The sequence below is a fragment of the Ornithorhynchus anatinus genome, chromosome X1, assembly GCF_004115215.2.
Source record: "Ornithorhynchus anatinus isolate Pmale09 chromosome X1, mOrnAna1.pri.v4, whole genome shotgun sequence".
NCBI lineage: Eukaryota > Metazoa > Chordata > Mammalia > Monotremata > Ornithorhynchidae > Ornithorhynchus > Ornithorhynchus anatinus.
In genome coordinates, this window is record NC_041749.1 from 40,920,057 (window position 1) to 41,021,772 (window position 101,716).

A 101,716-nucleotide genomic window follows, 5' to 3' on the forward strand; every position below is an offset into this window, starting at 1 on the left:
TAGCTGGAACTCAGCAGGGGCTCTTTCTCCAGCTCCTCATGAGTCAGTGAAATTACGGCATGATTCCGGACACTTTTTAAATTTTTTTATAATATTTTAGTGCTCACTGTGTGCCAGTCACTGTACTATGCGCTGGGATAGGTACAAGCTAATCAGATTGGGCAAAGTCCACGTCCCACATGGGGCTCACAGTCTTAATCCCCATTTTACAGAGGAGGTAACTGAGGTACAGAGAAGTTAAGCGACTTGCCCAAAGCCACACAGCAGACAAGTGGCAGAGTTGGGATTAGAACCCAGGTCCTTCTGACTCCCAGGCCCATGCACTATCACTAGGCCATGCTGCTTCTCTCTTAAAGCTGCATTTTAACATTTGGGTCCGCTGTCACCCTGTTTTTCAGAGTAAGATCTGTCAAATGGCCTTCTGGCCAAAGGTCGTAGCCATTGAGCCTAATACATAGCCAAAAGAAGCAGTTAACTCTATAGGTGGATGGCTGGATGGCTAAATGGATGCTGGGCATTATGGGAGCTGCCAGCAGTTGGCTGGTCACTGACAAGGGGCTTGCTGTTTGGGCAAAAGTTATTTATGGAGCACTGTGTATCAAGCATTTTACTGATCGCTCAAGAGCAGCCACTACTCCTGAGGGCAGCTGGGTCTAGTGGCAAGAGCACGGGCTTGGAAATCAGAGGACGTGGGTTCTAATCCTGGCTCCACCACTTGTCTGCTGTGTGACCTTGGGTAAGTCACTTAACTTCTCTGTGCCTCAGTTTCTTCATCTGTAAAATGGGGATTAAGACAGTGAGCCCCAAGTGGGACAACCTGATTACCTTGTATCTAACCCAGCGCTTAGAACAGTGCTTGGCACATAGTAAGCACTTAATACCATAATTATTATTATCATTCCTTCTTGCGTGGCCTGTGTGGGGGTTTCCTCATTGAGTCAGGAGGAGGGACAGGAGCCGTGTCCAGGGATGCTTCATTCCAGTCCACTGTACCAGACTTCACTTCCCTTCAATTAGACCGTAAACTCCTCAAGGGCAGCTATTAACTCTATCGTACTCTCCCAAATGCTCCGTACAGTGCTCTGCACACTGTAGACTGTAAGCTCTTTAAGGGCAGGGAATGTGTCTACCAGTTGCCCTCTCCCAATCGCTTAGTGCAGTGCTTTGCACACTGTGGGCATTCGGTAAATACCATTGATTGGCTGATTCCCTCAGCTCTGCTTCACTTCCCAGAGTGAAGCTAGAGTTTGACTGTGTTGCCCCCAAGACCAGTAGAATGTAGTTTATTTATTCATTCATTCAGTGGACTGTGAGCCTCATTTGGGACAGGGACTGTGGCCGAACCAATTAACTTGTAGTGCACCAGGGCTTATGACAGTGACGGGTTAATTGATTAATTTGGGCTTGCTGATGGCAGGTCTGGAATGTCTTCAGAGGAGCAGCTCCAAGAGGCTTCCTGCCTTCCTGCTCAAGGGGGCTCTGACTAACAAAGATGCAAGTTTTCCCTCCTTCTGGCCCAGAACGTAAAACCATTTTGGCAACTACAGCAGCAGCAGCCTCGTGCCCCTCCCACCTCCCCTCCTTTCCCAGCCTGTTTGAACCAGTTTTGCCGTGTCCCAGTTGGAGAGAATGAGGATGCAGGAAATGTGATCCTGGAATATGAGCCAGGATTCAAGGGGGTGCCTGAAGGAGAGTGGAGAAGGGCTGCGTGTCAGGAAGGAGTCGTGGTATAATGGTATTTATTGAGAGCTCACCGGTGAGTTCAAGAAGCTGTATCTAGCAAGGACTTGAGAAACCACTGGGGTGAAGAATCGGGGAAGGGAAAAAGGAGCATCTAAAATTTCACAACTCAAGTAGTGCACTCTCCTGAGGGAAATGGGATTAGAAACCATTTTAATCCATTTTAGAAATAGACACTTTCACAATCAGGTAAAACAAGATTAGTCTAGAAAATTTTTTTATAAAAACTCTGGCCATGGTACCCATGGCGACAAGTCACTCTACGGGGACTGACAATTGATAATTGACATCAAAGGCTACCAGGACTCTGAAATGGCCAGAACGGCTTACCTAAATGCGGCATCAAAGGATCTTCAAAGAACCCTTCAAAAATACTTTGGTAATGAGAAACATGTTGGGAAAGATGCCTGGTGAATTTCTTTGCAGGGAGGATAGGAGTGTGGGGAGGGTGGTGATGTGACGGGGCTGTGGTGCAGGGAGGGTTGTGGTGCAGGGGAGGGTCAGGAGAAACCTGCAATCCACCAGCACGGGAAGCGTCAAGGAATGAAACAATGAGGAGTGTGTTGCCAGAAGACAACAGACCACTTTTCCAATTCTTAATAAAACTATTTGAAAGGGGAAATTGTTGATCCAGAAAGTACTTAGCTAACAAAAGCCCGATGTCCAAATCAACCGTTAGAAATCGTGACCATTGAGTCAACGTAAGGATGAAATGGCGGGGAATGTGTCTGTTTTATTGTCGTGTACTCTCCCAAGAGTTTGGTACAGTACTCTGCACACAGTAAGCGCTCAATAAATATGATTGACTGACGGCTGCCTGTCAAACCAAGGGCGGGGCATAAAGCGGACCCATGTTTTCTAAGCTAGAAATAGTTGCTCCTGGAGTGAGCTCTGACAGCAGAAGACAGCTTTCATTTTGTTCCAAAACCAACTGCCATCCAATCGGTTAGACGAGGCATAGTCAGATGGTTCCGATCAAGGAAAGGTCAACTTCTCCCTGAAAGGAAGCAGCTTTGAAAAGCAGAGAGTGGCTTCCAGATGCTCGCTGAGTGTCGCCTCTCTGCAGTGGGGTGCCCGGAACTTCCTGGCTAATGCTGAGCAGCCTGGCACCAGTCCACTGAGTTGGGGGAATTTGCATCTGACCTCATTTCAGTGTACAACAGAGTTAGGCGTTTACCCGGAAATCTTTCCGAACTGGTTCGTTCAAGGTCCATAGTGAATTTAGTGGAAAGTTTGGAGTGTTCTTTAGGCAGAGACCTGGGAACTAGCCTAGGTTGGGGGAGTGCTGGGAGCTGGATCAGGAGACTGGAATCCAGGGGTTTCATCCACTTTAGATCAATCGGGGGGCAGCGGGGTGTGAGGGCCCCCTCTTGACCGGAATCTGGGATGTATCTTCATGGACAAACCACATCACGCTCGCTACACACCCATCACCTTCTGCCTCAGGCTGCTGGACTCGCTGCCTATAAAACACTTCCCAGAGCTCAGATGAGGGTCTCCAGTGATGAAAAATATATACATACACATATACATACATACATGTAGATATATATATGTATATATATAAAGGCCAATAATTCTAAGAAAGCTCACTGCATTGCGAATGTCCATGTCAACGCTTGACTTGGTAAACACCCTCTCCCCAACTGAAACCCTAACAAACCAACAGTTTGAGCGCTGGCTTTTCAGCCAACTTGGAATTGCGAAAAGTCCCCCACTAAGCGGCCTGAGCCCCAGCTACAGTGAGCATTGGTGGTCCAGGCTGGAAGTCGTTCAGGAATCCCCACCCCGACACTGGCCAGTCTCTCTTACACACACAAACAGCAGGTTAGACAGTCACTACTGGGTGTCCTCTGAAGACCTTCAGTTTTGAGATAATGAGTACGGAACCTGGAAGAGCAGGGCCATGACTCAATGAATAGAAAATCCTCTCGTAACCTCGGGCCATCAAAACTGTCAGCAGCCCCATTTCTTCAGTGAGGAGGTGGCCCTACTGCCCCATAGTCCTGCTGGTCTGCTTTTTGGCCGGTTGCGTGGGAGATGACCAATCAGAATGGCGTTATCGTAACCTGGGGATTCTTCTCTCGTTTGACGGCGTTCTGCAGGGGTTTTTTGGAACCCAATCTGAAAACAAAACAGGCCTGTGAACTAGAGTCATTCTAGAACCTTCCTCCTCTCTCATTCAGTTGTATTTATAGAGTGCTTACTGTGTGCGGAGCACTGTAATAAGTGCTTGGGAGATTTCAATACAACAATATAATAATAATTATGGCATTTGTTAAGCGCTTACTATGTGTCAGGCACTGTACTAAGTGCTGGGATGGATTCAAGCAAATTGGGCTGGACACAGACACATAAAATAGACACTTTCCCTGCCTACAATGAGCTTAAAGCCTAGAGGCCCAGGGACTCCTCCGCTCTTTTCTCCCATCCCCCCCAGTTCATCTTGGACTCCCGTCCTCTCTCCCAAGTATACTAGTGATTTGGCATTGAAAAACATTTCTGCAGTGGGAAATTGTAACAATTGTAATGATTGGCTGGTAACACTCAATGCCCATGTATTTGAAATGTCTGCAAATCTTGTCTGTTCACTCAATCGATTATATTTATTGAGCCGCACTTAAGTACAGAACTGTAGTTTATTTATTTGTGGACTCAAGTTTACTGTACAGAAGGAGGCAGTGGTAAACCACTCCATATTTTGACCAAGAAAACTCTGTGGATCCACTACCAGAATGATTGCAGATGGAGGTGGGACGTCCTGGGAGAGATTTGTCCATGGGTCAGAGACGATTCGATGTATAAGACAAGGCAATGTCTGTTCCTCCCTCTAGATTGTAAATTCATTGTGGGGAGAGAATGTTTCTACCAACTCTTTTGTATTCTCCCAATTGCTGAGTAAAGTGCTCTGCATACAGTAAGCACTCAATGAATACCATTGATTTACCGACTGGTTAAAAACTAGGCAGGACCAACATGACTACACTGGATGCACTTGGGAATTCAGCTAAAGAACAGTCATTTTCCCTGAAACCGGACCTGAATTGTTTTAACACTTTTTGCTACTGGGCTGTAAGTCCATCTGACAGGAAGTCTAACTCTTTTTTGGCAACAGTCAGTCAGTAAGTCAGTTAATCGTATTTATTGAGGGCTTACTGTGTGCAGAGGACTGTATTAAGCATTTGGGAGAGTACGCTATAACAATATAACAGACACATTCCCTGCCCACGATGAATATAGAGACTAGAGATGAGCTTGTCAACAGCAGGAATTCATTTTGTCATGGGACTCTATCCTGGACATCAAGTTTTTCAAATTTAGTTTCCCAGAGTAGAAATGCAATCACAAGCCCAATAAGGTAGGTAGTTTTACTAACCACCAGCAAAGGATTCAGGTTACTGGTCCTAATACTGACCCAATCTTAGAGCCAGGTTTAGGCTTTATAAATGTTTTCGTAAGTGCTGGGTTGAACACATTCCTTGGCAGCCTCTAGATATCAGTCAGTATGTGCTGACATCTGTGCTTCCCAAAGTGGCTTAACTTCCTAGTTGGGAAAATACAGGAGGAAAGCACCGCACCTGTTCTTGATAGGATGAAGAGGAGGGCGAGAATCAACAGACTGCTGCATTTGTTTTTACATAGTATTTGTTAAGCGCATACTATGTGCCAGGCACTTGACTAAATGCTGAGATAGATTCAAGATCATCAGGTTGGACACAGTCGATATCTCACTTGGGGCTCACAGTCTCAATTCCCATTTTACAAATGAGGGAACCGAGGCACAGCAGCTTGTCTAGAGGATAGAGCATCGATCTGGGTGTCAGAAGGACCTGGGTTCTAATCTCGGCTCCGCTACTTTCTCTGCTGAATAACCTTGGGCAAGTCACTTCACTTCGCTATGCCTTGGTTACTTCATCTGTAAAGTGGGGATTAAGACTATGAGCCCCATGTGGGACTGGGACTGAGCCCAACCTGACCTCGTATCTACTGCAGCACTTAGCAGTGTCTGGCACACAGTAAACAATAAATATCACAATTATTATTGTTATTAGTTGTTCAAAGTCACATAGCAGACAAGCGGCAGAGCAAGGATTAGAAGCCAGGTCCTTCTGACTCCCAGGCCTGTGCTCTAAGCCCTAGGCTATGCTGCTTCTCATTTAAAGAGTTTTGTGGCTTAATGAGTTGGAAAGACAACCAACCGACTGTCTACCTCACAAACTGACTAGGACATGGTTATTTTAGAGAGCCCAAAGCATCTTAATCACCCAGGATAAGGGAATAATTCAGTGGGCCTGGGGCAGTGGGGAAAAAGTAATGAAATGCATTGGTAACTTTAGTTGTTGCCTCAGATCTGTTAAAATAGAGGGGTGAGGCTTGCCATTGTTTGAGCTGGCAATGATCAAGGCAATTTAAATGCTCAAGGTAATCCCCTGAAGAGCTCATGAAGCCAACCAAAACCAATGCTATCAGGCAAGAACTTGTTCCCAGGATGCTAATGAGCAGAGCTGAGAGGAGCTCTGCAGAGAGCAAAGTTAATCCCTGAATCCCACTCCCCATTGCAAGGCCTAGTGGATAGAGCATGGGCCTGGAAGTCAGAAAGACCTGAGTTCTAATTCCAGCTCTGCCACTTTGCTGCTTTGTGACCTTGGGCAAGTTGCTTCACTTCCTTGTACCTCAGTTACCTCATCTGTAAAATGGGGATTAAGACTGTGAGCTCCATATGGGACAGGGACTGTATCCATCCTGATAGGTGTATCTCTACCCCAGTGCTTGGAACACTGCTTGACAAATAGTAAGCACCTAAAAAATGCCATTATTATGATTGCTGCCTGGGCCTTCTCTATATAAAACAATAGAATTGGTGGAAATCCCTCTGACCTTGGAGTTTGAGAGATTTCAGAGAGGAGATGCCCAGGGGATGGGGTGACTGGGGGTCCTTGGGACTCCTCAGATGGGCAATGCTGCTTGTCAGGAATGACCAATTTGTCAGATGGAGGCAGAATGCAGTCCCCAATTCTTTTATTTATTTTTTAAATAGTATTTGTTAAACACTTACTATGTGTCAGGCACTGAAGTAAACGCCAGGGTAGATAGAAGCTAATCAGGTTGGACATAGCCCATGTCCTCTATGGGGCAACGGAATTAATTCCCATTTTACAGATAAGGTAACTGAGGCCCAAAGAAATGAAGTGACTGGCCCAAGGTCAAGCAGCAGGAACACGGTGGAGCCATGGATTAGAACTTGGGTCCTTCTGACTCCCAAGTCTGTGCTCTTTTGACTAGGAGGACAATTACTCTCCCCTTGAAAGCCTTATTAATGGCACATGTCCTCCAAAAGACCTTCCCTGACTGAGCCCTCCTTTCCTCTTCTCTCACTCCCTTCTGCATCACCCTGACTTGCTCCCTTTATTCATCCCACCACCCAGCTCCACAGCACTCTGTATATATCAGTAATTTATTTATTTCCATTAATGTCTGTCTCCCCTCCTAGACTGTAAGCTCACTGTGGGCAGGGAATGTGTCTGTTTATTGTTATAGTGTACTCTATTCCAAGCGCTTAGTACAGCGCTCTGCACATATTAAGCGCTCAATAAATATGACTGAATGAATGAATAGGCCTTGCTGCTTCCCATTATTCTCCTGTAATCCAAAGTGAAAATTCCTCTCTTCTACTGTGTGACCCTTTTGGCCCACCCAACCTCAGGGGTTGAACCTGTGTGCCCTGTGAATCGGAGAGTACTGGGCTCAGAAGGCTGTCCCAGTCCCCTCCAAGTAAAATTTGGGGTGGGAGGGAAACAAGCTCAAAGGCAAAGCGGGCAGGTGGGGATGTGAGGTAGCAGCAGATTTCCCCGGAGTTTTGGCCAGAGGACAAGTGTTGAGTCACCTTCTTTTAATCGATCCTTGTGGGAAAGCTTAATCGGCAATGAAGCCTTTTCCTTTCGCATTCCCTTTCCAAGAACATTTCCCTGAGTAAAATATGACTGTATTCATTCACATAATTGCCTCTGCCTTAAAATTTCCTCACCCTGATTTTTGAGGATAGAAAAGATTCTTTTTATTTCCCCGTAATTGCAAGCGTGATAACATGGGCGACTGGAGACAGTTTCTTCATTGAGCGTGCAACAGGAGAGAGGCAGTTTCTAGGGTCCTCTCACCTTTCTCTTCCTCTTCCACTTTCTTCTACCTCCTCTTTCCCCCTTCTTCTTTTCTCTTCTTCCTCTCATTGTTACATTTAATTCTTACATGATCCCATACAAAAAGCTCCTCTCCCATTTTTTGGGTTTCAAGAGTTTTGCAAAAAAGTAGGTCAATTATGTGACTAAACAGAGCATTTGGAAATTTTCTCCCTCATATGCTCACGGAGGACTTTGAAGCTTTTCAAATAATTTACACAAATGTCTCATTTGAAGCAGCATGGCCTAGTGGATAAAGCAAGGGCCTGGGAGTCAGAAGGGCATGGGTTCTAATCGGGGCTCCACCACTTGTCTGCTGTGTCACCTTGAGCAAGTCACTATCTTTCCTGTGCCTCAGTTCCTTCTTCTGTAAATTGGGGATTAAAACAGTTAGCCCCATGTGGGACATGGATTGTTTCCAACTTGATTGCCTTATATCTACTCCAGTGCTTAGTTCAGTGCCTAACACATAGTAAGGGCTTAGGAAATACCACAAAATTTAAAAAAAAGATCCTGATCAGAGTCCACATTTCCTTTATTCCTTTGGATTGTCTTCCCTTGAAGGGTTGGTGGTAATATCTAAAATACTTTAGCGAGGATATCATTTCTCCACCTTTAAAGTGCCTCATGAATTGAAGAAGCATGGCCTCGTGGAAAGCGCACAGGCCTGGGAGTCAAAGGACCTGGGCTCTAATTCTGGTTCTGTCACTTGCCTGCCATGTGACTGTGGGCAAATCACTTCTCTGTGCTTCAGTTTCCTCAACTGTAAAATGGGGATTCTCCTTCCTAATTAGACTGTGAGCCCCATGTAGACAGGGACTGTGTCCAATCTGATAAACTTGTATCTATCCCAGCACTTAGAACAGTGCTTGACACATAGTAAGCGCTTAACAAATACCATTATTATTATTATTGTTATTATTGCTACTCAGAATTGCAAGGAAGCTTTACCTATCCTTCAGAAAAAGAGGGAAGGGGCAGGAGGCTCTTTGCAATACTACTGAGGCTGTCTTTCTCATTCTCATGTTTGAACCCTAATGGCCCACTCTCCAGAGTAGGTTCCCCCTCCCTCAGGAATGCTTCTTGACTGATTCCCCACTGTCTTCTGCAATCACCGGAATAATTGTTTCTTTGCATCTGATGTCTTCAGCTAGGGGTTGAAGGCAGTGTCCTTACCCTTTCACCGTCTGCATCTGCTCATATGTCTCCGGTAGAATCATTCCAAAGCTTTCTGGAAACAACAGGGTCACAATCCCAATCAACACCGTTAAACTCCCCATGAGGATGTAAGGCAGGACTCTGTCATACGCACCTGGTACGAGAGCATAAGTAAGAGAACATGAGTCACGCATTTATGCCACTGAAACAGCGTTTGCAATGAACGTTTTTAAGTCATAGGCTTTTGTTTTCATCTGGTGTCTATCCTTTGTTCTGCGTCACTCTGCAACGGTACTCGGCCTCAGTACTCGGCCTTTGTCTGCCTTTCTATATTGTGTCTCTTGGCATCGCTTAGTCTTTCTCTCTGTTTTTCTGTTTTGTGTCTCTCTCACTACTTAGCATACGATTAGCATTCAGATTAGCATTCGATCTTTGTCTTTCTATTTTGTCTCCATCACTCTGCACTAGCCTCTCAATATGTGAGTAGCAGCGTGGTTTAGTGGATAGAGCACAGGCCTGGGAGTCAGAGGGCCTGGGTTCTAATCCTGGCTCCCCCACTTGTCTGCTCTGTGACTATGGGCAAGTCACTTCACTTCTCTTCTGGGGAAGCAGCGTGGGTCAGTGGAAAGAGCCTGGGCTTCGGAGTCAGAGGTCATGAGTTCGACACCCGGCTCTGCCAATTGTCAGCTGGGTGACTGTGGGCAAGTCACTTCACTTCTCTGTGCCTCAGTTACCTCATCTGTAAAATGGGGATTAACTGTGAGCCTCACATGGGACAACCTGATTACCCTGTATCTACCCCAGCGCTTAGAACAGTGCTCTGCACATAGTAAGCGCTTAACAAATACCAACATCATTATTATTATTCTCTGTACCTTAGTTACACTTCATCTGTAAAATAGGGATTAAAACTATGAGCCCTGTGTGGGACAATGGACTGTGTCAAACATGATTAGATTGCACCTACCCCAGAGCTTAGTACAATGCCTGGTACAGAGTAAGTGCTTAAGAATTGCCATTAAAAAAATCATTCATTCACTCATTCATTCATATTTATAGAGTGTTTACTGTGTGCAGTGCACTGTGTGGAAATGCCTTTTGTTGAAAGCTACAGCTAAGTTGACCTAAGGTGATTCTGAAATGGTCCAAGAGGCTGAAAAACAATGCCCAGGAGAGTGTTCCACGCTGGCAGCCTCCCAAGAATTCGTCAGACTTCTGCAATCATTTCCCTGCTTGGCCCTGTACCTCTCCAGACGGCTTTCGGTCCAGCGGGTTTCCTGCACGTGCCAGCTCTCAATCAGCCACGTGGAACCAAGGTGCCCGAGGGCGAAGGAACTGGGGTCTAGTGAGGCCCGCCTCTTGGGAGAAGGGACAAAGGATGGGTCTGACAGATTGCAATGGAGGTGCTATAAGTGATGATATGACCTATAGGGAAACCATTACCACTGAATGTCTGCCTTCGCTCCCTGGATCCCAGGCCCTAGTCAAGCTGGCCAAGTCTCCCAAGAGGAGGAGGAATGGAGAGACTTGGATATGGAAATGATGGGCCTGGGCTGTCTGGATGATGATTTCTCTTTTGATTAAAGATATCGACTTCCCTTTAGGTCAGCTTGATGGTGAAGGGAACTCCTCCCCACCCCACTCCCTGATGGTGTTCCCCATTTTTCTTTTTTAAATGATGTTTGTTAAGTGCTTACTACGTGCCAGACACTGTTCTAAATGCTGGGGTAAATACAAGCTAATCCCGACTCTGTTCCTTGTCAGCTGTGTGACTGTGGGCAAGTCATTTCACTTCTCTGTGCCTCAGTTCCCTCATCTGTAAAATGGGGATGAAGACTGTGAGCCTCACGTGGGACAACCTCATTCCCCTGTATCTACCCCAGCGCTTAGAACAGTGCTCTGCACGTAGTAAGCGCTTAACAAATACCAACATTATTATTATTATTATTATGTCAGACACAGTTCATGTCCCACATGGGGTTCACGGTCTTAATCTCCATTTTACAGATGAGGGAACGAAGACACAGAAAAGTGACATGACTTGTCCAAGGTCACCCAGCAGACGAGTGGAGGCACCGGGACTAGAATCCGGGTCTTTCGTTTGTTTTGTTTTTTATGGTATGTGTTAAGTGCTTACTATGTGCCAGGCACTGTTCTAAGCACTGGGGTAGATACAAGGTAATCAGGTCAGACACAGTCCTTGCCCTAAATGGGGCTCATAGTCTTAATCCCTATTTTACAGTAAGGGAACTGAGGCACAGAGAAGTGAAGTAACTTGCCCAAGATCACATGGAAGACAAGTGGAGGAGCCAGAACTAGAGCCCAAATCCTTTTGAGCCTCAGGCCCGAACTCTGTCCATTTCAATTCCTCCATGGATAACATGGCCAGACTGTTTGATTTTTATCCAGGGCTCCAGCTCTCAGGTGTCTTGGATTCCACTCGCCATCTTAGAGAAACAGTGTGGCTAAGTGGAAAGAGCATGGTCCTGGGAGTCAGAAGGACCTGGGTTCTAATCCCACTTGCACCACTTGGTCTGCTGTGTGACCTTGGGCAAGTCACTTCACTTCTCTGTCCCTAAATTCCTTCATCTGCAAAATGCGGATTCAACACCTGCTCTCCCTTCTACTTAGAGTGTGACCCCACGTGGGACCTGAGTATCTTCTATTTACTCCCGCGCTTATTACAGAGAAGCAGCGTGGCTCAGTGGAAAGAGCCCGGGGTTGGGAGTCAGAGGTCATGGGTTCAAATCTCGGCTCTGCCACTTGTCAGCTGTGTGACTGTGGGCAAGTCACTTAACTTCTCTGTGCCTCAGTTACCTCATCTGTAAAATGGGGATTAACTGTGACCTTCACATGGGACAACCTGATTATCCTGTATCTACCTCAGTGCTTAGAACAGTGCTCTGCACTTAGTAAGCGCTTAACAAATACCAACATTATTATTATTATTACAGTGCTTGACACTTGGTAAGTGCTTAACAAATACAATTATTGTTATTATTATTAATTAGACTGATTCCCAGGTCACATCAAAAGCTTGTGGAGCCCATGGATTTGAAAGCTAGGAAATGGGAAAGGGAGTAGGTGAGGGGAAATAGCAGAATGACAATGACACTGGAAATGGACTGTAGGGGCCACATTTCAGAACATTAAAAATGGCATTTTCAGCTCAGAATTCTGCTTCCAACAGAGATCCTTGGAGGGCACTTTAGATAAATCGACTCTTGCCCTCCTATCATCCATCCATTAGGCTAAACTGGCTAACATCGCTAATCCATTACAGAGCTCTCAAACACTTTGAGAACCTACTGCTAGCTCCCTCCTCTACAACTTCCTGTGTTAAGGAATTCCAGATGAACAACCCCACAAGGTGGAAGAAGAGTTTTCTTTTGTTCATTTTGAACTCGTCACTTTTGAAGTGCAGGGAGGGTCTCCTTGTTTGGGGTTGTAAATTTGTGGAAGGATAAATTGATGTTTGCGCCATTCAGATTTGCACCATTGATTCTATTTATTTGCTATTGTTTTAATGAGATGTTCTTCCCCTTGATTCTATTTATTGTCATTGTTCTTGTCTGTCTGTCTCCCCTGATTAAACTTTAAGCCCGTCAAAGGGCAGGGACTGTCTCTATCTGTTACCCATTTGTACATTCCAAGTGCTTAGTACAGTGCTCTGCACATAGTAAGCGCTCAATAAATACTATTGAATGAATTCAGAAGGTCCGTGATGGGAATATGACCTCATTGTGGGGGGAGAAAGGGTCTCCCAAAGAGGTCACCTTGAGGAATTAGCTACTGAAGCAGATGTCTGTCACGTCATCTACCTCCGTGCTTCACAGGGTAGAATGACAGGTTCTCTGATCCCTGAGCCCAAGGTCAGGCAGAGGTGTACGGTGCATTGGTGGGGTCTCATACCAACCCCAATTCAGGGTTTGGGGGAGCCAGGTAAGCTCCTGAGACCAGCTCCTTCCCTCACTCTGACTGTCCTGACCCATTCTGTCTCCCATTCTGGGCAATCTCTAACCCCAGAGTGGGAAGAGAGGAGGCAGAGGATGGGTAGGTGAGGCTTGGTGGGGGATCAGACCGCCCACTTTCACTCCCACCCTGCTATACTGAGAAGCAGCATGACATCGTGGATAGAGCACAGGTCTGGGAGTCAGAAGGTCACGGGGTCTAATCTGAGCTCCACCACTTGTCTGCTGTGTGACTTTGGGCAAGTCACTTCACTTCTCTGTGTCTCAGTTACCTCATCTGTAAATTGGGGATTGAGACTGTGAGCCTCATAGGGGAAAGGGACTATGTCCATCTCGATTTGCTTATATTCACCGCAGTGCTTAGTACGGTGCCCGGCACATAGTAAGCACTCAGCAAATACCATAATTATTATACCTTGGCAAGGGGATCACAAGAGAACGGGGGAATAGAAATAAACATTCACGTTTTTGTAGGGTAGCTTTCCCTGAGGGTTCAAGAGTGGCAAGCAACTAGAGGCACAAGAAGGGTACATATGGCGTCTTACCAAGATAAACAAAGTATGGAGCGATGATGCTGCCCACTCTGGAGGCCATGGAGGCGGCCCCTACTGCCATGTTTCTGACTATGGTTGGGTAGAGTTCGGCGGTGAAGACATAAAGCATCGAGAATGCAGAGGTGATTCCAAATTTCCCCAGCATCGCCAGCACGAGGGACAGGAAATTGTAATCTGGAAAGAGAAGTCTAGTGAGTGAAGGGCCTGCGTCTTTTCCCCAAGTATTATTCATTTCCTCTTTTATTCAGGGGAAGCAGTGTGGCCTGCTGGAGAGAGCAAGGGCCTGGGAGTCAGAAGGAATTGGGATCTAAGCCCGACTCTGCCACTTGTCTACTGCGCAACCTTGGCAAGTTTCTTCACTTCTCTGAGCCTCTGTTATCTCATCTGTAAAATAGAGATTAAGACTATGAATCCCAGGTGGCTGTTTCAAAACTAACTTGCTTGTATCCAGGTTAGTGCTTAGTACAGTACTTGGCCCAGAGTAACTGCTTAACAAATGCCACAATTATGGACTTATAATAATAACTGTGATATTTGTTTACTATTTGCCAAGCATTGTGTCAATCACGGGGATAGATCCAAGATAATCAAGTCCCATATTTCACAGTGTAAGGAGAGTGAAGAGGTTTTGCAAATGAGGGGCCTGAAATCCAGAGAAGTTAGGTAATTTGCCCAAGGTCACATGACAGCTAAATGGCAGAGCCAGGATTAGAATACAGACTCCCAGCCTGTGCTCTTTCCACTAAGTCACACTGCTTCCCAGGGAAACTTAAATAGAGATAATATCCAAATTACCTGTTGCTTGATATGAGCAAAGGGTGAATACTGAGTGGAAGCTTTGTACTTTGAACTTTCTGTTCTGGTGATTCCAAATGGTAGATGCCATTCAATTCTACTGGATGACCTTTGCCAGGTTTCTATTTCACTTTAGTTGCAGTCGATTCTGGTATATATCGTGTCTGAGTTAATATGGCTTATAAACCTCTACCCTCGAAGGGAGGAGCATTTCTTAACTCTGCCTTGAAGTACTTTTGATTGTGAAGTGGATGTACAGCTTCTCAGTTTTAGGAGTAACTGTACAATTTGCTTTCACTGCACAATTTCGACCTAATGTGATGGAGAAATTAGGGGCTGCTCTTCCCACAATGCGTACCCGCTCTGGGAACAGTCCAAAACTTGGTGCAGGTAGATGCACATAGCTGAGAAACAGTGTGGCTTCAAGAAAAGAGCATGGGCCAAGGAGTCTGGAGACTTGGGTTCTAACTCCGGCTCCACCACTTAACCTCTGTGACACCCCGGGAAAGTCGCTTCACTTCTTTGTGCCTCTGCTTCCTCATCTGAAAAACGGGGATTTAATGCCTGTTCTCCCTCCTACTTAGACAGCAAGCCTGACAGGGGACAGGGACTGTGTCTGACCTGAGTAACTCAAACCTACCCCAGTGCTTAGAACAGCGTTTGACACAAAGTAAATGCTTAAACACAAGAATAACAAATATATTTCATACCCATTCTCTCTCCTCTTTAAATTGTGAGCCTCAGTTGGGACAAAGATTGTGTTGGATCTGTATATGGTGCTTGGCACGAAATAAATGCTTAACAAATACCACTATTATTATTAGTAGAATCATGTCAGAAGGAAAGATTGTGGGCAGAGCTGGAGAAGGCTTGATTTTCTTGACTCCCAGTTTCCCTTCAGTCAGGCTGTACTGGGCCATTTAGGGCTTTGGGTTTCTTTGTGTGTTTGTAACAATATTCACTTTAACAGGATAAAATAACAACTGGCAAGGGTGGTACGGGTGTAGACCATTCTGCTAGTGAACATATTACTAATATAGGAATTCGTATTTTTCTTTCTCTTTTCTTTTTAATAATAATGTTGGTATTTTTAAGTGCTTACTATGTGCCAAGCACTGTTCTAAGCACTGGGATAAATTCAGGGTAATCAGGTTGTTCCATGTGTGGCTCACAGTCTTAATCCCCATTTTACAGAAAGGTAACTGAGGCACCAAGAAGTTAAGTGACTTGCCCAAAGTCACACAGCTGACTGATGGCGGTCTTTTATGGAATTTTTAAGCGCTTACTATGTGCCAAGCACTGTACTAAGCAATGGGGCAAATATAAGCTCATCGGGTTATACCCAGAACAAGTCCCGCACATGGGATTCATTGTCTTAACCCCCATTTTACAGATGAGGTAAATGAAGCACAGAGAAGTGAAGTGACTTGCCCAAAGTCACACAGCCGACAATTGGGGAAGCCAGAATTAGAACCTGGCTCCTTCTGAGTATCAGGTCCAATGTTCTATCCACTAGACCACACTGCTTCTCGATACTTTTTCTATCACAAAATGTCAGTCATGGTGGTATCTTCAAATTATCTCTGTCCAACCATCAGTTTCCACTGAGTCAACGGTTACTCCAACACCATTTTTTTAGAACATGATAGTCTTAAAGAACACATTCCTGGGCTATAGCAGAACTCCTTGTGTTTTATCTATGACAGTGACCAACAATTCCTCCACGTCACGTCCTTCCAACCACCACCTCAGTGCTTATGCATTCACAGACACTCGAAGCATTCTTATTTTCCTCCTATCAATTGATCATTTGATCAATTTACTGGGTGCATACTCTGTGCAGAACACCATAACGAGGGCTTCAGCGGGTATGACAGAATTAGAAACACGATCCCTGTCCTCAGAAAACTTGTAATTTCCTGTCTGTTTCAGACATTCAGAGATTGTGAGTCCATTGAGGGCAGTTATTGTGCCTTTACCACTATGGTTTTCCCCCAGACACTCAGTACAGTGCTCTGCACATAGCAGGCACTCAGTATTTATCGATTCTCTGTCCTAGTGGAAGTAGTACTGGCCTGGAAGTCAGAAGGACCTGGGTTCATTCCGGCTGATATCGCCTACCTTTGGGCACGAGCTGAACTAGAAGAAGAACGCTACCCCCCATGAACAGCGTCCCGGCGATTATGTAACGGCGGGGCAGGGCCCGCAGCAGCAGCCAGGCTATGACGTAGGCTGGGACCTCAATCATGGCCGACAGGAAGCAGTTCAGGTAGGGGTCCCCGTGCAAATTCGGGGTGTCGAGGGAGAGACCGAAGTAACCCACTGATGTGAGCATCCTGGAAGACAAAGACAAGAGAAAGGTTGAGAAAGAAGCCGGCTTCCCCACTTGGATATCTCACACTGGTCAAACTGTATTCCAGAGGCACTTCAGGAGGCAGCAACGCAAGACCTTGTCAACGCCCAGATCATCGGTTTGGCAATTTCAGTATTTCCTGCTTCACTCCTCCTCGCTCTTACTTGAGGAAAAAAATGGAAGTGTCACCAGTGAAAGGACAGCTCAGAAAGAGAGAAAAAGACAGAAGAATGGAAAAGAGGAATCCACTTAGAGGAAACTCCATTAGAATGAAACTGGCTTATGGGGAAGGAGAACGCCCCTCGGAACTTCCATGCTTCATAATGTGTAGCTACTTCTCCTGGGGGTTGGAGTTAGCCTCTAGTTAAAGAGAAGCTGTTCTGTGGGACAAATAACTGCACCATGAAGACTCCTCTGGAGAGAGTATTTTGCCCTCGGACGCGACGGTGACAGGCAGCTGCTTTTCCCTCGTGGAAAGTGGGAGGCACATCTCAGGGAGACAACCCACATGGCTTTTTTTCTACTTATTTATTATGGTTTAGGCCAGGACAGTGGGCCAAGGGTTCCTCCTATGAGTTAGGAAGCGAGCTAGGCCTCCTTGGCCAACGACCCGAATCGATCCAGTGGAGTTTGGTGGTTTGACTTGACGTTCCCTCGGGAAAATTCCTGTCAGCTCTAGAGGCGGTAGAACCAGTGGAGGTCCAGAAGTCGCTTAGAACCGATCCAGTTTAAGGAGAACCTTATTCCCTCGGGGAAGTTCTATTTTTTAAAAGATGGATAAACTCGAGGGGTAAAAGGGGCCCGGGACTTATGTTCACAGATGATTCATTCCTTCATTCGTTCATTCAATAGTATTTATTGAGCGCTTATTATGTGCAGAGCACTGTACTAAGCGCTTGGAGTGTACAATTCGGCAACAGATAGAGACAATCCCTGCCCAATAACGGGCTCACAGTCTAAATGGAGGAGACAGACAGCAAAGCAAAACAGAACCCCAGAAGCGCCTCAGGTCAGCACTATGAGCGTTATGGGCGGTCTCTGCTCTTCTGTTATCTTGGAAGGCAGAGAAATAAGAGTGCTCTGATAATGAATTAGCTAGACCACCTTATTCATTTTTTTCACCCAATCCCCTTCATCATGAAAGTGACTTAGACTGTGTCTTGGTCTTTGTTTTCTCACAGGGAAACATCAGGCTCAGGAGGCAAGACTCCATCCCCACAGACACCACTGGGCTGTTTAAATTTTCAGGGTGGGGCTGGGGGGGGGGGGCAGGACCTTGACTCAGTTCATCCCGATCCATGAATCTCAGACTCGCTTAAGGCTGGGAAGTCACTCCAATGCCATCACGTCAACTCAACCTTCATAGTTTGCTTTTCCCTGCCCTCGCTCCTTTTCCTCATGGGAGCAGCTGGGCTTCCCTGCTTTCACAACAGGTTCTCAATTCTGTTCTTTACAATGTGACTTCAGACCCATTTCCAAGTCTCAAGGATTGACACCATTCCCATCAGGTCCCTGGGTGGACTCAGGCTTGGAGCTGTGTGGCCTAGTGGAAAGAACACAGCCTGGAAATCAGAGGACCTGGGTTCTCATCCTGGATCTGCCACTTGCTGGCTGTGTGGCCTTGGGCAAGTCACTTTACTTCTCTGGGCCTCAGTTTCCTCATCTATAAAATAGAGATTCAATGCCTGATCACCTTACTACTTAAACCGTGAGCCTCATGAGGGACAGAGACTGTGTTCGACCTGATTAACTTGAATTTACTCCGGCTATTAGAACAGTGCTTGATATATAGTAAGTGCTTAACAAATACAGTAATAATAGTAGTAGTAATAATAATAATAATAATAATAATCACTTCCCTGCAGGCTTAAAAAGATAATCATTCATTCATTCAATCAATCGTATTTATTGAGTGCTTACTGTGTGCAGAGCACTGGACTAAGCGCTTGGGAGAGTACAATTCAGCGACAAATAGAGACAATCCCTGCCCAAAATGGTTTCACAGTCTAGAAGCGGGGAGACAGACATCAAAACAAACAGGCATCAGTAGCATTATTATAAATAAATAGAATTATAGATATATACACATCATTTATAAAAATAAATAGAATTAGAATTATAAATACATACTCACATATACAAGTGCTGTGGAGCAGGAAGGGAGGGTAGAGCAAAGGGAGCGAGTCAGGGTGATGACGAGGGGAGAGGGAGCGGAGGAAAGGGGGGGCTTAGTCTGGGAAGGCCTCCTGGAGGAGGTGGGCTTTCAGTAAGGCTTTGAAGGGGGGAAGTGTGCTAGTTTGGAGAGGGCATTCTAGACCAAAGGTAAGATATGGTCCAGGGGTCAACGGTGGGACAGGAGAGAACGAGGCACAGTGAGAAGGTTAGCGGCAGAGGAGTGGAGTGCGTGGACTGGGCTGTAGAAGGAGAGAAGGGAGGTGAGGTGGGAGGGGGCAAGGTGATGGAGAGCTTTGAAGCCCACAGGGAAGAGTTTTTGCTTGATACAGAGATTGATAGGCAACCACTGATGATTTTTGAGGAGGTGGGTGACATGCCCACAACGTTTCTGTAGAAAGATAATCCGGGCAGCAGAGTGATGTATAGACTGAAGCGGGGAGAGACAGGAAGATGGGAGATCAGAAAGGAGGCTGAGGTGGTAATCCAGTCGGGATATGATGAGTGACTGTACTAACAAGGTAGCAGTTTGGATGGAGAGGAAAGGACGGATCTTGGTGATGTTGTAAAGATGAGATCGGCAGGTTTTGGTGACAGATTGGATGTGTGGGGTGAATGAGAGAGCGGAGTCAAGGATGACACCGGGGTTGCGGGCTTGTGAGACACAATCACAATCAGTCACATTGCCATAGCGGCAAATGTGTTAGTTCACGTTGTCGTTTCACTTACCAAAGCAGCAGAGACATAACGGTGATGGTGGCAATATTGCGAGTTCTGAACAAGTCCAAGAAGTAACCCTTCTGATGGCCCTGGGGTTTTAGCTCCTGTAGCTAAAACATATGGACAACCAAGACCGTGATCAACCAAAGATAAGCTGCAAAACTTCCCTGAAGAGGGAAAAAGAAGCCAGTCCAGGTTACCTTCACACATAAAGGCACAGGATGCCCAGTGTAGCAATGCATTCCACTCCCAGTCCTCGCCCCCGTGCGATGGAATTAGAGTCTGCCCCGGATGGCTGCTATTTCATATCTGTTGCCGAACTGTACATTCCAAGTGCTTAGTACAGTGCTCTGCACACAGTAAGTGCTCAATAAATATGATTGAATGAATGAATTGGGCCATTGCAGGCTCGTAAAATGGCTTTGGGTATCTTCCTAGACCACGACAGGCCTTCCCTGACTAAGGCCTCCTTTTCTTTTCTCCCACTCCCTCCTGAGTTGCCCTTGCACTTGAATTGCTCCTCTTATTCACTCCTCCCTCAGCCCCATGGCACTTATGTACATAACCACAATTTATTTATTGATATTATGGCCCATCTCCCCCGCTAAATTGCAATCCTGTTGTGGACAGGGAATGTGTCTACCAACTGTGTTGTATTCTACTCTCCCAAGAGTTTAGTACACTGCTCTGCATACAGTAAATGCTCAATGAATACAATGATTGATTGATAGAACCATACTACCTTAACTCAGATTCTCACTGCCGACCCCTTGCCTGGAACTCCCTTCTCCTTCATATCCGACACATCATCACTCTCCCCGGCTTCAGAGCACATCACCTCCAGTGAGCCTTCCCCGACTAAGCGCTCATTTCCCCTACTCTCTTTCTCTTCTGCATCACCTGTGTGCTTGGGTCTGTGCCCTTCAAGCACCTCATATTCAGCCTACCCTCAGCTCCACAGCTCTTATGTATATGTAAATAATTTAATGTCTGTCTTCCACTCTAGACTGGAAGCTCATTGTGGTCAGGGAATGTGTTTCTAGTCCCAGAAACCTGGTAACAACCATACTCGGTCAGATTCCCCAGGTAAGGGGGCAAATGGGCGGCAGAAAGGGATGGAGGAGGAGGAGGTAAATGACATAGGGTTGCTGAAGATGGCAGTCAGAACTCAACCCAAGCCAGGCCAACTCTGACCTGCATCCTTGGGGCTCCCAGGAAGGGCTCAGTATTGAGTGGATTCCTCTGCCTCTGAGTCATCAGTCAAAATATTTTGTTTGTATGTTTTAAAAGGGTTTCTGTAAAGCGCTATCTGCCAGGCACTGTACCCAGTGCTGGGGTAGACACAAGCTAATAAGTTTGGACCCAGTCCATTTGCCACACAGTTGCTTACAGACTTAATCTCCATTTTACAGATGAGGTCACTGAGGTGCTGAGAAGTGAAGTGACTTGCCCAAGGTCACACAGCAGATATGTAACAGAGTGAGGATTAGAACCCTGGTCCTCTGACTTACTTTTCACTAGGTCATGCTGCTTCCTAATAGGGCAGCCAAAGTAAGGTGAGGGAGGAGCAGAGTGGCATTGGTGGTGTCTTTCCCCCCGGAAATTATCTTGGCTTCCCATTCGTTTCTTCCCTGGGATGCTCAGGATTAGAGCTAGGACTAGAACCCAGGTCTCCTGGCTCCCGGACCCATGCAAGCTCCACCATTCTGGCTCCCTCCCCAGGGAAATCTGTGTGGGAGCAGAGAGATCTGAATGGGCCATTGCATCCTCGGGGCCTGAACTTTCTGTGTGCCGCTTTGCAGAAGCGGGAGGACTAAGTTATTCAAGAAATAATAATAATAATGATAATTATAATTGTGGAATTCGTTAAGCGCTTACTCTGTGCCGGGCACACTGGGGTAGATAGAAGATAATCGGGTTGGACACAGTCCTTGTCCCACATACAGCTCTCGGTCTCAAACCCCATTTTACAGTTGCGGTAACTGAGGCACAGAGGAAGTGAAATGACTTGCCCAAGGTCACACAGCAGACAAGTGACAGAGCCGGGATCAGAACCCATGTCCTTCTCACTCCACTAGGTCACGCTGCTTCAAAAAGTCCTGGAATGACTGTTATCCCCACACATCTGTCGTGACTAACAGAGGCTCTGGCTAGAAGTCCCTGAGCATGTTTCCCTGCTTTGACCCCTGATTCCCCAAGGTCTAGTGTAGAAGAAAAAGACCCTCCACCTGCCTTGCACCACCACTAAGGTGAAGTCGGGCTCAGACACAAGGTCATAAAATAATAATAATAATAATAATAATGATGGTATTTGTTAAGCACTTACTATGTACATGGCACTGTACTAAGTGCTGAGGCACTGAATGGAAGAATTGTAAGGGAAATGACGGAAGCACGCGGAAGATACAGACAGATTGGAAGTTCCCTGGCTCAGTTGGAAATTTAGCCACCAGGAAGCCCAAAGGGGGAAAGGAGGTCTGTTACATCTCGGGCAAAACTGTGTGACCATGTGAAGACCATACAGAATGGCCTTGGGCTGGAAGCAGGGCTCTGTCCCAGAAGCAGGAGGAAGCGACAGTCTCACTGACCAGGAGATTGGAGGGAAGGGAATGGTAGCCCCAACTGACCCGACTGGCAGGCACAATCATGCTCGCTATACAACAACAGCCAAACCAGGACCCGAGCGGGTTGAGGGAGAGGCTGTCGTCTCCCTCTCAGGGGAGATTGGCCGAGACAGGACAGATGCCCATTCGTGGCCCTCGAAGCCAGTGTGACCCTGCTGCTGCCCTCACCCTGGGGAGAGCTTGAGGGCACGATTTCTTTCTGCCCGGCCCTTGGAGTAGATCCAAAATATTCTTCACCAAGTAACATGGTTTCTTCTCCTGACTCCCAGACATGTAAACGTTGCCCCCTTGGTGCCAAGGGATGGAACCGAAACCTGTGGTCTTGGCCTAACTCGCAGGAGGGCTGGGTTGGATGGCGGACTCTTTGACGGGGTCTTATTTTTTCTGCACGAGCTGAAAATGTAAAAATCTCTGCGTTTGGCTGCAGGAGGACTGAGAAATGACGACGTCTGTTAGGCTTCCCAGCATGCGGTGATCCCAAACACGAGTTGGAGGCAGACTCGCATAGTTTAAATGTTTAAGATCTGCTCAAACCTTTTGTCCTGCCAGCCAGCGAAAAGGCACATTTTTGTTCACAGAACAAAGCCCCTCATTATTAAGCAAGACTGGATGTCGTCCCATTGTGAAAATTAGTTTGGAAATCCAGTGAGAAAGCCAGCACAAAGGAAAGCCCAATTCCCATGGGTTCTCGAGAACTAGCTCTGTGGCCACTGCTCAAATGCTTTTAAATGAATGGAGAAAATAATTCTGTGAAATTTGCATGCTTCAACAGGACTGAGGCCTGGTTCACTTAGAACTGGAGAGTAGGGAGCGCAGTGTAGATCGGTTCTCTTTATTGTGTCAGAAAGCAGAAGAAAACAGTTAGACTAAGGGCCAGGACTAACTTCAGAAGTAAGGCTTTTAGGGCATATTTACTGAGCTGGTCAGGACACGGCTGATAAAGCCAATCGAAGAACTCACTGATGCCCTCCCAGCCACCCCGAGGAGGCTTTGCCTGGGTGCTGGTTTTGTGGGGGTCTGGACCCCAACTAGACTAGCCTGTGTGTGGGGAACTGACCCTCTTCTAACATCATCAGCCTCAAAAATGAATATCGAATGAGTCCAGCGGTGTATCTGGCCTCTTTCAAAGTGTCAGTTTCAAAAATTTTCTCTTTCACCTTCACTGGCTACTCCATCAATCATTGGTATTTACTGAGCACTTACTATGAGCAGAGCAGTGTTCTAAGAGCTTGGGAGAGTATGCTACAACAGAATTAGCAGGCACATCCCCTGCCCAAAGTGAGTTTATAATCTAGAGCAGGAGAGATGCCATGGGTGCAGCAGCGTGCCGGGTATTTTCCTGAATGGAGAAAATCCCCACAGACACAAAAGCAGGAATCTTTCTGCTTTCCCCCACTTAAAAGCTTTCCCGAAGCCACATCTCCTCTAAGAAGGCTTCCCTGACTATGTCCTCCTTTCCTCTTCCCCCACTCCCTTTTGTACTGCTCTTACATGATCCTTCTTTCATCCTCCCACCCATCCCCACAACACATATGCATATACATCTGTATATACCTGTAATTTATCTATTTCTTCATTTATATGAAAGTCTGTCTCCCTCTCTCAATTGCGAGCTTGCTGTGGGTAGGAAATGTGTCTATTTGTTGTTAAATTGCAATCTTCCAAGCGCACAGCACTGTGCTTTGCACACAGTAAATGCTGAATAAATACAATTAAATAAGTGAATGAATGAGTCAAAAACCTGCTAATGCAGCAACCCTTTGGTCACTCCACCCAGCCAATAATATTAACATTAATAATAATAATGGTATTTGTTAAGCACTTATTATGTGACAAGCACTGTTCTAAGCACTGAATTAGATACAAGCTAATCAGGTTGGACACAATCCCTGTCCCACATGGGACTCAGTCTCAGTCCCCATTTTTACAAATGAGGTAACTGAGGCACAGAGAATTTAAGTGTTTGTCCAAGGTCACACAGCAGACAAGTGGTAGGGCTGGGATTAGAACCCAGGTCCTTCTAACTTCTAGGCCCGTGCTCTATCCACTAGGGCATGCTGCTTCTCTCTAGGCCAGCCTCTGAAATATTCCTCAAAATTCACACTGAGGCAAACCCCAGTTCACCTCCTAATAATAATAAATAATAATAATAATGGTACTTATTAAGCGTTTATTAGGTGCCAAGCACTACTCTAATCACTGGGGCAGATACAAGCTAATCAGGTTGGACACTGTCCCTATCCCATGTGGGGCTTACAGTCTCAATCCCCATTTTACAGATGAGGTAGCTGAGGCACAGAGAAGTGAAGTGATTTGCCCAAGGTCACACAGCAGACAAGTGGCAGAGCTGGAATTAGAACCCAGGTCCTTCTGACTCCCAGGACCATGTTCTACCCACTAGGCCAGTCTTTGAAACAGATCTCAAAATTCACCATTCCCGATTCACACAGAGGGAAACCCCAGCTCACCACCTGCATCCATTCCCCATCCCGACCCGCACCTTCACTGGTCGGTACTGGGGGAAGATGTGCATGGGGACGGTGTGTTAGCCCCAGACAGGGCATCCCCCGGGACTCTGACACTGCCCAGGACCCAATCCAGGGCTGGGCACCCTATGCGAGCCCAGTGAAGGCTGGCTTGTGTGGATGGCAATTCCTTCACGAGGTTTCAAGGCGATGTAGTTGATTTTCACGAAGAGCTGAGGTATCCACAATGCTTACCTCCAGAGGATCAAATATAATCTCCGGGGCTGCCACGTTATTCATTTTTGCAGCCTTGCGGATGATGGCTTCTGCCTCTTTAAATCTTCCCTGGGAAATCAGCCACCGGGGCGACTCTGGGATGACCCTGAAATAATATTGAAAATTTGGATTCCAACGTTTCCACCGTGACCCTTTCTGCTCTCCTACTGACACTTCCACAATGCTTTGCACCAGAATAACAAACACCTCAGCCCCCCGACAAGTGTTTGTTCTTACTGAAATCGGGGTGTTCCGAAAGGGGTTATCGCTTGCCACCTCTGGGGAAAGAGAACCCGGTGGAATGCTGGGCTGTTCCCTGCCCCGGGAAGGTGATGATGGAAGGTAGAGGACGTCAGCTTTTCTAAAGCCTAAATCTCTGCTCAACACAGCAACCGCTTATGGATGGGGCGGGAGGCGAAAGAACGGCAGCCAGAGGCCAGCAACAGCGTGGCTCAGCGGAAAGAGCACGGGCTTGGGAGTCAGAAGTCATGGGTTCGAATCCCGGCTCCGCCACGTGTCAGCTGGGTGACTGTGGGCGAGTCAACTTCTCTGTGCCTCAGTTACCTCATCTGTAAAAATGGGGATTAAGACTGTGAGCCTCACGTGGGACAACCTGATTAGCCTGTATCTACCCCAGCGCTTAGAACAGTGCTCTGCACATAGTAAGCGCTTAACAAATACCAACATTATTATTATTAAAAGAAAGATGAAGACATTTTCCAAAGTCCTTGGGAAATCGTATGCCAATTTCTTCTTTCTCCAAAGAGTCAGGGTGCCCTCGTGTGGTCTGTATGGATATCCCCATGGAGAGTAGTGGGCAAGGCTGGGCATAACTCGAGGGCAGGGCTGCAGTTCTGGGTACCAGGCCAAACGGTCGACAAAAACAGTGCCTAGTCTTTTCCTGCCCGCGTCGAGAATCTCTCAGTCCTCCCTACCCGTTCAGCGGATAGTTAGAACTGTTCCCATCCTCTAGACTGAAAGGTCGGTATGGGCAGGGAATGTGTCTGCTAATTCTGTTGTATTGTTCTCTCCCAAGCGCAGCTCTGCCACTTGTCAGCTGTGTGACTGTGGGCAAGTCACTTCACTTCTCTGGGCCTCAGTTACCTCATCTGTAAAATGGGGATTAACTGTGACCCTCACATGGGACAACCTGATTACCCTGTATCTCCCCCAGCGCTTAGAACAGTGCTCTGCACATAGTAAGCGCTTAACAAATACCAACATTATTGAAGCAGCGTGGCTCAGTGGAAAGAGCGCGGGCTTGGGAGTCAGAGGTCAGGGTTCTAATCCCAGCTCTGCCGCTGGCCAGCTGTGTGACCTTGGGCAAGTCACAACTTCTCTGTGCCTCAGTTACCTCATCTGTCAAATGGGGATTAAAACTGTGAGCCCCACGTGGGACAATCTCATCACCTTGTAACCCCCAGCGCTTAGAACACTGCTTTGCACATAGTAAGTGCTTAACAAATACCACAATTTTTTACAGTGCTCTGCAGATAGTAAGCGCTCAATAAATGCTATTGATTGATTCCTTTACGGTCCCTTTAGAGGTATCGAATGGGCTGGCAGTGGGGGAGGTCCCAGCACCGAAGCCATAAGTGAGGCCCACCTGGAGTCTGGAAAATCAGCTCCTGGAACTCTGGAGCCCTGGGCCGGACCTTCCGGTCACAATTACTCGGCCTTTGGTAGGGCTTGCCTCTGCTCTTCCAGTGACCTTTCCGGCCCGACTCCGGATGACCACTTCTCCATCTCATGACCTCGGTCTGAATCTAGGAGCCGTGTTCATTCTGACCCCAAGTCCTGAGGGAATTAAGGGGGCATGAAGGTAACAGCCCAATAAGCATTTTTCTCCGCCAGGCTGACAGGCAGGCAAGCTACGGCCAATGCAGAAGTAGGGTGGCCTAGTGGACAGAGCACGGGCCTGGGTGTCAGAAGGACCTGGATTCTAATTTTGGCTCCCCAACCGGTCTGCTTTGTGACCTTGGGCAGGTCACTTCACTTCCGTGGACCTCAGTACCTCATCTGTAAAACAGGGATTAAGACTGTGAGCCCCTTGTAGGACGGGGACTATGTCTAACTAGATCTTGTATCTACCCCAGTGCGTAGTAGAGTGCCTGGCACATAGTAAGCACTTAACAGATACAATAATAAAAATATAAAACAAACAAACAAGCAAAAAGCCTACCATAGGGAGTCTCCCCATCAATGAGCCCTGCCTGGGTCACGAGTGATACCTACTGTGACCATACCTCTGACCTAGAATAACTCCAGGTCCAACCAAACGTTGGACCTGAGGCTTGGAACTTCTGGCATCGCCAAACTCAAATTCCCCTGCGTCCTATCCAGATAGCTGCTAGAGCCTAGCCTCGCTCTGCCACCTCAAAAGGACATTGGCCCCGTAACCCATGCTGGACCTCAGATGAGCACCCTTTCTGGGTGGGCATCAAGGACATTAGTGGGTTCCAAATGGACTCTTGATGTGCCCGCTACTGGATTTGGGCCCTGCCCCACCCTTGGGGACAGGAGCTTGGCCCAGGATGGTCTCTGGGTTGGGAGATGAAGGGGGAAGGGAGGGGAGTCAGAGGACTGACTTGCTTCCTTAAATACACTGACCCCAGATTAGGAACCAACAGCAACTTCTCCAGCAATTCCTCCTTTCCACACCTCCTTTACCTACTGGGCCCCCAGGATGCCCTAGGGCAGGAGCGGGCCAGGACACAAATGGCATGGAAATCAGGACAGAAGACACCCAGGCTGAAGCGGCTGCTGAGAGCCCACCCCTATTTCACAGAGTGTTGCCTCCCACTTGCTGTTCCCACTACGTCATCACCGGCGGACCTTGTCCTCCAGCTTGGTCAGCCCCCTCCTCCCGCCAAGACAGGCCGCTGACCTGTTCGATCCCTCCTCCCACATGGCGCGCATGGCAGGGGTCACGGGTCACCCGGCACACGCTGGGTCCGAGGGGCATCCATGCCGACCAATCCCTCCCCGGGGAAGCCCCTGCAGTCAGCAGCAAACACATGAGGGAGGAAGCAGGGGACTCACATAGAGCAGGGCCAGAAGACCCAAAGCCTGATAGGAAGAAGGAGCTCTCTCTCTCGGCAGCTGGAGCGGCCCTTCTGGGTGGGCTAGGAGCTAGTCGGGAGGGGATGGGGTTCTCCTACTTGAAGATCCAGCCTGGGGGAAGGCCCATTCTGGGGGAAACAAACAGCATCTCTCTCCTGCCTGCCTGTGCAGTGACAGAAGTTGAGACAGAAGCACGGAGGCTTCTGGGCCAATTTACAGGTCCAAGGACAAACCCAGAGGCAGAGGTGACGGAACGAATTCCTGACAATAGATCGCTTTGCCCCAGTCGTACCTCTCCAGGAGGGTGATCCCAGGACAGGCCAGAGAGGTGGGTAGCCCGGGGCTCCTTACCCTCGGTGCTGCTTCAGGAGTCAGTGTACGATTCCCCTCTCCCTCCCTCGATCAAATATCTTCCCTACTCCCTGGACTACGAATAAAATAAAATCAAAGACACCAGCCTCAGAATGGGGGGCACTGCCACTGGTGAAAGAAAGGTCTGGCTTGAACTGTGGATCAGAACAGGAAGCAGGATGGCCCAGTGGATAGAGCATGGGCTTGGGGGGGTCAGAGGTCCTGGGTTCTAATCTGGGCTCTGCCATTTGTCTGCTGAGTGACCCTGGGCAAGTCACTTCACATCTCTGTGCCTCAGTTACCTTATCTGAAAAATGGGGATTTAAGATTGTGATCCCTGGGTGGGACATGGATTGTGTCCAACTTGATTAGCTTGATTCTAACTCAGAACATAGTATAATGCATGGCACATAGTGCTTAACAAATGCCATAAAGCTAAAAAAAAAAAAAAGAAAAGAAAGAAGCTTATTTGGTGGCCAGAGTTGGGTGTGGCCCTGACTACATCCTGGGCAGGTCACGGTTCTGAGCAGGAGGGATGAGAAGGCTTCCTCCTCCTCTGGACAGACCCCATCTGCCTCACGGTAAGGCCGCCAGGACTTCCTGCCCAAAAGTTTTCCTCGGGACATGCATCCTGGAGGTCTTGTGTATATATCAAGGCTGCAGAAAGGCACCGACGTGAGAGAAACTGGGGATGGACAAGACTAAGCTGCCAACAGGTGGCTTGTTGGACTGGGTCAGAGTTAGGTGAATTTGGCAGGTATTCGCAGACTTCAAAAAGTGGCACTTCCCAACTGAGGAGGCTGGGTAGTAGTAATAATAATAATAATGATAAAAATAGTAATTTACCCCATTTAAACATGTAAAACAAAAGAAATGGAGTCCACCCCTCCCCCCCAAAAGGAGCATTCCAGTTTGGCCAGAAAACCAAAAGGAGCTCATCAGTAAGATGTCCTTCATACCCCAAGTGTTTCCCAGAAGCCTTTGTGACCCTTTAAGAAGAAGCAGTGTGGCTTAGTGGATACACAGCACGGGCCTAAGAGTCAGAAAAACCTGGGTTCTAATACCGGCTCTGCCACTTGTGTACTGTGTGACCTTGGGCAAGTCACTTAACTTCTCTGTGCCACATTACCTCAACTGTAAAACAGAGATTAAGGCTGTCAGCCCCATGTGGGACACTATGGCCAAATTGATTCGCTTGAATCTACCCCACAGCTTAATATAGTGCCTGGCACAGAGTAAGCACTTAACGAATACCATTTAAAAAAGGGGGGGGCAACTTGGCTAGGGATTTTCGGGACTTCCTTTCAATTTCCCCAATTAACAGTTGGAAAAACACAACATCCCAGACTTCCCGGGGACTAGTCCTAGGAATCCAGAGATTAGAAGGTCCTCAGAAGGGTGAAACGAACGGGGACTTGATATACACGTGAAGAACACACATGTGAACGTTTCCAACCCCTCAGGTAAAACAGTTTTCTGGTTCAGGAAAATGGAAGACACTGGAACGGCTGGAACCGGCTAGAGAAAATGGCTTTTCCAGAGGAAGCGAAAAGTCGGAAGGGAGTATAAAAGGACGAACAGGCAAGGGATGAACCGACACACAGAGAGTCGCAGGCACGTGGCAGGATCTGATCTCGATGTCCCCCACGCTGGTCTCCCTTCGTGGCCGGAAGGCTCAGGGCTTGGTGAGCAGAGGCCTCTGGGTAACGGCACTCGGCCCGTCGGCGCTCCACCTCCCTGATCACGTTACCATCGGATCTGCAGGCTACCAGTGCCCCGGGAGTCTGAACGCCCGTGAATGCCATTAAACTCACCACCACAGCGGCACGCAGAACACCCCCGGTATTGTAAGAGCCAGTAGCAACATCCGCCAGTCTCTGATGAAGTAAGCAAATAGGGGCAGCAACATGTAGCCAATTGCAAAAAATATGCAAATTCCTAACGTAGCGAATATAATGCGAACTGATTTGCCAAGAATTTCTGTTCCTGTTTAAAACAAGGGAGGAGTATTAGCATTTTAACTCACTTCATCGTTTGCTCTTTACAGTTTCATCTAACTTTGTCAGTAAGAGTTCCAGCCACGGTGGTCCTTCAAAGAGTTTTCCTTCGAGAGGGGACGTGTTCTCGGCTGCGATCCTCCACCCCGGCGGTAGGGTTCCCACCGAACTCCAGAGTTGCGATCGTAAGAAATCATCATCCTCTCCTTATAACATCCTTCATTATCTCTGTCTCCCACATTCGATTATCAACTCCCATAAGGTAGGGGCCACCTTTCCTGCATCTAGTACAGTGCTTTGCACACGAGAGGTCCTAAATCCTCCAGGACTGATCGGATGCAACAGTGGTCAGGTTGGTCATCTCCCGCAGAAGTAAAGCAGTTTAGCAATAGCCAACATATGTCTATGTCCTTTATGGTGGTGGGAGGAAGCAGTATTCATTCAATAGTATTTATTGAGCGCTTACTATGTGCAGAGCAGTAGTAGTAATGAGTAATCCTATTTAGACTGTGTGCCCCATGTGGGACAGGAACTATGTCCAACCTGATTAACCTGTAGCTATTATTTATTTATGTATATTAATGCCTGTCTCCCCCTCTCGACTGCGAGCTCGTTGTGGGTAGGGAATGTGTCTGTCTGTTGTTGTACTCCCCCAAACGCTTAGCTTAGTGCTTTGCACATAGTAAGCCCTCAGTAAATATGATTGAATGAATGAATCTACCCAAGTGCTTGAGAGATGTGTCCCTGGAGTCTCTATGGGTTGGAGATAACTCGACAGCAGAAGACATGACAAGACACCCCAGTGCTTAGCACAGTGCTTGGCCCATAGGGAGCATCTAACGTATACCACTATCATCATTAGTAGTAGTAATAGAAAAGAAGCAGCATGGTCTAGTGGAAAGAGCATGGGCCTGGGAGTCAGAGGATTTGCATTCTAAACCCAGCTCTGCCACATGTCTGCTGTGTGATCTTCTCTTTGACTCAGTTATCCCATCTTTAAAATGGGGATAAAGTCCCACTCCCTCCTACACTCCCTCCTACTCCAACTGTGAGCCCTACTTGGGACAGGGACTGTGCCCAGCCTGATTAACACGTATTTACCCCAGTGCTTAGAACAGGGCTTGGTATATAGTAAGTGCTAACAAGTACCATAATTATGATCAACTGCTTACTGTGTACTGAGCATTACACTGAGCACTTGGAAAGAGGGGGAATTTGATACAGAACCCATCTTTCAGAGGGCTCACAATCTCTGGTGGGCCAATAGAGAAACAAATGTATTCGGTTCATTATTATTATTGTCTGCATAGTACCTAGGCATTATTTTATGTTATTTGTTAAGCATTTACTATGTGCCAGGCACTGTACTAAGCACTGGGGTAGAAACAAGCCAATCAGGTTGGGCACAGTCCCTGTCCCACATAGGGCCCACAATCTTAATCCCCATTTTATAAATGAGGTAACCGAGGCACAGAGAAGTGACTTGCCCAAGATCAAACAGCAGGCAGGTGGTGGAGCCGGGAATAAAACCAGGTCCTTCTGACCCCAGGCCCGTGTTCTATCCACTAGGGTATGCTGCTTCTCAGGTTTATGAAGCCTGAGGGCCAAACGTTTTGGGTATTTCACCATTCAGCACTCGAGTTTCTTGTAGGAGGGAGTAGAAATGCAGAGGGGGCCCCATCTTAATTCCAAAGTCCTTTGACCTCCTATTTGAGGGTCCCAGCAGTGGCTGTGGAATTAATCAATCAATGGTATTTAGTGAGCACTTACCGTGTGCAGAGCACTGTACTAAGCACCTGGGAGACTAAAATATAACAGGGTTGGTAGACACTTTCCCTGCCTACAAGGAGTTTATAATCTAGAAGGATGAGTTTACAGTCTAGCATAAGAGCTCCGGCCTCCCAGAACGCACCCTAGCACCCTCTTCCCAGAGACTGCAAAATGTTGGCCCCAATCCCTAAAGACAAGAAGCACGAGTGCCTGTCCTCCTCCCACAGCTCTGGGAAATCCAGAAGCCTCACTTCAGAATTGAAGCCTCACTCTAGGCTTCAAGGCTCTCCATCACCTTGCCCCTTCCTACCTCTCCTCCCTTCTCTCTTTCTACCACCCACCCCGCATGCTCCGCTCCTCCGCCGCCCACCTCCTCACCGTCCCTCGGTCTCGCCTGTCCCGCCGTCGACCCCCGGGCCACGTCCTCCCGCGGTCCCGGAACGCCCTCCCTCCTCACCTCCGCCAAACTGATTCTCTTCCCCTCTTCAAAACCCTACTTAAAACTCATCTCCTCCAAGAGGCCTTCCCAGACTGAGCTCCCCTTCTCCCTCTACTCCCTCTACCACCCCCCTTCACCTCTCCGCAGCTTAACCCTCTTCTCCCCCCATTTCCCTCTGCTCCCCCACCTCTCCCTTCCCATCCCCACAGCACTGTACTCGTCCGCTCAACTGTATATATTTTCGTTACCCTATTTATTTTGTTAGTGAATTGTACATCGCCTTGATTCTATTTAGTTGCCATTGTTTTTACGAGATGTTCTTCCCCTCGACTTTATTTATCGCCATTGTTCTCGTCTGTCCGTCTCCCCCGATTAGACCGTAAGCCCGTCAAATGGCAGGGACTGTCTCTATCTGTTGCCCACTTGTTCATTCCAAGCGCTTAGTACAGTGTTCTGCACATAGTAAGCGCTCAATAAATGCAGCATGGCTCAGTGGAAAGAGCACGGGCTTGAGAGTAAGAGGTCATGAGTTCGAATCCCGGCTCTGCCACTTTTCAGCTGTGTGACTGTGGGCAAGTCACTTAACTTCTCTGTGCCTCAGTTACCTCATCTGTAAAATGGGGATTAACTGTGAGCCTCACGTGGGACAACCTGATGACCCTGTATCTACCCCAGCGCTTAGAACAGTGCTCGGCACATAGTAAGCGCTTAACAAATACCAACATTATTATTATTATTATTAATAATAAATACTATTGAATGAATGAATGAATGAAATCCTGCATCCCTGAGGCCCCTCCTTTTGGATCCCAGGGTGAAGGGAAACCAGGTGACAGAGACAGCGGGTGCCATCATGGCTAGAGTTTTTCATTTGCAATGATGATGATGATATTTGTTAAACACTTACTGTGTGCCAAGCACTGTTCTAAGCCCTGGAATGCCACTGCCTCTTCCTCCAGGGGGCTTTCCTGATTTCCATCCCCCCAGGTTACCTCCCCACAACTACCATCTCGGCCCTTCCCCGCTCACAACCTCCCAGAATACTTCGCCTAATCAACTATTTAAGTGCTTCTTCTTTCTGTTGGTAAATTACGTTGTATCTCCCTCCCCAGCTAGACTGTTACCTAGGTAGGAATCGTATACTTTATTTATTGTACTTTCCCAAGCTCTTAGTACAGTACCCCGACCACAGTAGGGGCTCATTAAATACTACTGATTGACGGATTGGCCAGAACTTTGATGAGGAACAATCAGTTGTAGAGTTTCTCTGGGTATATCAAATCACCAGAGACTTTTAATCCCATTCAGGTTTATTTGGGAGGGGACTCTCACTGTTTCCCCTGTGGGGCGAGGGCAGGCGGGGGGCTCGCATTTGACTGGCCTTGTTGATCGATGGTGATGTTTGCGGGGGGCGGGGGTCCCCTCTGTACTTTCTGTTCTCTCACCACACCCCTCTATGTTCAGTCTTTTCCTAATGATATAGTCCAAGTCCTTTAACCCATTCCTTTGTTGCTAATTCAAACCACTAAATCCCTTCCGTGGCCTTGCAAGGAATGCTTCTAATGTAACTCCTTTTAGGGCAACTGATAATCAGATCGGACACAATCCCTGGCTCAAGTGGAACTCACAGTCCAAGTGGGAGAGAGGGACAGTGTCTTCTTCCCATTGTACTGATGAGGAAACTGAGGCCCAGACAGCCTCAGCGAGTTGCCCAAGGCCACATAGCAGAAGCCACATGGCAGTGCTAGAGCTGAGATCAGAGCTGAGATTAGAATCTGAGTCTTTTGACTCTCAGTCTCATGCCCTTCAAGGAAGAAAAATGTGCTCCCAATTTAACCGCTGCTAAAATAGACAGAACTTTTCCTTCATAAGCCCCACACAGATGAATTTACCTCACCCTCTCCAGGTCCCATAGCTAGACAACACCCCTTAACCAGTACCCGGAAGTTTGACCTCAATCTCTTGATTTTCCCTGCCGATTACTGTTCCCTTGGAAGCCCCAGCCAATTCCTGGCTCCCTTCTTAAGTAACTCTGGCTGGCGAATGTGGTTTGGATGGGATCTGAGAGAGAGGTGATAACAGGTCCAAGCCGGAAAGTTAAAGCCTTGGTTGGCCCCGTTCGAACCCTCCTGTCCCCGCTGAACTGCAGGCATCTGAAGAGAGGCGGCTGAGAACGCAGAAGAGAAGTCCTTGAGGCCAACAGTCAGTCAGTTGATCTTCTTTATTGAGGATTTACTGAGTTGCAGAACACTGTACTGATGCTTGGGAGAGTATGATATAACAATATAGCAGACACAGTGAATTTACAGTCTATGTGCCAAGAATTTAAGCATTTAATTTAAGAATTTATGTGCCAAGCACTGTTCTCTAACGGACACATTCCCAGCCTAAGACGAGCTAACAGTCTAGAGTTTACAACTTTTAGCCACTGTGTCTCTGTCCTGAGGAACAGAGATAATGGGGATACTCTAACACTCGCCAAGATCCTGCTCTGGAGACTTGGAATGTGAAATGGCAGGGAAGTCAACTTTCGGGCAATATTTACTATTGCATGCTTGCTTGCCTGAATTCATTAATTCCCCCTCTAGACTGTAAGCTTGTTATGGGCAGGGGAAGTGTCTGCTAATTCTGTTTGTATTGTACTCTCCCAAATGCTTAGTACAGTGCTCTGCACATAGTAAGCGCTCAATAAATACCACTGAGTGGTTGAATGATTAATATTAGAGGACAAATTCAAGGGGGGAGCCTGGGCAATAATACAGTGCTTTGACCATAGGGGAAGCTCGATAAATACCAGTGCTTGATTTCCTTCCCAGTCTATCCATCCACTATAAGTTCGGAAACGTGAAATGAATGGAGACTGTAGACTCTAGACTGTCAGTTCACCGCCTAGATTGTAAGCCCAGTGTGGGCAGGGAACATGTGGCCTCTGTGTTGTCTTCTCCCAAGCGCTTAGTAGAGTGTTCTGCACACATAACAGTGTGATAAACGGGACTGATGGTTGGAAGAGGAGCACAGGTGGAGCCATAGAGTCTGTGCCCTTTTGGAGTAAGTGGGGGAGAAGGGGACGAAAAGAAGCAACTGCCAGCAGCACCGCCATCTTTTTGCCTCTACAGAAACTGCTCCGACTAAGCCTTCCTTTCCCCTTCTTCCACTCCCTCTGTGTCACCCTGACTTGCTCACTTTATTCATTCTTCCTCCCAGTCCCACAGCACTTATGCCCATACCCACAATTTATTTCTATTAATGTCTGTCTCCGCCTTTAGATTGTAAACTCATTGTGGGCAGGGAATGTGTCTGTTATATTGTATTCTCCCAAGTGCTTAGTACAGTGCTCTGCACACAGTAAGTGTTCAATAAATATGACTGACTGTCTGAGTGCCCTCCCTAGTGAGCGGGTGACAAAGCCAAGAGGAAAGGGTACCAGAGGGAGGGTCCGAAAATAGCCTGCATCAGTGCTTGGTACTGACAAGGTGACTCTCCGCCGAGGTCCCAAAATAGCTGGTTGGCTAGGACAGGCTGAGCCCACGGGACAGGCCTGGATGGCCAAGGCTGGAGGGAGTGCTACCGTTCCTATTTGCTCAGTGAGGGGAGGTGGGGAGGGCCGTTGGGAACAGACTGCCGCCCCCACCCCCGGGAACCAGAAACACGCGGAGAGATCACCTCACTGATCCCAGAGACCGTCAGCTGAAGAGAGTCAAAAATAGAGCTTGGGACTTCCGTGCCCCCAGGGATGGCTGCGCCCGCCTCTCTGAGACTCTGAGACACAGGGGGATGAGGACAAAGTGGGACTGACCCAGGAATGGGGAAGGTGGGGTAGGGAGGCAGATGAAGGAGGCCCCTGAGAAGCTCCCAGAATCCCCTCCAAATGGCCTGGTGGGGACATCCCCAGTGGGAGGGTACCGGACCACCGGTGAGGACATCAAAGCCTCAGGTGTACGGTCTTCTGAGTCTTGGCACGTATCACCCCGGCCAAGGTCGCCTGAGGTTGGGAGGAAGAGGGTGGGGAGGGGCCTCCCAGCCTCTAGGAGCTCTGCCAATGGAGCAGAAAAGCAGCAGTTATAGACCTGCCTCTCTTGGTACAAACAGGACAGGGGTCTTGTTCCCAATCAAAGCAGCTTGTGCCTGCTGCTGTCTTAGATATTACCAACTGTCTTGAGATGTGGAATGATTTCTTTCTCCAAAGCAAATGCTCCAGTGATATAATTGCCCCTTCTTGGAATGAGTTGGCCTCGCTAGCTTTCAGGGTTTTAGCCAAGACCTTTACTTTGGCAAAGATTGCATTCTCTCCCATACAGAACTCCTTGTGACTGTGTCTGATCTATTGTATTGTATTTACCACAGTGCTTAACAAATATCCCAATTTTCATCATTATTATTATCATTATTATTACTGCTTCCAAAACCCACTGGAGCCTCATGAGCCTTTTTTAAATGGAATTTGATAAGAGCTTATGTGTCAAGCACTCTTCTAAGCACTGAGGCAGATACAAGGTAATCAGGTCAGATACAGTCCCTGTACCACATGGGGCTCAAAATCTAAGTATTTAATCTCTGTTTTACAGATGAAGAAACCAAGGCCTAGAAAAAGTAAGTGACTTGCTCAAGGTCACGCAGCAATTAAGTGGCACAGGAGGAATTAGAACCCAGGTACTCTGACTCCCAGGCCTGTGTTCTTTCCACTAGGCTACACTGCTTCTCTAGATTCCTGCTTATTTGTACCATCTAGACAAAGAAGAGGAGAGGGGATGCAGACATACCCAGTCCGCTCTCCAATACAATGGGACTTCCCACCTGAGACGGCCAGGGACCGACCCTGGCCGAAAGGTGAAATCCAACCCAACAGCTTAATTCCCGAGCCTCTGACAGAAGAGCGACTGAGCTACCCAAAGGAAATCGAAATCCCAGTTAATAAATTTAAAAATCCCCACTGCTCAGTCCTGCACCAGCCATTTTAGCACTCCTGTGGATCTGTATATTTATTTGCTTATTTCATTGTTTCCTTTCAATTTTCATCATTTGTATCTTCACTTGGATTCCTTTACTTATTGTAGATTTGGAAATTCATGCCTGCTTGTCCACCCGACTGGGTTATAAGCTCATCGAGGGCTGGGAGCTTGTCTTTTACTTTTGTTCTAAGTCCCCAAGTGCTTGATACAATGCTTTGTACACAATCAGTACTCAGTACTCTGCTCAAGCGCTGCCATTGATGACAACTGCGGTTTCAAGGAACAAAATTATTTTCCTGCCGTTCTGAGGAACAAAATTATTTTCCTCAGAACAGTAGGAGACGCTATTGCCCAACAGGCTAGGGTCCTGGGGAGAAGAGGAGGACAGGATCCTGGGTTTGATACACAGAGGGCTGCTTTTTTATGGTATTTTTTAAGGGCTTACTATGTACCAGCACTGTACTACGCACTGCAGTAGACACAAGATAATCAGGTTGGACACGGTCTCTATAGTACAAAGTGCTCACCGTCTTAATCCCTATTTTAAAGATGAAGTAACGGAAGCCCAGGGAAGTGAAGTGACATAGGAGGCAAATGGCAGAGTTGAGATTAGAAATCAGGTCTTCTGACTCCCAGGCCTGTGCTCTTTCCACTACCGCTAGCTGTTTCCCTTCGTTTGTTTGATAATAGGGTTGTTGAGAGTTGGGGTTAACTTTATGGAGTTCATGAAAGGCATCCCAGATAAAAGGCCCAGTGCTGAGAACAATTCAATAGAGTCCAGTGCTGGAAACCACTTTGGGTCCTGTTGCCTCAGGAGAGACTCCATCAAAATAGGAATATAGTAAATACACCACACAGCACTCGACTACAATACAAGTCCTCACTCAGACACTCCACCTTCCAACTCCCTATGACTGTACGGGAAAACAATAGCCTGGCATTATGCTCCTCTAGTGCTAACCTTCTCAGTTTGCCTTGATCTCGCCTATCTTGCCACAGACCCAGAACCTTCACCCACATCCTGCCTCTGGCCTGGAAGGCCCTCCTCTAATCCAACAGACAATGGCTCTCCCCCGCTTTAAAGCCTTACTGAATGCACATCTCCTCCAAGAGGCCTTCCCAGCCTAAGCTGTCCCTTTCCTCTTCTCTCACTCCCTTCAGCGTTGCCCTGACTTGCTCCCTTTGCTCTTCCCCAACCCCTGGCCCCACAACACTTATGTACATATCTCTAATTTATTTATTTGCATTGATGTCTGCCTCCTCCACCTCTAGACTATAAGCTCGTTGTGGGCAGGGAATGTATCTGTTTAATGATGTATTGTACTCTCCCAAGCACTTAGTACCCTGCTCTGTATACAGAAGTGCTCAATAAATACGACCGAACGAATGAATGCATGAATGTGAAGCAGGGGTGTCAAATTTAAGTTTACATGGGAGCTAATTTAACTGAGGAAGATACTTTGGGGGGTCGGTGATGGTGGCGCAGAGGGGAGCGGGACAAGGGCCATGTGAGGAGAAACCCCATGATTGGCTGATAATTCCACCTGGACACTATTGGGGTTCTCAGCCAGTCAGGTGCACAGTTAGGCTGGGGTCCCACCTCTGCCCTGTGAAGTCAGACGGCTGATCAGGGACACAGAATTCGACCACCATTTGAACTCTGGACTAAAAAGACTCTGCAGGTCTTCCTCTCTTTAGAATAACAAATCTAGAATGGTCTAGTCTCTTTTTATACTTAAAGACAAAATGAACAACATTTGGTGGTCCTTTTATAAAGGGGAGTGACATTTATTGCTGGTATCTTTGTATATTAGCTGCCTCTTTAGGCAACGTGATACATTAAAGTCTCCGTCTTTCTCAAATTAGATGGCTGCATATCTGACTCACAACTAATTCTCTTCCCCTCTTCAAAGCCCTACTGAGAGCTCACCTCCTCCGAGAGGCCTTCTCAGACTGAGCTTCCCCTTTTCCCTCTGCTCCCTCTGCTGCCCCTCTACCACCCCTTCACCTTCCCTCAGCTAAGCCCCCTTTTCCCACCCTTTCCCTCTGCTCCTCCCCCTCTCCCTTCCCCTCCCCTCAGAACTGTGCTCGTCTGCTCAATTGTATATATTTTTTATTACCCTATTTATTTTGTTAATGAGATGTACATCACCTTGATTCTGTTTACTGCTATTGGTTAATGAGATGTCCATCCCCTTGATTCTATTTATTGCTCTTGTTTTTGTCTGTCTTCCCCGATTAGACTGTAAGCCCGTCAGTGGGCAGGGACTGTCTCTATCTGTTGCCGATTTGTACATTCCAAGCGCTTAGTTCAGTGCTCTGCACATAGTAAGCGCTCAATAAATACTATTGAATTGAATGCCCTTCTCCTGTTTCCTATTCATGGACATGTCTCTCCTTCAGGGTCACTTGGGCAGACTTTTGGTACTTAAACACCTTTAGACATTGTTCCCCAGGGCAAGGGGGAGCCTTCTGTGAACTAAAAAGGCCACAAGCCATATCAACTTTAAACACACCGGGAAGGCCACGACTGCGGATGTTGTGAATTTTGGACCGAGCCGTGAGGACCTTGAAACTCTGCTCTTCGAAAGACAAAGTCCTACTGCTCTTTTTGTAGTCATTGCCTTCCTTATCTTTTTATATTTTTCCTCTTAGGTATTTGTTAAGCTCTCACTATATGTCAAGCACTGTTCTGAGTTAATCAGGTGGGACATAGTTCTTGTCCCATATGGGGCTCACATTCCAAAGTAGGAGGGAGAACAGTTATTGAATCCTGTCATATGATTGAACGAATCAATGAATGAATGATTCTGCCAAATGTATTGATTTGTGTATGGGCCGGAGGGGGAGGGAGGCAAGGGAGAGGGAGAGAGAAGGGCAGACATCATCCTCCTGTGCCCTAAACAAGATCCACAGTCCCCAAGTGGAAATTGAACCCTGAGCTAAAGACACTCCCTTGCCGAACTAACTCAAAAGCGCTCTTGACTGTAAGTACTTCCTGTAGACTAAAAGCTCCCTTCTGGGAGGGGAACACATCTACCTAGTCTGTGCTCTACAAATCGTAAGTGCTCGGAGGCTCAAAAAATACGAATGAATGAATAATGCTCTGCAGAAGGAAACCGGCTGAATTTGCATTTCAGGCCAGAATAATATCAAATTCTGGTTCTGAAATTCCTGGCCTCCCAAAGTGGAAAGAGGCTTTTAAAGGGAAGCATAGCTCTCCTTGGTGTCTTTTTGAAGCTGAGGAGTCCCTTCCAAACTGTCCTGGTATCAAATCATTTCAAGGAAGGCAGAATTCCCTCAAAAATAAAATAATGAGGAACTCCACCTCTTGCTATATGTATTTCCCGGGTCCTAGGCACTGATCTCAATCTTGTTAAATCTGGAGGTCTAGCTCCAATCCTCTACATTCTATCCCCACCCCCTCAACTTCCACTTCAACACATCTATGTCACCTGAGCACTTGGGTACTCAACCCTTCCCCAGTCCCACTGAGCAGATTGAGCGGATCTTTAAACTCATTTGCTTCTTCCTTACTATAATTTTTTTGAGTGTCTGTCTCCCTCGCTAAATTGTAAGCTCCTTGAAGGCAGAGATCACGCAGAGTAAAAGTACTGTACTCTCTCAAGAGCCTCGTACAATGTTCTGCACAAAGTAAGCGCTCAATAAATACCTTCAATTGATGGACTGGAGAGAAAGCTCCCTGAGGGCATACTTGCCCAAGCCCTGAGCCCAGTGCTCTGCACACAGGAAGCGCTCAGTAAACTCCCCAGATGGCTTAATTGACTTTCCACTACATAAACATGTTGGAGAATGGAGCCCCTCCAATGAGGCTGAGAAGTTAACTAACGGAAGACCGAAACGAGTATGGCCTAGTGAGAAGCAGCCTGGCCTACTGGATAGACTATGGACCTGGGAGTCAGAAGGACCTGGGTTCTAATCACAACTCTGCTACTTGTCTACTGGGTGACCATGGGCAAGTCACTTCACTTCTCTGTACCTCAGTTTCCTCATATGTAAAATGGGGATTAAGACTGTGAGCCCCATGTGGGACATGGACTGTGTCCATGCTGATTATCTTGTATCTACCCCAGTGCTTAGCTTAGTGGCCAGCACATAGTCAGCGCTTAACAAATACCATAAAAAACAACAAACAAATCACAAAACAGACAAAACAACAACAGCAGCAACAAAAACAGGGCTTCACTCAAAGAAACGGGCCTCATTGATAGTTCCAGGGCCCAACACCTCACTTGCTGTTCTGTTGCTTTCCCTAATCGTGAGGCTGGTGAAGGACACTGGGGCATGCTAACTCACTCCCTACATTCACCACCTCCCTACATTCACCACAATTTGCGAGAAAACCTTGAGGTGCCCGGCAGCAGACCTGGCCCAGGTAGAGTGGATCAGCTCAGGTAAGCTATGATGCAGGCTTCCAAGCAGTGGAGACTGTGCCGATGCAGTGGAGCACTGCAGCGAGATGGCCTTGTTTGCTGCAGGGAATCATGGTATTGCCGGGGAACGTGGACCGAGAAAGGATTAAGCTGAGCTGAGTGATCCACTTACAATCACCCTCGAGAGTGCAGGGCCTAAAGTGGAAACTGGCCTGGGTTTGTGGCAATCAGTTCAAACAGGAACTATTTCACTTTGTTGCCCAGAGGGACAGGTTTCCATGGACAAAGAGGAAGCTGCAGACACGTTCTCCCTTGCCGTCCCACTAGAACTTTGGAACCAGAACGTTGTTTGTTGGGTGAGTTGAGTTGAGGGGATCTCTCTAAGGGCTACATGTGGCTCGGCATCTTCTTGGAGCTGCAGGGAAGGGGTCTTGCGAACGGGGTCTCCCAAGGGATCCATTCCCAGACTGGGGCTCAGTACATTTGCAGATGGCAATTACTCCCCCTCACTTCAATGCCTTATTGAAAGCATATCACCTCTAAGAGACTTTCCCAGATTAAGCCTCACTTTTCCTCATCTCCCAATCCCTTCTGTATTGGGGAGAGCGTAAGACTTGGGAGCCACAAGTCTTACTTGCCCTGACTTGCTCGCTTTGCTCTTCCTCCCTTCCAAACCCACAACACCTATGTACAGATCTGTGATTTTATTTATTTTGTATTGATGTCTCTAGACTGTATACTCATTGTGGGCAGGGAATGTGACTGTTTATTGTTGTACTTTATTCTCCCAAGAGCTTAATACAATGCTCTGCACACAATAAGTGCCCAATAAATATGACTGAATGAATGAATGGCCAGCGCCATGGTGGTAAATGAGACAGCGGAGCTGCCAGGAGGAGGATGGGTTCAGCAACGACTAGTGCAAGGTAGGGTCCATTCTGGAATGTCTCCCTCCATGCTGGCACGGGGTCACCAATCCCTAGTCTCCCGTGCTTACTGACAAGGGACAGAGGTGGGCCTGGGCCTCTCTCCTGGGAGATGACCAGCATGTCCATGCAGAACATGTGCCCAGAGGATTCTCTCCAAGCTGGTTTCAGGAAGATCTCTGATCACCCTAGAGAGAAGGTTTGCCAGTGGTCGTTCTCCCTAAAATCCCTCTTGGAATGAGTAAGATGAGGAAAATACATTTGATCTTCCCTGTCAGCAGGAAGACAAAATACATTTGATCTTCCCCGCTGACAGGGTCACCCTTCTGATGCTTCCATTTGTACTTGAGCCAGAGAACTGCAATGGGCTGAAACATCCCTTTTCTGTCTTCCCCTGGAAAATACATTTGATCTTCCCCGCTGACAGGGTCACCCTTCTGTTGCCTCCATTAGTACTTCAGCCAGAGAACTGCAATGGGCTGAAACACCCCTTTTCTGTCTTCCCCTTGCCCTTGGGTTCCCCATCACCTCCCTGCCCCTCAGCCAACTCAGTTCCTCACCCTCTTCCATCTACCCCCGCTGCTCTGATGGCACCCTGAGCTCTTTCAAGGCTCCCAAGCCGTGAATTCCCCAACCTCCCAAGCCTTATGCTTCCGAGGCTCCCAAGTCTTATGCTTTCCCAAATACAGAACGCTCAGGCAGAGAAGGCCCATCCCATCCTCTCTTTTCCTGGGTGGAACGCCATTCCCCGCGATCCATGCTGGCCCTCTTTCCCCAGTGCGGTTCCCCGAGTGTTCAGCACCACCCCTCCTTCGGCCCCACCACCAAAATATCTCAATAGGTCACCCAAGGTGCTTCCTGCAGGCCTGAAGGATCAGGGTTTAACCAGCAGCAGTGTAGCAACAGCTTGTTCAAGGCAGAGAAAACCCCGATATCTGAAAACCTCAGGTGAGCCATTAGAGAATCACGGAAGCATCAATACAATCATCCAGCTGGGCAGATGGGCCGTAGGGTAAGTGGGCTGTGGTTTGGGCTTTGATGTGGGTTGGGATTGAAGCGGGCCAGAGTGTAAACTTATTCTGGAGGCTGTTTCAGATGGCTCTCTTAGTTACCTGGCTTGGCACCATGTCTTTGTTCCTTACTTACAAGAAACAAGGAACTTTTTTCCTTCACTGTCTTTGGACATTTGGATATTTGTCCCACCTCTCAACCCCACATCACTTATGTACATATCTTTAAATTATTTATTATAACTTATTTGTTAATATTAATATCTGTCTCCCCCTGTACACTATAAGCTTGTTATAGGCGGGAAACGCACCTGCTAGTTAAGACTGTGAGCCTCACGTGGGACAAACTGATCACCTGTATCCCTCCCCAACTCCCACGCTTAGAACAGCACTTTGCACATAGCGCTTAAAAATACCATCATTATTAATTCTGTTGTTTGGTACTCTCCTTGCAAGTACTTAGAACAGTTCTCTGCACATAGTAAGTGCTCAATAAATACCATTGATTGATTGATTGACTGATTGTCCTTTAGTAGTGTAACGGAAACCCTTCTGAGGAGATGGGAGGCAGAGAGAGGACATCTCTGAAATAACCTACACTCACTACCTGGCGGGGAACCTGGATCGGATGGCCCAGTCAGGAACAAAGGGCTGGCTGAGACTGGGGTCGGGTGGTTAGTTCCATATGGCCTGGGAGAGTTTGAGAGAAACTCTACCGACCTAGTCTGGCTCGTAGCCTGTGTCCTCTTTCAACCACATGGTGCCGGACCCAGAGACTCGAAAATCAACTCAAAAAGTTTTCATTTCCTCTGGGATGGCTGGATGCAGAAACCTGGGTATTAGGTATGGACATCCACAGGTTGGTCACAGGGGCTGGGGGCTTCCGGCCCTCTTTCCCCTGAAGGGCAGCTTTCCCGATAAGCCCGTTCTTTCTCCTCCCAGAACAGTCTGACCCCTGCCGAGGTCGGAGATCAAGAGGTCAGGAGGGCAGTGCTCAATCAGGAGGAGAGAGCCTCGCCCCCCGCAACCCCAGCTGGGCAGGAAGCAGAGGTTGCTGAGTGAACTCTTGGGGTTCTCATCGGGCACTTCCCAACCCCATAGATCACCTGACAGCTGGGCTTCCAGGCCTTGGCTTGGAACCTGTGAGTGGCCAGATCCCCAAGTCCGAAACCAGCCTGAACTAGTGAGAAATCCTCCTTTTTCATTCTGAGAGTCACTATCTCTCTGCTGTACCACCTCCAGGGCGAGCCACCTGGAACCACTGAGGCAAACCAATAGGGCAGGAAAGAGGAAGAAACTAGCTCCCTCCCTCTCCCACGGATGGTAAGGAAAACCGTTCACTTCCCATCTGACTCACCACGGAGGGCTCATACCTAGAATAAAAGCCACGACGTAATTAGAGATCTGGCCCATGCCAACGATGACAAACAGCACGGTGAACATCTCCCAGTTGACGGAGAAGATCTGCAGGAAACTGAAGCCCGTCTGCACGGCCATGGTGGCAAAGAGGATGCTCTTCCTGCCGAACCTAAACCACAAAACACCGCAAAAAACCCAGTCACATACAATTGCCATCGGAAGCGGGGGAGAGACATTTTGAGGGATTTCTGAAGCGGTGAGGGAGACTCGGTAGGTTGAGTCCAAAGCCCGCTTGGGGTAAGTTTCTACTCTCTAGAGTCCAGAAGGGACTTGATACCGGAGAGGTTAGAGGTCACCCAGCTCCAGCACATTCTTCCTACATCCCAGAGCCTTCACTTCTGGGAATGCCTAGGGGATTGGTCAAGAGTCCAACTACCCCAAGTCTGACTCTGACCAGGGGCATCCAGACTGGGTCTCCTCTTAGAGACCTATAACAGGTTTAGATTCTATTCTCTAAATGTGGCACAGTGCAAGTGACTGCAAGGGGGAGTGGGGGACACTCACCTGGTGACCACAGGCAGACAGACACCCTACACTCTCCTGACCCCTTTACCTCCGACCCCGGCAGGGGTCAGATAGCTCTGGGAAGAGAAAGAACGGTGACTAGACTGTAGATTGGAAGCTCTTTGACACAGAGAACGTGTCAACCGACTCTTTTATATTGTACCGTCCGAAGAACTTAATGGTATTTGTTAAGAGCTTACTATGTGCCAGGCACAGTGCTCTGAACACAGTAAGCGCTCAGTAAATATCAGTAATTGATTGACTGGTGACGTGAAAAGATGGACATCTTACATTCACCTGGTGACCGTGGGCATACAGAGACCCTAGAATTAGGTGACTGTGGGCAGACATCTTGTACTCACCTGGTGACTGTGGGCATGCAGACACCTTACATTCACCTGATGACTATGGGCAGTCATCCTACACTCATCCAGCAGCATAGCATAGTAGATAGAGCACAGACCTGGGAATCAGAAGGTCATGGGTTCTAATCCTGGCTCCATCACTTGTCTGCTGTGTGACCCTAGGCAACTCACTTAACTTCTCTGTAATCTGCTGTGTGACCCTAGGCAACTCACTTAACTTCTCTGTGCCTCAGTTACCTCATCATAAAATGGGGATTGTGAGCCCCTTGTGGGGCAGGGACTGTGTCCAACCTGATTTGCTTGTATCCACCTCAGCACCTAGTACAGTGCCAGGCACATAGTAAGTGCTTATACTAGTAAAAAAACCCTAAGGGCTGTGGACATGCAGGCACCCTACAATCCCCTGGTGACTGTGGGCAGACATCTTATACTCACCTGGTGACTTTGAGCAAGCAGACACCCTAAATTCACTTGGTGACCATGGGAGCCTGACCATGGCAACCCCTAGGCACAGAGAAAGATTTCCCGTTGGCTCCCTGGGGAGCGGGGCTGACCCAGCGACACCTTTCCCCAACATGACCAGGGTCCCCCTGCTTTCCCTCTGGAGACCATATGCTTCAGCTGGAGGCTTGAAGAGCTGGGTTGGAAACACCTCTCAGGCCCCAAGCCATCTCCAGCCCTTTTCTTGGAGCTCCTTGGCCCTTGTGCTCCTGCCTCGGCTCTAGTCTCTTGTGCCCGGCCCGATGGAGGGCCTGGGTCCCTGAGCCCCCAGGCTGGCTGTGGTCCTTCCGAAAAAAGGGCCTGACTGTCAACCAAGGGCTGGAAAATAATCTTGCCACGAGTGGGCTGCTGCCTGATCTGGCCTGGCACACCCCTTCCGCTCTCAGTCAGGTAGGGCGGTGGGCAGCACGGGAATGGAAACAGCAAGAAACCTGGGTTTATAAACATTGCCGGGCACAGACAGCCCCAGGGTCTGTGATCGCTCCACCTGCGAAAGGCAGCCACCACCTGATCACTACACCCGGGGCAGGAGTGCCAGCCCAGAGCTTCGACGCTCTCCCCCGCCACTTACTTATCCTGGCTAATATTTACCACCTCAAGTTTAACGAGTTTATGACAAGAGGGGAAAGGTCACGGGAAGGACTTGTGGATGCCTGTTTACTTAAAAAAAAATGAAAACAGGGAAAGCAAGCTGAACTAAAACAACCTTGGTTACCAAACACCTCTATTCTCTGCGTGTCTGCCATCCATTCTCTTCTCCCCCCAACCACATGGACAAAAATCCCCAAATCCTAGGATGTGACCCCTCCCCTTGTGAAGGCCTGCACCACAACCCAGGACTATCCTTGTTCACACCAGGGGACTGACTATTTCTTTCTTCATGGGGAAATAAAGAAATAAGTAAATAATAAATACTATTAATTGATTAATTGAGTTAGATACAGTCTCTGTCTCTCAGGGGTCTCATAAACTAAAAACAAAAACAGATGATTGGTTTCACCTCTCTTTACACACCTCTTGCTAGTCCCTGCTCCCCATTTGGCTTGTTAGACTTCGAGCTATGTCTAATTCAAGCAATTAAGGAATCGATGGTATTTACTGAGCACTTACTGTGTGCAGAGTACTGTACTATGCACTTGGGACACAGAGTTGGTAGATGTGATCTCTGTCCAAAGGAGCTTACAGTCTACATTGCAGTTTTTCTCAGAGCTTAGTACACCGCTCTGCCCACAGTAAGTGCTTAATAAATACCACTTCTACTATTACTATTATTTCCACCATTGGGCAGGGTCAGTCTGATGAGGAAAAGTCGTGGAAGGGACTTTGAAAGGTTATCAAGTCCACCCCCCTGTCTCTAGGCAGGACCGTGCTAATCAGTCAATGGTATTTAGTGAGTGTTTATGGTGCGCAGAACGCTGTATTAAGAGCTTGGCAAAGTACAAAAAAATTGAGGGGGTAGACACAATCGCCTGAACCTCTCCAAACTAAAAGAGGAAAGAGATCAACGTATCATGAGACCATCCCGTATTACCACTCCATTGATTAATCGATCAATCAATTAATGGTGTTTACTGTGTGCAGAGCACTGAACTAAGCACTTGGGAGAGTATGATATAACAATATAACAGAGGTGGTAGACACGTTCCCTGTCCACAAAGAGCTTACGGTCTAGAGGAGGCTTCCAGCCTAAAGCTTAGTCTTTACCTGTCTGAGAGTTGTCCCGATATGAAGGATCCGATGAGCACGCCCACAAAGAACAGGGACGTCGTGAGAGGAGTCTTCCAGTCGTTGTCACACACCAGATCCCACTGCCAAACAAATCAAGGAGGTGGTCAGGGTGAAGCGGCTTTTAGACTGTGAGCCCCTCAAGGGACTGTGTCTAATTCCCACCTGTGTTTGCTCTCTCAGTGCTTACTGGAGTGCTTTGCACACTAAGCCCTTAATGCTTGGAAGCGGCGTGGCCTAGTGGAAAGAGCCTGGCCTGGGAGTCAGAAGGATCTGGGTTCTAATCCTGGCTCTGCCACTTGCCTGCTGTGTAACCTTGGGCAAGTCGCTTAACTTCTCTGGGCCTCAGTTCCTTCATCTGTAAAATAACGATAAATACCGCTACTACCGCTGAGCCAGCAGAATGGTCTCTGACCAACTCTCAGACAGTTGCTCAGCAACTAAATGCATGTCAGATAAAATGCATTGGTTGCGGCCAAGCACTACACCGAGGAACGGGTGATCAGAATGGCGAAGACTAGAAATAGGATGCCGGACTTCTGCAGGAGCGATGTGACAAAACCCTCCATCGTCTCTTCTTGCAGCCAACTCTGGTTGAGATTTGAGGTGATGCCCTGAGAAGTTATTCAGATGGAATGAATGAGATGCACAAATAAATAGTTTGGTTTAGGGAGGGGTGGGGAACAGGGAGACATACACCCCCCCCCCAAATCTCTGCTTCTATTAAGATGCTGCTCTCTGCCCTAGGCAGAGATCATCTTTCTAAAACCTTCTCTGTGCAGGTGTCCTGTGTTTAAAGCTGTGCTCGCAAAACCACTGAACAATCCTGAAGTGTAGCTCAAGGGTGCTTTTCTCAGAACTAAACTTCCTTCCTCTTTAACCTGGCCTTTGAAACTACTTTGAAATTTCACTGGGCACCTGCTTCTCTCTTTTTTTCCCTCCCTCTCTCTCTCCCCAGTCAACACCACCTTCATGCTTCCCATGAGAACAGAGGCATTCTTTAACCTCAAAAAGAAAAGATGACTCAATCAATCAATGAATGGTATTTATTGAGCACTTAGTATAATGGAGCACTGTACTCTGTTGGTAGATATATTCCCTGTCCACAATGAGCAGGGACAAGAAAAAGTGCTAGAGGAGAAAGAGTGAATTTTTTCTAATGTATTTGTTGAGCTCTTCCTATGTGCCAAGCATCGTACTAAGCGCCAGGATAGTTACAAGCTAATCAGGTTGGACACATGGAGCTCACAATTTTAATCCCTATTTTACAGATGAGGTCACTGAGGCACAGAGAAGTGAAATGACTTGTCCAAGGTTACCCAGCGGAAAAGTGAAGGAGCAGGAATTAGAACCCAGGTCCTTCTAACGCTCAGACCCCTACTCTACCCACCAGGCCATGCTGCTTCTTGAGGTCAAGGAGCCACAGAGGTTGGCCACACATTCCCTAACCTGATTATCTTGTATCTACCCCAGTGCCCAGTACAGTGCTTGGCACATAGTATATGCTTAACAAATAGCACAATTACTATTATTATTAATATGTAGTTGTTTAAATGAACGCTTCCTAACCTTTTTGACATAAAAGATTTCCTTGGATTTGAACATATTGAAGCATCTTCCTTCCCCAACTTCTGCTATGCCCCTTTAATTCATCCCATGAAAACTGAGTGTTCCCCAAAAGAAAAAAAAAATCAAGTGTTCAGAATCTAAGTGGGGGTACAAGGGCCCTGAGAACATTAACAGTGAAAACCAAACAATAATAAACTACAAAATCAACATTCCAAGCTAACAATGGAAAAGTGAAGTAGTTAGGCACAGCTCAAGGAGGGATTTAGGCATTTGCAAACAGACACCTACAAATTTGCAGACACCTGGGAGTCAGATGACCTGGGTTCTGCCCCTCTGCTGCTTGTCTGCTTTGTGACCTTGGGCAAGTCACAGCACTTTTCTGTGCCTCAGATTCCTCAACTGTAAAATGGGCATTTAACACCTGATCTCCTTCCTACTTAGACTGAGCCCCATGTGAGACAGGGACTGTGTCTGATTTAATTAACCTGATTTACTTAACCCTAGCACTAAGGACAGTGTTTGACACGTAGTAAGTGCTTACCAAATATCATTTAAGAAACCACTATAGTTCCTATAAATATATGTTCCCTCCTACTTAATCCCTTTACATAGCCACCTTCACCTCTTCATCCTCTCTGAAAATCACTGCGTCAATCTCCCTTTAGATTGTAAACTCTAGACTGTAAGCTCGTTGTGGGCAAGGAATGTGTCTACCAACTCTCATTCACCCCAGAGCTTAGTACAGTGCTTGGCACACTGTAAGCACTTAACAAATACCATAATAATAATAATAATTATTATTATATAGTGTTACATTGTACTCTCCCATGTGCTTAGTACAGTGTTCCGCATACAGTAATCATTCAATAAATACCACTGATTGACTGATTGATTGACTGCAAACTCCTTGAGGGAAGGATCGTCACTTACTCTCCAGGACTCTGCTAAGCACTTAGTACCCGGCTCGGCAAGGGGCTCAGTAAATCAACCAATGATATTTATTGAGCACTTACCGTGTGCAAAGCACTGTACTAAGCAGTTTGGAGAGTAAATACAATAGAGTTTGTACACGAGCTCTGCCAGTTGTCTGCTGTGTGACCTTGGGCCTATCTATCTCATCTGTACCTATCTCATCGGTAAAATGAGGATTAAGACAGTGAGCCCCATATGGGACATGGACTGTGTCCAACCTGATTAGCTTGTATCAACCCCAGCACTTTGTATCTACCCCTGGCACATAGTAAGCACTTAACAAACACTATTTAAAAAAAAACACCAAACACCTGTTCCCTCCCCACAACGAGCTTACAATCTAGAGGATATTATTGACTGACTGAGTAGCCTTGTCAATTAGTAGTAATTATTGAGAGCTAGTTACTATGTGCAGAACACTTTACACATATTATATATATTTTGTATATATTTTTGTATATCATCAATATATATATCAACTGTATATATTTTCATTACCCTATTTATTTTGTTAATGAGATGTACATTACCTTGATCCTATTTATTTTCTATTGTTTTAATGAGATGTTCATCCCCTTGATACTATTTATTGCCATTGTTCTTGTCTGCCTGTCTCCCCCGATTAGACTGTAAGCCCGTCAAAGGGCAGGGACTGTCTCTATCTGTTACCAATTTGTACATTCCAAGCGCTTAGTACAGTGCTCTGCACATAGTAAGTGCTCAATAAATACTATTGAATGAATGAACTCTTTACTGAGTACTTGGGAGAGAACAATATAACAGAATTAGGAAGCATTTTCTCTGTCCATAAGAAACTTATAGTCTAAAGGCAATAGGTAGATATGTTGGAAATCTGACAAGGATATATATCGATTGTATATTTATTAAGCACTTACTGTATGTAGGGCACTGTACTAAGTGCTTGGGAGACTACATCACAACAATGTAACAGACTTATTCCCTAACCTGATTATCTTGTATCTACCCCAGCACCCAGTACAGTACTTGACACACTGTCTTGTCTTATGTCATTGAGTCATTTCCGACCCGTAGTGACACCACGTACACATCTCTCCCAGAATGCCCTGCTCTCCATCAGCAATTGTTCTGGTAGTGGATCCATAGGGTTTTCTTGGCAAAAATACAGAAGTGGTTTACCACTGCTGCCTTTCATGCAGTAAACTTGAGGCTCCACCCTCAACTCTCTCCCACACCGCTGCTACCAAGTATGGGTGAGTTTTGACTTGTAGCAGATTGCCTTCCACTTGTTAGCCACTGCCAAGCTAGGAATGGAATGGCTAGGCTTCTGCTTGACTCTCCCTCTCGTAGTCGAGACTGGTAGAGTACTGGAAACTCTCTGGGTGCGACCCTGAGAGGGAACTTGGCACTTAGTATATGCTTAACAAAGACCACAATTACTATTATTATTATTGTTTTGTAGTTGTTGTAGTTTAAATGAACGCTTTCTAATCTTCTTGAAATAAAAGATTTCCTTGGATTTGAACATATTTAGACTGTAGCTTAGGCTCCTCCCATCCAACTTCAATAGTACTCAAACCCCATTCACTCTGCTCTGAAGTTTCCTTTCCAAGACCCTTCCGGATTGTTGCCTGCCCCCTTCCCTTCCCCCCATCTTCCCACCTGGAGGGAGTAAACCAAAACAGAGCAAGGGAAAACTTTTGGTCAACATAAATCTGACTAGAAATATTTTGAACTCAAACTAAACACAAGTTTCCTTTTCAGCAGCAATGTCCTAAGGTAACACTGGTGAACTTCTTGGGGGATGTTGAAAAACAAGGCAGGTTTGAGAGGAGCTGAGTGGCTAAGTGCTAAAAAGACAGGAGGACAGTTTGTTGCAGGAAATACTTTCCAAACAGCAAATGACGGCCAAACCCATCCATTATCCTCTCACTGGGCGTTCACACCCAGCGTTTGGCTAGGTGGGGGACACAGTCGGAGTTTGTGAATTATCTGTTGATTTCAGGGATCTACACTTACCTGGTTCTTTTTCTTCTCTCAAGGACATAGCTTCCCAGCAACCACCTCAGCACTTAAAACCCTTAAAGCGATCTGTGGAGCTTTACAGGCTACGGTTTGAATGAGAGTGAGTCAGAGATAATGCCAAAGTTACAGCCTTGTGAGACAGGAAGGATGGTGGTGCCGTGTACAGTGATGGGAAAGTCATAGGGAGGATTGGATCTGGGTGAGAAGATAAAGAGTTCTGTTTTAGATAGGTTAAGTTTGACATCTGAATAGTGATGCCTTGAAGGCAGGAGGAAATGTGGGCCTGCAGAGAGGGAGAGAGATCAGGGCTGGAGATGTCGATTTGGGCATCATCCGCACAGAGGTGGTAATTGGGAGCCATGGTAATGAATTCTCCAGGGGAGTGGATGTAGATGGAAAATAGAAGGGAACCTAGAACTGAACCTTGATGGACCCCTAGTGTTAGAGGGAGGGAGGCAGAGGAGGAGCCAACAAGAGAGACTGAGAAGGAGCAGTCAGAGAGACAGGAGAACCAGGAGAGGAGAGTGTCAGTGAAGCTGAGATAGGAAAACGTTTCCAGGAGAAGGGGGTGGTCGACAGTGTCAAAGGCAGCTAAGAGGCAGGGAGAGGTGAGAAAAGCGTGGGCTAGAGAAAGACCAGAGGCTCTCCTCAGCTTGTCACTCTCCCTCACTACCTCTCCCTCATTTTCCTTTTCTCCCTTCAAGGATCACATGCATGAGCCCGGGTACACATACGAATACAGCCAAGTCAAACACACATGAACTCATGGAGACACAAAGTCATGCATTTGCCAAAGACAGGCACATGCATGAGGAACAAGCAAGCATGCATATGCCAAAGACAATCCCAAGAGTCCAAGCAAAAAGACATATGATGCTCATGCTTGCCTGTGCCAAAGACCATCACCTACAGTGCTCATGCAGACAGAAACATGCTTGCTTATGCCAAAGGTGAATATACCACCTTCGTGGACCCCTCGAAGGCTGAAGCGGCCTGGGGAGGCCCGGTCAATGCCCCCTGAGAAATACCAGAAAGGGGTCCAGAGTGACTGGTTATAGCCGAAACGTGGGTGTGAGAAATGTTCAGTGGGAAAGGAGAGACTGGTACGAAACACTGCAGGAGAGGAAATCAGTCCCTGAGGGGCCTGGCTGGATTTCACCTGAACCAATGCCCACAGGCAGATGGACAAAGGCCAAGTTTTTCCCAACAGTCCCTGGGTCACCCTCTGGGGTGATACGACCATGGGAATCAGTCCAAAGGGCACAAGTTGGGGGATGCAGAAGAGCCACGACCCCTGAGGACAACAGCGACTTTGACGAGTAAGAGGAGACGGAAGGGGAAGAGGACTGTAAGCCCATCATTGGGCAGAGATTGTCTCTATCTGTTGCCGAATTGTACATTCCAAGCGCTCAGTACAGTGCTCTTCATATAGTAAGCGCTCAATAAATACTATTGAATGAATGAATGAGAAAGGGGATTGTGGCAGGCCCCAACCAACCCCATGGTTGTGCACTGAGCAAATGCTGAGTGATAGATGCCAGCAAGCCTGTCCCATTTCCGGCCGTGCCACTCAGGGCCGTGGAAGTTGGCACTAAGGAAAGCGTCCCGGGTCTTGACGCGGAGCCGCCCGGCCTCACCAGGCCTGGAGGGGCATGATTAAGCCAGGCTGGGGCCCTCCCTCCCTTCTGCCTCCACCCGCTTCTGTTCCAGGAAGCTCCTTCTGCCTGATCAGCTCCCTGCCCATCCCGCTACCCCCAGCTCACCCACTACAGAGCCCGATCTGTACTGATCTCCGTGGTGTTTGGACGGACTGCCCTCTCCCAGTGTGTTCAGGCCCGCGGATTTGATCTTTCCTAGTTTTCCAAGATTCGATCCATGGCCCCGATCGTGTGTCCCCTGAGGTTGCTGGCAGACTGATCAGATACTGTCTGGTTTGGACCTGTACCCTAAGGAGGAATAGACAGCAGATACTAGACATTGGCACTAGAGAGGGCTTTTTTTCTTTTTGGCTTGTTTTTTTGTGGTATTTAAGTGCTTACTCTGTGTCAAGCACTGTTCTAAGCGCGGGATGGATATGTGTCCCATAATGGATCTCCATTTTATTTTTGAAGAAACCGAGGCATGGAGACGTTAATTGCCCAAGGTAACACAGCAGGCAAACGGCAGAGCCGGGATTAGAACCCAGGTCCTCTGACTCCCAGGTCCGTGGTTTTTCTGGCTAAGTTGCTTCCCAGTGCTCCTGGGACACATCCCCACAACCCCAGAGCTATAAGGGATGCCCTGTTGCTTAGCAACTGGGGGGAGGGGGCGTCTCTTGAGCAGGAAGGATGCAGCCAGACTGCAGTGGGATTGATGACAAGCCTCCAATCTTGGAGGAGAAGGCAGAGGGGCTCTTCCTGAGCCAACTCTCCCGAGCAGCTGAGGGCCAGAATTGTGGAGGAGAGAGGCCAAGGGACATCCAGTGCCCCAGGCAAGCTGCTGGAAAACCAGTCTGAGTACCACAAGAGTGTCATGCAGTTTTCGGGTGGCAGGGAAAGTTTCTGGACACAGAAGGCAGAGGACAGTGAAGAAGACAAGTATCAAGAGGGGGAGGAGGGGAAAAGGGGGTGGTGACGTAGCAAACACCAAACTCAACGGGGATGAGAAGCAGCGTGGCCTAGTGGATAGAGCATGGGGTCTGGGAGTCAGAAGGACCTGCGTTCTAGCGCATAGTACAGTGCTCTGCACACAGTAAGTGCTCCGTAAATATGACTGAATGAATAATTCCCGGCTCCCCCACTTGTCTTCTGTGCAATTTTAGGCGAGTCACTTTCCTTCCTCTGTGTCTCAGTTAACCTCAGCTGTAAAGTGGGGATTAAGACTGTGTCCAACCTGATTGGCTTGTATCTACCCTAGTACAGTGCCGGGCACATTATAAGCCCTTATACCGGCTCTGCCACTTGTCTGCTGTGTGACCTTGGGCAAGTCACTTCACTGGGCCTCAGTTACCTCATCTGGAAAATAGAGATAGAGACTGTGAGCCCCATATGGGGCAGGGACTGTGTCCAACCTGATTTTCTAGTATCTACCCTTAGTAAAGTGCCTGGCACATAATAAGTGCCTAACAAATGCCATAATTATTATTACTAAAAAAAAAGGATCCATCAGCGTGGATTCCCCCCTCTGGGTAATTCCCATACTAAATGACTGCGTTGGCATTCAATGTCCTCAGGGAGGAAAGTAGGGAAGCCAGCTGGATAAGGACAATAACTTGAATGAAGCAGCTTATAACAGACTTAGGCTGAGCTTAATTATGACCCTAAGAGGTGCCGAGGAGCTGGATACTGGCTCCTCTCCCAGACTCTGCCCTGCCTCTGGGTGAACTTTCTCCTGGCTGCAAGGTGGCTCCAAGAGAGGGGAGCGGGGAGAGAGCTAAGCTGAGGTCCCCTCTGGCCTGTTTGGATATCTGGGGTCTCCCCCTAAATATCATATTTATTGAGTGCTCACTGTGTGCAGAGCACTGAACTAAGCACTTGGGAGAGTACAATACAGCAAATTCCCTGCCCACAATGCGCTTACAGTCTTCTGCTCCTTCAACTCACTTTTCCCATCACAGTCGACAGCATCTCCATCGTCCCTGATTCCACAGCCCACAACCTTGACGTGGCCTAGTGGATAGAGCACAGGTCTGGGAGTCAGAAGGACCTAGGTTCTAATCCCCACTCCGCCACTTCTCTGCTGTGTGACCTGGGGCAAGTCACTTCATTTCTCTGTGCCTCACTTACCGCTCTGTAAAATGGGGATTAATACTGTGAACCCCATGAGTGTCCAACCCGATTTGCTTATCTACCCCTGTGCTTATAACAGTGCTTGGCACATAGTAAGTGCTTAACAAATACCACAAGTATTATTATTATTATCCTTGATTCCTCCCTCGCTTTCAATGCTTGCATCCAGTCCACCTGTTAAATGAAGTCTGATTTCCCTCTATAACATTTCCCAGATCCACCCTTTCCTCTCTATCCAAATGGTCAAATCCATGGTAAAAATATTACCCATATCCCAGCTTGACTCTCCTATCAGTCTTCTCACTGGTTTCCCTTCCTCCAGCCTCTCCCCTCATCAGTCTGAACTTCACCCTGCTGCTCAGAACATCTTTCTAAGGGAACATGTCAACCATATCTGTAATTTATTTATTTATTTATTTATTTATTTATTTATTTATTTATTTATTTATTTATTTATTTATATTAGTGTCTGTCTCCCCCTCTAGACTGTGAGCTTATTGTGGGCAGGGGCTGTGTCTGTTTATTCTTACCCCGTACTCTCTCAAGCACTTAGTACATAAGTGTTCAATAAATACGATCGAATATATGAATGATCTCTGTTACTCTCTACTCTGACTAGTGCTTAGTACAGTGCTCTGCGCACATACTCCACTATCTGACTCCTTATTCCTCTTATTTCAAAGCTATTTTATGTCTTTCTTCCCTGCTAGACTGTAAGACCCTTGTAGGAGGGATAATCAATACATTATATTGATTGGGGCCCTGATAAACCCTGGGACCTGTTACTCTCAAGGATTAGGTATTCGTTCCACCTGGTCATCCCTCCAGACCTAAGATCCTTGTGGGCAGGTAACGTATCTACACTCTGCTGTACTGTACTGTCCCAAGTGCTTAGAACAGTTCTGTGCACATGGTTAAACAATCAATAAATACTATTCTTTGACTTATTCCTCCAGGCGCCCTCTAAAACAAAAAGCCAACTCTGCCACTTGCCTGATCTGTGATCTTATATAGGTCATTTAACTTTTCTGTGAACCAGTTTCCTCATCTGTAAAATAGGTATTCAATACCTCTTTTCTCTCCCCTTTAGATTATGAGCCTAACGCAGGACAGGAACTGGGCATGAACTGATTGTACTCAAGTCACATCAGCGCTTAGCACATTGCTTGCCACATAATGAGTGCGTAGCAAATACCACAATTATCATTATTATTACCCTCCATCCCAGTCCTCTTGTCCCACCGCCACCCCTCATCCCCCTCTCCTCGTCCAGGGCCCCGCCACCTCCTTCCCATCCAAACCCTCCCCTCCCCCCGCCCTTCCCCCCCTCCTCCCCTTGCACCCACAGCTACTTTCAAGTGTGGCCTCTGGAACCCCCGCTCTGTTACAGGCAAGCTACCTTTCATCCATGACCTTTTCCTCTCCCGCACTCTCCTCCTCCTCGCCCTTTCGGAAACGTGGCTCTCTCCCGAAGACACGGTCTCCGCCGCCGCTCTCTCCAGCGGAGGCCTCTCCTTCTCCCACTCCCCCAGACTCACCGGTAAGGGAGGAGGCGTCGGCTTCCTCCTCTCGCCCCGATGCCGCTTCCGCACTATCCCTCCTCCCCCTCCCTCTCCTTCCCCTCCTTCGAAGCCCATATCATTCGCCTCTACCACCCACTCCAGTTACTTGTCGCCGTCATCTACCGCCCTCCCGGTCCCACCTCCGACTTCTTCAACCACCTTGACCCCTTTCTCACCTTCCTTCTCTCCTTCTCTCTGCCCACTCTGATCCTTGGAGACTTCAACATCCATACGGATGTACCCGACGACTCCTCTGCCGCCCGCCTGCTATCCCTCCTCGACTCTGCCGACCTCCTCCTCCACCATACCGCGCCCACTCACCGACTCGGTCACACCCTCGATCTTGTCATCTCCTACCGCTGCACTATCTCCTCACTCACCAACTCTGAAATCCCTCTCTCGGACCATAATCTTCTCACCTGCCTCATCTCTCACACTCCCTCCCCCTGCAAATCTTCGCTACTGCCCCACAGAGACCTCCGCTCTCTCGATCCCATCCGTCTTTCCAATAGCATCTCGCCTCACCTTGCCGCCCTGTCCTCTCTTCCCACTCTCGACGATCAGGTCTCCGCTTTCAACTCCACCCTCTCTACTCATCTCGACTCTCTCGCCCCCCTTTCCCTCCGCCGCTCTCGCGCCACTAACCCACAGCCCTGGATCACCTCCTCCGTCCGCCTCCTACGCTCCTATGCTCGAGCTGCTGAGCGCTGCTGGCGAAAGTCCAAGCACCAAGCCGACCTCACACACTTCAAATTTATCCTTTCCTGCCTTAACTCTGCCCTCTCCTCCGCCAGGCAAAGCTTCTTCTCCTCCCTCATCGACACCCATGCCCGTCACCCCCGCCGATTGTTCCGGACCTTTAACTCTCTCCTTAGGCCCCCTGTTCCTCCCCCTCCCCCATCTCTCACCCCTAATGATCTGGCCACCTATTTCCTCACGAAAATCAACACGATCAGGTCTGAGCTCCCCAAAGTCACCCCTCCGCCTCTCCCCTCCCCCCCAACAACCCCCTCCCCTACTTTCCCATCCTTCCCTGCAGTATCCTCAGAGGAGATCTCCTCCCTCCTCGCAAGTGCCACCCCCTCCACCTGCGCCTCGGACCCCATTCCCTCTCACCTTCTTAAAACCATCGCCCCTGCCCTCCTCCCTTCCTTAACTTCTATTTTTAACCACTCAATCTCCAAGGGCTCCTTCCCCTCTGCCTTCAAACACGCCCACGTCTCCCCCATCCTAAAAAACCCGCTCTTGACCCCACTTCCCCCTCCAGTTATCGTCCTATCTCCCTACTACCCTTCCTTTCCAAAATCTTAGAACGAGTCGTCTACAATCGATGCCTAGAATTCCTTAACTCCCATTCTCTCCTAGACCCCCTCCAATCTGGCTTCCGTCCCCTCCACTCTACCGAGACTGCTCTCTCTAAGGTCACCCATGACCTCCTTCTTGCCAAATCCAATGGCTCCTACTCCATTCTGATCCTCCTTGACCTCTCTGCTGCCTTTGACACTGTCGACCATCCCCTCCTCCTCCATACCTTATCTCACCTTGGCTTCACGGACTCTGTCCTCTCCTGGTTCTCCTCTTACCTCTCTGGCCGATCATTCTCGGTCTCCTACGCTGGAGCCTCCTCCCCCTCCCATCCTTTAACTGTTGGAGTTCCTCAAGGGTCAGTTCTTGGCCCTCTTCTGTTCTCCATTTACACTCACTCCCTCGGTGAACTCATCCGCTCTCACGGCTTTGACTACCATCTCTACGCAGATGACACGCAGATCTACATCTCCGCCCCTGTCCTCTCCCCCTCCCTTCAGGCTCGCATCTCCTCCCGCCTCCGGGACGTCTCCACCTGGATGTCGGCCCGCCACCTAAAACTCAACATGAGCAAGACTGAGCTCCTCATCTTCCCTCCCAAGCCCGGTCCGCTCCCAGACTTCTCCATCACCGTGGATGGCACGACCATCCTTCCCGTCCCGCAGGCCCGCAATCTCGGTGTCATCCTTGACTCGTCCCTCTCGTTCACCCCACACATCCTATCCGTTACCAAGACCTGCCGGTTTCACCTCTACAATATCGCCAAGATCCGCCCTTTCCTCTCCACCCAAACGGCTACCTTACTATTACGGGCTCTCGTTATATCCCGTCTAGACTACTGTGTCAGCCTTCTCTCTGACCTCCCTTCCTCCTCTCTCGCCCCGCTCCGGTCTATTCTTCACTCCTCTGCCCGGCTCATCTTCCCGCAGAAACGATCTGGGCATGTCACTCCCCTTCTTAAACAACTCCAGTGGTTGCCTATCGACCTCCGCTCCAAACAAAAACTCCTCACTCTAGGCTTCAAGGCTCTCCATCACCTTGCCCCTTCCTACCTCTCCTCCCTTCTCTCTTTCTACCGCCCACCCCGCACGCTCCGCTCCTCTGCCGCCCACCTCCTCGCCGTCCCTCGGTCTCGCCTATCCCACCGTCGACCCCCGGGTCACGTCCTCCCGCGGTCCTGGAACGCCCTCCCTCCTCACCTCCGCCAAACTGATTCTCTTTCCCTCTTCAAAACCTTACTTAAAAATCACCTCCTCCAAGAGGCCTTCCCAGACTGAGCTCCTCTTCCCCCTCTACTCCCTCTGCCATCCCCCCTTTACCTCTCCGCAGCTAAAGCCTCATTTTCCCCTTTTCCCTCTGCTCCTCCACCTCTCCCTTCCCATCCCCACAGCACCGTACCCGTCCGCTCAACTGTATATATTTTCGTTACCCTATTTATTTTGTTAATGAATTGTACATCGCCTTGATTCTATTTAGTTGCCATTGTTTTTACGAGATGTTCTTCCCCTTGACGCTGTTTAGTGCCATTGTTCTTGTCTGTCCGTCTCCCCCGATTAGACTGTAAGCCCGTCAAACGGCAGGGACTGTCTCTATCTGTTGCCGACTTGTTCATCCCAAGCGTTTAGTACAGTGCTCTGCACATAGTAAGCGCTCAATAAATACTATTGAATGAATACCCTCCCAACACTCTCAACCCAATAGCCACTTCTAGGATTTATGCATTTAAGCCCCTCATAAGTATATATATATATATATATATATATATATATATATACACACACAGGCATATACATGTATAAGGAAAATCCATTCTACATTGAGTTATTTAATCTAATTTTTCTATTTCAATATATTTTTATGTCTGTCTCCCCTCCCAGAATGTAAGCTCTAAACATTTAGTACACTCAGTGTGCAGCACCGCGGTGATGCTCAACAAACACCTTAAATACAATTATTTCAAGAAGTACAATTATTTCAGGGAAGCAACGAGGAAAGAGCACGGGGCTGGAAGTCAGAGGATATCCCGGCTCCACCAGATGTCTGCTGTATGAACTTGAGCAAGTCATTTCACTTCACTGGGCTTCAGTTCCCTCATCTTCAAAATGGGTATTGAGAACTGTGAGCCCTATGTGGGACAGGGACTGTGTCCAACCTGATCATCTGGTATTTACCCCAGCTCTTAGAACAATGCCTGGCACATAGTAAGCACTTAGCAAATACCGTAATTATTATTATTATTTATCTGGGACACTGTTGTTGCTTTACAGAATTTCAGCATCCAGCACTCTCAAGACCTGCTTGTTTGTTTTCTTTAAAATGGTGTTTGTAAAGCACTTTCTATGCGTCAGACACTGCACTAAAAGCTGGGGTAGATCCAAGTTAATCAGGTTGGACACAGTCCATGTCCCATATGGGGCTCACAGTCTTAATTATGAATAATGATGATATTTATTAACTGCTTTCTACGGGCGAAGTGTTGGGGTGGATACAAGCAAATCAAGTTGGATACAGTCCTTGCCCCATGTGGGGCTCACAGTCTCAATCCCCATTTTACAGATGCAGTACTTGAGGCCCAGAGAAGTGAAGCAACTTACCCAAGACCACACAGCAGACAAGTGGCGGAGCCAGGATCGGAACCAGGCCCCCCCAGACAAAACTCACTGTGGGCAGGGAATGTGGCTATTTTGTACTGTACTTTCTCAAGCTCTTAGTACAGTGCTCTGCCCAGAGTAAGTGCTCGATAAATGCAATTAATTAATAATAATAAGGTCCTCTGACTTCCAGGCCCATGCTCTAACCACTAGGCAATGCTGCTTTTACTCCATCTACGGAGAAAAATAATTAAGAGCCTGGGAAGTTGTTAGAGTTGGTTGTGAAAATGAAGTCAGAATGGCAGTTTGTGAAAGGTTAAATGGCATCAGCTCATGGCCCTGTTTGTAACATGGAGGGGGTTGGAATGTACTGCCTGAATTCCCCATTGAAACAACAGCACGCAAATGCTGATTTAGCAAGTAACAACTCTTGGGAACCTGTCCATCGCTATCTGAGAGAGGCCACTGCACAGAAAAACAGCATGGTAGGGGAGGGACTCTATTAGAAAAGTTATGAAAGCCCCTCTAGACTGTAAGATCTTTTTTCTTCTTTTTAATGGTATTTGTTTTCTTTAACAGAATGGCTTACTATGTGGCTGGCGCTGTACTAAGTGCTGGGATAAATAAGAAGCTAATCAGGTTGGACCCAATTCCTGTTCCACATGGGGCTCACAGTGTCAATCCCCATTTTACAGATGAGGAAACTGAGGCACAGAGAAGTGAAGTGACTTGCCCAAGGTCACACAGCGGTAAAGTGGCAGAACCAGGATTACAACACAGGTCCTTCAGACTCCCAGGCCCATAGTCTACTCACTAGATCATGCTGCTTCTCTGGAAGCATGAGGGAAGAACACAAACCTCAGTACACAACCCATTGACTCAACCTTCCCAGTCAATCACAATCTGGGCCCTCTGTGAACCAGTAAGATGTACCCACCTTACTCTTTACCCATAATCAATCGATCATATTTAATAATAATGTTGGGATTTGTTAAGTGCTTACTATGTGCAGAGCACTGTTCTAAGCGCTGGGGGAGATACAGGGTAATCAGGTTGTCCCAGGTGAGGCTCACAGTTAATCCCCATTTTACAGATGAGGTAACTGAGGCACAGAGAAGTGAAGTGACTTGCCCATAGTCACACAGCTGACAGGTGGCAGAGCCGGGAGTCGAACCCATGACCCCTGACTCCGAAGCCCAGGCTCTTTCCACTGAGCCACTACTGACTGCTCACTGGGTGCAGAGCACTTGTACTCAGCGCTTGGGTGAGCACAATATAACGGAGCTGGTAGATACATTCCCTGCCCACAACAAGTTCACAATCTAGAGATGGAGACAGACATTAATATAAATAAATTAAGGATATGTACGTAAGTGTTGTGGTTCTGAGAGAGGAGTAGAATAAAGGGAACAAATCAGAGCGTGACTGCTCACTGGGTGCAGAGTACTGTACTCAGCGCTTGGGAGAGCACAATATAACGGAGCTAGTAGATACATTCCCCGCCCACAACGAGTTCACAATCTAGAGATGGAGACAGACATTAATATAAATAAATTAAGGATATGTATGTAAGTGTTGTGGTTCTGAGAGAGGAGTGAATAAAGGGAACAAATCAGAGCGATGCAGAAGGGAGTGGGAAAAGAGGACAGGAAGACTTAGTCACGGAAGGTCTCTTGGAGGAGATGTGGCTTCGATAAAGCATTGAAAGTGGAGAGAGCATTCCAGGCCACAGGTCAATCACATGGGTGAGAGGTCAGTGGTGAGGTAGAGCGGATCAGGGTCCAGTGAGTAAGTTGGCATTAGAGGAGCGAAGTGTGCAGGCTGGGTTGTAATAGGAGATCAGCTAGGTGAAGTAATTTAGTTGCCATTGTTTTTTTAGTTGCCATTGTTTTTTTAGTTGCCATTGTTTTTACGAGATGTTCTTCCCCTTGACGCTGTTTAGTGCCATTGTTCTTGTCTGTCCGTCTCCCCCGATTAGACTGTAAGCCCGTCAAACGGCAGGGACTGTCTCTATCTGTTGCCGACTTGTTCATCCCAAGAGTTTAGTACAGTGCTCTGCACATAGTAAGCGCTCAATAAATACTATTGAATGAATGAATGAATGAATGAATGAAGTAGGAGAAGGCAAGGTGATTGAGTGTTATAAATCAGTAAATCGATCGTATTTATTGAGCAGTTACTATGTGCACAGCACTGTACTAAGCACTTGGGAGAATACAACAGAATCAGCAGACATAGTTCCTGCCCACAAGGAGCTAATAGCCGAGAGGGGGCGAAAGATATTAATATGAATAAATAACTTGTTATTTAGTACTTAATTATTATTATAAGTGGGCAGTAAGGAGTTTCTGTTTGATGCGGAGGAGGATGGGCAACTACCGGAGGTTCGTGAGGAGTGGGGAAGCATGGACTGAGCATTTTTGTAGAAAAATGATCTGGGCAGCAGAGTGAAGTATGGAATGGAAACTGCATATGTCTCCATTTTTATAAAGCTACCTAGCCAGTGCCCAACCATCACTGATTAATACACCTCTATGGCTCACCTGTTGGCTTGGCTACCTTCTCTCACTGTTCCTGGCCTCCTCTATTTGCTAATCTCACACAAATTGACCTTATCATCAGCCTGGATTTTTCACCTTCCCTAGTGCCCTGTGTGAGCACTGCATTTTGCCTTAGTGATTTATTTTTTCTGACATCAGTAATGTCATGAGGTCTTTCAGTCTCACCACAGTTTGCCCAAAGATCAGAGCCTTGGCACTGTTTTTGGAGAATTAGGGATTTGAGGGGGGTGTGCATATGGGGAGTGGGGGGGAAGAATGGCCTGAAATGAAGTACTTAGGGAGGGAGCTGCCCCTCCCAGACACTTGCTCTGCACCCCCACATGCCCTTGCTCCTCTTCTTTCTTTTTTTTTTTTTTGATGTATCTTAGCATTGGGGTAGGTACGACTTAATTATGGACACAGTCCCTGTCCCACAAGGGGCTCACAGCCTAAGTAGGAGGGAGAAGAGGCATCTAATCCCCATTTTACAGTTGAGGAAACTGAGGCGCAGAGAAGTGAAGTGATTTGCCAAAGGTCAAAAAAGCAAGGGACTGGCAGAGCCGGGATGAGAACCCAGGTCCTCTGATTTCCAGGCCTGGGCTCTTGCCACTAGGCCATGCTGCTTCCCATCTTGGGAGACCCTCACGTCTGGGGGTCTATTATCACCCCATCCAGCGAGGTGAAAGCTGGGGGGACAGCAGGGTCGGGGTGGAGGAGGGGGTGGCTATGGACACACTGCAGCACTGACCCACTCACCCAGCACCCCCGGGGATGCCGGCTGAAGACGCACCTGCTGGAGGCCGGAAACCGACACTCTGATGCTGCTCATTCCTGAGGACATTTTTTTTTGCCATTTCACATAACTCAACCCTTTTTTTTGGCAACATGCTATCTGAAAACTCAAAGTTCAGCAGTTTCAGCGGGGAGCTGGGGTCATTTATCCAGAAACGTGTTAAAAGATTACATCGTACACGAATGAAGCTGTTTACAAAGAGGCAACTCTAGGGGTTAGACACGAAGTGATTAACCTTTGGAATTTTTCCTCCCTCACTTTGTCTTCCCCATGAACATCTGAAGGCCTCAATCCAAGTAGAACAACTGAAGGCGCTAAAGCCTTGCAATACTCTTTGGCTCTGGAAGGCAGTCAGCACTTTTAACAACCATGGCATTTAGTAAGCAATTATTATCATTATCCACGGTATTTATTGAGCACTTACTGTGTTCAGAGCACTGCTCTAAGCACTTGGAAGAATGCAATACAAAGCAGTTGGTAGATAGGTTTCCTGCTCACAATGAGCTTACTGTCAAGAGAGGGATACAGACATTAATGTAAATATGCAATTAAAGCACTGAGTGCTTGGCACATAGTAAACACTTAACAAATACCATCGTTATTATTACTTAAAGGTACCCAATACTATACTAAGTATTCATTCAATTGTATTTATTGAGCACTTTCTGTGTGCAAAGCACTGTACTAAGCTCTTGGGAGAGTTCAATATAAGAAGAGACACAGTCCCTGCCCACAATGAGCTTACAGTCTAGAAGGAGAGATAGACCATTAATATAAATGACCTATCTCTGCTGAGAAGCAGCGTGGCTCAATGGAAAGAGCAGGGGCTTGGGAGTCAGAGGTCATGGGGTCGAATCCCGCCTCCAGCACTTGTCAGCCTTGTGACATTGGGCAAGTCACTTAACTTCTCTGTGCCACAGTTATCTCATCTGTAAAATGGGGATTAAGACTGTGAGCCCCACGTGGGACAACCTGATTCCCTTGTGTCTAACCCAGCGCTTAGAACAGTGCTCTGCACATAGTAAGGGCTTAACAAATACCAACATTATTATTATTATTAAATCAATCAGATCAGGCACAGCCCCTGTCCTCCATGAGGCTCCCAATCTACAAGCAAGGGAGAGCAGGTATCTTATGCCCATTTTACAGATGAAGAGACTGAGGCCCAGAGAAGCTAAATGACTTGCCCAGGGTCACTCAGCTGGGTGGGTCTAGACCTCCCCTGGGCTCCCTACTCTCAGCCCCACGGTCTTTCCACTAGACCGTAATGCCTTCTAGCGGTCATTCACCCTTCCCATTCCAAGCCGCTCCAGCGCTATCTCTAAATGCTGAATAATAAGTAATAATTTTGATATTTGTTAAACAATTATACGACGTGCCAGGCACTGTACTAAGCGCAAGGGTGTACATGAGCAAATCGGATTGGACACAGTCCCTGTCCCACACGGGGCTCACAGTCTCAATCCCCATTTTACATATGAGGTAACTGAGGCACAGGGAAGTTTAGTGACTTGTCCAAGGTCACACAGCAGACAAATGGCAGAGCTGGGAGTAAAACCCATTAGCACAGGGCTGGTTCTGTCATGGCTCCATTAATGGGTGTTTGGACTCAGTCAATTATATTTATTGAGTGCTTCCTGTGTGCAGAGTATCGTACTAAAAGCACTTGGGAGAGTACGACATGACAGAGTTGGTAGACACGTTCCCTGCTCACAACAAGCTCTAGAACCCTGTTGGACGGTAGTGCTGGAAATGGACATGGGAGGCAACTGAGCCTCCGCTTATCGTCTCTCGGGCCCATACTGTGAGATGCTGGAGTAGGCTAAAGCGTCCCTTGGGGGGACGAGGTGAACCACAAAGAGGCAGGGAGAGGGAGAATCAGGAAGACGGAAGCAATCAATCATATTTATTGGGTGCTTATTGTGTGCAGAGCGCTGCTTGGGAGAGTACAGTATTTACAGAGCTGGCAGATACTTTTCCTGCCCATAAGGAGATCACAGTCCGGAAGGGACGAAACGGTCTACTTGGAAACAGGGGATGATGTGTTGTTGTCCCCCATCCCCACTGCCTTCTCTTCCTCTCCACCCATAGCCTCCGTGACCCTCTATAATCTGGCTTTCACCCCTTTCACCCCACCGAGCCCGCTCTCTACAAGGTCACCGGTGACCTCCTTCTTTCCTCATCGATAGGACTCTCTCCCCTCTCCAGATCACACTTCCCTCTGTGGCCCAGATCATTTCCCTAAAATACCATACTCTACGCATCTCCCCAGCTCTCCCAAACCTCCAACGGTTGCTTATCCACCTCCTCACTGGGCAGGAACTCTAGACCAAAGGTTTTAAGGCCCTCATTCAGCTCACTTTATCCTCACACCTCATCCACTACACCCTCCTAGCTCGCACTCTTCATTCCTCTCTTGCCAACCTACTCTCTGGGCCTCGTTTTCATCTCTCTCCCCGCAGCCTCTGGCTTTCACTCTCCCTCCCACCTTCCTCTCCCTAAACATCTGATCAATCTGTGCACTCCTCACCTTTGAGACCCTTCTGAAATCTTCTCCAGAGGAGCAGCGTGAACCCAGGCCTGGGAGTCGGAGAGATCTGGGTTCTAATGCCAGCTCTGCCACTTCTCTGCTGTGAGACCTTGGGCAAGTCACCTAACTTCTCTGTGCCTCTGTTACTTCATCTGTTAAACAGGGATTATGACTGTGAGTCCCACGGTGGACAGGGGCTGAATCCAACCTGACTGGCTTGTATCTACCCCAGCGCTTAATACATTGACTGGCACATAGTAAGTGCACCATTAAAAAAGAAGAGACCTTCCCTGGCTAATCTCCTTCACACCCTATTCCTCCCCAACCCCACAACTGCCAATTCCACACTTATGTGTCACCCATTAACTTGGGTATTCATCCTTCTCCCTCAGTTGCACATATGGCCTAGTGGCAAGAGCATGGCTTGGGAGTCAGAGGACTTGGGTTCTAATGCCGGCTCCACCAACTTGCCTGTTATGTGACCTTGGACAAGTCACTTAACTTCTCTGGGCCTCAGTTACCTCATCTGTAAAATGGGGACTAAAGACTGTGAGCCCCACGTGGGACAACCTGATTATCTTGTATCTACCCGATAGTAAGCACCTAACAAATACCATACTTATCATTATTATTACAGATCTTTACATTCAATTGCTTCCTCTTGACTGTAATTTATTTCTCTGTTAATCTCCTCCACTAGATTATTAGATTCTCATGGGCAAGGATTGCATCTACTAACTCTACTGTATTTTCCCAAGTGCTTAGTAGTTATCTGCGCAGAGTAAGCGCTCAATAAATACCATTAATGGATTGATGGGAGCAGACAAGTCACACATGAAGCAAGAGGTAAAGACAGTAGTAGAAGGAGAAATACTATTTATTAAGCACCCCTTGGTTCGGTGCACTATACGAAGCACTTGGGAAGCGTAAGACAAGAAGTGGCACAGTCCCTGTCCATAAAGAGTTTATCCTCTAACAGGAAAGCAGACATAAAAAAAATTCACAAAGTGGTCAAAGTAAATAATTCAAGGTACAACAGAGTAAGCTTATGTACAGAAGTATTGATGATGGGTATAGGTTGATAAGTGCTAGAGATGACGGATGGGTTTATTCAACCATGAGTAATGGAAAATAATTGGGGATTTTAGGAAGGCTGCGAATGACAGGGAGAACTTTGGTCTGTCAGATCTGGAGAGAGAAGGAGTTCCAAAGCCAGAGGAATAGGGTAAGTGAGGGGATGAGCGGGAGGGAGAGTGTTGTTGTTTTTTATTAAAATTTTTTCATGGTATTTATTAAGTGCTTACTATGTGCCAGGCACTGTACTAAGTGTTGGAGTAGATACAAGCTAATCAGGTCAGGCACAGTGAACATCCCACGTGGGGCTCACGTTCTTAATCCCCATTTTACGGATGAAGTAACTGAGGCACCAAGAAGTGAAGTGACTTGCCCAAGGTCACACAGCAGACAAGTGGTGGAGCCGGGATTAGTACCCAGGTCCTGCTGACTCCCAGGCCTGTGGCTCTATCCACTTGGTCATGCTGTGTCTCAAGTGTTTACTACTTATAAAGTGTACTAAATTCTGCGATAAACAAGATACTCAAGTTGGACACAGTCCCTGTCCCACTTACGGATCATAGTCTAAATAGGAGGGAGTAGGATTTAATCCCCATTTTACAGATGAGGAAACTGAGGTCACATGGCAAACTAGTGGCAGAGCAAAGGTTAGAACCCAGGTCCTATGACTCCCAGACCTGGGCTCTTTCCACTAGACAATGAGAACCAGATATAGTTAGCAGGTAAAAGGAAGTATCTTAGGACGTAACAAGTGAAGAAAGCAAGCTGAACAAGTTGAGTCTTGAAACCAGCTAACTGTGAGGAGTTTTTGCTAGATGTGGAGGGATACAGAGAGTGTTTTGACCGCAGGAGCCCAGCATGCCCAGTAACACTTCAGGATTGGAAGCAGTGTGGCCTAATAGAAAGTACACAGGCCTAGGAGCCAGAGGCCCCGGGTTCTAATCCCAGCTCCACCATATGTCTGCTGTGTGACACTGGGCAAACCAATTCACTTCCCTGGGACTTAGTTCCCTGATCTGCAAAATAGGTTTTCAATACCTGTTCAATACCTCCCCCTTCAACTGAGACACACATGTGGAATCTGATCATCTGGTATCTACCACAGCAGTTGGCGCTTTTTATTATTATACCTGCTCTCCCCAACTCTTAGATAGTGAGCCTAGTGTGGAACAGGGACGATGTCCGATCTGATTATCTTATATCTACCCCATCGCTGGGCACTGTGGTCAGCCCATAGTAAGTGCTTCATTCATTTAATCATATTTATTGAGCGCTTAATGTGTGTGAAACACTGTACTAAGTGCTTGGGAGAGTACAATGTAACAACAGGCACATTCCCTGCCCATAATGAGATCACATACTAAAGGGGGAGACATACATTAATACATATATAAATAATTATAGATATATACATATGTGCTGTGGGGATGAGGGAGGATGAATGAAGGGAAAAGTAAGAGCAATGCAGAAGGGAGTAGGAGAAGGGAAGAGGGCTTGGTCAGGGAAGGCTTCTTGGAGGAGATGTGCCCTCAATAAGGTTTTGAAGTGGGGAGAGCCATTATCTGTCTGATAAGAGGAGGGAGGGAATTCCAGGCCAGAGGCAGGATGGGGGCAAGAGGTCGGTGGCGAGATCGAGGCACAGGGAGAAGGTTAGCATTAGAGGAACAAAGTGTGCGGGCTGGGTTGTAGTCGGAGAGTAGTGAGGTGAGGTAGGAGGGGGCAGGGTGATTAAGTGCTTTAAAGCCAATGGTGAGGAGTTTTTGTTTGATGTGGAGGTAGGTGGGCAACCACTGGAGTTTCTTGAGGAGTGGGGAAGCTTGGTCTGAATGTTTTTGAAGGAAAATGATTTGGGCATCGCAATGGAATATAGACTGGAGTGGGGAGATAGGAGGCAGGGAGGTCAGCAAGGAGGCTTAATAAATATTTTATCCTCTGACTGCCAGTTGGAAGAAAGGCAAGGAAAAGGATTTCTGTCATTGGCCACCTAGGGACACTGGTCAGAGCTTGGGGGCGGGGGGGCGGGGCAGCAATCGGAACACAAATCATGGAGCATGTTCCTCTGCAAAGACTAAGTGGTCTTAAAAACACCCGTGTCATTGCTCCATCCATCCATCAATGCATCACTCAGTTTCCCTTGTCCCCCTCCAGTGTATTCTGAACAAAGCACGCTGACGTTCTGCGGTGGGAAGTTAGTGTCAGGGACCACACAAATCATCGAGCTTCCTCAAGGAGCCGTCTCCACGGGCTGACAAAGTCTCAGCCTGGAAGCAAACGGGCAGCCTGTCACCCTTCCCCAGAGAAAATAAAGAAGCCCTTTACTCCTCCTGTGGAGTGACTTCAGAGGCATCAGGAGGAAAACGGCGCCAATTTAGGGGAGCTGCAGGACAGGAGGGTAGCCAAGGGGTGGGGCGAGGTGACTATTCGGCAAGGGTTTCAGCCAAAGAGTCTCAGTGATTTGCTTTCTCGGAGAGACTTTCACTCGGGTGTGCAGAATGAATGCCGGGCCAGGTCTCGCGGTGACGCCCCTAAGCTTTGCCATTGAGGCTCAGAGAGCACATATCCACAGTCCCTCTGGATCCCCCACCTTCCGTTGAATCCTCCTAAACTGTGATCACCACAGTTCACCAGCCTACAAGTCTGGGCAGAGATTGGAAGGAAGGTGCTTCAAGAGACCTGAACTATAACAGCAAAAATACCTTGAATTTGATTATATTGTTAGATTTCCAAAGCACTTTCATATTGCCTCATCTTATCCTCACAAAATCTCTATAAACACTCAATAAATACTACTGATTGACCGATCAGGTGTGGTGGGTAGGATTATATTCCATTTTCAGATGAGAAAACCGAGGTACAGAGTGACTTGTCAGAAGGACCTGGTTCTAATCCCGGCTACACCACCTGTCTGCTATGTGACTTTGGGCAAGTCACTTCACTTCTCTGTGCCTTAGTTACCTCATCTGTAAAATGGGGATTATGACTGTAAGCCCCACGAGGGACAGTTACTTATAGCCTTCTATCTACCCCAGTGCTTAGAACAGTGCTCGGGACATAGTAAGCACTTAACAAATACCATCATTATTATTACATGACTGAGGTATCAGGGCCCAGCTGGAACTAGCACCCAGGTCTCTTGACTGAGCCTGGAGCTCTTTGCAGTTGACAGAATGGGTCTTGCTGTCTTCCCCATTGGAGAGAGTCTTTTTCATAGGAACTCAAAGGAACGAATGAAAGAAGAGTCACTGCTAAAATGTTTTGGGGTGCCACAAGGGAGTCACACAATACTTAGGCAAGTTTATGGAATCCTGGCACAAATGGAATGTGGGACCAACAGAATTCTGGAACCCCTGGACTGGATCTAGGTTCCAGAATTTTTTTACTCAGATAATCCTGGGAAAAAGAACCCGAAGGACCAAATTCTGGAGGTGAACTACTCCTCCCTGTTGGATCCTTGGACCAAAGCCTTCCTCTTGTAATGGGGAAGGCACAAAATGGTGGCAGGGGTGGGGCAAAGGGGGAAATGACCCAAGACAAAGCCTCTTGTGGACAAAGAGGTCTGAAGAAGCTGGTTGATGATAAGCCTTAGGAAGGCAGAGTAGCCAAGTGAAAATAGAAGGGGCCTGGGATTCTAGGATTCTGGGTTTCAATTCTACCTCCGGCCCTGACTTGCTGTGGGACCACGGGCAAATTACTTACCCTCTGAGGGCCTCAATTTCCTCATCTGTAAAACAGGCATCCAGGATCCTCTCTCCTGAGCACTCAGACAATGAGCCCCATATGGGACCGGGACCTTGTCTGATCTGATGATCTTGTTCCTACCCCAGTGACTAATAAATACCGTTATTACCTAATTATCGTCTCCCTTACTGGAGGTAAAGCTTGACAACAGGTCCTTTAACGTAGTCTGTGGGGCTAAGCACTGACCATTAATGTGACTCTCTTTTTTTTTTTTTGAAGATGCTGCATTTGATTTTTCTTGATCAGGCAGTGTGCTGGAATTGGTGCTCCTAAACTTTCTGAATAAACACCAAACTACCCTCCCCGGCTGAAGTCTGGAGGGATTTTGGCTGTTGCCTTGAACCATTTTTTTCTCTCAAAAGGAAAGGAATTTGTCTTTTGAATTCAAGAATGGTTCAAGATGCAGACACCACATTATTACAAATACATTCGTGCACACTCCTGCACTCCTCATTTTCTAACTATTCCCTTGAAGCAAAATATGCCTACAAACTGTGGAGGCAAGAGCCTTAAACGAAACAGTTCCAGGAGCCCCAGGCTAACACTGAGACCTCCATTTCCTGCCTTTGGATTTGAAGCTGCGGCCTTTGGATTTGAAGCTGCGGCCTTTGACATGCCCTGCCCATTTCTCCCAACCTGTCCCTGGAAAAAAAAAATCACACTTTCTGACTCTGTGATCCTCTCTCCTCTTTTGGCCTCCACCTCTAGCTTTATTTCCTCGATGTCGGCCCAAGAAATATCCCAGTGGCCACTCCTGGGTGCCCAATAATGCTGGGTCTTCTTCTATAGTGGTTGCACTGCTCGCCAGATTAGCCTCAACCCAGACCCACCCCAAATTGCCAGCCTCAATGCAACTCCCAGCCCAAGCCCCAGGCCCAGATCCAGCTCCACCCACAATCTGCTGGCCCCAGCCCAGATAGAACTAGCAGGATGCTCCAAGACTTTCTCTTCAATTACTGATTAACCAGCAATTCTGAGCCATCATGAGCAGGGGGGCAGACAGACCAAAGGGTGCCCTGGGGACCAAATCCCATACCAGGGGGCAAAGTCCTTAAAACACCAAGAGACATCCCTGCCACTCACCACTGCCAAATGGCAACTTAAAGGGGATTGCCTGTGGGTCATTAATGCTCCATTTTATGGCTGGGCAAAGCCCATCTCCCCCACCCCCAGGACCAGGGGCAAAGGTGCAAGGGCAAGAGCTCAAATCCCTCCAAGCTGTGGGGCTGGGGAAGAGCCCGAGCTGGGACCTGTTTGGCCTTGCTCTTTCTTGGCTTTCTGGCTGCATTAACCACCCAGAGAGAGGAGGGGGACCGTAACCCCTATTGGCTTCGTTTGATGGATGCAGTCATTCCCAGTGGATATTTGCTGGTCAGTCAAGCCCCGAAAGGCCTCTTAGGGGCTGGGATGGTTTGGCTGTCTGCAAGGATCCAAGGAACTGGCAGGTGCCTTGCTCCCTTTTATTTACTGAAGCCTAGACATGGCTTTTGACCTCTCAGCAATGATCCTGGCTCCAAGATTGCCAGGCCGCCTTAGGGTGCTGCAGGTCGAAGAGGGCCCCATATCCACCCTGGGGCTACACAAGAGCTGAAGGAAGGGGACGGGTCCCAAGCCTGGATTGGCCCCATAACTGGACCGGCTCCACATCCCACCGCTCTGGGCTTTCCTCCCCCAATTCACCCCCAGCTCCTGGGTCCCGGACCCAGGACAGGGAGCCTGACCAATTCTTGGGCCACACCTTCATCTGCCCCGGGGACCACAGCCTGGGGAAGGGGCGATAGGTGACTTGGCTCCTTTGTTTGACTTTTCAGTGGCAGATGACAAGATGTCTCCCCTCTCCTCAAGAGCCTCCAGTGGTTGCCCATCCACCTATGCATCAGATAGAAACTTCTCTCCTTTGGCTTTAGAGCACTCAATCACCTTGCTACTCTCCTACTACAACCCAGCCTACACACTTCGTGCCTCTAATGCCAACCTTCTCACTGTACCTCGATCTCATCTATCTCGCTGCCTACCTCTCACCCATATCCTGCCTCTAGTCTGGAATGCTCTCTCCTCAAATTCGAAAGACAGTGACTCTCCCCACCTTCAAAGCCTCATTGAAGGCACATCTCCTCCAAGAGGCCTTCCCTGACTAGGCCCTCCTTTCCTCTTCTCCTACTCCCTTCTTCATTGGCCTGACTTGCTCCCTTTATTCATCCCCCCTCCCAGTCCCACAGAACTTAAGTATCTATCTGTAATTTATTTATTTATGTTAATGTCTCCCTCCTCCTCTAGACTGTTAGCTCCTTGTGGGCAGGGAATGTATCTGTTACATTGTTACATTGTACTCTCCCAAGCGCTTAGTATAGTGTTCTACACATAGTAAGCATTCAATAAATATGACTGACTGAGTCTTCTCTCGGGCAGGATGGGTCAGTCAGTAGGAGCTTGGTCTTCCAGAGGGAACTGATTGTACTGCTAGGGGTTTGTCCAGTGCCCGTCGCCCACTCTCTGCTGGTTGTGTTACTGCTGGGGCACTGGATGCCACTCAATGTCAAAGCCGTGCAATGGTGTGATCCCTGTGGGAGCCATATGCAGCAAATCAATGGCAGCCGAGCTATGTCCTGGTGCCAGGAGCCAGTTTAGAGTTGGCTTGGTGGCCACTGTGCTTTTCAGACCCACGTTGGCCGACTAATTTTCGGGATCCCTGCTGAGCTGACCATAACCCACAACACCTTGGGTGATTTCTCAGTTGGAAACCTTCGTGGAAGGTTGGGAACTAAGCATAGCCAGCAGGCACACTGGGCTCTGCATGCGTGACCTGGGAGGGGCACAAGGCTCTGCAAGGCTTACCTGGGAAGGGTGCCAGGGACTGTGTGCCCTACCCGGGAGGAGCCTAGAACTCTGCAAGTCTGGGCTGGGGGGACGCCAGGGTCTGCATGCCCTACCTGGGAGGGGTATAGGGCTCTGCAAGCCCGATCTGGAGGGGCACAGGGCTCTGCAAGACTGGCTGGAAGGGGCGCCAAGGTTTGTATGTCCAACTGGAGGGGCACAGGGCCCTGCAAGGCTTAGCTGGGAAGCGTGACCGGGTCTTCCTGCCCAAAGTGGGAATGGCTTGGGGCTCTGTGTATCCAACCTGGGAAGGGCATAGGGTTCTGAAGCTGGACTGGATGGAAAGTCATATGTCATTCGGGCTAGCCTGGCGCTCCTGTGGATGTAGCTTGCTGCCAGAACACCCTCATCCCCACCTCTCTCCTCAATCAATCAATGGTATTTATTGAGCGTTTACTGTGTGCAGAGCACTGTACTAAGCACTTGGGAGAGTGCAATACGACAGAGTTGGTAGACATGATCCCTGCCCACAAAGAGTTTACAGTCTAGAGGGGGAGACAGACCTAATAAAAATTACAGATATGTACATACTTTGCTGTTGGGCTGAGGGTGGGGTGAATAGCAAATGTTTAAAGGGTAGAGATCCAAATACAAGGCAGAAGGGAGAGTGGGGAGAGGAAATCAGGGATTAATCGAGGAAGCCCACTCGCTGACTTCCCTGCCTTCCTCTCCAGTAATAATAGCAGTAGCAGCAGTAATAATAACGATGACACCTGTTAAGTGCTTACTATGCACCATGCACTGTTCTAAGCGTTGCTTCTCCCTGTCCCCACTACTGAGCCCTCCACTGAGCATCTGTCCAAGATGGGAGTTGGAGTTCGCCCCTTCTCCCGCCCAACGGACATAAAAAGTCGATTAGACTGTAAGCCCGTCAAACGGCAGGGACTGTCTCTATCTGTTGCCGACTTGTTCATTCCAAGCGCTTAGTACAGTGCTCTGCACATAGTAAGCGCTCAATAAATACTATTGAATGAATATTCAATTGCTTCCCTTACTTGTCTTATGCCGTCGAGTCATCTTCGACCCATTGCGAGGCCATGCACGCATCTCTCCCAGAACGCCCCACCTTCGTCTGCGATCGTTCTGGTAGTGGATCCAGAGAGTTTTCTTGGTAAAAATATGGAAGTGGTTTACCACTGCCTCCTTCCGTGCAGTAAACCTGAGTCTTTGCCCTTGATTCTCCCCATGCCGCTGCGCCCAGCCCAGGTGAGTTCTGATTTGTAGCAGATTGCCTTCCACTCGCTAGCCACTGCCCTAGTTAGAAACGGAATGAATATGCCTCTGCTTGACTCTCCCTCCGTAGTCGAGACTGGTAGAGTACTGGGCACTCTCCAGGTGCGACCCTGAGAGGGGTCCCTTATTTGTAGGTTATCTTAATGTCTGTCTCCCCTGCTAGACTGTCAGCTCCTTGAGAGAACAGATCGTGTCAACTAACTCTCCACTACTCTCCCAAGCTCTCAATACAGTGCTCCATAGTAAGTGCTCAATAAATACCATCGACTGACATCACTGAGCTCGTGAAAGTCCTGGGAAGTGCCAGAAGCCCTTCCCCGGCTCCAGCAACCCTCCTCCACCTGCCCCAGAGAAGGGAAGGAGGGTGAGATTCCTTGGGAACAATAATGAAGCTTTGGATTTGAACAGTGCTTGTATTTTTCCAAAGCCCTGTCACGGGACACTTTTTATTATTCCAATCCTTCCTTGCATATGTCTCCTCCCTCTTCTTCCCTTCATTCTGAGACAGTGGAGCCCCTTGGGTTCAGGGACTTGCATTCATTCCCAGTGCTTGGTGGGGGTGGGGAACGTTTCTATCATTACACTGTACTGTCCCAGCAGCTTTGTACAGTGCTCTGCACACAGTAAGCGCTCAATAACTATGATTGAATGAATGAATGAAAGAGAGGCCCAGAGAGTCATAAGAGGAAAAGTGAAGAAGATGAGACGGTCCGTCACTAAACATTAGGATCAAAGGTACAGAGGATAACTGTCACAATCAAACAATCCAGCAATCTCACTGTTCCTTCAAACTTCCTGCTGCGACAGGCAGAGACAGAGGCTGGGCTGGGCGGATCTTTGGTCTGACCAGTAAAGGCCCCTGGGCTTCCACGGCCTTTCCTCCACTCACTCATAGCCTCGCTCTCCCTCAAAAATCCCCTGCAGCGAGGATGTGACGGCCCTGCTCTCCTTCAGCTTTCCCCTGTTACAGCACTGTAACCCAACTACGGCAGGAGCACTGCAGCCCTGCTCTCCTTTCCGCTGCCCCCTGCAACAGGGACGGGGGAAGTGCCGTCTCGCCACGGGTGGGAAGACAAGTTTGGCAGTGTCTGTGGCATCCTCCGCATAGCATGGCTATTGGCTGAGGGTTTGATACACGTTACCTTTGCAAGAAAGTTCCCAGTTCTGCTGAGAGGGGGTTTAGGAGCAGTTCGATTGAGTGCCTCAAAGAGCAAGGTGGCTTAGAGGACTAAATAGTAAATTAGGGGTCCACTCTGATTTCTCCTCACTAATGCTGCCATGTTGTGTGTCTCAGGAAAAACCCCCCACAGAACCCCTCTGCTGTGCATCTTACTGGTCAAATGGGGTTGTTACTACATCCATGAACAAACAGCAAAAGTGGAAATTAAAAAATCTGCTAGTATTCACACACATGCTACTTCCCCTTAAGGTGAGAGTTATGGCTGAAAAGCAGTATGTTTGGCTTTGTAGCTATAGCACTTCTGAGAGTCAGCAGGCCCTGAGTTTAATCCTAGCTCCGTCATTTGTCTGCTGTAGTGACTCTGTGCAAGTCACTTCACTTCTCTGGGCCTCAGTGAGCTCATCTGTAAAATGGGGATTAAGACTGTGAGTCCCATGTGGACAGGGACTGTACCCAACCTGATCAGCTTGTTAAGTACCCCAGTGCTTTATTCAGTGCCTGGCACAAAGTAAGTGTTTAACAAATATGAAAAACAAGAGAAAAAACAAAAACCTTTCCCCCTTTTATTTTTTCAGGAGCATACTCGAGAAAGGCTAATGTGGACGTTTGGCCAAAAATGAGTGTAAAGGGTTATTGGCAGGGCCTTGTGGGAGAAGACTTGCATAATTAAGTGGATGTGACCTTTTCTTTGAAATCACATTACGATTAGAACCAGTAGTCAAAATGATGTGCTTCTACACATAGCAATTCACAGTCCACGCCAAAAGCAATTTGATAGACAATGTTATACAACGATTATAGCAGTAAAAAACCCTCATGCTTCGGGCCAGAAAAGAGATGAAAAAACAGCTCCCGAATCCTTTCCCACCTCTTCCAGGAACAGTTTACTGACTCACTGCGAGAAAAGAGCTGATTTCCCCTCCAGGCTGTTCAACAAGCCCCATCACACACACCCCCCTGTCTCTAGCACAACAAGGACACTAGTCCTATTGACTATTACACCCAGTAGTTTCTTTATTTATATTAAGGTCTGTCTCCCACTCTAGACTGTTAGCTCCGTGTGGACAGGGAATGTGTCTTTATTGTCATACTGTACTTTCCCAAGCTCTTAGTACAGTTGTCTGCACTGAGTAAGTGCTGAATAAATATGACTGTTTGATTGCCTGAACCTACCTTTTTTAAGGTATTTGTTAAGCCTTTACTATGTGCCAGGCACCGTGCTAAGCATGAGGATAGATTACATTCTTCGTCCACTATACCCAGTAGAAGTAAGTCCGTTATGGGAATGGAACATGTCTGCTAATTCTGTTGTATTATACTCTCCCAAGCACTTATTACAGTGCTCTGCACACAGTAAGTGCTCAATAATTACCATTGATTGATTGATCTATTGATTGCTTTGGGTGCCCTGCTCAGCTACAGCCAGTCTCATTCAATTCTCAGTCCCCTTATTGGTCATCAGATCCTTGCGGGCAGGAAATGTGGCTACCAACTCTGTTGTACCATACTCTCCCAAAAGCTTAGTACAGTGCTCGGCACACAGTAAGCGCTTGATAAATACCATCGCTGATTATAATACCACCACCTTGATTCCTGAATAGCACTCTTCTTCCCCGAGCGGTCTGCGACCCCTAGCACTACAATCAGTTCCTTCCTGCAGACCAAGACCTGCCCATGGCTACCCAACTTAGTCACTACCAAGTGATTACCCAACATTTCTGCCCTGTCAACAAGCTTGTGAGGTAAGTAGGAAGGCAGCTACTATTGCCCCATTTCAAAGATAAGAACACTGAAGGAACAGAGAGATTGCAATTCGTCCCCCTGCTCCGGTCACACAGCAGGCTGGTGGCAGAATTGGGGATCCAAACCGAGGTCTCTGGTTTCCAGACAAAATGACTGTCAAGTTCTCCTATAATTTGCGTTTACTAGGCACCATGCACTGTACTAAGCGCTGGGGTAAATGCAAGGTCATCAGAAATCAGACACAGTCCCACATGGGGCTCACGGTCTAAGTAGGGGAGGGGGAGGATTTCATCCCTACTTTGCAGAAGAGGTAACTGAGGCACAGAAGTGAAGTGTGTATATTTCTATGATTCTATTTACCTTGATGATGGCTGCGCTAGACTGCTTGTTTTGTTCTGTTTTGCTTTGCTGCCTGTCTCCCCCGTTTAAACTGTGAGCCCGTTTTTGGGCAGGGATTGTCTCTGTTGCCGAATTGTACACTCCAAGTGCTTAGTACAGTGCTCTGCACATAGTAAGCGCTCAATAAATAATATTAAATGAATGAATGAATTTGCCCAAGGTCACACAGCAGGCAAGGGGCAGAACTGGGACTAGAACCCAGGCAGGTCTTCTGACTCATTCATTCATTCAATAATATTTATTGAGCGCTTACTGTGTACAGAGCACTGCAATAATAATAATAATGATGATGATGGTAATTCTTAAGCACTTACTATGTGGCAAACACTGTTCTAAGCGCTGGGGTAGATACAGGGTAGTGAGATTGTCCCACGTGGAGTTTACAGTCTTAATCCCCATTTTACAGATGAGGTAATTGAGGCACAGAGAAGTGAAGTGACTTGCCCAAAGTCACACAGCTGATAAGTGGCAGAGCTAGGATTGGAACCCATGACCTCTGACTCCCAAGCCTGTGCTCTTTCCACTAAGCCACGCTGCTTCTCCACATTTGGGAGAGTACAACACATTGGTAGACATATTTCCTGCCCACAGAGAGCTTACAGTTTAGAGTGAGAAACAGACATGAAAATAAATATGTAAGTTAACAGATAGGTACATAAGTGGTGTGGGGCTGGGACGGGGCGGGTCATGAATAAAGGGAGCAAGCCCCGGGTCTGTGGTCTTTCCACTAGGCCATACTGCTCTGGTAGTGGTCTCGGGGTTGCCAGTGGTGTTTCTAGGGCTGCCTTTACAGTTTCCAACACTCAGAACCAACTTCTAGAGGCCTGACCATATCAGCCATCGATCGATCAACTGATATGTCCACAGCAGACCCTGTGTCTCCGTGGCAGCCTCTGGCTGGCATCGAACCGAACCCATTGGCCTTCAGACTGAGCTGGACAATCCTTGCCAACACATCACCCCCCGCAAACGGATTCTTCCTCTTGGCCTTCCTCCCCCGCTGAGCCGCTCTGGGCTGGGGGCGGCTTCAGGAAGTTCCCAACAACGGAGAAGATTCCAGTGTTTATTTTCTTTCTGCACTGCTCTGACATTCTCCGACGTACCATCTGCAGTGGTAGTGAACGGCCCAGCTCTGTCAACGTGAGCTCCATTGAGCCCCTGACCAGGCACTTATAGGGCCAGAGACCCTTTAATAATAATAATAATAATAATAACAATTAATTAAGAGCTAAGTGCTAAGCACTGCATCTGAGGTAAATAGAGAAGCAGCGTGGCTCAGTGGAAAGAGCACGGGCTTAGGAGTCAGAGGTCATGGGTTCTAATCCCGGCTCCACCAGCTGTGTGACTTTGGGCAAGTCACTTCACTTCTCTGTGCCTCAGTTCCCTCCTCTGTAAAATGGGGATGAAGACTGTGAGCCTCACGTGGGACAATCTGATTCTGATTATCCTGTATCTACCCCAGCGCTTAGAACAGTGCTCAGCACATAGTAAGCGCTTAACAAATGCCAACATTAATTAATTAGGTTGGACTACGTCCCAAATAGTGTACTGGCTAGAGCACAGGCCTGGGAGATGCATAAAAGGCAACAGCAAATCTGTCTTTCAGTACCCCTTAGATATGCCTTCTTAGGTATGGGAGAGTAGGAGGGACGAAGAAGGGTTGAGGAAAGGGAGGGATGACGGTTTACTGAATCGACCCCCTCCATGAAAACAGACTAGAAGCAGCTGTAATGGCATTTACTGAGCAACTGCTGGCTGTAACACATTGAACTAAGAGCTTGGGAAAATAAACAGAAGCCCAAGCCAGACACATTCCCTGCCCTTTAGGAGCTCACGCTCTTGATGTGGGAAGATGGACATGAAAAATAGCGGAGTCAGAATAAATAATTGAAGGCACAATTGAACATGCATATATGCGCAAGGCGGGGGGGGGGGTGTTAATAAATATGTAAGTGCTAGAGAAGACTGTTGGGTTGGTTCAACGACTTGCAAGGTGTCTTGGGATGATAAGATAGATTTGTTAAAAAAGGAGCTAAAACAAAGTTTAGTTTCCCCAAGGAATTACACAAGTGCTCACTGTCTAAATGGGGGTGAGTTGGGAGAGTACAATATAACAATAAGCAGACACATTCCCTGCTCACAACCAGCTTTACAGTATAGAGGGAGAAACAGACATTAATACAAATAAATAAATTACAGCTATGCACATAAGTGCTGTGGGGCTGGGAGGGGGGATGAACAAAGGGAGCAAGTCAGGGTGACGCAGAAGGGGGTAGGAGAAGAGTAAAGGGGAGGGCTTAGTCAGGAAGGCCTCTTGGAGGAGATGTGCCTTTAATAAGGCTTTGAAGCGGGGGAGAGTAATTGTCTGTTGGATTTGAGGAGGGAGGGCATTCCTGGCCAGGATGTGGACGAGGGGTCGGCAGCAACATGAGTGAGATGGGGGTACAGTGAGAAGGTTAGCATTACAGGAGCGAAGTGTGCGGGCTGGGTTGAAATAAGAGAGTAGCGAGGTGAGGTAGGAGGGAGTAAGGTGACTGACTGCTTTAAAGCCAATGGTGAGGAGTTTTTGTTTGATGCTGAGGTGGATGGGCAAAACACTGGAGCTTCTTGAAAAGTGGGGAAGCATGTTCTGAGCGTTTTTGTAGAAAAATGATCCGGGGAGCAGCGTGAAGTATGGACTGAAGTGGGGAGAGACAAGAGACTGGCTGGTCAGTAAGGAGGCCGATGCATAATCCAGAGGGGATAGGATGAGTGTATTAAGGTGGTAATTTCATTTGATGTGGAGGGAAATGGGAAGCTTGGGGTGGAATCTGAGGAGAGGGCTGCTCTGAAATTGTTGAGAAGCCGCATGCAGTAGTGGACAGAGCACGGGCCTGGAAGTCCAAAGGACCTGGTTTCTAATCCCAGCTCTGCCACTTGTCTGCTATGTGCCTGTGGGCAAGTCACTTCACTTCTCTATTCTTCAGTTACCTCATCTGTAAAATGGGGATTAAGATTGTGAGCACACTATGGGACATGGACTATGTTCAGTTTGATTACCTTATATCTCCTCCAGGTCTTAGTACAGTTCCTGGCACATAGTAAGTGTTTAACAAATACCATAAAAAAAAAAAGATGGGTGATGCTTCAAGAAGATAATTGGAGTGGCAGCTGAGGTATCGATTGGGAAGGGGGAAGGGCTGGAGGCCGGAGGAGGCTCACACCCAGCAATCCAGCCACTTGGATGAACGTGGTAGCGGTCAGCACCCATGTGCCCCCGGGCCGAGGGGTCTGGACCCTTCCCACCGAAGATGGAACCGAGAGAAGCTCTCCAAACTGCAGTCCAGAGGTCCACAAGCCAGACGGCGACACGGCCCTTACCCCCTCTTCTCTCGCCTGTCCAATCCCCAGCAGGGTAGATCAGCATGAGACACCCCCTCCCCCCCCCACCTCCTGCTCTCACTCTCCCCACCCGTGACAGCCAAGCAGGAGACCGTGAGGGAGCAGGAGCAAGACGTGAAAAAGCAGCGTGACCTAGAGCCTAGAGCCCGTAAGTCAGAAGAAGCTGGGTTCTGATCCCGGCTCCACCACATGTCTGCTCTGTGACCTCGGGCAAGTCACTTCATGGGACCTCAGTTACCTCATCTGTAAAATGGGGATTGAGACTGTGAGCCAGAGACAGGGACTGTGTCCACCCTGATTAGGCTGTATCTACCCCATTGCTTAGTAAAGTGCCTGGAACATAGTAAGCGTTGAACAAATGCCATAAGGACAAGAATAAAGAAGAAGGGAACTTGGAGGCAGCGAGACGAATGATGACACTTAAAGGTTCAAGGAGCTCTCAGCTAGCCAGCTCCTGCCCCAAGTGAGTCTATACTGTGAAGGTCCAATGCTGGGTAATGGTCAGTTCTGGTAGGAAGGACTGGGCAGTGGTCAGTTAGTAAAGCCCAAGTGGTCTGTGCCTGAAGCGAAATTGTGGCTTAGTGGAAAGAGCACGAGCCTGAGAGTCAGCGAACCCGAGCTCTAATCCCACCTCCACCACTGGCTTCCTGTGTATCCTTAGGTAAGTCACTTGACTTCTCTGTGCCTCAGTTTTATATGTAAAATGGGTGTTCGATACCTGTTTTCTCTCCCCCTTAAACTGTGAGTCCCATGTGGGACAGGGACTGAGTTCATTCAGATTATCTGGTATTGCCCCAGCTTTCGTACATTGCCTATCTTCATGAGATTGCGAAAATCCACCCTTTCCTCTCCATCCGAACTGCTACTACCCTGATACACTCATCCTATCCCGTTTCGACTACTGCGTCAGCCCCCTCAGTGGCCTCCCTGACTCCTGTCTCTCCCAGCTCCAGTCCATACTTCCTCTGCTACGCCGATCATTTTTCTACAAAAATGTGCAGTCCATGTTTCCCCACGCCACAAGAATTTCCAGTGGTTGCCCATCCACCTCAACATCAAACAGAAACTACTTACCATCGGCTTTAAAGCACTCAATGGGCTTGTCCCCTCCTATCTCACCTCGTTCATCTCCTAGTACAGCCCAGCCCCTACACTTTGCTCCTCTAACATCAGCTTGTTTACTGTTCCCCTATCTCATCTATCTTGCCTCTTTCCCACCTCCTTCCCCAAGTTTGGCACTCCCTCCCCCCTCCATATAAACCAGACCATCCCTCTCTCCACCTTCACACCTCCTGGAAAAGATCTTCTCAATTAAATCTTCTTTCCCCCCTTCCTTCTCCCTTTTACATTGTCTGTGTGCTTAGATCTGTGACCTTTGGACATTGGATATTCACCTCACCTTCAACCCCACAGCATTTATCTACATATTATGAATTATACATATGAAATTATTTACAGTCTAGAGGGGGAGACAGACATTAATATACATAAATAATTTCATAATTGGAATCAAGGCTCATGAAAAGGGAAGATAATTTGGGAAGGATGGTGGTGTCAACTATGATGGGAAAGTTAGGTGGATCTGGGAGGGAAGATGAGGTGTTGCATTCAAAGATGAGGCCTAATTCCTCCATGAAACTTTTTCAACCCAGGACAGAGACCTGATCCACCTCATCTATTCCATCTCCAGACACAGTCTCTCAAAACTGCCTCATCTGTGTGTATTTCCAGGTGGCATCACCTAGTTCTCTACTGAATACCCACAGGCTATGTTTGTTAATTAACTTGTCAGTTAATCATATTTACTGAGCGTTTACTGTGTGCAGAGCACTGTACTACGCGCTTGGGAGAGTACAATATAACAACAGACACATTCTCTGCCCACAATGAGCTTACAGTCTAGAGGGGAAGACAGTCACTAATATACATAAATAAATTACTTGTGGGGCTTTCGGAATTTGGATGTGAGTCTTAAGCAACTGTGGCTGAGGTCCTTACTCTGCTTTGTTGGGCGGGCAGCGTGATGTCACATGTGCATGTGAGGGTTATTTGATAAACCAGATGATGCCAATGATAATGGAGGACATTTTTCAGAAGTCGCCTCTAAGGGTGAGAAAAGGCAAAGGAAGAAACAGTGGGAGTGGAGAAGTAGCGTGGCCTAGTAGAAAGAGAATGGGCCTCAGAGTCAGAGGACCTGGGTTCTAATCCCGGCTCTGTCAACTGCCTTTGGCGTGACCTTGAAGTGGCTTCATTTTTCTGTGTCTCAGTTCTCCGGTTCTCTGTCCTACTGAGACTGTGAGTCCCATGTGGGACAGGAACTATGTCCAACCTAATTCACTCGTATCTACCCCAGAGCTTAGAACAGTGTTTGACAAATAATAAGCTCTTGACAAATACCATTTAAAAAAAAAAGTGGAGACTTCAGTTCAAGTGCTGGCTCCAATACCTGTCCATGTGCCCCCAGTCAGTTTAGTTTCCTTATTTGTGAGGCAGGAAAATGACAGCTGCCCTTCAGCATGAAATACCCATTGGGGGCCATCCCTGAAAGGGACCCCTCCCCCTCCCACAACAAGGATGGCAGTGGTGGGAGACTGTGTGTTTGCGCCAAAGTACTGATATGCCCGCACATCCGCTTATTCCTATCCGTCAGGTCTAGGACCTGCTGAGGACAAAGAATTCAACTGGAGTATTTACTGAGCCCTTTCTGTGGGCAGAGCTTTGTGGCAAGCCCTCAGATAAGATCTTTTGGCAGCTTGAGATGAATACGGTTGTCAGCTGATTCGAGATGGCACAGTCCAGCAGTTGGATCGGATTGAAAACATCCCATGATGGGCCGAAAAATGGCCACTTGGTAACTTGAAGAAACTAAAATTAGACATCTTAATGCCAAGACTGAATCACAGCATGATCTCCGCCCCTTCTTCTTGGAGTGCAAACTCGTGAGCAGGGAACGTGTCTTATGCTCCTACTGTACTTTCTCAAGGACTTAGCATTCCACGGTGCTCAAGAAACACCATTATTATTACAACTATTATTATTACTCCACTACCCCCATCACGGGTACCTCCATACACCCCTTTTTGTTCTCCATCTCCACTTTCCACGCCCCTCACTCATCACCCCTTTGAGCAATCCCCTCTACTTCCCTAGCTCTCTGCCAGTTTGAGGCAGCTCCAGGCTCAACGGGCTCCGGGACCATCCCCTCTCCCCCCAACAAGCTCGCCCTGGCAGAAAAATCACCCCAGTAGCTAAATCAGCTGGTGGGGCAGGGAACTTGGGAGCAGAGTGGGGCCGGGAGTGGAGGCTTGAAGAGCGTGGCTCCGAGATGCCAGTTGGAGGATCCTGAGCAGCGTAGCTTAGTGGATAGAGCATGGGCCTGAGAGCCAGAGGACCTGGGTTCTCATCTCAGCTCTTCCACTTGCCTGCTGTGTGAACGTGGGTAACACTTCACTTCTCTGTGCCTCAGTTTCCTCAACTGAAAAGTGGGGATTCAAGCTCGTCTTGACTATAAGCTCGTTGTGGGCAGGGAATGTCGCTGTTTATTGTTGTATTGTACTTTCCCAAGCACTTTGTACAGTGCTCTGCACACGGTAAGCGCTCAATAAATATTATAATGAATGAATACCTGTTCTCCCTCCTACTTAGACCGTGAGCCCCATGTGGGACAGGGACTGTGTCCAACTTGATCAAAAAGTCAGCACTTAGAACAGTGTTTGACACAAAGTAAGTGCTTAACAAGTGATACTACTATTACTAATAACAATGATGATGACGATTCTGAGATCACTGAAGTCCCTCTTTGCCTGCATGGGAGGAGTGGGAGGAGTGGGGTGACAAGCTCTCACCATCAGGGGACAAAATGGCACGTGGCTCTCACCTGGCCTGGGCCACTTTGCAGCCTGACAATTCCTCCCCCTAACCCGGGGGTGGGGGAATTGAACATTCCCACTCTCCCAGAGGACGAATGCAGCATGTAGAAGACAAGATAGAATGTGGACAAGGTAAAGTATGAATGATTCAAAGCAAATGCTGGATCTAACAGGGTGCAAAACCAAATCCGGAGCCTCCTAATTGCCTGAAGTCTTTACGGAAAACTAGGAGAGCTCCTGGTCTCCTGTCAGCCACGCCCAACTGTCACAATGGGCACAACCAACCTCCCATATCTGAACGGTTTGGAGCATGAATCGCACCAGGCTCTTCCCTATGTCCAAGAGCAGCTCAGATCTGGTGTTTAGGATCGGAACCCACGATCTTCAGGGGTGCTCACAGCACCTTTTTGTTATGGTATTTATTAAGTGCTTTCTATATGCCTGGCACTGTTCTATGGGCTGGGATAGATACAAGCACTTAGTTGGGTGCTTTGCACACAGTAGGTGCTCAATAAATACAATTGAGTGAATGAATACAAGCTAATCAGGTTGGACACAATCCACGTCCCACTTGGGGCTCACAGTCTTAAACCCCATTTCACAGATGAGGTAACTGAGGGACACAGAAGTGAAGTCACTTGCCCAAGATCATGCAACAGACAAGTGGCAGAGCCGGGACCAAAACCCACCTAGGGTCAGGTGGTTCCCCTGAGCAGCTCTCCCTCCCCCATTCCTTGGGAAAAGGCCCATGTTATTGCCAAGTCTGTCTTGGGCTGAGGCCCTGGTGGGCCACAGTGTGGATTTTGGGAAAGGGCTGGTTATTGCAATGATGAAATTCCCAAAACAACAACCCCAACCCCCCCAAAAAACAACAAAAAATCCCCACCCATCGGTGGCAGGATTTAAAGGCAGCATATATACGTGCATGAACATATAGATAGGCACACACTGCCTAAGGAAATCTGGATTTAAAGGCAGAGTGCGCACGTACACACAAACAGACACACTCTAAAAAAAAACCTATTAATGGTAGGATTTACGGGCATCACACACACACACATATACACTCTAAGCAAACTCCGTAATAGGGGAAGGATTAAAGGGCAGGATTCATTCAATCATTCAATCGTATTTATTGAGTGCTTATTGTGTGCAGAGCACTGGACTAAGCTCTTGGAATGTGCAATTCAGCAACAGATAGAGACAATCCCTGCCCAACAACGGGCTCACAGTCAAACAAGGGGGAGACAGACAACAAAACAAGTAGTCCGGCATCAGTACCATCAAGATAAATAGAATCCTAGATTTATACACATCATTTTTGGGGGGAGTCACTCTAGGGCTCGGGCCCCGCCCCCGTCGCCCCCCTCAGCCGGACCCCCACCCCCACCCCCTTGACTCCATTCCCCCACTTCGATTTTTGAAGGCTCACCTCCTCCGGGAGTTCTTCCCAGACTGAGCCCCCCTTTTCCTCAGCTCCCCCTCCCCTCCCTATCGCCCCCACTGGCTCCCTCTGCTCTGCCCCCTTCCCCGCAACACTCATGTATATAGATGTACAGATTTATAATTCTATTCATTTTATATAAAAACCCTCTTTACTGGTTTTGATGGGTATATATCGATAATTCTTTTTCTTTACATTGATGCTATTGATGCCCGTTTCCTTGTTTTGCTGTCTGTCTCCCCCTTTCTAGACTGTGAGCCCGTTGTGGGCAGGAATTGTCTCTCTTTATTGCCGAATTGCACTTTCCAAGCACTTAGTACAGTGCTCTGCACTCATTTGTATATATTTTGATTACCCTATTTATTTTGTTAACGAGGTGTACATTCCCTTGATTCTATTTATCATGACTATGCTGTCTTGTTTTTGTCCGTCTGTCTCCCCCGATCAGACTGTGAGCCCGTCACTGGGCAGGGACTGTTTCTATCTGTTGCCGAACTGTACATTCCAAGTGCTTAGTACAGTTTTCTGCACATAGTAAGCGCTCAATCATTAATAATCAGCATCCTACTGAAAGTTCATCTCCTCCAAGAGGTCTTCCCAGACTGAGCCCCCCTTTCCCTCTGCTCCTCCTCCCCTCCCCGCTACCCTCTGCTCCTTCCCTTTCCCCTCCCCTCAGCACTGTGCTCATTTGTATATATTATTTATTAACCTATTTATTTTAATGCGGTGACCATCCCCTTGATTCTGTTTGTCTCGATGATGTTGTCTTGTTTTTGTTTTGTTCTGTTTTGCTCTGCTGTCTCCCCCGTTTAGGCTGCGAGCCCGTCATTGGGCAGGGATTGTCTCTATCTGTTGCTGAATTGTACATTCCAAGCGCCTAGTATAGTCCTCTGCACATAGTAAGCGCTCAATAAATACTACTGAGTGAATGAATAATAAAATAGAGTAGTAAATAATATATACAAATATACAGGCACGCACGCATGCATATGCACACCCACACACGGTCTAAGCCAATCTGCTGGTGACAGGATGGAGTGGTGGCACGGACATATATCCCCACGCTCAGCAAACCCGTTACAGTGGCAGGATTAAAGGGCAACAGGCACCCACGCGTGCATGCACACACCCACCCATCCACCCACCAGGAAAGAAACAAATTAACCTTAAATTTAAAATCCTCTAAACGGGAGGGATCAGCAGCAGTAGCAGCAGGCGAGAAGGCCCAGGCGGGGCTAGCCCTCCTTTGTGCTCAAGGGAGAAGGGAGACCCAGTCCAGGGATCTCTAATAATTACGGTATTTGTTATTATTATTATTAAATCGTCGTATTTGTTAAGCGCTTACTATGTGCAAAGCACTGTTCTAAGCGCTGGGGGATACAAGATGATCAGGTTGTCCCACGTGGGGCTCACAGTTTTAATCCCCATTTGACAGATGAGGTAGCTGAGGCACAGAGAAGTTAAGTGACTTGCCCAAGGTCACACAGCTGACTAGCGGCGGAGTCGGGATTAGAACCCGTGACCTCTGACTCCCAAGCCCGCGCTCTTTCCACCGAGGTATCTGCTAAGCGCTTATTATGTGCCAAGCACCGTTCTAAGCGCCGGGGTAGATACAAGGTCATCAGATTAAACCACATGGGGCTCACAGACTTAATCCCCATTTTGCAGATGAGGTAACTGAGGCACAAAGAAGTGCAGTGCCTCGCCCAAAGTCACACAGCTGATCAGTGGCGGAGCAGGGATTAGAACCCACGACTTCTGACTCCCAAACCCGGGCTCCTTCCACTAGGCCACGCTTTCCCAGCGCTCATTCATTCATTCAGTCGTTTTATGGGGCGCTCACTGTGTGCAGAGCGCTGCACTAAGCGCTTGGAAAGTATCATTCAGCAATAAAGAGAGACAATCCCTGCCCACACCGGGCACACAGTCTGGGGGAGGGGGTGGGGAGGCGGGGAAGTGGGGAGACAGAAATCAAAAGAAGAGAACAGGCATCAGTAGAAATAAATAGAATTATATATACATATATATATATATGTATATATATATATTCACATCCAAACAAGTAAACAGGCATCAGTAGAAATAAATAGAATTATAGATCTGTAGATCTATACACAAGGGCTGTGGGGCGGGGAAGGGGGGGATAGAGCAAAAGGAGCAAGTCGGGGCGACGAAGAGGGAAGGGGGAGCCGCAGCGTGACTTAGTGGAAAGAGCACGGTTTGGGGGAGTCAGAGGTCCTGGGTTCTAGTCCCGCCTCCGCCACTTATCAGCTGTGTGACTCTGGGCCAGTCACTTCACCTCTCTGGGCCTCAGTGATCTCACCTGTAAAATGGGGATTAAGACTGTGGGCCCCACGTGGGACCACCTCAGTACCTTTTATCTGCCCCAGCGCTTAGAACAGTGCTTGGCACATAGTAATAATAATTACAGTATTTGTTAAGCGTTTACTTTACTAAGCGCCGGGGGCGGATACAACTGTTTTGTTTTTGCCGTCTGACTCCCCGTTGTTGGGCAGGGATGGTCCCTCTCTGTTGCCGAATCCCAGCTCTGCCACTGGTCAGCTGGGTGACTGTGGGCAAGTCACTTCGCTTCTCTGGGCCTCAGTTTCCTCATCTGGAAAATGGGGATGAAGACCGGGAGCCTCACGTGGGACAACCTGATGACCCTTTATCTCCCCCAGCGCTTAGAACAGTGCTCTGCACATAGTAAGCGCTTAACAAATACCACCATTATTAGTATTCCAAGCGCTTAGTAGAGTGCTCTGCACATAGTCAGCGCTCAATAAATACGAGGGAAGGAATGAATGAATGAATAGAAGCAAATGGGGTTGGACGCCATCCCTGATCCCACATGGGGCTCACAGTTTCAATCCCCATTTTCCAGATGGGGTAACTGAGGGCCAGAGAAGAGAGGCGACTGGGCCCAGTAGAGAAGTGGCGGAGGCGGGATTAATAATAATAATAATAATAATATTGGTATTTGTTAAGCTCTTACTATGTGCAGAGCACTGTTCTAAGCGCCGGGGGATACAAGGGGATCAGGTTGTCCCACGTGGATTCACAGTTTTAATCCCCATTTCATACTGAGGCACAGAGAAGTGAAGTGACTCGCCCAAAGTCATACAGCTGGTAAGCGGCGGAGCCGGGATTAGAGAAGCAGCGCGGCTCAGTGGAAAGAGCCCGGGCTTGGGAGTCAGAGGTCATGGGTTCGAATCCCAGCTCTGCCACTTGTGAGCTGTGGGACTGTGGGCAAGTCACTTCACTTCTCGGGGGGCCTCACTTACCTCATCTGTCAAATGGGGATGAAGGCTGTGAGCCTCACGTGGGACAACCCGATGACCCTGTGTCTCCCCCAGCGCTTAGAACAGTGCTCTGCACAGAGTAAGCGCTTAACAAATACCGACATCATTATTATTGTTATTAAAAATGGGGATTAAAAGAAATGTGAGCCCCACGAGGGACGATCTGATGAGCCTGCATCTCCCTCAGCGCTTAGAACGGTGCTCTGCCCAGAGTAAGCGCTTAACAAATACCAACATCATCATTATTATTAAAAATGGGGATTAAAAGAAATGTGAGCCCCACGAGGGACGCTCTGCACATAGTAAGCGCTTAACAAATACCAACATCATCATTATTATTAAAAATGGGGATTAAAAGAAATGTGAGCCCCACGAGGGACGCTCTGCACATAGTAAGCGCTTAACAAATACCAACATCATCATTATTATTAAAAATGGGGATTAAAAGAAATGTGAGCCCCACGAGGGACGCTCTGCACATAGTAAGCGCTTAACAAATACCAACATCATCATTATTATTAAAAATGGGGATTAAAAGAAATGTGAGCCCCACGAGGGACGATCTGCTCATAGTAAGCGCTTAACAAATACCAACATCATCATTATTATTAAAAATGGGGATTAAAAGAAATGTGAGCCCCACGAGGGACGCTCTGCACATAGTAAGCGCTTAACAAATACCAACATCATCATTATTATTAAAAATGGGGATTAAAAGAAATGTGAGCCCCACGAGGGACGCTCTGCACATAGTAAGCGCTTAACAAATACTAACATCATCATTATTATTAAAAATGGGGATTAAAAGAAATGTGAGCCCCACGAGGGACGCTCTGCACATAGTAAGCGCTTAACAAATACCAACATCATCATTATTATTAAAAATGGGGATTAAAAGAAATGTGAGCCCCACGAGGGACGCTCTGCACATAGTAAGCGCTTAACAAATACCAACATCATTATTATTATTAAAAATGGGGATTAAAAGAAATGTGAGCCCCACGAGGGACGATCTGATGAGCCTGCATCTCCCTCAGCGCTTAGAACGGTGCTCTGCCCAGAGTAAGCGCTTAACAAATACCATAATTATGGCGATGATGATAATTGGGAGGGAAAGGGGGGGGCTTAGCGAGGGAGGAGGTGATGCTCCGCACGGAGGAAGCGGGGGGTCCCACCTCGGTGACGACGGTGGACAGGTAGACGTCGCGGCCGTAGTCCCAGCCGTCCAGACACTTCTCCTGCTCCAGGCGGGCCAGGTCGACGTCGGTGCCGGGCGCCAGCCCCAGGGCGGAGAAGTTGCGCAGGGCCTGCAGCCGGTAGCGGCGGCAGCGGCTGGGCCCCCGCCCCGCGCCCCGCGCCTCCAGCGGGATGCTGTGGTTCCGCCACTCGGCGCTCAGGTTGGCCGCCGCCGGCACCGAGCACCGGTGCTCGGGGGTCCCCGCCAGGAAGACGGCCGACATGCCGTTGAAGCCGTTGGGGATGATGCTGGCGCTCAGCAGGAAGAAGACCAGCCGCTGGAAGGGGCCCCACTCGCCCAGGAAGGCCGTCGCCTCGTCGTAGTCCCTCATCCCGAAGGCGGCGGCGATGCGGCCGGAGCCCCGGCAGGAGCGCTCCCTTTGCAGCGCGCTGCCCCGGGCGGGGGGGGCGGGGCCCCGAAGGGCAAGCCACGCCCCCCCGGGCCCCGCCCCCGGAGACGCGCCCAATGGGAGGCCGGGCTTCCAGCAGCCACGCCCACACGGGCTACACCCCCGGGGGACTCGCCCAATGGGAGGCCGGGCCTCCGGAGCCACGCCCACCCGGGGCGGGGCGCTCTCTGGCCACGCCCCCCGTCGCCCCGCCCCGATCCGCGCTTCTGTCCCGGGGAGGCCACGCCCCCACGGCACTCGGCCAATGGGAGACCACGGCTCTAGAGCCACGCCCGCCCGGAGCCACGCCCCACCCCGGGAGGCCACGCCCACACGGGCCTCGCCCCCACGGAACCCGGCCAATGGGAGGCCACGGCTCTAGAGCCACGCCCACCCGGAGCCACGCCCCACCCCGGGAGGCCACGCCCCACGCCGGGAGGCCACGCCCCCGTGGAGCTCGGCCAATGGGAGACCACGGCGCTAGAGCCACGCCCACCCGGAGCCGCGCCCCACCCCCGGAGGCCACGCCCACACAGGCCGCGCCCAATGGGAAGTCCACGTCCCCCAAACCAGCAGCGTGGCTCAGTAGAAAGAGCCCGGGCTTTGGAGTCAGAGGTCTGGGTTCGAATCCCGTCTCTGCCCCTTGTCAGCTGTGTTGACTGTGGGCGAGTCACTTCACTTCGCTGAGCCTCAGTGACCTCGTCTGTAAAATGGGGGTGAAGACCGTGAGCCCCACGTGGGACAACCTGATTCCCCTGTGTCTACCCCAGCGCTTAGAACAGTGCTCTGCACATAGTAAGCGCTTCACAAATACCAACATTATCAAACCACGCCCATCTGGGGCGGGTCACCCTGGCCACGCCCCCTGGCCTCGCCTCCTCGAATCCTTGCCACGCCCGCGATGGGACACGCCCCACCCATGCCACAGCAGCCTGGCTCAGTGGAAAGAGCCCGAGCTTGGGAGGCAGAGGTCAAAGGTTCGAATCCCGGCTCTGCCCCTTGTCAGCTGGGTGACTGTGGGCAAGTCACTTAACCTCTCTGTGCCTCAGTGACCTCATCTGTAAAATGGGGACGAAGACCGGGAGCCTCATGTGGGACCACCTGATGCCGCTGTATCTCCCCCAGCGCTTAGAACAGTGCTCTGCACGTAGTAAGCGCTTAACAAATACCAGTATTATTATTATGATGCCATGCCCCCTCTGGCCCTCCGGGGTGCCCGCCTCCTCCGGGCCCATATGCCCGAAGGAGCCACGCCCTTCCCTGCCCACCCCTTCCCATGCCACGCCACCGGAATCCAAACCATCCCAGATGCGCGCCTCCCCGGGCCATTCATTCATTCATTCATTCATTCATTCATTCATTCATTCATTCATTCATTCTTCATTCATTCGATAGTATTTTATTGAGCGCTTACTATGTGCAGAGCACTGGACTAAGCGCTTGGAATGTACAAGTCGGCAAAAGATAGAGACGGTCCCTGCCCCTTGACGGGCTTACAGGCTAATCGGGGGAGACGGGCAGACGAGAACGATGGCAATAAATAGAGTCAAGGGGAAGAACGTCTCATAAAAACAGTGGCAACTAAATAGAATCAGGGTGATGTACATCTCATTAAACAAAATAAACCAAATACATGGGGGTGGTGACAAAATAAACAGGCCACACCCGCACAGGTCACGTCCCTCTCTGACCACGCTCACATGCCACCCCGGACCACACGCCCTGGCAGCCCACTTCCACACATGTCCCGCCCTTGGCCACACCCCCGGCCGCGCCTCCAGGAATCCACGCCACCCCCGGGTGCACCTCTCCCCGGGCCACACGCCCCTCCAGGACCCCGCCCCCGTGCCAACCCGGCCGCACTCCTCCCTCCCCGGGTCACGCCCCCAAGGATAATAATAATAATAGTGTCGGTATTGGTTAAGCGCTTACTACGTGCAGAGCACTGTTCTAAGCGCTGGGGTAGCTCCAGGGGAATCAGATTGTCCCACGTGAGGCTCCCAGTCTTCATCCCCATTTTCCAGATGAGGTCACTGAGGCCCAGAGAAGTGAAGTGACTCGCCCACAGGCACACAGCGGACAAAGGGCAGAGCCGGGAGTCGACCTCATGACCTCTGACCCCCAAGCCCGGGCTCTTTCCACTGAGCCACGCCGCTTCCCCAATCGCCCCTCCCTCCGGGCCCCGTCCCCCAGGACCCACCCCAACCTGGACACCCTCCTCCCGGAATCTATGCCACCACGGGTGCCCGCCTCCCCCCGGCCCCGGCTACCGCGCCTCCCCACCCACGCCTCTCGGGAGCTCTAGTAATAATAGTAACGTGGGTATCTGTTAAGCGCTTACTATGTGCGCTGTTCTAAGCGCTGGGGGAGCTATAGGATGATCAGGTCGTGCCACGTGAGGCTCACAGTCTTCATCCCCATTTTACAGATGAGGGAACTGAGGCCCGGAGAAGTGAAGTGACTTGCCCACAGTCACACGGGTACGGCACCCCGGGCCCGCCTCCCCGTGGCCAAGCCTCCCGAAATCCCGGTTCCCGGGATCTATACCACCTCGGGTGCACGTCTGCCATGGGCCATGCCCCACCGTGGCCTCGCCTCCTGGCACCTACACCACCCCGGAGCCAAGCCTCCCCCGGCCCACGCCTCCCCATGGCTCCTCCCCCGCTTCCCCTATAATAATAATAATGTTGGTATTTCATTCATTCATTCAATAGTATTTATTGAGCGCTTACTATGTGCAGAGCACTGTACTAAGCGCTTGGAATGAACAAGTCGGCAACAGATAGAGACGGTCCCTGCCGTTTGACGGGCTCACGGTCTAATCGGGGGAGACGGACAGACGAGAACGATGGCGATGAATAGAGTCGAGGGGAAGAACATCTCTTAAAAACAATGGCAGCTAAATAGAATCGAGGCGATGTACATTTCATTAACAAAATAAATAGGGTAATGGAAATATATACAGTTGAGCGGACGAGTACAGTGCTGAGGGGATGGGAAGGGGGAGGGGGAGGAGCAGAGGGAAAGGGGGAAAAGAGAGTTTAGCTGCGGAGAGGTGAAGGGGGGGTGGTAGAGGGAGTAGAGGGAGAACAGGAGCTCACTCTTACTATGTGCAGAGCACTGTTCTAAGCGCTGGGGGAGATACAGGATAATCAGGTTGTCCCACTTCCTCCCTTTCCCTGTCCTCTGTTGCTCTGTTTTCTCCGGGGATGGAGTTCATTCGTTCAATAGTATGTACTGAGCGCTTACTATGTGCAGAGCACTGTACTAAGCACTTGGAATGTTCAAATCGGCAACAGAGACAGTCCCTGCCCTTTGATGGGCTTACACTCTAATCGGGGGAGACGGGCAGACAAGAACGATGGCAATAAATAGAGTCGAGGGGAAGAACATCTCATGAAAACAATGGCAAATAGAATCAGGGTTATGAACATCTCATTAAACAAAATAAATAGGGTGATGAAGATATATACAGCAGGGGGGAAAAAAGCGGGGAGCTCAGTCTGGGACGGAGTGGGGGTGGAAGAACTAACATTAGGGCTATAGAGTCCAAGGTGGAGTCCACGCTCCGCGCACCCAGCTCCAGATCGATCGATCGATCGATCGATCAGTAGCAGTTATTCATCGCCCTCAGAGTGCAGAACACCGAGGTAGCGCGAGGGAGAGGACAAGAGCCGGAAGCCACCGACCCTGCCCTCAAGGAGTGTACTGCCAAGCCAGTCGACGGACACTTAAATAAATTTTACAGATGAGGGGAGTAGTAGAGTGAATGAATGGTGCCTTCAGGGTGCCAGTGATTTAAAGCATAGAAGAGGTGAAGTGGCAATTCAGGGACATAAAGTAGGGAGAGTAAAGATTAATCCCATATAGACCTCATTTTCCCTACTCCCTCTCCCTTCAACATCTCCCTTGAGCTTGGAACATCCTACCCACAGCCCCACAGCTCTTACGTATATATCTGTGATCTATTTAAAAGTCTGTCTTCCCTTCTAGACTTAGCTCATCATGGGCGGCGGACATGTCTACCAACTCTGTTATATTATACTCTCCAAAGCACTTAGTACAGTGCTCGGCACACAGTAAGTGCCAATAAACACCACTGATCGATCTAGAAAATATGATCTAAGAACTATCTGGTTTCTAATCCCAGCTCTGCCACTAAGACGGGTTCTACTCTCTGCTCCGCCGCTTGTCTGCTGTGTGATCTTGACCAAGTCGCTTAACTTCTCTGGGTCTCAGTTACCTCATCTGTAAAATGGGTCCGAAGACTGGGAGCCCCATGTGGAGCATGGACTGTGTCCAATCTGATTAGTTTTTTAGACTGTAATCTCACCTCTAGACTACAAACTTGTGGGCAGGGAATGTGTCTGTTATATTGTTATATTGTGCTCTCCCAAGTGCTTAGTACACTGCTCTGCACGAAGTAAATGCTCAGTAGGTTGACTGACTGACTGACTTGGATTTGCCCCAGCACTTAGAATAGTGCCTAGTACATAGCAGGCACTTAACAAATACCATAAAAAAAGAAGGGCTTTGAAGGCGGGAAGAGCCGTCTTCTGTCAAATATGAAGACAGAGTTACAGTCCATTGCCGCCTCACCTTTTCTTCAAAATGGTCAGAGGAGATGCTCTATCCCACAGTCGCAGGAAGACGAGCTTCATACCTGGGTGTGTCTGCAGGTGGCCGGGGTCTGTCAGAAAACGTGACTGAGCCCTTCTCTGGTGGAGTCGGCTTCTGGGTTATTTGATCCCACAGGGGTCTGAATGTTGCAAGGGAAGGGAGGCTGAGGGAAGGTGGCAGGTGGACGGAAGTAGCCCCCTCCTATGATCAGTGACCCCTGGGCATCTCCCTGAGGTTGCCCCTTCTTTCAACCCTTTCACTGGAATCAGATCTAGGTCTGAGGCTCGGGTCTGGGCAGCATTTCTTCTTCACTGCCCAGAAAGCCAGCAAGAGGAGGAACTCCCATCGCCTCGCGTGCCTCGCCCAGCCCAAGGGGGTCAGGATAGTCACTCAGAGCCCTGGGTCAGTAGTTGTGGGCCAGGCAATCCAGAGCGTCCATTCGAGGAGGTCTGATGGTCCCAGGCAGGCCCCAGTCAATCAATCAATGGTATTTTTTGAGTGCTTACTGTGTGCAGAGCCCTGGACTAAGTTTTTGGGAAAGTACAATACAATCAGTCTGTCAGTGGTATTTTTTGAGCGGCTTACTATGTACAGAGCTCTGTACTAAGTGCCTGGGAGGATTAAAATATAACAGAGTCATTAGACACGTTCTCTGCTCACAATGAGCTTATTACAGTCCACAGTCCCTAGCCCACAGGTCCCTAGGAGGAGGCTGCTTATGTTCATGGTTTCTCCAGTGGGGAACTAGGTGGTCCAGACCCCGCTAATAATAATAATAATGGTATTTGTTAAGAGCTTACTACGTGCCAGACACTGTACTAAGCTCTGGGGTGGATACAAGCAAATCGGGTTGCACACAGTCCCTGTGCCACATGGGTCTCGCAGCCTTAATCCCCATTTTACAGATGGGGGAAGCGAGGTACAGAGAAGTGCAGTGACTTGCCCAGGGTCATACAGCAGACAAGTGGCAGAGCCAGGATTAGAACCCAGGTCCTTCTGACTCCTAGGGCGGGGCTCTATCCACTACGCCACACTGCCTGCTCTGCCCTGACCTCCAAAGCCACATCCACCTCTGGGGCTGTAAACTCATTATGGGCAGGGAATGTGTCTTCTGATTCTGTGGGATTGTACTCTCTGTTGCCGAATTGTTCATTCCAAGTGCTTAGTACAGTGCTCTGCACATAGTAAGCACTCAAATGCTATTGAATGAATGAATGTTGGGTGTTCTGCATGCAGTAAGTGCTCAATAAATACCACCGACTGATTGAGAGAGGGGAAGACAGGCAAGGTTCTACGGGCCCATGGGGAGACTTCACCCCATTGGAGAAAAAACTCTTTCAGTGCTTGCAGAAGTGAATGGTGAGTAACCTTCCCCCCCACCCCTTCTTCGGGCATCTAGCAGGAAATGTGGGTCACGCACAACAGCAGCCCGGCTCAGGAGGTTGACTTTTCCAGCGACCTTCACAAGGTCCCCTGGGGGTGATAGTGGTTGTTCTTTTAAACAGAGAACATGATCCAGTGACCAAGGGCCTGCTGGAATCTCCCAGCCGTAAATAACAGGTGAATCTCGATTCAGTCACAAAGACTTCAGCGCCCACGCTCTAAGTAGGAGGAAGTAGGATTTCATCCCCATTTTACGTATGAGGAGGCTGCGGCACAGAGAAGTTAAGCAGCTTGCCCAAAGTCTCACAGCAGACAAGTGCTAATATTCCAAACACAGCACTTGATTGCAGGTATAAAATAATTTAAGGCTGAGGTAAAACAAAGCCTCAGAGAAAGCTGCATCCTTGTGGAAAATTGGGAGTCGACCGCTGAGGATATATTAGCAGGGAACACTGCCAGTAAGAAGGGAGTGGCTCCCTTTGGGGGAAAGCTTTGAACGGAAAGAGAGACAAGGAGGCAAAAGCAAAACAGCACCAAACACTGCAAACATTATCTATGTATCTACACAGAAGACAGCCTCTCTGTGTGCTCAGTATAGCCAGGATTGTCCATTTCTCAAGGGCCTTTTCAGTCAACCACACACTCACAAGTGGAGTTCACCATCACTGGTGGCTTTTTTGAATCCACTGGAGAAATATATATAGTGCTGGTGGTTTGAAGCAGCTTAGCCTAATGGATAGAGCACAGGCCTAAGAGTCAGAAGGATTTGGATTCTAATCCCAGCTCTGTCACTTGTCTGCTGTGTGACTTTGGGAAAGTCACTTCACTTCTCTGGGCCTCAATCACCTCATCTGTAAAATGGGGATTAAGACTGTGAGCCCCATGTGGAACAGGGACTGTGTCCAACCCGATTTGCTCGTATCCACCGCAGCACTTAGTACGATGCTTGGCACATAGTAAGTGCTTAACAAATGCCACAACAAATGCCCCCAATTATTGAACAGCCCCACTCACTTTCTCTCGACCCTGCCGGTCAAGTTTCCTCTGGGGCGGTAGGTGCAACGAGCCGGTAGGCGGGCAGAGTTGAAGCAGGTGGCAAAGTGAACATAAAGCTCAGACCCACTGACGGTCAAAGTGACCGCAGATTTCTGCAGGTCCTGGACCAGAGCTCTACGAACGCAGTTGCAGGGATAACCGTGGAGGCGAAAGAGCTCGTGGCAGTTATCTATATCCCCGAAGAGCCGCTGGAAAGGACTGTCCTCCCGGAAATGCTTCTAGGAACCAGACTTCCAAAAGGTTGAGTGAGGAACAGGATGGCAATGAGTCTCTCGGCACTTAATGTCACCCTATGTCCATCAATCAGTGAATGGTATTTATTGAGCACTTACCGTGTGAAGAGCATTATTTTAAGCGCTGGGGAGAATACAACGGAGTTGGTAATCACGTTCCCTGGTCACAGGCTAGAAGGGGAGACAGAGAGATGTCTGGCTTAAGGTCTGGGGAAGACACCCAAAACTTACTACAAAATTTTGATAACCGCTTTCCTGACCTTTACCCCCGTAGCATCAGTCAACTGGAAGTATTTTTTGAACAACTACTAAGAGGAAAGAGCAGTACTCACTGGATTGGAGAGTGCAGAAGGGGTAGTAGACATGATCCTTACCCTCAAAAATTCACAATTTCACAGGGGAGATAGATATATAATATTTTACGGATAGGAGGAAGAAAAGAATGGAAAGATAGATATTTGGATAGGGATTCTTCAGTTCCTAATACTGTCCTGGTCAATTCTTCCTCCCTCAGG

The 101,716-nt window shown here is 48.3% G+C and overlaps 1 protein-coding gene and 1 non-coding gene across 2 annotated transcripts; both read right to left on the reverse strand.

Annotated features, from left to right (window-relative positions):
- Positions 1 to 1,867: 1,867 nt before the first annotated feature.
- On the reverse strand, positions 1,868 to 93,918 carry LOC100079308 (solute carrier family 22 member 4). The gene is made up of 10 exons (XM_029051502.2): positions 93,460 to 93,918; positions 48,394 to 48,497; positions 45,274 to 45,428; positions 30,230 to 30,401; positions 24,981 to 25,107; positions 19,646 to 19,746; positions 16,513 to 16,727; positions 13,588 to 13,770; positions 9,090 to 9,225; positions 1,868 to 3,864 (listed from the first exon to the last, which is right to left on the reverse strand). The coding sequence occupies exons 1-10, from the start codon at positions 93,850 to 93,852 to the stop codon at positions 3,789 to 3,791; spliced, it is 1,662 nt and encodes a 553-aa protein (XP_028907335.1). The 5' UTR covers positions 93,853 to 93,918; the 3' UTR covers positions 1,868 to 3,788.
- Positions 76,950 to 77,086, reverse strand: LOC114807071. Its single transcript, XR_003755124.1, has one exon. It is a non-coding gene; the product is annotated as a small nucleolar RNA SNORA7 (small nucleolar RNA).
- Positions 93,919 to 101,716: the final 7,798 nt, after the last annotated feature.

Excerpts from the sequence above, each read along its gene's own strand:
- LOC100079308 (XM_029051502.2), bottom strand. The coding sequence starts at position 93,852 with ATGAGGGACTACGACGAGGCGACGGCCTTCCTGGGCGAGTGGGGCCCC. Across the intron at positions 9,226-13,587 it reads TCCATACTTTGTTTATCTTG|GTGCGTATGACAGAGTCCTG; the intron begins GTAAGACGCCAT and ends CTCTCGTACCAG. Across the intron at positions 3,865-9,089 it reads CAGATGCAGACGGTGAAAGG|ATTGGGTTCCAAAAAACCCC; the intron begins GTAAGGACACTG and ends TTTTGTTTTCAG.